We start from the raw sequence: 144179 nt of genomic DNA on the forward strand, positions 1-144179 counted from the left end.
TAAAAGTCTACTATTACTATTACTCCTAGCCTACTAAATCTTTATGTCCCTTTGTCTTTTCACCTGTTTTCACCGCTAAGATGTGTGTTTGGTATTATAAAGAATTCACGTTTGAGTAACTAGGAAACCTGCAATCTGAATGCCGATTGTTCAGAATAAAATCCTGCACCAACAGGAAATACCTTCAAAGGCATGTCTCTGCTGACCACTGACTTACCATTTGAAAGCATTTTAAGATAGAGGGTTGACCAAACCTGGTCAATGAATGTCCCGGCCCACGCCCTCTGTGGGTCACGAATTATGAGGCAATTAACAAAATATACTGTAGAGCATAAGGGGAATGATTTAGACCACAAAGCTTGGCCTGTTCAAGCTGTTAATCATTTTGCAAGCAGGGTTTTCTCAATCAATACCCCATTCCTCAGAGCCCTCGTGTCTCACCATATCAGGGAAATATCCTTGTTGAATTTTATAGCTTTTTAAGAATAATTTCTATGAACTCTTTATAGATTCATATAGGCAGGATCCTTCAAAAATTTCATTCACAAAGTGTAATTAAGCGGGAAAGTGCCAGACACCTCATGCTGTGACTTGACTGGTGAAACTCTGGGCCTCCATTCACAGAAACAGCGATAACACAGACGAGATTAAGCCATTCAATCAGGTGCTGATGAGATCGTGATGTCATTGTGTCACATGTCAGAGGCGGCATCATGATTGAAAAGAAAAAGTCTTGTGCGTGGAAAACGTTGACCTAAGCAGTGTATTTTTAAACCAAATATGGTGATTTTGTGAATTTAGAGCAGTGATGATTCAAGGATGCATTAAAATAGGCTAAGAATGAAAAAGATTACGTTGCAATGTAGAAATTCTATTTATCTCGAAATGTATTCATGAGTAACATCCTAAAGACCACATTTTACCCACAAAACAAGGACAACCAAACCTTTCACACATGCCTGTAACTGGGCATCAAAGAGAAGCAATGAATCACTGATTTCAAATAAAGGCTCCCTATCATCAATCAGATTAGTTTAATTATTTTAGGATTCTTCCATGTTGTGGGGTGGTTACACATCCGCAGGTAGTTTTCTTCTCATTTTTGCAGCAATAAGCTCGCCTTCATTAAGGGCTTGTTTCTGCATCATATCACCTGATCTCGTCCATTATAAAATTATAGCTGCTCTAATGTGTGGAGGAGAACCAAAGTGCTGCCCGAGGGCGTACATGCACATATACTCACATGGTCACACACATACACCCTTAAGCGTCACATGCTACGCAGGATGGTGATATCATCCCGATGTTCTTTAATAGAGCTTTAGATGATTGTATTTTGTAGATGGGAAAAGTTTATTTCAACTGGATCATAATGATTCACCCACCTAAAATACACATTGTAAGGGAAATGACATCACATTTTAGTGTTATTTTGTACGGTACATTGTAACTATTGAGTTTAAAAGTTACACGAACCTACAATAGAACTGCAACTCATTTCTTTTTAATATAGATTCATTTGTAAAAAATCTTCAAATAATCAATTGGTCAGTTAAATGTAAGAAAGCTCTGTGATGACTTTTGACTGCTTGTCTTGTCTAATGACCAGTCAAAAAAACTCAAAAATCTTAAATTTATTTTCATAAAACAGCATCACATTTTCACATTTGAGAAGTTGGAACAAGCAAATATGAGGCATATAAATTACTAATTGATTATCAAAACTCATGCGATTCTGTTGGTTGACCAATTGATCGATTGACTAATCATTTTATCTCTACATCTGCTGCTGAATCCATTGACTTGGTTCTGCAAATAAGCATGTATTCTTTCAATAATTTACAAAATAACCCCACAAAATAGTAGTTGAAATGAATCTTAAGGACATATTTTGAGCAGAAAGGTCACTCAGTATCGTGACCTTTACGGACATCGCTTTAGGCCCTGAGGTGGCTTTACACCTGGTTCTCCTCACCTTGGCCTCTCACTTGTGATTCATCACTATCACCTCTCAGCAAATGCCAAGTGCTTGACAGTAATATGAATTCACATGCACCTATACTTTAGGTCCGATACTATATATTTAAAGCTCTCACTCCCTCCTGAATAATTTTTTAGATTGAGTTTTTTGCTCACTGACCTAAAATATATAATACTAAAATATTTCCAGCTGCAACACACAAACTTTAGTTTTGCATCTCAGTATCAGACACTGTTTTAATATCTTAAAAGAGTGACGTTAGGTGCAGTGAGCTGTTTAAATGTACAATCTTTGATCAGATTTTTTTACCAAAAAAGTCCATAAGGTTTAGTTTCCGGTGACATGAATACACCAAGGTTTTTTGCCATAGCTGATTATGTTCTGCCTTGCCCGCTGTAATCAAGCTGATTGATGAAAGGCTCATCAAAAAACGCCCACCACAGTCTGAAACACCTACTTGGGGTGGCGGGTTTCCCCATGTTCACTAATTTAAAGTTGTCCGTGTGTTATTGACTTCCTGATGGACTGCTCTGCTGCGTGACAGACATCAGGAAAACTCCCCTAACTAAACCTCCTTTCTCAAAGAGATGAGGGGGTTTAAAGAGTGGGAGGAGAGGGGAGGGGAGGTTGTGGTAGTGGGGGGAGGGGTGGTGATGCATCCTGTAGTCTGGGATCACTGTGTGTGACTGACGGTCTTGATTCATCATCCAACAACAACATGAGCGGCATGGATATATAAGCTGGAGCACACCTGCTCTACAATAACGACTTCAGACCTCTGCCAACTGACCTCAGCCTGTTACCAAAGTTAAGGGTAAGGAGCTGCTCTGTGAGTTTTTACATTATTCTCTTATTTTATTTCTTTTTTTACAGGCTGACATATTCACTCTGGTTAAAGTGAATGAGGATATCAATAGGTTATGTGCTTTTTTTTTTTTTTTTTTTAGGAGAGATATTCCAGGTGAATTTGTGTTAACTATTTTAACACTAACTGTGCTACACCACAGCAGCCTGTTCAATGTGGTAAATGGGCTTTTATGATATTGATACTCTAGAGTTAATAGTAACAATAGTGTGTATTTAAATCCTTGTAATGTTTGATTATTATAATATTATCATATGAGCTTAGCCTGGTAATAAGATTTAACTTACTTAATCCTTCTATTACTGTATGACCCTAGGACACTTTTAAGTCTAATTGTATCAGTTTTTTTTCTGGCTTTGTTTTACTAGTCTTTCTGTTTCAGAGTCCTTAAACGGTGAGTGATACTTTACTGACCGGCGTCCATCCGTCCTCTCCAGTGCCTTGAGTGACTCCCCAGCATGCTGCCGTGCGGAGCGGTTGATGTCCGGCACTGCGTCCTGATGAGCCGCTGGCTGCCCGCAGCTCTGGCGCTCCTCCTCCTCGTCTCCTCCAGCTTCAGCAGCGGCCACAGCACCACGGTGGAGCACGACTTCCACATTGTTCACAATGTCGACAACAGAAGTAAGACGTAGTTTTGTGTATTTATTATTACATGGAGGAGACGTATGAGGCTTAGGAAGACATACAGAACAATGGTAAGACATGTTTTAGAATATACAGAATGATCACGGTCTGCTTTTAACTCTTAGTGGTGAGTTCAGTGACTTTTTTCTACTTATTGTTCCCGTAGGGATATGTTGTAAGATACTTGAAAATAGATAATTCTTCTTTCCTCCTGTTTACTAATAGATTTTACTTATAAAAATGAAGAATGCTGTCTATCAAAAGACTGTTTGAGTCACAGTTATTGCATTCAATTAGCTATTTGTTTTAAGGAAGATATGTTTAACACTTTAGATATCTTAGAATTAGGAAAATCCGTATCCCCAATTTGTGGAACAAAAGTTTGTCATGTAATCTACCAATTGTTTTATTTTGTCACAAATTAACTGTATTAATTTGTATAATATGTACATAGATATGTATTTTAAATGATTTATTTTACATTGAACATAGGTTTAAGAGTGCATGTTTTGTTATACTATTTTCTATATCCTTTCTTATGCTATAGTAATATGCAGTAAATGTATCCATTTTTTATTTGGTTTTGGACTATATCTCCATATAGAACTTCATCTTTGTTAACATAAACAACAGTGTATGAAGACAATAATCTTAACATTTAAAAAAGAAAAAGTAGTAATGTATGGGCCAATCTTTTTCCTATTGAAACAAGAATTTTTTTAGGTCCACAAAATGGACTCATTGTCACTCAAAAGTAAACTTTGTTAATATTGTACATGTTATAAGCTCCATTAATGTACTTGGTGTGGTGTCCAGGTCCAGAGATAGACCCATTCTGGTACGTTGGGCGTGGAGTGAGACCCATCGGGCGCTTCGGGAAGAGGCACAGCAGCGTGGAGGCTCTGGGCAGCAGAGGGGTGCAGCCTGTCCTCAGGACGTTAGGGCTGGTGCTCAACAGCCTCAGAAACAAGGATAACCTCGGGAAAGCGCTGGATGGGGAAGACAGGGATTGGTTACCGTGACAGCAAGTCCTCCTCCCTTCATCTACAAACTCTAGAGTGTCTTCATTTTTTTATCTTGATTGAGGTTATAAACTCGTTTGCTCTAGCTCTTACCTGTATTTCTCTCTGGTGTCTGTTATGGGGCCTTGGTTGATAGGATCCTTGATATCTGTACATAAAAATGCATTCTATATTGATTAATAAACCAGGATGTTGTGATTATATCTGTTCGTCACTTTGCCTGTAGCCTTCCTATATTTGCAGGTGCACAACAAACAGTTTCTTTCAAAAGGGAAAGCTTTACGTTTGCAAATTTTATTCATTTCGTAATACATTTTTGTCTCGGAGTACTGTGGCACATAGAGAAACTGTATTTTTTGCTTGTTAGTATTTTCCCCAACATATGGATCGCAACAAACGATTGCACATAAAAGTGAACGGCCCGCCTGTGGAGCTGTGCACAGTGAACCTCATTGTAGTCATTCACACTGGATTTAATCAGGAACAAAAGTGAGATCTGTTTTTAGCTCTGTGTGAATATCTGGGACACAGTTACATAGTAAATAAGACTTCCTGTGTAAATCCAGCCCTACAAGTCATGACGATTATACACAGTCTCTTGCACACAACACTGAAAGATTGGTCAACTATGATTGGGCAATACACATATTATTCTATATCATGATTCATCATTATCATATTATTCTATATCCATCTTTTCACACATATACATATATTAATAAAATTCTGTGATGAGATAATATTTTTTTGTACATTAGAAAAATACAGGACACTGATGATTGGACCCTTGTGGCTGTGCTTCTCGTGGGAAATTTCACATCAATTTTGATAAAACCAGAAACATGCTTTTATACATCAACACCTCCGGCAGAACAAGATTGACAAAAGTACAGGACCAATGTGCAAAACCCGAGATGTGAAAGGCTGGGATGAAAAGGTCACTGATAGAAGGGGCAGAGCATTCATACAGAAGATCACACCTTTTAGTTCAAGCAGTCCATCAGGAAATCCAACTCTGCTCTTGAGCTGCAAAGCCACAGCACAAACTTTGAAAACCGTATGCATGGCAAACTGAGATTCTGACTAATGTAAGTGGTTACAGACTAAATAAATATAACCCAAAAATGAAAGGCAGTATTCTCAAATCTAGTGTTGAAGGAGTACAAATACAGTATGAATCGTACAAGCCGCTCCAAAACATGCCTGTTGTCACCCATGTTTTTGTAACATTTACCATCGTCATTACTGGCAGAATATCAAATGGTAAATGCAGGCATACACTGAAAGCACTTTGAGTCATCGAACATGAGAGAGTCTGATAGGACTGAGTGAGGAGGGCTCCTTTGAGGAGAGAATAAAGCCTTTAATTTGCAATAGTACTTAATTCAGTGGTATTGCATAAAAATGTTCAGTAGGTACAAAAATAAATTGCTTGTAACAAAATTATGGTTTCATGGCATTTGTTATATAGCCTGTCAGACTTCATTATGTAAAAATCTTTACAAGACTTTCTGAATGCAACACAAAAGTTCAGACATGACCCAGCAAAGGGGAAACATGAGAATACCTTTTGTTCAAATGAAAGGCCACCATGTTTGAAAGTAAACAAAGAAAATGACTTTGGGTTGAAGAATACTGGACGAGGGAAGGCTGTAAGACCAAACCTGAAGCTTTGTCTGACGTTCAACATTATTTTGACTCATTTCAATGTGAGCGCTTCCACATTAAGGCTGTAGTGTGTGGTTGTATATGTGTGTTTGTGTATATCTAGTGGACAGTTGTTTTCCATTTCTAAATAAATGGGAGCGCACTTCCTCAGTTAATCTTTATAATTAGCATTTATTTAAGGAATAGTTGGACTAAGGGAAATACACTTTTTCACTTTCTTCTTGAGAGTTAAGTGATAAAATTGATGCCACTTTTGTGTCTGTAGACAAAATTCTCAAATGTGCTTTGTGTTCTATTATTGTCATCTAGCTCAAATATTTTGCCCTGATACTTGTGTATCCAAACACTTGCATGAATCCTTAAAATGGTTAAAATGTCAAAAGGTGTTACAATCGTTCCCCGAATGAGGATTATCATCTGGTGGCCGTTTGTGTGTGTGAAAATGCAGATTCATCCAAAAATCTCTGAGGGGGCTTACACTATGATGAGATTCCTCATGACATTTCACTGAAGATGCAGTATAAAACACGGCTCAGCCTCTTTTTGGGGACACTGAATCACAGAAAGTTTCACATGATTTTTCCACGTCTTCATTATACAGTAAATCACAATACTCTTGCAAACAGATAGAAAAAAGTAAATGAGAGTTATTTTCTCTGTACAGCTCTTCTTTTTCAGTTGGGTCATGAGTGTTTGCAGATGTTTAAGGCAGAGACACAGTCTGTTGAGTCATCCTTGCTTGATATTATGTGCGTGGTAAGGAGGAGAACATTGAGAATGAAGCGGAAGGAGGAAAGAGACAGTCATCCCTTCTGCGAGGCATTTGACTGACGGGGTACGGTGCCTGTCTGAGGGCTGAGTGCTTGGTGGGTCACACAGGGCAGGTGTTGGCCCCTGCTTGGCCCGGAGTTGGAGACGGACGCTGGGTCAAGGCACTGGATGAGACGGGCCCACGTCCCTGTGGCTCTGAAGGGGCCCTTAGGGACTCGTTGTGCTGCTGACTGTAACTATGGTCGAAACACTTTCACCTGCTGCTCGGGCTCCAACTTTTCTGAAATGCAAAAAAAACCCAGCATTTAGCAAATCAGATTTTTAAAAAGATATCTCCAGCAAAAACTTAGTTTGTCCAGAAAAAGAGAAACTATTATAAACATATGATTCAGATGAGCACAGCTGACTTGTATCAAAATAGCAGTCTTCCCAGCCATACATTTTGAACATACTGTACGATGGACTGACAAAAAGGACACGCTAAGCTGGAATCAATGATATGATTACATGTCTTGATCACTGATTTGTCCCCATTGTCCTGACAGACAGCGGTCTGTCTTAGGAGCTGTGCTGAAAAAGCCACCCTGAATCAGCGCTATTGTATGAATGCTGCCGAAAAATAAAAGAGACAGAAATGCAAATAAAGACAGCCCAGACAGAAAAAGGCCATTCACTGATATGAAAAGGAGCCGACTTCTTGTTGGTTGATAAAACAGCCTAATCCCCTTGTACTGTGCCTGTTTCCATCTCGCTGCTTTACATCTAATGGAGCTTTTCAGTTACTTAGTCCCTTTCTAGCAGATGTATTCACTTTTACATCCATTTAGATGCCAATCTCTTCTTTTGGGACAAAGTGCAAAATGTGTGCTGTTAACTAAAGGTCTTCTCGTCTCTGTCTCACTCCCCATCTCCAGCTGTCTTTGTTTCACACACAGAGCATGTGTGCAGAAGGCTGTTAAGCAGTGTTTGTGGATAGACGAGTTTGCATTGATGATGTGCAGTTTACTCTATATGTCAGCTCAGGTTAGCGGTTTCATGCTACTTTTGCTCAACCTATTAATGTCTGATAAGTCGAGGGATGTACAGAAGGGTCATTGACAGCAGTCAATGTATTCAACCATGTGGCTCGCTTAGTTCTCTTGTTTGTTCTATGTAAGTCTGACTTAATGTTGATTCATTAGTTGTATCATCTTTGTTTTTTGCCATGGCTCTTTAATTTGTTATTTTTTTATCCTTTGTCTTAATCTTTTAGATTTGTACCGGTTTTGCATGTTTTACTGCTTCCTCTATATGCCTTTATGCATTTTATGTTTGACTATGTTATGTGCAATATTATTATGGCTGAAAATAATACCCATCACTGTAGTTTGACTGTAATTGAAGATATATGATGTATCTTAAGAAAATATGTTGGTTTGGTTTGGAGACAATGAATTTCTTGGTTCATATGAAAGTAGTTTTGCACCAATGCAAATAATTCGACACGCAGAGGTCTTGCTAATTCAACTTGAGCAAATGCTTTTTTATTTAAGTTTTAAGCAAGCACTATACCCTATTTATATTTAATTAAATATATGATTATATAAATATATATGATAAATAATTAAATCAATTGAATGTATTTCATTGGTCACTCTTTGCTAGACCGTCTTTAGTTTGCTTATTTCATTAGAGGTTTTGATTCACCGTTCTTACTAGATTTTTTCTCATCTCTACATTTTATTATTTATGCATTCACATAGATTTCTTTGTGTGTACTTAAGCAGATATAAAAACTTGGTTGGTACCTTTCAGTGGAGGGGCTGGAAGCTTCCTCCTTTGATGGCGTGATGAGTCCAGGGTTTGAGGCTGTATTTAAGAGTATTTGTATACACTTCATCAATCATCCTGACTTGCAGTAATATGTTCTTATTCAGTATCAGGTTTAGTTATTTAAGTAGCAGTAAGTTGTGTTCACATCCACAAAACCTCAGTGGGACAGGCATACATTGTTGCTACCAACTACAGGTACGTCCTGAGACAAATGTTACTTAGCATACAGTACTTAATTATAAAATTTTAGCATATCAAATCAGATGAAGATAGTACATATGGCTGTGTGGGAGAGTTGTGGGGTACTCGAGTGGCAGTGGGTTACCTTAGCCTTTGGCTTGAACTTGGAGAAATGGTTGCAAACAGTCACATTCAACCCAGCTGTTTTCAGAGCTGATATCCTAGCCTCGATGTTTGAAATCTTAAAAGGACACACAGACTTTATTTCAAAGCACAGTTTAATACAACATAAAAAAAAAAAAGAAAATCTACAGTATTATTCATTTTTGCAGTCTGTTAATCACAAACACAACTGAAGATAAAGACTACTGCAGAGAAAAGGGACAAATCCTCCAGTACCTGTAGTTCAGACTGCTGAACCTGAGCCGCTGCGGTGGCCACCTGGTCCTCCAGGAAGGCCAGCTCTGTGTCTGTGGTGCCACTCTTAATACTGCGGGCACACTGCTCCAGGTCCCCAAGCGCCCCCTCAAGCCCGTACACTGCACCAGCAGCCAGGTACACCTGTCAGGGGAAGACGAAACAAATTTATTTCCAGCTGACGTTCAGTTTCCAATAAGAGTGAATCGCCATAACCTTTTCTTATTGGGAATAACATCCTTACATTCTCCTCCATCTTGGTCAGCCTCTGGTCCAGCTTGCGGGTCTCGGAGCTGTTGGAGATGGGAGAAGCACTCATGGACTCAGACGGGGTGTAGCTCTCGCCTCCTGCCTCACCAATCAGCTCCTCTGTAGCGTTCAAAACCTTTAGCACCTCGGTGGTGATGCTGCAGAGAGAGGCCGCCGAGTACTTCTGCTTTATTTAAAAACACACACACACACACACACACACACACACACACACACACACACACACACACACACACACACACACACACACACACACACACACACACACACACACACACACACACACACACACACACACACACACACACACACACACAGTACAGCTGTCAGTAATCTAGTCAGTTAGTTAGTTAAAAGTCACAAATATTAAGAAATCTTTTAAGAGATGTTGGGAGCAAAAGGACATGATGGACAAGTAGAGAAAATATCTTTCATTCAGTCACAGTTTTTGAGATATTATAAGATCATTAGGGGGAAACACATGTTAAAAATGACCATTAGAATATGAAAAGGCTCAACCTGAAAGGTCTGTGTTTTTATCAGCACAGCACGGTTCAGTAATTGTAAAAGACCATTGTGCAGTTTACACATAACACATTTTTGTCACTCGTTTCTCTGGTACCTTTTCTTTTGTGAAAATGCACATGCTTGCAATCAGAAGTAGCAGAACAAAGAACTGGAGGTGAGAAATGAAGCATAGAGGAAGGAAGAGGAGGAGAAAAAGAAGCGAAGGAGGTTCCAAGACAAAGCCAGAGGAGTATTCTGTCTCTTTTTTTTTAGGCTTTGATCAGTTAAAAGATGTTGCAGTGAATAGAATATCTCTTATTACTATGCAGCCTATTTCAAACAGTCGGCTTACGGATAGCATCAGGAATTCAATCTGCTATCATATTTCAGATCAAAGCTTATATACTGGATTGTATGTCCATAAAAAGCAAGACCCAGACAATTTAAATGAAGGTGTGGATGAAAAATGATCTGTTTGGACCTTTCAGTTTAAAATTTGGTACACGTGTTTCCGAAAAAGTGACCAAAAAGTGGCCAAGATCTCCCACTATATCAAGATAATTTACCCAGACAAAAAAAAAAAAATTAAAGTACAGTCAAACATCATTGGAGCACCTTGTTTATTCAAATCCAAGCTTGTTTCCTAATTCAGGCCGCCTCTGATAGAGAGAATAATAATTCAATGGTTAGGATGCCTAACGAAAGCTGCTGATTTTTATGAATAGATGAAAACAGTAAGCAAGAAAAGGAAAGAGCAGTGAAGAGAGACAGATGTAATTCAATAAGGAATGAATCACTGGTTGAAGCTTTGATCAGTGGGATCGGAGGCGTATTGATCCCTCCCTCAGCCAGACAGGCAGTGTGAAAGGAAGAGTTTTAGGTGGCGACAGGAGAGGCAGGGACAAGATACAGTATTGGGTGAGAGATGAGAGGTAGCACACCAAACCTCTTATCTCCCCCCCCCAAAAAAAAAATCACTATTCAGTGATCTTAAAAAGACTCGAGAAGCAGAGATGGACGGTCGGAGATATTGACTTGGGTCGGTCGATGGAGAAAAATGGATGGTTCGTAAGAGTCTGATCTTCTCATCCTCGGTAAAGAACCAGTCCATCACCACATCAAACAGTCTGACATCAAAGTCACACTGATATTAATGTTGAAAGATAAACTAAGCGAATATAAAAAACAAAGTTTGTTTCCATATCAAGATAAAGAAATATAATATAAGTAAGGAAAAAATAAGTGGTGTGTTGCACGTTATACTTCAGAGCTTAACTTGCAACTACTAGGGTGACGTCAGGTTATTTGGAAACTTTTGGTGGATTAACAAGAAACATTATGAAGACTACCTTAACTGTTACTTTTACAACTTTTTCTAGACTCCCTCAATATTTCTATTAAGAAAATGTGTTGCCAAGTCAAATATTTCGGAAACTTTGGACCTTCAAACACATCAAGAAACCCTAGTTCACCCTGATGACATATTCAGGTAAAATGGGACAATCACCTTCAAACGTCCTATCATTTCAACACCTGCCATGTGTATCTGTCTCTATGTGTGAGTAGGTGTGTATGTGTGTGTGTAAACATGAAATAGTGGGGGAAAGAGAGAGAGACGGAGAGAAAGAGAGAGAGAGAGAGACATGCATAAATGCACAAACACTTTCATTGTGTGTGGATTTAAGTGTGACATGCACAGAAACAGAGGTCAGTTCTTTTAGTTTCTTTTTTAGTCCCCTCAACTTTTGTCGTCGCTGTTCAAAGTTATCGCTCTCTCTCAAAGCGGTGTGTCCATACTGAAATGTCTGAAATGATTCTGCGAGATTCCGAAGAATCATTCATGATTCAATCTGTGATGAATCATGAATGATTGTAAACACAGTCCCAAACCACTAACAGTCAAAACACAACATTAAACATGTTATCAATCCTAAAATTATTGACATGTCGAACACAGACATTGCAACACAAAATGTAGCTTTTGGAAATATCTGTAATCATGGGCAGGTTTAGAAACTACTAAGTGTACGTTTGATTTTGCCTTAAAAGCATCGTCATGTTTTCCTCTATTCACATCAAAATGAGCTGTCCAGGCCGGTTTAAAAGGGAGCTCTGAAAATCGGCGGAGCTAGATCACACAAAATGTGTCATAGACATTGTGAAAGATAAGCATTACTCACAGGAGCCCTTATAATGAGCCTGACTAATGACCAACATCGACCCACACGCCTCAGATGTAACACTGGGAGAGGTGGTGAGCGCATAAGTGCCTGTCCAAGTGTGTGTATTTTACAGGCCTATCGACCTGCCTTTGTGTGGGATTTGACCATAAACTCATGTATGGAGTGAATTTACTATGTGAGATATAAATACTGAAACACTGCTTTTATCGTAAGGGATGAAAAATATCAGATTTTTAAATTTTTTGTGTCCCAATTTCATAATAATGTACACACAGCATTGAGGTAATACTGTATAAGCTTCATCATACTTCACATGTTTTGTAGCAGATTTTCAATGAACAATTCTTACAGAAAAATAATGACACGTCATCCAACCTGTAACTTTGGAAAGTCACAGTCCATAAAAGCATTTAGCTAATTTATTTCCTTTGTACAGTGTATTGCTAAACAACAATCTACATTAACAGCACACTCAAGCTAAACCACGCAGATTCAGTGTGCTAACATCTTTGTGTACAGTTTATAGTTCATGTTGTCCCTTTTTTGTGACTACAGTCACAAAACTTGCTTGGAGTTAGTAACATGATGCAATTTGTCTATTCATATAATTATGACAAAGCACCAGAATTTTGCACATTAGCCGTTTAAGTTGACTTTGGGAGTTGCTAGATTTATCTTTTTAATGGACTTTTAAATAATGTCATTTTTAATTGTTCAATACATGGATGTATCTTGACACTGTGTAATACATTTTAAGTGTTTTAGTAGGAGCTTATAATTTACTTACATCCATTTAAATTGGATGCATTTCAGTAGTTATTTGTTTTTGCAATTTACTGTGCTTTACTTGCCTTTGTCTGCTTCAGCTATGGCTAAACCTGTACAGGAATAAAGTGATAACTATAGCAACCACACAGAGTTGCTTCTGACACAAAACCAAACTGGGCCTGTGGCTGTTTTGCAGTCTGACCTTTTGAAGCTTTTATTATTGAAAAATGTATATTTGCCGCTCTTCTGTGATGAATGTCTTCCAGTATGATTATTGAAAACCACTTCAAACCACAGGATTTAGAAAGAGGATCTTGCGGTTTTATTTTTAGGGCCGAACACCTAGAATGTTACTTTTATGTTTGTCTAGACAGCTGCGACATTTTCTCCTGCTACCTGCTACTTTAGCTGCACTTTAATTAGAGTTGTGTGTTCTCAAGCATGGCATCCTGTAAGAGACACCACAGTTCTTTTGCTTTCTGCCCAATATCTCACCTGCTGTAAGAGAGAGGAGAGCAACTGAAGCCTCTCCTGTTGCTCCAAGTCATTCTGTCTCTCCTGACGCACAAACACACAAACATACACACAAACAAACACACACGGACACACACATCCACAAAGAAACACGCAGACCAGCCAAAAAAAGAGGGAAGCACATAGAAAGAGGGAAAACACAGGATGAGGGACACAGAAGGACAGACGTGATTGTCATATAAATAAAAGGAGGGAAATGGGAGGATGAAGAGTTGGAGAGGGTGAGAAAGAAATTTTTTTTTTTATCAAAAAGCACACCTACAGCATCAAAAGCAAAGATGAGTGGTGGACACATATCTACTGTTCTTGCTTCTTTTCTCCTTACCTGGTTGTCTGACAGCACCCCCTCCTGGGAAGAAGGTGTGATAGCAGGTGAACTTGCGCTGGATCCGCTCCGTCTTGCTCCCCCTTTCTGTCCCGCCTCTTTCTCCACATCTCTTTTATGTTGTCTCTTACTGTGTCTGTTCGGCGCTCTCTTATCTCCTCTCTTTTGCTCCTGGTCGTCCACTCTCTCTTCCAAACATTCCACTCCTATCTCTAACCTCCTCTCCTTAACTCGTCCTCCCTCTCTCACTGAAGGACTCTTGATTAGTCTCTCACTTCTTTTCTCCTCTTGTCCATTCACTTGTTGCACTGTTTCACTTGCTTTCTCTATTTCCTTACTGCTTGTCCTGTCTCTTAATCTGTCACTTCCCTTCCGATTTTTTTCTCTTTCAGTGTCTTTTGGCCTTGTCTTTTCTCTCGGTCCGTCGCTTTCTGTATCCGTGGGCCGCTTTGTGAGCTCCTCCTCAGACGAGCTGCTGTCTTTGCTGTTGGCACGGCTGACCAGCTGGCTGAGTCTGGATCGTAGCTCATCTTCTAGAGGGTCTCCAGGCCCTGGGCTGCTGGGCGAGTGCTGGGACCCCGGAGCCAGAGAGTGGAGCTGTGGAGGGCTGGGGGCCAGTGAATTTGGGGCCACTGTGTCCAAGTCCTCTGGCTCAGGTGTCATGGCATCTAGTTTGAAGGCGTCTGGTGCAGCTGTGGCCATTGGCATAGGGTCCGGTGCTGGCTCCTCCTGACTTAAACCCCTCTTCAGAATGGCATTGAGTAGAAAACCACTGTCCTCCTTTGGTGGGTAGACAAATGGACATAAATACAAACTCTGTAAGCATACATCAAATCCTCATCACTTAAAAAACAACAATTCCTGACCAGATTAGGGAGCATGAACTAAACCACATAACACATCTGCCTCCCAATTAGGTAATAATGTTTTATACTACATTTCTCGCTTGTGGGAATCTCAAGTCAGTTACTAACACTAGTTACAACTGCAGGTGAGAAATCGTACCTGCGCTAACGGGTAGATGGACTGTGTGTGGTTCTGGCCTCCAGGTTTGCTCTGCTCTGTTGACGTCTCTCTCTTGCTTTTCCTGCGTCGCCGTGATCTTCTGACCGGATCACTCTGCCTCTCCTCAGCCTCGCTGCTGTCTCCCGTCACCTGTGAGCAGACAATAACTTTTTTACTCAAGTGCAGTTATAAGGTACTTGTACTGGAGTATTCCTGTGCTACTTTATACTTCTAATTGAGTTTCAGTGGGAAATACTGCACCTTCTACTCCACTACATTTATCTGACAGCTATAGTAGCTGGTTACATTTCAGAATATTATTATAGAAAAAAACATAAAATAAACTTTGAAAAGAGCTATGGCTTGTGATGTTTCAGATGTTTGAATTGTAAGCAGTCCGACCCAAAAACATTCTCAAATAATTTAAATAAAAATAGCTATTCAAGGCACAAAGAGGTGACATTATCCAATTCAGAAAAAGAGCAAAGGTCAGATAAAAAAGTCCAAAGAAGTGTTAACAGATTTGTGGAGCAGAACCACTGGACTAAACTAATTGTATATAAAGCAGATAAAACATGATTTAATTATTAATAATCAAATTTTATTATAATATTTCAGTCAAAGGAGCCAAGGAGCAAAGGATAACTTAGTACATTCTGCTTCTGTAGTTTTCAGTAGGATTTTGAACACAATTTAAACACGATTTTACTTGTAATGGCATATTTTTACATTGCAGTATTGGTACTTTCTACTTAATGTTCAACCTGCTACATAATGAGATCCATACTTAGTCACATGGTCAGAGTAAATTCATCGCACTTAATAATATAACACACATTATTTACATAAGAATTTGTTGTGCAGAATAATCCAAAATTTCTCACCTTGGGGTTAAAGTTGACGTCCAGGGCCTCTGACTGGAACTGGTACGGAGACATGTTCTGGTGGAGGTGTTGGTGGTAGAGTGGCTGGTGGTGCGGGTGCAGGTGTGTGTCCGGTGGCCCTTTCCTCCTCAGCAGGTTGTGAGGCGGCTTGCGAGGACACACGGACGGCACCGAGGAGGCCTCTGAGTCTGAGTTGAGAGTCTCCGTGTTGGTGTACTGTCCAGAGGACGGTGAGGTGATGGGGAGGTGCTGGGTGTACGTCCACTCCGGGTCATGCTGGGAGTCCGTGTAGTAGGTCTCATCGGACAGTTTGCGCCGGAACTGTCGCAGCGCTGCACCCCATCCGCCCTCGTCGTTCTCCTCGGAGTCGGATCCCATCTCGTCGTAGGCTGACACCACGCCGGACTCCTTTTCCAACACGCTGAACACCAGGCTCTTCCTCTTGGTCAGCAGGCTGGGCCGGGACAGCTGGGAGCTGTGCAGAGCGAGCCAGTTACCGTCTGGGCTCTGGAGCACCGAGGAGGCACCTGGAGAACATGGACAGACAGGGGGAAGTTCAGAGAAACTAAATTCTGCTTCCACCGGTACATTTTGACCTCAACTTCTATTAGAGTTACTTAGAGTGCAAGGAGCACTCCTGAAGACCTTTTTCGACTCTGTGGTGGCATCAGCCATTTTTTATGCAGTGGTCTGCTGGAGCAGCAGCATTTCGACAGCTGACAAGAAGAGACTGAATAAACTTGTCAGGAAGGCCAGCAGTGTGCTGGGGTGTCCACTGGATACGGTGGAGGTGGTGGGAGACAGGAGGATGATGGCCAAGCTGTCATCCCTGATGAACAACATCTCCCACCCCATGCAGAACACCCTGGCAGCTCTGTGCAGCTCCTTCAGCCACCGGCTGCTTCACCCCCGGTGTGTGAAGGAGAGGTACCGCAGGTCCTTCCTTCCAGCTGCTGACATTTATTTTTTACCTTTTAAGTCATCAGGTGTGAGTGTTTGGGTGCAGCAAAACTAAACCTTAAAGTAAAACTTAATAAGGTTAGTATGATTTCTTTTTCAGAAATTGTAGTGAAACAGTAAATACAACCCAATCATAATTTGTATTATTTATTTCCATAATCTCAAAAAAGCAATTAAATTGACTTAATCTTCGTGCCAGTTAATGACATTCCCATCATCATCATCATCATCATCGTCATCATCACACCCCTTACGGTGCCAGATGATTATTTATTTGAGCATGAGTTAAAATACTTTACAATAAAATTCGCTATAAAAGTGTTATGGATGAGTGAGCAAGTTGCATATATTTATAAAAGACATGCTGGTACCGTCTTAACCAATATTTCCCCCTATGATATTAGCAGGAACTGCTCTAATCAATGCACCGTGAATATCAAATAGGATACACAGTTTTATCTGCATCTGGAAAAAGGAGGACTCAAAGGAAAACTGACTCGCTAACTGACACTAAACAGAGTCTGTGAGTGTGATGTTTACTGGAGTTGTCCAGGCGGTCGACGCTCTTCCAGCTGGGTAGGGACGTGGCCTTGCCGTCCCTCTTCAGAGAAGCGTACTCCTGCAATCCACCGCCGGCCCCGGAAGCCTCCTCCTCTGGACCCTTATCCGGGGAGTCGTCACTGGTGAGGGAGAACGCCGATCGTGACCTCTGCAAGAACACACATCAAAACGCACGCAGATGTGATTTGTGATCAACAAAATGCTGTCATGAATGAAATATATACCATTTAGACTTACAGACTCACACCTCCGCCTTCCCACAGTAATGGCATATTATTATCTTTCTCAAAGAAACCTCAATGAGGAAGATGTTCGACAGCTCTGGAAATTTAAGGTCGAACATCACCCTCTTCTTAATTTTAGGCCTTTGTTTACTTGAGACTGAGCAGGTGCTTCAGACAGGTTATTACTGCTTTGACAGAGGCAACGGCACAGTGGCCAGAAACTGTTGCACATTCTGTATGAAATCAGTATATAGTAATTAAATAATATAAAGGAGAGCACTTGGCCCATCTGGCTAGTCTACTTCCTGTCTGGGCAGAAATTCTGTTCTACTGTGGCTGTGAGTCAGCAATCTCATCAGCAGATGGAGCTAGAAAACAACTTAATAGCAAGGCAGACAGCAGAGGCGCTGCAAGTCTCTCTTTATGTAGTGTGTGTGTGTGTGTGTGTGTCTGTGTGTGTGTGTGTGTGTGTGTGTGTGTGTGTGTGTGTGTGTGTGTGTGTGTGTGTGTGTGTGTGTGTCTGTGTTAACATATAATCATTAAATGTCCTTATAATGAGAGAAAAAGAATAATAAAAAGAAAATGGTTAGGATACAGTTTGCTGGTTAGATTAGGTTTTGATTAAACAGAAATCTTGTTTTTGGATATGTATTTAAACTTTGTATGTCACTATTGTAGATTTAGAGGCTGCTCCACTGAGAATGAGAGAGCAATTTATGTAGAGGTGGTTTAAAACAGACACTAAAATCTTTTTGGTTAACATTTAGTCTTGATCCTAATTTAACATCAAGTGAAAGGTATAATGCAGGTACATGCATGTTCAAGCATAGACTGAGCTGTCAAGTAGGAGTCAAAAGAATCAGAGAAAAAAACATCAGCTCTTACAGTGGGTGGGGTGCACCATTAAGATGACCCAAAGTCTAAATGTTGGAACCAGGCCGCACAGATTTTTGTGTGCATTTGGGTGCATAAAGTGAGTGAGTGTGTTTGCAGAGAGCTGATAAACAGAGCCCGTCCCATGGTGGGCCGAGCAGCTGAGGGGATCTCCTCGTATTTCGCGGGACTTTGATCTTCGCTGAGTGAAACAGTGGGAAACAGAACGGCGATGTCAGGGGAGCGCAGCTTTGATGCTTTGCTCTCACATGGGATGATGACAAATCTCCACGAGTCCCTGCATACTACAAGCACAAACCACCGCCAGGTGTGCGTACATTGCAGATTTGTGTGCATGTGTCACTGTGTGTGCCATATATCTCTATGTGTTCCTGTAATCTGGGTGTCACCATATTGTGTGTTCTTTTCTTAAACCTGGAACATTTAGTGAAACAGGTAAACTATCTTTGGATTTTCTTCTGGCTCACTCTATGGTATCAATCAGGATTGGCTCATATTTGGTTCAAATCACATTGCAATATTTCTGCTTTGCTTTTGCCTACTTAAAAGGGAAAATGCACTGTTGACACTTCAAACAATGGAAAAACAGTTAATAGCCATGGAGATGGGGGTCAATTTGTCGGTTGGTGGTCAGTTTCTATCAATCTCGAGGAAAATATTGAAACTCTCTTTCATAAAACTCGGAGAGCCACTGCAAGTGCCTGCCAAATTTATACTGCAAATATTATGAGTTCATACAAGAATTAAATGTGCAACATTTTATGCGGGTCAGTCCTCTTACTGCTGGCTTTTAAATACAACAGCTACAAGATCCACAGAGGACGTCGGGAAAAGAAAGAGACTAAATACAATGTGTAACGAGCCCACATCGTCCCCACATATATGTGACCGGGTACTACTAAAAAGTTAGGGATTTTCTGCCAAACACAACATTCCTGTGTCTTTTAAACCTGGCAAAGATCGGCGGCTGGTCCACCCAGGGGAACACATTCCAGAAAGCAGACAGAGGAAGATTATACCATATGTTCTGTGAAATGAAGTGAGAACACCAAACCACCGTTCTTTAAACACATGGTGCACGATGGAAGAACAAATGCTTCTGGCCCAGACTCAGCAAGTCTGTACCCGCCGACACGATGGGGCACTTGTGTTTTGACTTCAACGGTTATGGATGGTATTTGTTTTTTTGTTCTTTTTAGAGTTGGAGTGGAGGCAGAGACTGACCCAGAGAGAGTAGGAGGTTTTGTGGGGGTCCTGTGGTCCTGTGGAGGAAGCTTGAGGCTGAGACGGAGAGGGGAGTTCACTAGACTGGATCAGGGACTGAGGCTGAGGCCAGACAAAGTCATACTCTGTTTGCATTTCTGAACGCTTCCTCCTCTGGATGATCTGAGAAGGAGAGGGGGGAGAAGAAAGTGAAAGACAAATAAGTTAGAAAGCTGTGAGCTATGTAAAAATAAAGCAAGCTTTATTAAAATAAAAAATAATAGGAGTAATTGCAAATTTCAAAATGAAAATGCAACTCAATAAGAGCATTTTACATCTACATTGAGGCATGAACAATCTGCTATAATGAAACTTTATAACCAATAATCCTGAATATTCATGTGATGTTATGTACCAGCAACCTGAAAGCAGAGCTAAAATGTTTTATTTTCTCATTTCACCTTTAAAGACTTGATGGCCAACCAATGTTAATTAAAACTGGGAAGCAATCACACAACTTCAAACTTTACTTTGTGTTAGCAAATTACAATACTCGATATTAAAATTAAAGGGGTTGTCATTTGAATCCTAATTCAAACTAGGATATCATATCCAAAGCTGATCTCAATGTCAAAAGAAGAAAATAACTTTAATTCCTCGTGTTCCTGTGCCCTCTCTCTAACAAAATGTAATATTAATGCAAATTATTTTATTAAACATTATATTGGCCTACTGATCTGTCAGTCAAACTGTCAAAATGAAGGCAGAGGTGGGATATTGGTTGATGTATTACATTTTCTATTATGTAGTGTTCATTTACATTTGAATAAGGTTAACTACACTTTCATATATAAGGAAAAAAAATAAACAGACAAATAAAAACTTACTCAACCTACTTTTTGTACAATTGTTGTGGCAAGTTCCTCTATGAGCTCGTCTTTGTGGTCCTGCAGATACCGAGCCTCATTCTGCTTCTCCTGCACTCACACACACACACACACACACACACACACACACACACACACACACACACACACACACACACACACACACACACACACACACACACACACACACACACACACACACACACACACACACACACACACACACACACACACACACACACACACACACATATTGGTTCAAAGTGACTGAATTACCAGCAGAGGGTCTGTGCCGACAAATAACCATGACTGCATCCCGCTGATACTGAGAGGAGAGAAGCAAGAGGCCATGACGGAGAAAGCGGGGATTTAAAAGAGGGGCAAATGGAAAAGAGAGGAGGGAGACAGAGAGAGAGAGAGAGAGAGAGAGAGAGAGAATGAAAGGGTGTAGAAACAGAGGGATGTCTCACCAAGCTGTCACTGAACTCCTCCGCCTTAGCGATGGCCTCCTCTATAGCCTCCTCAGCAACACGCAGGGCGACTGTGAGCGTCTCTGCCATACTGTGTCCTGATATCACACACATGAGCCACACATAATCATTTCTGAGATATATTTCACCTGTGCTACAACCTCTTCATCCCCTAACACAGATTCCTGCCGCTCTTTTTAATCTCTGATCAGACTGTTGGCGATCAAGTTGCATAATGGGAAATTTAGGTGGCAGGTTTTGACAAGGAATAGGGAAAATGTGGAATAGAAAATATGATATCTCTGGATCTGGGGCAACAATTTCTATACTTTTTGGCCATTGTGATTGACAGTGTTAAAGTAGAGCAATGTTAAATGGATGGAGAACTTTTGCTCTAAACTAATTGTATTCCTAGCTTCCCTAAAAAACAACATTTATTTATTCCTGAAAGCAATGCAAAAGAAAACAATGCAATGTAGTATAAGCTGTCCATTTGAAAAGGACAGTTTATTGAAAACACAGATCCTCCACACACACACACACACACACTCACACACTCACATGCAGTGTTTGTTTGTGGGCTTCTCAAGATCTGCCATTATCTAAATTGCATATCTCATTGCATAAACAACTCATTATTACTGGCAAACAATTGTAATAAGCTCCATCGTTAGACGGGGGCTAATGTGGTCGTTGGCATTTTTATATTTGTGTATGAGGTGGTGGGTTTGCACAGTAAATAGCGTGTGTCATGTGCATGCGTGTCTAAATGTGCTGTCTGTGGTGTGTAGGAGGCTATCATTTTATCTGCGTGTGTGTGTGTGTGCATTTGTTCGAGGCGGCATGTCAGTGGTTTTATGTGCATATTATGGATTTATGTGTGTGTGTATGTGTGAATTTGAATGTGTGTGCCGTTTAATGATCAAGCAAGAAGCGCTGCTCTGTGTTTCAATTCACTTAAGTGTCCTCACACACATCCCCTTTGCAGAATGGTCTTTATATTTTAAGGCAACAATTAATGAGCAATAAACATAACAGCTCAACCTTTTAAGCAAATGGAAAAGGGGAGAAATGCTTAAAAAAAAATCAATAAGACACAAAAACTGTGCCTGTTCATCAGCACTTCTCTCACCTTCGCTCTGTTTGTAGAAGGCGGAGTCGCTGCCACAGATGCTGCCATCGTTGTCGTTGCTTCCCTCGTGAACGCTGCTTTCTAAAAAGGGGGGGAACAGAACGACAAATGAAATCTGAGGATAAAGGCCATCAAACTGACGGCTGTCACAGATAACACCATAATTATGTAACTGCATATTCTTTTACACTGTTGCCACATTAAAAGTAGGTTACACTGCACACAATGCCACTAAGCAAACCCCTTTTTTGTTCTCTTGTCAAATGTATTCCCAAGTCCATTTTGTCAATTTTAAAGTTTTGTCACGTCTTCTTGGTGCCTTTCCCTATTGTGCATAAATAAACCAACAGAAAAAGAAACAACATGACAGTTAAAAGAAAATGATACTTCCCTTGCCTTTCAAACTAATCACATACTGACACATATCATAGGCATATTCTCAGTGCACATGAGCATCACTGTGTAGCATGTTGTTTTCTTTATAGCTCATTCAGGCCAAGTCTCTTGTGAGTTAGTTAGTTCTATATTTGTATCTTTTTCAAAAAACTACAAACTCCGGAGTTACAGCGAAGGGACATTCTTGTCACCCATACTGGTAAATTTGTGATTATAATTCTGAGACAGGTCTACTTAAAGAGCTGTGAAATCCCAGAGAAGATGTAGTGGTTGCAATATCTCTGCCTTCAAAACCACATATTCCCTTAGTGGCCCATTAACTGCTGTTAAACATCTCTCTTGTGGTTTGCATTTATTGTGTGCCGGCTCATGGTCCAGCTGTTAAAATGAAGTGTGTAAATGGACATGCAGCTTATTAGGAAGACATACTGTCAGATAGAGCATGCAGGAGAGACACCAGACCACCAAGGTAGAATATAACACAGGAATGAGGGAAGTAAGTCCTCTAACTGCACACACTCCAGGTACATTTCCATTTCATCCCCTGACCACAGCTCATACCCACTCTCAAACATGGTTGCGCCAGACAAAACACAAAGAGCACTCTGGCACCGTTTCAACCTCTGGTCCCTACTTTAGCTCATTTCCATCCACAAACAGAGACAAAACCAAACCAAACCTATCCCAAACCCAGGCCTTGTTCCAAAGTTTCAGCCCCGGCTGCTGACCAAACACAAGCACAACCAAACTCCATGACGCCTGTCCTTGGCCAGTCGCCTCACCTCCAACATTGATCTAGTCAACCGGGTCCTGTTGCTACTCCTGTTGGATAAGCTGCAGTCTTTGGCTGAATGCACAGAACCAGTTGACTGGGGGGGGGGGGGGGGGGGGGGTTGGTGCAATTCAGTGACTGTATCACTGCCAGGAATACCCGGCGATCACTCTTCTACACCACAATGTTGCCATTGGATGCATTCTTGGTATCTCCCACAAGCGAATACCGAGTAAAATATATATTTTTTTCATTAAAAAGCAATAAACTTAATAGAATGATTTCAGATGGGGTGACATGGGCCCAACACATGAAAGTATAGTCGGGCAAACAAAAACAAATACATCAAAATGCATTTTCTTGTTTTTCCCCTTTGACAGCAGCAGTAACACAGCCAGCTGTCAAATATGTAATAGTATTTCAGCTTTACTGCAAGATGAACTGCTGTTTGTCAAAGCACTGCAAAGTCTTAGTGCAGCGCCTGTAAGCCAGCAATCACAAACCCTCACATTACTTAACAGTGACACGCAGTGACACGTTATAACTAATATATTTTTCCACACATCTAACTACAGGCTTTACAGTAGCTTCATACCACCCTGTGTATCTGCATTCACAGGCCCAGTCCTCCCAGTCGCAGCATGGTGTAACAAGTCCCCAAACCATTACACGCTCCACCCGTCCTTCACTCCCAGATTTGTCTCCCGCCGACTGGAGCGGCGTTCGACAGAGCTGTACTGTTCTCGCTTGGTTAGAGCTGAATTATAGTTCCTGGGAGAGTGGAAGGTGACAATAGGTGGGGAAATTACCTGCAGCAGCTCAGGACAATGTAGACACAAAAGGACTGCTGTCAGAGAAAGTGAGCCGCTTCACAAGAATCACACACGGACCGGTGGGCAGCGCACACACACAAACACGCACACACAACACTGAGAAAGACGCACAATGAAGCTGATACACAAATGTACAGACTAAGAAAGCTCCTGAGGATCATCGCACACCGACTCCAGCTCACTGTTTACATGGCAACATCAACCTCTGTCACAACAGCCTGTCAGCAACTTGGCCATCTGTGAGATGTCCAAAAAAGTGTTTCTGTCACTTATATAGATGCACACTGCAGCAAGCAGTCCAGTATGCAGATCACCTTTCAGCAGGAAAATGTACTAAACATCATTTCATTAGCTCTTTTGTTTCATTTCGTTTGTCCGATGCAGTTTTCTGAGGTAACTCGGTATATTTACTAAAGTAAAATCAAACACTTTTGAGGCATTTGCAACTTCTTACAGGATTTCTGTTTTACACTATTTTGTACTTTTACCCAAATGGATTCCAAAGCAAAAGATCTTAATTTTTCCTCACATTATCTGACAGCTGAGGTTACATTGCTGACTGAGCTTAGTATGAGGCATTGGTATACACTCTATTTGTAACCTGTTAATATGTTAATCCAGGAGCGGTGTCAGAAATAATGCATGTGACCAGTGATAGAAGTATATAGATAATATACTTAAAGGTGCTATTACCAATATTTTTTTATATTAAACAAGGATAAAATGACAATGGCAATGCAATATTTTAGGCACAACTCCGGATTCAACATCTTTACAGCATTTTTAAGGTGACAGTGATCACTTATGGGGGGGGGCACCACATCATTATTTTGTTTGTCATTCTTTCCACTTACACCTGCTGTTCATCCAAGAGTCAAATATGACAAGGCAGCAGTGATACAATGACTAGTGTGACACAACAGAGTGATGCCTCTGTCCTTAATTGGCCCTGAATGGCACTGCTGCCTTGTCATTACAGAGATGATGGATGGTGTGTGTGTGTGTGTGTGTGTGTGTGTGTGTGTGTGTGTGTGTGTGTGTGTGTGTGTGTGTGTGTGTGTGTGTGTGTGTGTGTGTGTGTGTGTCCCAGTCCAATGCATTCCTTCTCAAATCCAACTTGTGTATTTTCTCTCCATGACCATCGTCTGACCTTTGTCCCTCACCACTTGCCATTCTTCCTCAGGGTTGAGGCAGAGGAAATGGCTCAATATCGCCATGGTAACCACACAGACGACAGCGGTGGACTGCATCTTCAAGGGCGTGCGTCTGAGTGAGTGTGCATTCGGGAATTCTGTACTCTGTTATTATTACGAGCAAATTATTTTTGTTTCACAAGAGTTTTTTTGTGGAGCATTATTGAACACAATTCAGACACTCAAATAAAATGGGTAAATATCGAGAACTATAGGGAGTTATTCAAGATACACCTATTGATTTAAAAATCACTAAAGAGAGTCCACAATGCAGCTCTATGGCTCTAAAACATATTTGATTCAGTAAAGACCAAACAAAACTTGTTTTTGTCTCCAACAATCCTTCTGTCCTTAAACATTGATTATTCAGTGTTGCGTATAAAACCACTTAACACCTAACTTTATCGCTACTACAAAATACAGCTACACAGGCAGAACTTTTAATTTGAACTGTTTTTATTTGAGTCTTTGTAAGCCAATTGATTGGATGCAGTTTAGTTTGTCCGATTCACCTGAGCTTCGCGCCTCTAAAGTGTGGGAGGAAGTTGAAGCACTCAGGGGAAACTAACACTGATACACGGAGGAACATGAAGCCTCCAGACACTGAGGTGTAGGAGCCTCAGGTGAATGTGGACTCTCCTTGTTCTTCTTCCTCAAACCGAGGAAGTGGCAAACTTTTGTCTCTCTGGAAGCTTCTCCTTAGAGACTTGGGTCAGATCTTGATATTCATTCACCTTTTCAGCGCAATACTTTTTCTCTGCCTCAAGTTGCTGCTGATGGGCGTCTTTTTGTTGCTGCAGCCGCTGACTCAGCCTCAGTCTCAAGCTCCTTTCTTTCTGGAGCTCGGTGGTGTTTCCCCAGAGACTTCTTCTCTTTGGTCACTGTCTCCAGCCTGATAGAGATATCACCGACCTTTTCCTCCTGGCAGGCAATATGCTGCTCTGCACCCTCGAGATGAGCCTTCAACACCTCCACCTGGGTGCTGTCTCACTGTCATCCAGCTGCTTGTTGGAGCCATGGGCAGATAGATTCAGCTTGAAGGTCATGAATTACTTATAATGTGACTCTGATCAACCTTTGTTATTGCAATCAGTGTTCTAAGTTTTCTTACTCTGAAAGGGTGTGTCATCTATAAAAAATATATCCAATAATATCCAAGTGAAGTGATTCTGCGAGATTCTCAAACATCATTAATCACTTAATCTGTGTGTATATGTTTAAGTTTTTTTTTCAAGCAGACATCTTGTAGTCATGCAAAGAAATGACCTCACTTCAAAGCAAAGGAGTAAATAGTGCGTCTACTCTTCAGTCTTATTGTAAAATTAGACCAATGAATGTAGAGTTGAACAATACAGTTTAAAGGGGCCAGTTGATGGAAAATCCTTTTGAAAATTGCACATTCAATGTAACTAAGTTGAGTAAAGTAGAGTGTCATAAAGAGAGAATATGTGGAGAAACAGAGGGAACTAACAAAAGACTGTATAAATAAAAGAGTCATTAAAGTTCCACTAAGAGCTAGCTTTCCTGAAGTGCCAGCAGCAGCAGCAGCAGGAGGAGGAAGGGGAGTCCAGACGGTTTCCTTTCAATTACAATGCAGCATCTGGCAGCACACACAGTCTCATAAACAACGTCCTCAGAACAATGGCTGAACTGACAGGATGTCTGTTTACATCACGACAAGCTGCGAGATAGTGGAAAGCAAACAAACGATTCGTTCGTCTCTTTTATTTGGGAGATAAGAGTTTTACTCGCCTTTAGTGGAGATGATGCCAATGTAATTTGAATCTGCCATAAAATGAAAATGGGGTGTTTTAGGATAGAACTGCCTTCCTTTGAAAAGAAGATTTTTTTAAATCCACAATACAGACAATTCAGGTTGTGCTTGCAGCATTTACATGTGTGTCTGTGTGCAGAAATGAATTGGCCTCAGGGCCAACATCGGCCTTCAAAGTTCAAATCATGGAGGTGGAATGTGTAATGAAGGAGCAAAAATGGCTTTAGTAATTAGCAATAGCTTTTAGTATTTAATTTTCACATTTTCATAATGCAGCTACTGTCACCTGCAGGACACAGCGCCTGACTTTGGATAATCGTTGTAGTGCATGAACCTGAGCAAGAACAAAGCTGCAGACAACCACCCAGAACGCAGCCTGGAGCAACAAAAAAGGAAAAACTAAATATCAACCCCACACAAACCACTGCATGAAACAAAGACATAAAAAGAACAATTTAGTAAAGAGCTCAATTATTGAAAGATAGGACCATAAACAGCACACATATTAGTGTAAAACAATGTCTGTTTCTCATATCTAACGCATTCTGCATGTTTGACCTCACATATGCCCAAATGCCACAAAAAATACAAAGTACCCCAAAGGGATGTGATTGTGAATGCAAACTATACAGACAATGTCCGGTGTAGCTGCTAAAGGTCAGAGTGTTCAGTACATCTCCTTCACTCGAAACCCATTTGTCCATGAACGCAGGCAAGCAGACGAGTGTGCATAGTTGTCGGTACCACACAAACAGAGTTGCACTTGCATTCTTGACAACAATGTGGTCCGAGCCCTGTAGTTTTTGACCGCAGTAGCTGTTGGCTCCTGTTTAACATTCTGCCCTCCAATCCCTGAAGACAGAGCACTGTACTCTGAGTCACCAAGCTTTCTGCTCAAGGAACACAGGCAACAGAAATGCTTTAAAATGTGACATTACGCCTGTGAGTGCAAGTAGTTGAGCCATTTTACATTACCGTTATCTTTTAAGGCGCTGCAGAAAGCCTTGAACGACTAAGGGGAAGTAAGAGGTCCATGTGTTTGTTCATGAACAGCAGTAGAACCAAGGTCACTGACTCACCAGATTTACCACATATAACCTACTGCATTGTAGTTCAATGTTGAAAGTTGAGAGCGTTTTAGGCTAAGTAACCACTCATTTGTACAGAAATGGATCAGCAGCATAGCACACAATGCTCACTCTTGCTTGACAAGTGGAATTCTCGAGCAGAATCCTCGCTTCCTATTCTACATTCTTGATTTAACCACAGTTATGAAACAATACTAGTTTTCATTTTAGTTTTCATGGAAACATTTGTGTTTCTTTAGCTTAAAGTAGCTGCATCCAACAGCTGGAAAAAAAAGAAATAAAGATGCTACAGCTAGAAAATTTTAAATAAATGGGAGATTCAGCATTTGTAACTGTTTGTTCAGCATAATTGCCCAAAGTAAAAGTTGGGCCAAGGAATGAAGTAGGATTTTAGAAACACATCTGCAGATTTGAAGGCAATCTGGGAACGGCAAACCCTAAATAAAGAAGGGAATTGTTTTCTTAAGAAATGTAAGTGTTCAGTCAGCACAAAACTGCATTGCTTGCCTTGAATTGGATGAAGAGGCAGCCGAAGGAGTTTGAAAAGTGGAAAATGGGTTCGTCAAATTACAAAATCTCAATCAGTTGTGTTGAACATTATCTTAACATAAGTATGAATGGGATATAATAGTTGGACAAAACTCCTAATGTATAAAACAATGTGGAAAATGTTTTGGTTTGAATAGAGCATGAGTTGAAAACTCAGCTGAAGCAGTAGGAATAGGTGGAAAAGTGGGAAAGGGGTAAAGGATGCTAAATATTAAGTAAGGAGGTACGGGGACTAAAATGAATACAAGCGTACTGAGAAGGAGTTGAGGTTTCCTTTAATTGTCTTTGTTGGAAAAAGGATAAAACATCAGCTGAGGTCTAAACCCTGATCAGAGCTTAATTATAAACACTAAACTAGCGATTAAACAATCGCTAATTTACTGTTATAAATGACATAACATTATAATTACATGCGATGACTGTTGGGGGCTTTAATTTAGAAAACAAGCCTTACCCTGAAAGGATACAGTTACAGTTAAGAAAAAAACAAAACACTACAATCTCGTCCTGTTAAGATACAGTTATCTTCTATGGTTTTTATTTTGAAAAAAACTAAAAAACTAAAACCATCCCTAGTTTCCTGTTAACATTCAGTGAGATATGGGGGTTTTATCCTGAAAAACAAACCACATCCTGAGTTACCTGTTAGGATTCAATTGCTCTATTGGGCTTTTATCTTTGAAAAAAACTGACTCATCCTTAGTGCAATGTTAAGATACTTTCTGGGGCTTTTATTCTGAAAAACTAGGTCCATTCCTGACAAAATGCTTCCAGTACAAATTAACCCTGAACAAGGATCCCACTAGCAAGATTGCAGCTTCTGTTAACAGTTTATATTTGTTTATTCTATAGTATTTGGGTTTGATTTCCTAACAAAACAGCTTATGAATGGAAAGCTCTTCAGCAGCTCAAAGGGAAGCCCACATGTCAGTCTTTGACTCAAGCTTATAAATGCAGCATAATAGTGACGGTCAGAAAACTGTATGATGGAGAAAAACTCTTGAATCAACTGATCCATAACAACAATCGGACCACCAAGTTTTAGCCAAAATCACTTGTAGTGGGAATACAACATCTTAACTCTGGACACGGACATACTGTATAAACTGATGCAGTCCATGTGTTGATCTCTAGTCATTTGTCTACTGACTGATTTTCTACAAATCCTTTAATTCACTGCAGCTCTGAGGAGGCACGTGTAGTCATCCAGGCACAGAAACACGCATGTGCAATACTCAAACCTGCAGAGCATAAAAACACAGGCACACCTAAATCACAGAGAGAAGGAGAAAAAAAATGCACTGGTGAAAGACTACTTTTTAGTTTTTTAATAATAAAAATTATAATTGTACGATAAAAAGAAAGACAATATAGGTGCTTTTTGAAACGTGTCTTGCTAGGTTTTGAAGTGCATAACTTAATTCCATGATGCCATCAGGTGTGGTTGAATCTCTATTCCACATGCACAAGGACATCATCTCTTCCTTTTGTTATCTTACTGAAAAGACGGCGGCGGTCACAGAAAGCTTCAAAAGACTGCACTGCTTTTCCTCTGCTTCTCCTCTCTCTCACCATCTCTCTCTCTCTAAATTTCCTCACCACAGAAAAACAGCATGTTTGAAGGTGATAATATGTTTGAACATTTCTCGAGTTACCGTCATCTCACTGGATAGGTGGGAAGCCTCTCACAATCATTTGGAGGGAAGTGACAGCAAACACAACAGGCAGGAGAAAAGTGGGACAACAGTAATCCCCGTTTGCAATGAATGAGATTTAAGTGTCAAAAAAATTAAAAATAAATTCAAGATTCCTGCTTTTTATACTTCATAACAGACTCATTGCATTGCATTCAATGGCCAATGTTATGATGCTATACCATTAAACTAGACTGGAGAGGTAAAGAAGGATGAGCAAAGCTTTTTGATGGAAGACATGTATTAAACAAATAGCTGAGTTGCTATTCAAATTTATCAAGGTGGAAACAAACACTACCCCTTGGATCAATTTAGACGCACAGCCAGGGTAAAATAATGGACCATTCAGAAATGTTTGCGTTAGTCTTAAAATAAAATTCTTGTCTAGAGCTCTGACTCAGTCCACAAGGAAACAAAATCTGCCTACTAGTGCCTTTAAGACTCACCAAGATAACCACATGACATATCATTTGTTTAATCTGTGCAAATATATTTAGAGTAAATAACCTTATTTTTTTTAATTTTTTTTACACTTCAGTTTTAAGCCTAGTGAATAGCGTACAGTAGTTCCAAAAATGTGCTGAGACACGTGTAATGATGTTATAATTCTATCAATTAATTTCATTTGAAAAAGTATGCTTACCTCAATAAAAATATATTTTTTTCTCCTTTAACCATTCTTTGCAACACCATTTACTGCTCCACTGTAACATTTAACTTCTAAATTTGAGTTTGTCGACACGTAGCCTTTTGTGCACCAAAGATTAAGAGTGTTTTAGTGCTACAGTGTTTCATTTATGTACGATGAGTAAACACAACCATTTAATTTCATGCTACACTGACATCAGGGCATTAATTACTAATTTAATAGGTACTCGGATCAGTGCTTGGCATCTGCCGATCCACTTAATGAGGCACTTGTATCAGTTAAGAAAAAAGCAAATTTCAGCTGTTCAAGCAAAGAAGTGTAATATATGGATGATTCTATTCAAATGTTTTCTTCTTTGAAATGTTACTTTTTCCTCTTTATAGGTGAATATGTGGTCACTGACACTTAAAATCACATCGAACATGCAAAGCAACACTCTATTTCTCTTACACTCACACACACACACAAACACACACATGTATATACACCCAGGGGACAGTTTGGTATTTGTACAAACAGGCCACACAGGAGCATTATTCCGTTCCACCGGAGATGATGGACAGGAAAGTATAAATCGCTCCCTCCTTGTTGTTGTCTTCCTGCTGGTTTGAAGGTCACACATTCTCTCCGGGGGACATGATAGATGTAAAAACAGTCACAGCTCTCTCACCGACTGTCATGTCAGCTGCCGTTTCACACTCGTACAGAAACCTATTTCACAAGCATTGGCCCCTTGGTGATAATAAAAAACATCAGCATAACTAGCACAAGTATAGAGGGATCCTATATATTTCACATATGCTGAAACAGTTAATGAGAATGTTTTTACATTCCTACGCTTTTCTGTATGCATGAAGAGAGAGGGCCAGTTTTAAGACTCTGGCAGGGTTTCTAGGCTACAAAATAAAAGCTCCTTTCCTTCGAGCAAAATAGACCAAGTGAGATGCTGCAACATCAGTGTGTTAATGAGCAACATCTTTATCTAATGATTCTTCTCTCCATATAGCGCTGATTTACATGCTGAAGTAAAATCTCATTATATTCTGTTCGATTGAAAGCACAGACGTCCTGATAGATCATGATAATCTCTTGCCGTTATAGGCTTGTTCTAACACTTGACATATCCAATTGTTTGCTGCAAAAGAGGTTTTAAAAAGGCCCTTTTCTTTCAAATAAATCAAAAGCCAATCATATATTTGACAGGTCTAGCCATAACTGTTTTGACATTATCACAATCCCTTTTAATTCAATCTGATATATAACAGGGAGGGGGTGGTTGAATGGATGAAGATAAACAAGATATTCTCATGTAAACACAAACAAGAATAAATATAACTTAAAAAATCTTTGCCAGCCAATAAATCTCAACGTTTCTCTTATGCAAGCCAACAATATCTGCTTTTACATTTATCTACACAAGCAACATACACACACACACCACAGTATATCCATAATATTATGGCAAGTCAGCTAGCCAGTTAGTGGGAGCGGCGTTGCGGGTATTTCAGAATTGGAAGCGGTTTAATCTTTTGGGCTCATATGAGCTGGGAGACCAGCAGCCGAGTCGCTTAATCCTTCCTCCTCCACCCCAGATGATGTAAGAGAGGAGAGGAGAGGAGAGGAGAGGAGAGGAGAGGGAGGAGAGGAGAGGAGAGGAGAGGAGAGGAGAGGAGAAAGTAGAGATGGATGATTAGGGGGAGTAAAGTGGGGAAATAAATCAGAAAACTGCAGGTTTTTGAAAGGAGAATCATACAACACAGTAGAAGCTATGATCACAACATAAATCATAATTGTCCTTCTTAGAGTCCAATTATGTCAATTAGTAAAATGATAATATGATGATAATAAACTGTAAATTGTCAAAAATGTCAGGGGGAAATTTATCAATTACTGTATTTACACTGCAGACTATAACTTATACAGTTTAGCTATAAAACAACTAAAGCGTTAAATCCACTTCAATGAATATCTCTACTGTCATTTTGCAGTTTCCCTTGCTTTTATCACATAAAAAAAAAAATCTGTATTGTTTTCACTTCTAAAGTCTTCAGTTGTATTAATGTTTACATTGTTTCTATGTGTTATGTTTTCTTTTTTTATGCGGCTTCTCTGAAAAGTGAGTTCTTGTGGAACAATACAGATGTGAACTGAACAAACATCTGTTATTGGGCTAAATACGTTGAAAGCCAAATCTAGGTATTTTATCCCGTAAAGACATGACAGATTTAACAACGGCTAGATGAGTTTTCTGCAAAAAAGGAAAATGTAATCGTGAAGGATTTTGCCAACTAGTTATACTGTACTGTTGTCATCTCTACTGTGTGGGTTTCAAAGTTGCGGATGTAACTATAGAATAATATATGATAATGATAAAACTGTTCTTTTTTTACAATACCACTCAGGCCTACAAACTCACTTTATACATTACAGACAAAATTAACTTGAGTTGTGGTCATGGTGTATTCCTAAACATCCCCTCATCTCAACCTCATCCAGTTCTGCCTCAAGTCTGACCTGATTTGTCCCCTCTGTGCTCCCTTCATCCATTTAATCCCATGTACCAGGGTTTGAAATAATGCCTTGTAGTCAGCAACAGACGCAGACCGATCATGTTGCAGTGGGGTCAAAACAATGTTATCTGGAGCGCGGGAGGCTGGATAAAAGCTGCCTTGCTGCTGTCCTGCACAGGAACAATTCACTGAGGACGCTAAAGTGGCCTGAGCCCCCGGAGGGCTTAACTGGCAGGACGAGTCCACAGGGCAGCTCACCCGTCGTCTGTCACCATCATCAGTGGCACACCCACACACAAACACCGACACTGCCTTACTCACACACAGAAAATGCAAGATCACATGAGTATTTTCTAAACGAAACTGCAGACATGGAAGACAGTGGTTTCCTCAAATCAATTTGACCACCTTACGATCAAATTAATTAAAAGGGTAAAGAGTGGTGAAAACACAAAAAGTTTCACTTTACAACAACCCACCATTAACATTACCCAAAAGTGTGTGTATGTGAGTGTGTTTGGCTGTGGGAAAATCTTTTTTTCTACATGCCAGTGAGAAAGTAATTAATCCAATCAGTCAGAGAGAGAACAAAATGGTCTGAAACAAAAGTGGGTGATTATTTATCAAAGCAATCAAGTGTGCTTGTCTGTGTTTACTCCGACCAGAACCTGGCATCTCAAATAAAGTTGTTCGAGGAAGTTATATTATGTCTCTAGCCAAACTGGCGTTTAACACAACGTAACAACATTGCACAAAGACAGAGGGCTGCTCTGCAATCAAAATGATGGAGACGATAATGATTAAAAAGAATGGCAATACAACAAAGATCATGCATGGCTGATTAAAAAGTATGCGAGAGGATGAAGTTACCTGGGAGATCAGAGAGCGCTCCTCTCTCTATAATGTGCTTTCTATACAGAGTCTTCAAAACCTTGGCGCTGCCGAACCTCTTGAAGCGACTCTTCACGTTGTTATAATACCATTCAAGCGACTGTGTCCTTAAGATCCTGCAGACAAGAAAAGAAAGGAGGAAGAGAGGAGGGAAGAAAGAAAACATGATATTTAGTCAAAAAGAACAGATGGCAAAGACACTGGCAGGAATCAGATTTTATTATAATTACACCAGGATAATAACTTTGAGTTCCAGCCAAGACTTTCATTAAAATCTGCTTTAGTGTAGTGTCTTTAATTATTAAAGTGTAGATAACGAGACCTTTAAGACTTTTTCAATGATTTTAAGAAAGAGAGAAGGATTTTGTAAGAATAAAATGCAATAAAAAATGAGTCAGGCAGAACTGAGGTTTTGTGTTATTGTTATTGCGTATTTTTTAAACCAGGTGTGTGTTTGCTGTCAGAGTGGCATATTTAAAGCTCTGCTCTTTGATTTAAAGAAAATAATTGTCTTTTTAAGAAGATTCAGTGGCTCTCTCTCTCTCTCTCTCTCTCTCTCTCTCTCTCTCTCTCTCTCTCTCTCTCTCTCTCTCTCTCTCTCTCTCTCTCTCTCTCTCTCTCTCTCTCTCTCTCTCTCTCTCTCTCTCTCTCTCTCTCTCTCTCTCTCTCTCTCTCTCTCTCTCTCTCTCTCTCTCTCTCTCTCTGGAGGCTGTATGAAAGATAAGGAAAGTTTTTCTTACAGTTATTTTACGCAGCATCCAAGCTGTGTATTGCAATGAGTATGACAGAAGTTAATGCATATATTTTCAGATGTGATGTCACATCCTTTTCTAGGCTTTTCCTCATTTTCATGGTGCAAGGCTGGTTGGCGCTCGAATGCCAACCAGTCAGACCTCAGCACAGAGCAGATGATTACATAAGCAGTAATTCTAAACGGAGAGGGTTATGAAAAGCCCCTCAGAAAAGCGCTCCCTTTGCGCCAGCGTTGAGTCGGATTGCATGAATCTTTGCCAACTTTGTGTTTAATCACGCGGTCCCTCCTGCTCTCCTTTTGCTTTTTCACACCACTGTCTCACACACAATAGTGAGGCTAAACAAACAACACACAGACAGATTTACTGTGCAAGGAGACAAAAACACACAAGCACAAGCACATTTATTTGCACACTATTCATTACCATGTACACATGTTTGTCTTTTATTTTGTTGTTGAAAGACGCTATACAAATAAACACAACACCCTTTTTACATGTTCAGATGTATCAGACTGTATTCATGAGACCAACTACTGAGTGGTAGGAGAGTGTTATCTATGTGTATCCTTTGTCTATGCATGGACATTTTGTGCATGAAATAAAGTATCCACATACTGAAAGCCTCTGACACCTACTTTATTAGAGTATTCATAAACAAAATCCCTCTGAGTTACTGAATTTTCGACACTTTTAAATATCTTTTTGTTTTTAACTACCTATCATGGGCACCTTTAACAGATATAACTGATATTGTATTCTCTTAAAGTCAACCAATCCCATGAAAAAACAAAAATCAATAATCCTACAAAGAAGTGATGCCAAAGCCTGATATAGTTTATTCTTCTGTGACATAGACCCCTAAAACATTAAAAACATCAGTTAGCTACACTCCAGTCACAGGAACTGTAGTTTATTTTGAGCTAATCCCACAGCATGTTGATGCTTGTGTTCAATGAAAAGACCGGCTGAAAATAGCCGTGCTAATAAAGGGATCCTGAGTGCCCCTGAGGCTGCATGGGCTGCCGCATGGGCTGCCACATCCATTCCACCCTCTCTCCCTTCTCAACCTCCCTCCACCGTTCCCTCTCCTCCTCTTTCTCAGTGAATTTATTATCCTCTGCCACTATCAGCTGGGCTGCTCAATGGGCCTCAGCTTCTTAATTTCAAGCCACGGGTCAACCCAGTCTAGTCACTCTAATGGTGGCTGCCGAGCTCCAGTGAAGAGGCCCGACTCTTTTTTATATCCCTCTGGGCCCGAGGAAGAAGGCAAAGAAATAAATCTAGAAAAGCAACGCAGCGTCCAAGCGGTATACGAGGCAGAAATACAAATAGATTCCACCTGTACTCTGAAATGAGCTGGAGCCACAAAGAGCAAATTTGAACTGCGAAAGTATATTCAAGGACAGAGGAGGGCAGCAAGTATATGGTGGAGATATTGTCATCCGAGAGGAATCCAAGTTCACTTTAAATTAAGCTGTATGCCTGAGTAGCATGCATGGTAACACTTCACTGTTTTAACACCTCCTTCGTTTTCTCCAAATTCTTTGTAATTTTTGAAACATCGGGTCCTTGATTTAGATCAGATGTAGAAGCAGGCTATTCTTTTCAATCCACTGACGGTGGATTTTGTCGGCTAAAAGGACATCTTAGTATAACTGGGGATGTCCAGCCAAATATCTATAAAACAATCAAATGTTTCAGGTTTTTCTTGTTCTGTCCCACTTATCATTACCTAACCCAATATAAAAAGATAAACGATTCACCACCTGTCTGAATTCAACACCTATGTGTCTGTATGTGTATCAATCAATCAATCAATCAATCAATCAATCAATCAATCAATCAATCAATCAATCAATCAATCAATCAATCAATCAATCAATCAATCAATCAATCAATCAATCAATCAATCAATGCGTCGTTGTCAAGGCTGTTGCTATAACACCCTCTATACGCTAGCGGCTAGCTGTCATGCCGAAGAGAAAGCTTTTTCTTTCGTAATATACCCTGCAATGAAAATGCTGCATTCTGCTCACACTGCAAGAGGACATTTGTTTCTCGCAGTATAGAGATGCTGATATAAAATAACAAATTAAGACGACCGGAAAGGAATATACAATAGCTGGCAGAGAATGTGTCATTTAGCCGGTAGCCAGCTCTTGTGCATGCTGAGAAGTACCTCGTGTTTAGCTTTAAAAGGTTTTGGATAGTCAATGAATATATTACACCAATGCAATCCTTGTGTTTTGTGCATCAGGCTAAAATTGCCTAGAAAATGTTTATTTTAGCATATATAATTAAAATGCTTGCTTTAAATGTTGTTGCACAGTGGTTGAATGCTCTCATTTCTCTGCTTCTCTCACTTTTGGCACAAAAACAGACAATAAGTGAATGCAAATGTCAGCTCAGGCATCTGCTCCCTTCTGTGCCCACTACACAAACTTGTTGAAATTAGCCAAGCTTTTCCTTTCAGAGAGAAAGGAGAGGGATTTAGGATGGTGGCAGAGGCGTCTCGATGAATGAAGCATGACATTGCTTCCCTAGAGTGATCTGATCTAAAAAAGATAGAAAGAAGGGAGGAGAGTGTAGTGGATAAGCAAAGGCTTTCAAGCAAGAGCTGTACTGCTATGTGAGCTGCTGCAACATACATTTCATAATGAGGCTTGGAGATTCCCTGATGCTTGGCTGCTGCATGAATAAGTAAGAGGGATTCCTGTTGATGGTCTCTCGACACTGGGTTTACCCTTCCTCCATCATCACTTTGCCTTAGCTCGACTGCTAAAACCAACGCCTCCTTTCTAATCCTCTCCTCTTCTCTCCAGTCATTTTGCCCTCTAAACTTCAGAAGATCGATTTGCACATTTCATAGAGGTCTAAATAAAATATATAGAAGAAATGATGTAGAAGTGCAATAAAAAGTATCTGGCACTGCTCAGTTTCCACCTCCCCTGGCATAGGAAACCATTAGCATAATTTACTTTCTGAGCCTTCTAATGAATTGGTTCAGCTTCTGTTGAGGCTGCTGTAGAGAGGGGAGCAAAGGGAGAAGAAAGACGGGTGGGGTCTACTTCAACAGGACATCAAATAGATTCTTCTGAAGACTTGCAGAGTGACTGTTATTTGATTTTTTTTAACAGAAGAAAACAAGACAAAAAATTTGATTGTTTTCAGCTCTAGGGTTAGATCAAAGCATATGATGTTCTTGGAAGTAAAAGCCCTTGAGTTGTGGGGTCTTAATGGGTGAAAAGCTGAAGGAGTTAGGATATGTAGTACTGTCTGGCTTTCTGTATATGAACTCTCATTGTTTTCAACGAAAACAACTTTTCTGCTCACAAGTAATGAAAAACTGATCTTATGTTAATATCTGTTCACATTTATCAGAAGACATGAAGATGTATCTGCTGAAACACAAAGAGGTTTAGCTGATATCTGACTTATATTTTGGAGTATTAAAGTATTTAATAAAACCATTATCAAATTAAGACAATCAGCCACCAACACTCATTCAAATAAGATTTTCTAAATTCTTATTTGCAAATAAAATTAAATATATGTTTGGTGGATCATTATTAAGGATATCTTATACACCTTATATATTTTTTTCCTTACTTTTTTGCAATATTCACTTAGCTGCTAGCACCTTCATCCATCTAAACACAGTCATCATGGGTATACAAACATCCACCGGATAGAGCAGAATTAGTCTTCATGCAGATGATGTGTCACTGTTCCTACAGGACCCTCAATCATACAGAACTTCTTTACTCCAACTACTCAGCTAAGAAAAGTGAGATGTTTAATCATACTTTATGAATCCCTGAAGGAATATTTACAACACATTCTCACTACCTTCAAGCTTCAAGTTACGATGCTTTAGGTACCTCACTAGTGTACGTGGCCACTTACCTGATTAGCTAGTGACAAACGAGTCACATGACTAACAACTCACACTAACACGAACATGCAAAAATGTTGGTTTCGCAGGACTTAAGTCCTGTGTTTGTTTATGATTGTTTTGCATATATATTGCAGAGATTCTCTCTGGGCTATGCTGTCTGTGTTGCTACACTACAGCACTAAAAACAGTCTTTTTAAATATATTCAGTACTGGCAGAACAGGTAGAAGGACAAAGGGCAAGGTCGTGGGTCAACTGCTAAAAAGCCCATGAGATTTTCAGCAAACCTGGGGACAGCTGTTCTAGTTGGTATGATTTAAAACAGCGTCAAGTTAGCAACAGGCAGGAAAATAACTCTCTCACAGCAGTGGCCCTGTACATAACCTTTCCAGGACGCAGCTGGAATGCTGATTACCTGCATGCCCCTCTGTAATTGACATTCAGATGGGCATAAAGGGGAACATAAAAAGGGCTAATCCTGCATACTAAGGTGGTTAGAGATGTTATCATGTCTCTCTTCTCTTACTTTCTACCTTCTTATCTTGTGCGTTCAAATACCAGCAAAATGTTGCATGCAGCTCATTTAAGAGATCAATTCATTTGAGACAAGACCTTTTGTTTTGAGAGAAAGTGTGTGCTCTTACAGTGATGCCCATAGAAGCAGGGTCTTAAGAAAACGCTGTCTGTTTCTATTATATATTTTTTCCATTTAACCCAGCACTGGGAAAACTCTCCCATGTGCACAGCAGAGGGTCATTAAATGAACAGACCCGCCATATGACTGGAGTCACATTGGCACGCCCCACAGCAGTTTAAATTTGCACCATTTTTGTTGCGTTCCTGGTACACTGCAGCATTTGACCTGGACAGCTATTGCAGGTTGACGGCAGGGTATTCTGCTTCACTTACCTGTGTCTTTAAAAAGTCTAAATTTAGGAGCAGCACAGCTGCATGCAACGGTCAGGCAATTTATTCTGCCATTCCTTCCTCATACAGCTCTTTCTTTTAAGACCCAAAGCTGTCAACTACTCTCCCCCTCTCTTCTCCCCTGTTTCTCTCCACCTCTGTATCAGCCAGCTCTTTCTTCAGTCCTTCGGCATACAGGGCTTTACAGATGAATGTGTCGGCATGTGGGAGAGCCCATGGCACAGTATGGGAGATGAGTAACATTGGGACAAAGTGCTCTCAGAAAGAGCATGAGTAGAGGGACCAAAATGAATTGCAAACTGCTCACACTTTGTATGAAGTCAGTATGCCACAATTTACATACAGCCAATACTGATTCCCAATCAGTTAGTCAATGAAAAGCAAGATTAGACATTGACCCTTAAAAAAACAAAACATGACAGCTAAATAATGTTTTTTTTTCTCTGTTAGAAACATCTAATATTCTCTTTGGGGAAGAGGCAGAAAGTTAAGTGATTTTATTTATGAAATTATATGAGTCATATAGAAATTCATCAATAGCATATCCTCTTTTAAGTTATTGACCTAACATCAGATACTTGTTTTACTTGTACCAGTGTGTCCTGACACAACATCCCACTGTATCCACTGTAGATCAGAAGATGAATGTAACTGAGTACTAAACGTGTACCTTTATCACTGTACTGTACTGTAATACAATAGCCTGTTAACATCTTACTACGGAGCAGCATTTTGCGAATCATTTGGTCCTTACCAAAAGTAAGTCTTTGAGAGTCGGATAACTTAAATCCAAGAATGCTATACAGTACAAAGAGTGAGCATCCTGTATAATGTTTTCAGTTCGTAATGACTCATCAATAATACATTTAAAAGACCTAGGGTACAGTGAGACTGCAGCTAATTGTATTCTAATTCTAAGTTCTGTCATTCATGATTTGACTTTATTCATTGTTTGAAATTTGACAATATCTTTTCTGTGTTCATATGCCTGCAGTCTGAATTACCAAAACTACATAATGTATTGTTTCTATGTCCCTCTGCATGGAATGGACTATAATTAGAGACTTCCATACAGTAGTATAATCCAACATTTGATTGGTTAAAGCATGGACGACAATTTGGCTCAGATAATAGCTGGCCAGATGTCTCATCATTTGTTGTTGTTCAGCTGCACATGTGGGTCATTTTAGCATTGAGGTCTGTTTGAAATGATATCAGATATAGGTCACTTTGAAACACTCCACAGTCCAAATCATACTCCCATGAAATGACAGAGCCGCACCAGCAGGTTTTCACAAGCTGCAGTGTATTTAAATATACTTCCGTTTGGATGTACAGTGGGTACGGAAAGTATTCAGACCCCTTTACATTTTTCACTCTTTGTTTCATTGCAGCCATTTGCTAAAATCGAAAAAGTTCATTTTTTTTCGCATTAATGTACACTCAGCAACCCATCTTGACAGAAAAAAACAGAAATGTAGAACTTTTTGCAAATTTATTAAAAAAGAAAAACTGAAATATCACATGGTCATAAGTATTCAGACCCTTTGCTGTGACACTCATATTTAACTCACATGCTGTCCATTTCTTCTGATCCTCCTTGAGATGGTTCTACTCCTTCATTGGAGTCCAGCTGTGTTTAATTAAACTGATTGGACTTGATTAGGGGCTGCACGGTGGTGTAGTGGTTAGCACTGTCGCCTCACAGCAAGAGGGGCCTGGGTTTAATTCCCGGGCTGGACAACCTTCTGTGTGGAGTTTGCATGTTCTCCCCGTGTCAGCGTGGGTTCTCTCCGGGTTCTCCGGCTTCCTCCCACAGTCCAAAGACATGCAGCTTAGGTGCATTGAAGACTCTAAATTGCCCGTGGATGTGAGTGTGAATGGTTGTTTGTCTCTATATGTCAGCCCTGCGACAGACTGGCGACCTGTCCAGGGTGTACCCTGCCTTCGCCCATTGACAGCTGAGATAGGCTCCAGCACCCCTGCGACCCTTAACTGAATAAGCAGGTTACGGAAAATGGATGGATGGATGGACTTGATTAGGAAAGGCACACACCTGTCTATATAAGACCTTACAGCTCACAGTGCATGTCAGAACAAATGAGAATCATGAGGTCGAAGGAACTGCCCAAGGAGCTCAGAGACAGAATTGTGGCAAGGCACAGATCTGGCCAAGGTTACAAAAGAATTTCTGCAGCACTCAAGGTTCCTAAGAGCACAGTGGCCTCCATAATCCTTAAATGGAAGAAGTATGGGATGACCAGAACTCTGTGTAGAGAACCTCAGACTGGGCCGAAGGTTCACCTTCCAACAAGACAATGACCCGAAGCACACAGCTAAAATAACAAAGGAGTGGCTTCGGAACAAGTCTGTGACCATTCTTGACTGGCCCAGCCAGAGCCCTGACCTAAACCCAATTGAGCATCTCTGGAGAGACCTGAAAATGGCTGTCCACCAACGTTCACCATCCAACCTGACAGAACTGGAGAGGATCTGCAAGGAAGAATGGCAGAGGATCCCCAAATCCAGGTGTGAGAAACTTGTTGCATCATTCCCAAGAAGACTCATGGCTGTACTAGCTCAAAAGGGTGCTTCTACTCAATACTGAGCAAAGGGTCTGAATACTTATGACCATGTGATATTTCAGTTTTTCTTTTTTAATAAATTTGCAAAAAGTTCTACATTTCTGGTTTTTTCTGTCAAGATGGGTTGCTGAGTGTACATTAATGAGAAAAAAAAAGAACTTTTTCGATTTTAGCAAATGGCTGCAATGAAACAAAGGGTGAAAAATTTAAAGGGGTCTGAATACTTTCCGTACCCACTGTATATAGAGCATATGGGAAAGCGAGATAATCTGCTCTCAGCCTCCTGCTTCTGACCAGCCAGAGCACCACGTGGGACTTTAAGGGGAGCATGCAGAGAGGCAGAGCTCTGCAGCAGCCCAGCAATGTGGGAAATCTAGCGACAGAATAGACTGCGGTTACGCTTTCCACCACTCAAGTCTTTCTCCAGCTGGCTATTCTGTACAGATAATGAAAACTGCAGCTCCCTGCAGCCTTTATTCGAGCAATTATGTGGAGCCAAATTCATGGAAAGTCAATGTGATTAGGGGCTGAAAGAGGCAAATGTCTGTAAACAAATTAATTTGTTAAATGTCTTGTGAGGACTACAAAGCCCATCATGGTAGTTAAATCTCAAAAAGGTGTCATCACTGGATTTTTTGTAGTTTCTTTTTAGGTCACTGTAGGAGTGGGAACAAAGGTTTTTATCCTCTTAATATAGTCAAACACCTCGGACAGGAAATTAAATACGCTGAAATAACAGGATTTTCGAGATTACACAAATGTGCAAAGAAAGCTTTTTTTTTTTTTTTTTTTGAGATTACTAGTATTTTTCTATTCCACCACAGTTAGGTGTCCTTAAAAGAGGTCACATTTTTATTGAGATTGTTATCAGAGGATCAGTCATCCAAACTGGCAATGTATCAATCAACAACCGTATCTGTGTTCTGCAGATATGGTCTTTTGCATGTTACCGACCACCTGTCTTTGTACAGTAGGCTCAGCTGGATAATAATGTCAGCTATAGATGTACACTATCAAATGAGACAGTGAGGGATTGGGTTAAGTCATTAACCTGATTCAAACCCCAGACATTGTACACAAGTCACTTGGAGAAAAGGACAAAAACAGGATATTGGAGGAATTGCATTCTGACGCTGCCAGAGCCCAATGTGCTGAAGTGTCAGTATTAACAGCCTGTTAGGGAGCAGAGGAGACCAGCCTGACAACGCCAGCCTACATATACTGCTGTCACCTGTTAGAGACTGAGGAGAAGAGCAATGGAAGGGAAAGAGAGGCCAGAGGAGGACAGGGAAAGGGATATACAGACAAAAAAAGGAAAGAATGATACAATGAGCATGTTAAGAAAAAAGGCCACTGCTTTGATTGCTTCATGGAGGCATATGGGGGCATTTGTTCCGTGGGATCTATTTTTAGATGTGCTTTTTTTCAAACCAGAGCCACAGTCCATATAATCCATGTGAATCAATCTTGGGGGAAAATGGGGGAAGCAGGAAGACCATCTTTGGCTGCAGTTGCTCTTTTAAGAACTGTTTGAGTGAATGTGTGTGTTTGTGTCTGATAAGCCAGGAAGCTGTGAAAGAGGGTTTTTTTCCTCACAGAAGATCATACTCTGTGAGAAGTGTTTCGCAGAAGGTTACAGAATCTCCAAAAGCTCCAGACATCAAGGTTTGACAGTTGGCAGGCGCCTGCCTAAAGCAGTGACCTATACTTTGAATAGAAATGTAAAAGATCTATTCACTTCCTGTTTGCATGATGGTAAACAGCTGTTTGTGAAGTGCTTACTGACTGAACAGAGATGAAAACACTCCAGATCAGAAAAGGTTTCAGGTTGTGTTTATGCTGCAGATAGAGCACTTGTCCTTGGCTTTAAAGACATTTACCATTAATGCATTGGTGTCATATATAACATAAGTGGAGCTTTATCGTTCTGTACCCCAGAGGCCACATACAGTTAAAGTGAAATCAGATTAAAATTGAGTGTATGTAATGTTTTTATAAATGCATATGATTGCCTGTCAGAGACTGAATCACTGTAGTGCTTTGTGTCTGAAACTCAAACACAAATAGGGAATAAAGACTTACAGTCAGAAGATTGAGAGACACACAAGGCTTAACAACTCATATCAAAAAATCTGACCACTTACACCAGCATGTAGGGCTCTATCTTACAAGGACATTTCATGAATATAATAATAATGGCATTTCCCCAGGGATATCTCCCTATATCTCTCCTCAGTTTTTCCCTGATAAAGATTAAGACATATAAAAAGCTGTTACAAATACATTTAAGTGTGTCTGTAAGTATTTTCCTATTGAAATTATTCCTGTGTTTCTGGGACCTAAGGCCACATCCTCCACTCTCTTCATTGCATATCTTTAGAGGAAAGGCAGCCAAAAAACAGGCCAATAAAGTTAGCCAGTTCACTGCACTCCCACCAATTAGGAAACCAATGAATGGCCCGCTTCCTGAAAACAAGCCTCTGGCTGCCCTCATCCTGGGAGCAGTTCCCATCAAGTTAGTCACACAACACCAACCCAGAAACGGAAATCGCCGGGATCAGAAGACTCTTCTTACAACGTCTTTGTCTTCTTTCTTGTTACCAGTCTCACTGCACGCCTGCTGTCTGACTGATTGTGTTTCTCTCTCTCTCTCTCTCCCATTTTCTTCTTGAGACGCCCCCTGCAAATTAGTGTTTACAATGCAAATATGTCGTGTTTACCAATACATATGCATGGAAAGCATATGCGATTTATTTTTGAATAACTGGAGAAAAACAACAGCTGGGAAAAACACAAGTTTCTCTCATGCATATTCTAAGAATATACAGTATTTGAATCCAACCAAAAGTAAGTGAAACTAGGATTGTGCAATTAAAGGATTGCCTTTACGCTTGGAGCAGCAAAAGAACCCTCATCTCCTGACGGATGGGATACTGCTTCTCCCTCAGATCCTGGATCTGATCCTGATCATTTTTTGCCATTTCAGCTTGCTGCTAATGGGCATCATTTTGTTGCAAATGCTCACTCAGCTCCAGTCTCAAGCTCCTTGGTGACTCTACCAGTCTCCCCAGAGACTTATTCCCTTTGTCGCCAGCCTGGTAGAGAGCTCACCAACCTTCTTGCAGGAAATATGCTGCTCCGAGACCCTGGAGGGGAGCCTTCAACACCTCCAACCTGGGCACCTGAAGCCTTGTTTTCCATCTAACTGTCCTCCAGCTGCTTGGCCCACTTGTTGTAGCCACAGGCTGACAGATTCAGCTTGAGGGTCATGGTTCAGTTATAGTTTGTCTCTCGCTATCGGTGTTCTGTCTGTCGCCTACGTTCAAAGTTCTCTCTCTCGCAAAGTGGTGTGACACCCAATGAAATGTCTGAAATGAAATTATTCTGTGTGTGAAATTGCTGGTACCTTCTGGTGTCAAATAGTGGAAGTGCATCATTGATGAGCAGAGTTCCAAGTCTTCAGTTTTTTCATTAGCAGATGTTAACTTTCAATGGACAGTGGTCTAACATTCTCTGAGGAAATGAAGTTGTTTATTTACATTGTTTTATCTTACAAATAGTTTTACACTTCCCCACTTCCCCCGGTTCTAGATGACAGTTTTAAAGTATAAACAGAAAGCTTGAAAACTGCAACAATGTCTTTTTCCTTTTTTGGACTAACTCTACCCTTTCAATTGGCTGCATTCAAATGTTGGGAAGCCAGTGAGGGCTACAGTCTTTGTCACTGCATTAGCATCTTACGTTGTCGTCCCCTGGCATGAAGTGTAAAGGCCCAGCCACACTCGGGTCAGTCTTTAATTGAAGCTCATGCAGCTAAGAAATTCAAGTTCCTTGTTTCAGAGCTGGTTCCAGCTGTCTCACAGGTCAAAGCTCGCCATTATTTTCCCCAACATGAAACAGTGTTGTGTTGATGCGTATTGGGTTTACAAATGAAGGTGTAATTACTCCTGTGGAGTAACAACACCTTGTTTTGTAAATTACACTAGACTAGACTACAAAAGCTACATCACTCTCACAGATTGTTTGCAGTTTATTATCGCTCCGCTCAATATTTTCTTATTACCACCATCTGACCTTTGACATCACCTCATTTTTGGGTCAGTTTTGTTGGGCTGAAGACAAACGTGACCGTACCTTGAGCCTGACACACACACATACTGGTGCGCTGATACAGAGCAAACAACGCTCCCCCGAATCAGTCTGACAGACAGGGCGTGGGAGACAGATGACGATGAATCATTGATGCTCGGCACACAGATCGCAAACAAAACACAAAAGTGCACCAACACACACGCACACACACACCAGATACATGCGCATACACACACAGACGCACACATTTACCTTCTCTCTCTTACTCATCTGTCCTTTCCCATTTACAGCTTGGTGTTTTTCTCTGTGCCATCACTGATATCGTGGTGACAGAGACAGATGGAGGGATTGAGAGGGGAATGGCTCAGCAACAGAAGAGGATAAATCTCCCTCTGCCTTTTCCTTTGGTCTGAAATAACATTAATAGCCACTTTTTTGCCCTGTGTTTTTTAAATGAATCTGTCGAATGGGTATCAATGACCGCGTTAAAAATCAAAATATTTAAAGGGCTTGCGTTTTCAGTTTGATGTATATGGTGCTAGTCAGCCTGTAACAGTGTGGTCGTGCACGGATGGCTACAGTATAATCAGGCTACAGATCATATAAGAACTGTATGTTGGAGAAGGGTGATGGTGTGAAGTAAGATTGAGGATAACAGATTGCATGTGGAGATGGACGCCATATAGACGAAATACAGCGCCATTCATCAACCGACTGCCCCGTTGACAGTCAACTATACCCTGCATGACTTACATGACTGATCACAATACCACCACAGTTTGAGAGGACACATTTTTGGCCTTGAAGCTATTTCACCAAGCGGTTGGATTATCATGTTATCATTCATTAATCTACGGTGCATTTTATCCAGCCTTTTAATTACCCATGTAAGCCTCATTAGGATAAAACATCCCTCAACTGCAACAGAGGAGCCTTAAGCACAAACATCACAGGCAAAAAAAAGCTCAGTTTTAAACTAAAAATTGCTGGATAGTAATGAGAGCTGAGTACAACGATCAAATTGGGTTATATGTTGAGTGGAATGCATGATTCAGAGATTAAACTCATTTTGGTATCCAGAGTATACCACACTGCTGTTTCAGCTTCTGCATTGCTGCTGTTCTTATTTGATCATTCAGAAGAACCTTTGCCCTCTCTCTCTTAATGTCAGTACGCACACACCGGCGTACATTGCACTGCAGGCCAGGGCAGGGGACTGCTGCATTATTAATGCCGTCACACTGAGTAATTGAAGCCATGAGGCGGGAGATGGAGGGTGAAAGGCGGGGGTGTATAGACAACGTCTCTCCCTGCCTCTCAGTGGGAATTGTTTTGATCATTATCAGTGACCTCTGAGTGTGATCAGTGCATACATCAAGGTGATACTCTCCATCTGAGGGCAAAGTCAATACGGACACAGATAGGGGAGGCCAATGTATAGACAGACTTGCAGCTGCACTACAGTCAGCTACTAAATAAAACTCTTTTCAGACATAGCATCACTGGCTTCATCTGTAAAAGCAATGAGCTGTTATCCCTCTGACATACGTGACTTTTACATAAATGTTGATTATGGTTTCATTCAGGCCATTACAGAAAGAGCCACAATGTTTTGTGATATTTGGCACCTGATGCATGAGAGGAAGCAGTGAAAGTGACACATAAAGGAAAAGGATTGTTTTCTGTTGTCTCATAGGCTACATAACTGATGGATTATTAAACTTAATTAATGACCATCATCAGCATCAGGGACAATTGCCCTCGATTTTCTCATCAATTAAAAAATTCATTATACAATACTGCTGCCTATTTTGTTATGTTTACCACTGCAAAAGGATAGAATAACTAAATCACGGACTAATCTGGCATGAGAAAAATGTCCTCAACAACCGAAAATGGGCTTATTCAGAGTGGTTTCTGGTTTAAATGCTCTTTGTGCATCAGAGATGATGCTGACGTAATAAATTACCGTGCTCTTCCCAAGGCATGCATTTAATCTCTCGCCGTGCATATTTAAACATGTGCTGCAGCAGCCTTTATGTTATCATGACTCCATTCAGTTCAGATTAATGTTGCAATGTTACTTGGTCTGACCCAATCGGATTGCTGTCGTTTCTTTGAAATAAAAAATAGTCAGACTTGAGACAAGCATGTTAAATTGCCAACACATTATGCAATGTGGTTCATGTCTGAAAAGGACTAAAGACCCTCCTGAAGATACTCAGCTGTGTGAAACATGCTCAGCTGGATATGGTAGAGTTATATTCTGTCACTATTGCGTTTTACTTTTTGTGTTTTGTAATTTTGCTTTTGAACAAAGAAATAATATTTAGGGAAGGGAATAAGGACAATGCAAGCTAGTAAAACAGATGTACAACAATACTGGATTTGATATTCTTAAAAAAATAATAATCTTGTTCGTTTGTTAATGTTTGATGAGGAAGGAAATTAATTCAAACATTTGTTACACCTTAAGGGTACACAATGTGTTTAAGTGAGTAACACACATGTATATATTACATTTGGTTGTTTCCAAGAAAACTCCACAGGGCACCTTTAAACAAATTACTAACTAATAATCAAAACTACTGACTGGGAAATTACATTTTTCTGCTTGGTTCGTGTTTTATTTATGTGGCAGAGCTTGGGTTCTTCTGTGAATGTGACTGCTGCACTAACATAAATGTATAAAATGTCAATGTAAATGCTGGAAAGCTAATTGTAAGGCTATGCATACTAAAGCAGCAAACCCACAGGGAGGAATGTAAATGCTGGAAGCTGTTAAATCAATCTTAAAAGGAGGAAACCTGTGTTGCACAGCAACTTAAAGGTCGTAAATATGGAGAGTGATGAGCAAACTAATGAACTGCACTTGACTAAGGAATCAGACTGCTGCCCTAAAGCATCCGTACCATTCCACTGTAAATCTACAGAAAATGCAGGATGAGGGCGAACTGCTCTGTGCGTGTTGTTCCATGTGGAGGTGGTGAGGAAAGGGATTAGCGTGCACGATGAGATTCCCAAAATACGTGTTTAGCCTACACTCAGACTCATTTATTCCTTTTTCTCTCTCTTGTTTGTCCCCTTGTGTTCCTGTTTCTGTTTGTTTCATTCTGTCTTTGTACTCCTGAATGCGTCTGTTGATGTTTGAATATGCTTTTTGCAGCTGTTACTTTGTCCTACATGTTGTGTTACATCCATGCGTGTCTGAGAGGGAGAGTGTGTGTATGAGTGTGTAGCAGTGTGTTTGTGTGCTTGTAGACAGCAGAGGTATCTGTGTTTATCCGCCTGCAGGTATTTGTGGCAGTGACACTCAGGTGGAAGCTGTTACGTCAGTCTGTTGCCTCTGCAGGTAGGCAGGCAATCTAATATTTACTATCAGTGCATCAACAGCAGACTTCAGAGTCAGATGGGGGAGGCAGGATCAGAGGATATCAAACACACTCACTTACGCTGGGTGGGAAAAACTGTTTGCTGCAACCAATTTGCCCAAGATGTGTATGTTTCATAAAGCGTTGAAGTAAACAGAAACAGAGTGTGGAGATGTGCGTCCTGCGGCTGTTTGGTGGCGTGAAAAATTATCTCAGCTGAAGACGAGTGCAGAGGAGAGGGGGGAATAGAGACACAGAATGAGAGAGCGAGTAAGAGAATGAGAGTGAGAAACGGTGAGAGTGAAAGAGGGAGGGGCCGAAAGATATATAGAGAGACCTTCATTCAAAATGCATTAATCTACTATCGAACCTGCATGGCCTCCACAGCTCACCACTGCAGGTGAGAGCAAGCACACTTGACACACATCCCTCTTACCCTTACACAGAAATCAATATTTGGTTATATATGTAAGAGTCCAGCGTACGTAGACCATCAGAGCATCGCATTAAGCAAAAATTCCCTTTACACAGAAAACGCAGACCAGATTTTTATTTGTGCTGTGTGTGCTCTTTCAAGCTGTCCTGCAGGGTGTTAACACAGTGCCTGACTTTGTGTGTGTGTGTGTGTGTGTGTGTGTGTGTGTGTGCGTGCGTGTGTGTGTCAGCTGGAAATGTGTGCATATGTGTCTGCTTGCAGCTTTGATATCGCTCCCATTGGCAGCCTTGGTATGAACGGATGCTTTGATCCCATTTGAATTAAACAGCATCACCCAAGTTCCTCTGCTGCTGCTCTGAACAAATAACCCGAGAGAGAGAGAGAGCGAGAGAGAGAGAGAGAGAGAGAGAGAGAGAGAGAGAGAGAGAGAGAGAGAGAGAGATCCCTATTGTTCTCCAGTTGTTTCGGTTGCTCGAAGCCACTCTGTGTTTAACAGCATAGCAGCTACCTGCTGCACGATTACCTTTGGTATTTCAACTGCCAGCAGCTTAATAACACTGAACTGTAAGGTATTCCTTTTTGAAAGCACACATTTCTTGTAAAGTAAGTCTAAGCAGGAAACCCAGAAATCGTTTTCTGCACTTGAAACCGGTCCACAGCAAAGATGGTGGTTATTGTAAAAAATGTTATGGGTGTTATACTATATTTGAATGAATGAAAATGGCAATAAGGTGTGAAATGCATCCCATCCTGCTCTGTCTTGACTGTACATATCATGACAATGACATGTTCAACTTTCTTTATTATTAATTTATTAACTCCACCAAACAGATGATTCTATGACAAATGTATGAATATACTGAATCATTTATGTTAACAAATTAAATTAAATTTACCACAGAAAATGCCTGAAAGCACAATTATTTATGAAATATAACAGGACTAAGTCATTAAAGTTAGTTTCCAGAGCTGGACACAGGGGCAGGCAGACAAGCATACAGGGAGCCGGCCAACAACAACCTGCTCGTCCCAGAAGCCCAGGAGATACACACCTAATAACATCGGAGGATTTTAAACAAATGAGATCAAACAGCACTCCTCGTTCAGGTGGGAAATCATGACTAAACAAGGTGAGCGGAGTGCAGTCAGCTCTGCAGCGAAGCGCCGGCTAAGCCTAATTTAAAGCGCTGAAAAATGGGAGAGGAGGTGCAATGAGACAGAGGCCTGGAGCGATGCACATCCATTGATATGCAGCAGGGAGAGGGAGAGACTCAGAGAGAGGGAGAGAGAAAGAGAGAGAGCAATAAGGGATGTGTACATACACACCGATCTGAAGCCTGAAAGTGGGATATCAACATTAGCATATTCTGCTAATTGTTATTCATTGACACAAGCCCTATTTCCCAGTACATTAAGTCCACACAGTCCATGTGTGTAAGGTGTGTGTTCTCCAAAGGCTACACTTACTTAATTGATTAAACTGTGTATATAACTATATGAAAACTATTGTCAAGCAAATTTTCAAAAAGCTCATTGTCCATGAATGCTTTCATTTATTTTTTCGGCCTTGAAATTAGGAATTCAATCATGACATTTACTAATTTTCCATCTTTTATTAATTGTTTTCACCTGCTCTCACATACATTTAATAGATGTTGTGTGGTCCATATTTACTTAATTACGCCTCTCTTTAATTTGATGATAAACGGCCCAAAAAAATTAAATTATTATTCTGGTAGCACACTCTATCCTCCAGAAATACTGACCTGGTAGTCCACATGAATGAATTTCAGTACTGTGACCGCCTCAGGTCCCATCATCACTCTTGAACTGCTGGTGAGCTATGAGTAATGGCCAATAAAACATGCTCCAAATGCACTTTCGATCCATGACTTCACCACAATGTGCTATGATTATGAGTATTTCTAGTTCTGCAGTTTTGAGAAAAAAATTCACACCATGACAAAACATTCAGGTTATCAAAAAAACAACACACACTTATACAATGTAGCCTTTCTTAACAACTTTTATACTTTCTTTCTTTTATCATGAGCTGGCTGATGTTTATGCTTTGTACTTATTACTTGAAAAGTAAAACTATTATAAAGATTATTATAAGTAAAAGCATGATATGAATACTAGAACATTGGAAAAGAAAACTAATATTTCACTTTCATCAAAGAGGGCTCTTGGTTTGACAGGCGAGGAATGTGCAATGAGTATGAAAATCCTGCATTGCCAATATCTCATCTCTTTTATGCTACAGAGAGTTCACTGTGGCAGGAGATCAGACAGTGTGATCTGCCTGAGGGAGGGATGGCGGCGCAAAGATAGTAAGAAAAAAAGTGAGATGTGAAGTTAGAGGAGGGAAAGAAAAGATTACTATTCATCCAGCACCTTGAAGAAGTTTCTATCATTTCATGCCAAATTCTTAGAAAGATAAAGACGCAAAGAGGACAAAGAGCAACAGTGATCTAAAAGTTTAGTGAAATTTTTTTTCTTAATCAGAAAGCAGAGATCTCCTTCATCTGCCAATCATGCAGCTCACATCCTCTCCATCCAGCTTAGACCAGACCATATGAGACGCGACTATCTGCGCTGTGGGGCGCCTCCCACGCTAGAGATGTTTCTGATTGATCACATCTGCAGAACCAGGAGGGGAGGATTCAAGGGGAATAGAGATTCAACACAGGCATTAACATTTCTATTTGAGTGAATCAGTGTGCAGTGGTTACAGAAACACAGGACCTTTCCATTTTTTTTAATGTTTGTAGATGGATTTAAAGTCATGACTTCAAAAGACATAATTAAAACATACTGTTACCGACTTAACTTTTTTACCAGCAGCAGTGCGCAAGTGCTGGACCAAACAGTAGCTGCAAATAACTAAGACAGTTTGAACCTTCTTGGACATATTTGGCTTGATTTTAAATTGAAGTTGAACTGAAATTTATATTAACTGTCTTTATTCTGCAGCTATTGTGCCTGTTTATCCAAGGCAAAAATATGTTTGGACATTATTGAGGTTCTAAGTTTCAGGCCTGTGGGAAGGCGAGTCCCACAGCAGCAGTTGACTGACACATGAGGACTGGCATTGCTAGGAGATGTGCTTTTAACTTCTGAGGTGCGCTAACTGGCTGGAGCTGCGTTCCAAATCGCGTACTTTTTCTTTTTAACTCTTGCTGCAGCATTTCTGGCATACTAAGTAGTATGGTAGGATGGATATTGGAACGCACAGTGGAGCTCCCCAGAAGTGAAACCCAAACATCTTGATCGCCTGTTGGTTACTGGCGACAGAACAGGTTGGTAAATTTGACTAGCGTACATATGTCTTCCAAAATAAAGGTGGTCTATGGTGGACACCGGAAGGGGCGGGACTTCGCCTCTCTATTTCATTTAGGTACTGGGACAAACAAGCTAGGTTAACTACCTCCACAAAACTGAGAGTCACTACCAAATTGTCTTGGTTTTCACCACATTTAAAATAATAACTCGTCTTTGGCGCTTTCATAGACATCTTTCAATTTCTGTACCACTCATTATTCCCTGACCCAATATCAAAACATAAACAATGCAGCACGAGTCTGACACTGATATGTTTGCATGTGTGTCAATCAATCAATGTGCTGTTGTCAAGGCTGTTGCTAAGACACCCTAGCAGCGGTTAGCTGTCACGCAAAAGAGAAAGTCTGTCTTTTCCAAAGAGCTCCACAATCTTTATTCTTTACACCTTCCTTCGTAAAGTACCTGAGATTGAAAATGCTGCGTTCTGAAAGAGTACATTGATGTAGTAAGAACCAAACATTGCCTCCTGCAAAACAACTATGTAGTGAGAGGTTTTTAAAATAAGAAAAATAGAAAAATAAATAAAACTTTAATGTTTTGGTTTTGGTAATTACGGTTTTGACCAAATAAATACACAAGTCAAAACAAACACCAAGAATATTCAACTGATTTCTTAGTAAAACTTAACTTGCCACCCAGAAAGGAACCAGGCTCAAAATGGGATTTTAACCCTGAATGCAACACACAAAGGACAGACACACAGCTATAAAGTAGAATGGTGTTAAGCTTTTACAAGCTGTAACGTGGAAGTGTTATTGTGAATAACCTGTGTCTTGCTCCACTCTGTGGTTTCCAATCCCACTAACCCACATTAAAAACAACAAGCCGCTTTAGCTGTTCTGATCCACCAGCCAACTTACTGCTTAAACCGATTTAGGAATCATGAGATTTCAAATCACCTGCAGCTTGAACTGAACTGGGAGACACAAATGTCCCCGTCCGCTTAGAGTTTCCTCCACATCACAGGAACTACAGACTCTGCTGTGCTGCCTCAATGTAACTGGCTTCACAACTGGACCTGGAGTGGTGCTCAGATCAGATCTAATTCAGTCCTAATTCAGTCCACACACACACACACACACACACACACACACACACACACACACACACACACACACACACACACACACACACACACACACACACACACACACACACACACACAAACACACACACACACACACACACACACACACACACACACACACACACACACACACGAGTCCTGGGAGCTGGAGGCCGACCAGGTAGACTTTAATGACTCAGAGTCATTTATGCAAAATGACACACAACGATTTTCACTCGACTGACAGTAATTACCACACCCACAAGAGGGAACATTCAAGGTTCTTTGTGTGTGTGTGTGTGTGTGTGTGTGTGTGTGTGTGTGTGTGTGTGTGTGTGTGTGTTGTGTGTGTGTGTGTGTGTGTGTGTGTGTGTGTGTGTGTGTGTGTATCTATGTGCATGTATGTGGACTTGCAGTTTACCTGGATAGCAGTGATTTATCACCTGCTACAGAACCTCACCCCCGACAGAGAAAAATGTTTTCATGGAACACAAGGGGTCACACATGGGGAGCAGTTACAAAACAAGGATCCAGACACAAACACTCATGCAGCACACCCAGATACACACAAACACAGATAGGTACTGCACACACACACTGAGATTGCTTCAAGGCTGAAAACTCAGCCGTAATTAGTTTTTAAAGGAAACTCTTGCACAAATTGCATTTTAAAATTCAAGTACAGTTTCTGATTTAGGCTATGTTTCAATTAATGAGAGCAAGGTTCTTAAATAGATCTTAGTCAAAGCTAAGTCAGGACCACCAGGAGATGTTTCGAATCTAAATTACCAGTGTGCCGCGTGTGTGTGTGTGTGTGTGCAACTCGTGAGATTCTCCCACGTGTTTCACTGCTGTCAAACCCGACTGTGTATAAAGTGCAAATCACCATGAAGAATTACGATCGATTGGTGGCTCCTTTGCCAGCTGGGTTGGACCCGGGACAAGGCCGCGGAGGAGGGAGCGAAGAGGATGACATGGAAGGAGAGAGGGTGATGAGTGGCTCTCCTTCCTGTGCCTTCAGCTCATGGCTGGTTCAGCTGCACTCTATCTTCAAACTGTTTCAGTCGATGGAAAGCTTCCCGGGCATCAAGTGTGGTAATGTTCAGGCTCCCACGATTTAGTCAATTTTCTGTGCTGATGGGGATGAAATGGTTCTTTATAAATTCAGAGCACGTTTACATGTGGGGAAGCTGTGACGACAGCATGAAACATGGCTACACATATAAACCTTCTTTGCCATTAATGGTTGTCGAGTGTGATTTAGAAGCTCCACACTGCAAGTTGATAGCGCCACAGTGTGACGAAGGAGAAGGGAGACTTCCATTCTTCATCTACCGAGGCTTGCAGCTCGCTGTTTTGGCTATTTGATGGACAGAAACACGCAATAATAAGTCCTGCAATCCATTGTTCATCCATCTGCTAAAAAACAGACTAGAACAGAGAAAACAAGCAGCAAGACACAAACAGACACAGGCATGTAAATGCCTTATTAAAGCCAAGACGTCGTGGCGGTGTGCACACATTTAATCTGCAGCCCGGTGCTTGGGGGCAGACCCTCCCTGTCTAAGTCTAGTCTTGCTCACCCACACTGATAAAAATACCCCCGCAAGAAGGACAGAAAAAGATCACACTGCGACTCTGCCTCTCCATGCCGCAGGTGCTTGTTTGACAGGAACAAGAGAGTTCATGGAGTTGAGAGCGCTGGTGTCTTTACAAACACGCAATGATTGCCATTGTTGAGGGATCAGTTGGGATGTTAAAATAAATGCATATGCATGGAATATACATAAACAAAAACAAGGGAAACAGACATCTAAATGCACACTTTTGTATGGAGGTCTTAATGTGGAGGCAGGTGAAAGAAACAGAAGCAGACAGACAGGCAAAAGGTCATAGAAACTGTGCAGTCCAAGGAAGAAATCACTATGTTCATTCCCTGCATCTCAATACTATTATGTATGTGTATTAACTCTGCAAAAACAATGTAATAATGTACAGCTTTCTTGCTGTCAGGATTCTTGCTTCATCAGGTTGTTTAAGAAAATAATTTAAAGAGCTGTAGGATCTATTTTTTATTTGTGGACAATAACGAAACAGCAGCATGTAGCAACAATTAGGTTAATTCAAGCAATAAAGCATCTTTATCAATAATCTGTTAAATGGAGACAAGGGTGAGAAAGGATCGGAAATAGCTTCAATATGTCAAATGTCAGTTATTGTAAAACGACAAAATTGCCCGGATATAAAGCTGCAAAAGGTTAACATGCCTAGTTGCTGATGCACACTTTGTTAATTTTTTACATGATGAGACAAAAACGGCACATCTCTATGGTCAGAGTGCGTATTAGCACCTGGATTATTACTTACTAAACGTACTGCTCTCTGACTGACAGTTTATCTGGATATATGAATCCTTTTGATACGGTAAAAAACAACCATTCACTCCTCCTTATAGGTGAAAACATACAGCGAGTATTCACAGTCTCTGAGAAGGTGACAGGAGCTGCTTTGGAAACATTAAATGGCTCTGACATGCATGTGATATCTGTAAATGTGAGACTGTGCATTTGAGTGGTTTCATGTTAAATAAACCATAACAGTAGTAAGCTTCTACTACGACTAGAGAGTATTTGTACACGCTTGTCAACTCGTGTCCTGAGGCCTATATTCAATCAGCTCCTGCTTGGCCTTTAAAAAAGGGCAGTCCAAACCAAATAATTAAATGTGGACTCTGTGTTTGTGGCTGCCTGTCTACGTGGTTACGCCACCATGACAGCCCCAGAGCTTGCTCCAACTCACATTTAAAATACGACGGACGGTTAATGTCGCACTTGTGTATGTGTACATGTGCATAGAGAGCTTATGTGTGGCTCTGTATTCACAGACTGTTTGCAATATATACAGAAAGTCCACTGAATTAAGCCCCCTATATTACAATATCTTAAAAGGAATTTAATGCCCAAAAATGTATTTCAATTAAATGAAATGCCCAGTAAGGGTGTGTGCTTACTGTATGGATATGCTTATGTAAGCCTCGCCTGTTTGTGTGTGTTTGTGTGTGTGTGTAGGTACAGTATAGGTTTGCAGCAGATGCCATGGCATTCATGCTTTAGGATGAGATTATGAAAGCCATTAAGTGGTAAGAACGGTTGGTCACTTTAATGTATTGCTATATCTCATCCTAAATGCCATGGCATCTGCTGCAAACCACACTGTACACACACACACACACACACACACACACACACACACACACACACACACACACACACACACACACACACACACACACACACACACACACACACACACACACACACACACACACACACACACACACCTGACGACTGTATAAGCAGGCAAAGAGCCTCCCATTTCTGCAGATTAAGCACAGAGAGTTGCAGTATAGCTAAAATGTAAATGTATAAAATGGAGACTTCATCAGGTAGAGGGAGGGTTTAGAATATAAATGGACCAAAAATAAAAAGGATGTAGAAAGGAATAGACAATGAGAAGCAGGGAAATAAAACTTCAAGAGGAACAATTCAATGGGAAAGTCAAAACAAAAGAAGACATTTAATGGCATCCCCACTCTCAGATAATTGGACATGTACTTTCTTCCTCTGTCATTCCCTCTCCTAATCTTCTTCATCCTCCCCCTCTTCCTCTCACTCTTGACCTTCATCTCTCTTCATCTCCTGCGCTCCCCTTTAAACATTCTCCGCACTGCTTTGGGTGTGGAGCCAAAACAAGAAAAAATTACTTTTCAGTTTCCAATAAAAATGTTTTGACTTCTCTCACTGAACCATCGTTGTGTGGTGGGTGGGTGTGTGTGTGACTATGTGCAGAGTGTGTGTGCAGTGCTTGTGGACCATGGCTGAGGATGCCGCTAATTCTACCAGACTGCAAATGGTCATGCTTGTCCCACTCGCTCAAGAGGGAAAGATGTGTTTGGTGAATGTGTATGAGCGTGTGTGCGTGTGATTTACAAGATTCAAAAAGGTGTTATGACAAAGCTGCTGACTCACTGAGACTTTAACCTTTTTACAATCCATCTGCCATCATCAAGCAAACATCTCATATCAAATGCCCTCCAAGAAAACATTCAACTGGCGATGGCAATGTCCATCTCAACTACATCTGCTCGTAAATGTAATTAACCGACATATAATCGGTGTATGCGTGTGAATATACCTTTGCTTGCGGGCATCTTTTAGCCTCGATGTAAGTTCTTATGTGCATCCATGTGTGAGTGGGTGACTTTAGCCTCTGAGTGTGTCCATGTGTGCTATGATTACAAATCTGCTTTCCCTAGACGGATTGCACTTGTGAACAGCGTGGCCGTGCCACTGTGAATGTTGATGGACAGCCGGTGCATGTGAGTGGGACCATTTGGCGGTCTGTTCCCTTTTATGAATTGATTTAGCGTTTAGATTCAGCAGAATTCCCTAAGAAGGTTTAACAAGAGAGAAAAAAACCCAGAGACATTAAGTAGGAGAAGATACAGATATACTGATTTATTTTAAATGAATGAATGAATATTGTGATTTTTGACATGACTTAGTCCGACACTGTTTCTTATTTTATGTATTTTCTTGTAAATGACATTACAAGCACTGTATTCACAGCATGGTAACTTTAAACAGATCCTCTTATTTGAGAAAGCATTCCTTCGCGCCGTGGTTCATTTCCAACCGTTACAGTCTGTTTAGCATCAAATCAATGTCTTTTCTTTGCAATCATCCAGTCCAACAGTGGACTAATAGCTATTTCCAAAAATAATGTTAAGGGGGCCGCTAGCCTCGAGCCCAGCACTCGTGCAAGCTGTAAATCAGTGCTCCAAATGACACGACTCCACCCGGAGAGAAAGTAATTCATGCTAAAACCCGATTTAAGCCCTTTTAATGCGCTAATGAAAAGTGCTGTATTTATTTGTAGCTGGTTGACGGCAATGTTGTGACATCAGGCCCATCTGTGACTCAGTCTAAACCCCTAATGAGAACATTACTGACCCCGAGGCAGAGACACAAGCAGAGAACGATAGAGAGAGAGACAGAGGAGAGTGTGAGGGAAGAGATGATCGATGCAAACCTTGCCACCTCTTCTGACTGCCATCATCTTTTTCCCTCCGCCTCTTCGCTGTCGCTCCTGCTCCCACTCCTCCTCCCCCCTGTCTGATACACCAGGACTAAGGGCAGCGGGTCTAACTCAATACGCTGCGCAGCAAAAATCGATGAAAGACAAAAAGAGAAGGAGCTAGAGGATTGAGGGGGAAGAAATAAGGCCAAGTGGAGGGGCAAAGCATTTTTGACAGCTTTTTCTTGCGCTCCAATCCACTTCACCTTCACCTCCACCTTAACATACACAAACAGCATTCTACGTCCTTCTATCTATGTCCATTTGGTGAAATTGCACTCCAAATATCCCAACGACGGTACTAAATCACACCCAAGGACCTGTAGAGTATTCTACTGTATATTTTTAGGAAGGACTTGGCACCAAAAGCAGCTCAGGTAGGAAAAAACAAACAAGCAATGGAGAATATGAATAATGACCCCTAAGAAGACACACTGCAGTCATATATACCACGCGCATTCGCTGATATCCCAAGCTCACAATTAATTTTGCTATGAATGCATCACAAACACTGACTCACACACTCCAGCGTTGTAGTATTTCCAACACCCCACCCTTGCTGCCCAGAAAGGGAGAGAGTCGGGGCACTACAACAACTCCCAAGGCTTTGGACCGACATGCATGCGTAACTGACAAATACACAAAAACAGTTCTGTAACACAAATTCCAATATAAACGTCTGTAGAGCCTCTTTTGCTCCTGAGATTGTTTTCTCTTGTTCAATAAATAACGAATGCGCATTCCTTAATATCTACTCTGTAAGCAGGGGCGTGGGGACTAAAAACAAGCACTATTAAATTAAAAAGATCACGAAAATAAAGATTTACGAAAATAATAAAAAGGCACGTCTCAAATACTGAGACATGCATTATTATTAATTTTGCTGCCCTGCCGTGTCAACATCTGTCATTGTGTCTTTTTTTCAGCAGTGTGTACACATAGTCATTTCACCCCAACACACACATTACTTAGACTCTCATATGTCCCCCTCAATTTCCACCCCTCTTCAACCCGCCTTTTCATTACACTCTCCCTTAATGGCCCCATCTTATCCCTCCCAACTACCAGGAATGTTAAAAAGGCAGCAAACAACGCTGAAAACATTATTTTCCATTAGAAATTAATTTGAGAGTTGGATGTCCAAAACACAAATCAAACAAAATCCTCAAACTGCCCATCCCTGCAGCGCTGACTCCATCAAAGTCCTGCGTTCCCTCTCATTCATTCATTCACTTTTCCCCCTCTGCTCCGTCTTCTTCATTGCCCATATTCCCTATTCCCTCAACACTCTTCCTCTTTCAATCCCTTCTTTATTTTCAATAAATGCCACATATCTATTTTTCTCTATCCAATTCCCTCCTACTTCAGCATCCTCCACTTCACCAATTCACAGCTTCTCTCGTATCACCTCCCCATTCATTCCTCTGCCATTACTCTAATCTTTCCCGTCCTCTGCCACCGCCAGTGCATGTGTGTGTGTGTGTGTGTCGAGTGTGTGTGAAAACACTAACCTGCCCTTCTGGCATGCGGAGCATAGCCAGGCTTTGTCCCTCTTGTTGTAGGTGCAGCAGGTCTTGCAGACGTTGTACTGGCAGTCCAAGCACAGGCGCTTGGGGTTGAGCAGGAAGGTGAAGGGCGCACAGCAGCGGATGCAGCAGTGCTCGTTGAAGCGGTGCTGCTTGGAGAGGATAGAGCATCTGCTGCCTTCCTCCGCCAGCTCCTGCTTCATCTCGCTGAAACCGAGAGAGGGAGAGGGATCGAGAGAGAGAGAGAGAGAGAGAGAGAGAGAGAGAGAGAGAGAGAGGACAGGAGGGGGAGGGGGAGAGAGCGAGAGGGTGGTGAGCTTCTGGTCGAGAGGTAGAACGTCAAAACGGTAGAGGATGGCGATGCGGAATAATTGGAGATACCGTAGTTAATTAAAAATTAAAAGGGTGGGTATTAAAACTAGAAGTGGGGAGGGAAGAGGGGGTCATGGTTTTGGTGAAAACACTTCCCCGCTTCTCTCTCTCTCTCTCTTACACTGATTCTGTGGAATTAACGTGATGGCTGACATTTCAATTTGGGAGGACCTGTCATGCCTTGTTTGCCCTCATCAGTCAACACAGCTGAGGAGAGCACGACATGCACGTCTTCTACATCCTCAAATGAAATGAAGTACTGTGTCTTTGTTAATTAGGGCATGGGTGGCACTATGAGGATGAGGAAGATGAGGAAAAATGGCATACATAGTGCTAAGTTGAAGGTCCTTTGATGGCTATCTCATGTTCAAAACACATAAATATAGCCTGAGAGAAAAAACTGCATTGATGAAAAGCCTCCACAGTCATAAGGGAGATATTTGACTTCATTTCAAATATTAAAGTTTAAAACTAAGGGAATGAAGAAGCACCAAAGAGCAGCAAAGTCTCACTAATCTTAATTCCTCAGAGAATTGTTCACACTAATGAACTATTAGGATTAAAGGCAGAAATACTTGACCAAAGCTCATTTAAAAATCACATAAAATCCACAACCACAGCCGACGCTGAAATTTAAACAGCGGCACACAACAAATTGTGCATCATTCACCCCCATATTTTGCTTATAAAAGAACATTTAAGTTATCAGGTAAGATTTTTATATTCAAAGACAGGATAACGTAGGCTGTTAATCAGTCTGTTAACAAGCAAACCAGCTTTGCTATCCAAGACCTGTGCTCAAATGTTCAAATAAATTATGTACATGGGTTTTTCCTCTGTAGGATTTGTGCTGACTGAGCAATGCACCATAGGCAGCGGCTTCAATAAATAATATAATGTTTTGCATGTATATCATAAACTTTAGATCATAAGCACATATTGCACTCTAGTCAATAATATATTTTAAATAATACACAACGAGAAGAAAAGATAAAGTTACACTTCAATCTGTGTTACACCATCACCCATCAGTTGTCATTAGGGTGCGAGTGGAGGCTGAGAAGGCAGAAATGGAGCTGTTGATGCTGGGAAGGTGTGAAAGTGCGTTCAGCTCGAATGGGCATTGAGTAAATTATTCAAGCTGCTTTTCTGTACACTACACACAGCCGGGTTACAGCATACAGCGCTATCACTGATCCTAGACATTCACACACTTACAGAGCAGATGCCATGTACAGTATATACTAACAGATATGTGCAAAACATAGACAAAACACATCCTTATGTACTGGGAGAAAACAAAGTGATGGAGCAAAACACACATACAACACAAAATGTCTCTAAGCGTCCTTGTCTCTACTACACAACCAAGTCATACTTGGAAAATTACGTGTATGGCAAAAACTAGTGCTGTATGCAGCATATTGTAAATTTCCTGTGTGTACTGTGCCTGTGTCTGTGGAGCCAGTGGGGGCATTGCAATCTCCTGCTTCTCTAAGTTATTAACGCCGCTCCACAAGCAGATCCTCTGCTGCCTCACTGATTGCTTTTCACATGCATCATTAGACGCAGCATATTAACAAGACGAACAAACCATTTCATATACAGTGTCATGTGAGAATGCGCGGGGGGGTTGTGCGGGCTGAAGGGCAGTGGTTGGCATACACATACTGTTGATACTGACGTACACACAATTATGTATCAAGATGATCAAAAGGAGGTTTTGTATTTTTGCACATGCAAGGTCACAGTTAGTGGGAAATGGTGGAGCCCAATCAAATTAAAACAATCTTAAACAAACCTTCGAGCAACATAAAAGGGGCTCTCCTTGTCTGAGCTGCAGCATCTGGTTCACAAAAGATCCATAATATATGTATTACACACCCAAAACGGTGCAAGCCTAATATAAGAAGCAAACATTCACATCTCAATAACTCCAAGAAGCCATTGCCTGAAAATAATTTCCTTCAGTTCTGATTAGGATCAGGTTCCATTTCGCCTCGCTGTGTACGTGATACAGGTTTAATGAACAGCCCAGTTATGGCGGCTAGCTCCGGCCGTTTAATTAAATGAGTGGGCGAATATACACATATATCCAAGGACAAGAGGGGTTTGTCATGCCTGGCGTCCCAACGCATTAACTCACATCTCTGTTAATGAGACATGAAAACCTGTGCTCATTTAGCAGCCATGACTGGAGATACACATGGGTCATCCAGGTGCCAGTAAAGGTACGATTAGCTCATAAACAATAACTGTAGACACTCTTTATTAGCAAATTACCATTTTAAGCTAAATGTGTAATGTTAACAAGCTCCTAATTATTTTTATTATAACAGCCAGAGTTGTGATAATTTATGTTGTTTAAGGCTCCAAAAATGCTAATGAATGATAAGCTAAGAAACTAAATGGACCTCGTAAAAGTCTGATAAACGTTTTCTCAATTGCTGTTGGTCAAGAATGACCTTTAAATCCCAGCTGTTACGCCATGGAGTCCTTTAAGTCCTTAAAACTCTCCAAGAGAAGGTAAATTTAGACCTTTCAAAATAACTGGACATGTGTTGAAAGACTGTTAGATGTGATCAAAAGCTCCAGAATCAGGTAATAAATGGACTTTTTAAGTTTCAACTAATTGTGTTTTTAATCTTCACATACAATCATTGTTAAGCAAAAAGTTCACAATGACAAACCTAGACCTATATGAATATGTAGGTTGTATAAATATTGATACTTATATCAATACCTATTTACTATGTTAGGCAATCTCAGGACACCGTTGCCACACATTAGTTTAACCAATAACACACTAGCATAAGTGTGCTAGAAAGTTTTTGGGAAATATTGAAGTGCTCTCTCATCAGCATGCCAAATGACCATTTAACAGCCAATGCAGTTGTGCTGTCTGATATTTAGGAAGTTTGATTGATTTCTTTCTCATACTGGCATTAAGTAAGACCAGCCCTACTCTGCCTCTGATTGACTAGTACTTGATTCGTTCTTTGCAGAATTTGTTCATCGCTGATGAACAAAATTGGTGGGAAGCTGGTTGGGTAAATGATTTCAACTCAGAAGGATGGCAGCCTCCTTGTATAGCACTCTCATATATAATTATAATGTCTTGATTATGGGAGGAAAATGTTTTTTTAAATGTTGACATGGATATGTTACCTTATTGATGGAATACAAATACAGATATGTTGGAGATTTATGTGGTGTCATAATTAGAATTACTCTTGATATGATTAAAAAGAAAATAATAATGGCACTTCCAGATTATGGCATACACTATGCTTTCTGTCCAACATTTTATTCTTGTTAACTCCAAGACAAAAGCTACCATTCAACATTATTTTAAAACATTAAAAAGGTAGGTCCTGCAAAATGAAAAACAACAAAGATCTTTGGATGCTGAAAGTTGTAAAATAAATAAATAAACAAAACTCTTGAATTTAAAACTTTTGCAAATTATGGATGGAGGGTACAGCGAGTTAAAGAGGGAAACACAGCTGAATACCAATTCATTCTGTAATTTAAAATACGGACAGCGGGGTGGTAGGTGGATTTAATAATAAGCCTTGTATTTCTAAGTGCCTGTCACTATATTGCAAATATGCATTGTGCTGAAGCTCTATTAACTTGGCTCTCTTATCTCCCTTTTCCATCAAGTCAACCCTGCTTCTCCCTACTTACTTTCACTTTCTGCTAGCGATATAGATATTTTTCAGTCCTCTCATGTCTGCTGCCCGTTAGTTTCCATTTTTGTCTCTCCCTTTCTCTTTCCGCTGACAAACAGACACACTTAAGTTTTCCAGGTGAAGTTGAATTATGTTATGGCTAGACTTGTAATCAAGATAATGGCATTTTGAGGTCCAGCGGCAGCCTGGCTGGAAAACAAAAACAATTGCATTTTTTTTTTTTTTTTTAACTGATCTATCGCCCTCTCAGCAGCTGTTCTCCTGCTCAGTGCGGTGCTTAAGAGTTACAGCACTGCTGACCAACTCAACTGAAAGGCAATGTGATGAATCAGCTTAGGTGCAAAGTAACACTACTGTGTTGAGAATATGTAAGTTTATGCTTAAAGTAATTTATTGAATATTTATAGAGAACAAGTCAATCGGTTGCTTATGATGGTGAGGATTGATACACATAATGAAACATCTGTGACTGGTTAAACTAAATTAATATCTTTATACCGCTAAGACAACATGAATGTGGTTGATGATTTATTATAAAACAACACAAAATGTCCATTCCTGAAGTACTGGCAGTGTCTCTGCAATAGTGATAGCATGAGAATATTCCATGCTAAGTATAAAAAGCTGTCACAACAGAAAACAGTAGCCAAATTAGACTTTGGCAAAAAATCTGGGGATGCAATTAACTAAATTTGTAAGAAAATATATTTGTATATTTAGCATCCTTTAAATCAAACATTCAGTTATTAAGGCATAATACTGCATACGACCTCCATACATACATAAGGAATGGAAGTAATCAGTAAGTGAATAGTGAAGGACTGTTAAAATCTTAAATGGAATAAATCAAACGCTGTTTAAACCATGCAGGCTGTTGTTAAAGCTGTTTTTCAGTCACTGCACATGGATTTTTCAGCACATTTTTATGCACAAAAGAGGACCTAACGCAGAAAAAGTGCATATACAATACCCAGGTTGATATGCAGAGAATGTCTTATTTCTTATGCTATATATAGTATTTCCTCCTGAATGTGGAGCCACGCACTACAATCAGGAAGGAAGAAAAAGAGACAGCATACTGAAGAAAAGCCATGTTGGAGTATTGTTAGCCCAGTGTTAGTAGCCGAGGGGAAGATCCTGGAGAAAATGAGCTTTAAATAAAGCAGGGAGTCTTTGATCAGTGCTTTGATCTGTCTGCTGCAGTGGAAACCCACAACACCAGTATGTTCCCCATTACACCAGTAAATCATACAGCCTTGGAGCCAAAAAAGATGTGGTAGCACACCTGTATGAGAGTGTGTGTGTCGGTGTGTTGAATCTAAGTGTGTTCATGTGTGTTTTTATTGATCTGAGTCAATGTGCTTTTCCAAGTGTACAGTAGCCAGATGCACTCGGTAATTGTGAATTGATTGAGGGCTTTCCAGGCGCTTAAGGTGCATTTAGTTGAAAGTGTGTAGATCTGTGAGTGTCTGTGTGTGAAACGCTGCAATTTCAAATCCATCTGCTACTTCAGCACAATGGACAGCGGCATGGATTTATCAATAAACACCACAGTGTGAGCCTCTTCTGGGCCACACGCTGCAGTGCGTCTGGTGGAATCACAAGCATCGTCTACAGTGGCCAAGATCGGCTCTGGCGGCCGCGTCGCGGCCTGAACGCGATGAAGCTGCGCCCGTTGGAGGCTACTGATACTTCAGAGCCATGGTCAGGGCCATAGATTCTAACTTGCACAAGCCTCAGTCAGATAATGGATCAATGCGTCAGGCAGGCTAGACTAACATATTCAACTAAATAGTCCATCTGTCCCTGCACTCTCTCTGCTACTTGGGGATGGAGAGGGGGTGGGCAGGTTAACAAGGGTCATGAATTTTGGTCATTTTGCTAACAAGAAGGATGGCATCCCCCCACAAATCACCTACTGCCAGTGTATACTGTGTGAAATCTGTATGTGGGGATCCTTTCCCGCTTCCCACATTATCACACGGTGGTGTGTGTGCCTGTGAGCGTGTGTTATGTGTGCATGCATGCATATCTCTTTGTACACCCCGTGTGCATTAGAGCTGGAATAATTCTTATCTGCTCCAGGGTGAAAAAAGCAATGAGAACGAGTGCAAATTCTGGTTCAATCGAAGCACAGAATTTACATTTGGACCCCGACTGGGTGAGGCCAAGTTACACAGTTCATCCAACTTGAATGCCAGCTCCAAATGAGAGCAGAGAGAACCACTGTAGGAACTCTCAACCCTCTTTCTTCTCTGCAATGCAGTGGCATGTGGGTATTACATTTCAAGGTAGAGAGTTTCTGGCGTTAGGCTGTTGGGATTGTCTGCAAGCTGTTGATTAAGGTGCAGGTGTTGGAAGGCTGGTGAGCTGGGAAGAAATCACATTGCTTTTCAGTGGAGATTGGACAGTCCTCTCATCTGCAGGAATATAATTGTATATATTGTCACTTTAAAATATTCTAAAGTCACATATGAATAAACCACTGATCAATTTACAAGGCTGCCCTGAAGAACAGGCTAAGGAAGATAAAGTAACCCCAGAAGACTACCCAGTTCTCCTGCAGGATGATGTGTGCTAAAGTGTTTTTCACACTGCACAGTGCAACTAATTTGACGGCAACTGTACATCAGCACTCTCATCCATGAGAGGTTTGACAAATAGCAGTTCTGGCCAACTCCAGAAAATCTGTGTAAGTATACATCTCTGACAACAGTGGAGAGTTTCGAGCTGAGACTCAGCCAACAAGATCATTTTCTCCAACCAGTGCCGTCGGTAAAATCAAGGGTTGAGTGACTTGAAATGTTGGAGATATATAATCCCTGCAGCCTGTCATCTTCCTCTATGCTCTCCTGGTTGACATCTGGAGGACTCTGCCATTAACTCCTGCAGGTTCCTCTAAACACAGTGAGGTTCCAGACTGTATTGCTCATATTTATTGTAGCAAATATTCTGAATCAGCACCTCTTTTTACTTAAATTTAAATTTAATAAAAAATGATCCCATGAGATATAGTTTAGCAAAGATACCTGACAAAAAGCAGAGCGTCATGACAACTTTAACATAAAAGACAAATGTGTAATATATCCAAAATATATCTGTAAGCAAAAAACACAAAGTACTGTCTTGCAAAGACAAAATTGACTTCATGAAACCTCAAAGGCAGCAAGAAGTAAAGAGACAGAATTTCCCTTCAGCAACCAGTAAATTAATTACAGTGAGCCTGTGCTCTTTATACTTTTATATTTTTCCCTATGACTAAAGGGAAAGAAAGTAAAAAATGTCCTGAAACTGCAAATGGAATTCCCACCAAGTACAAGAGAACTAATGATAAGGAAATAGACCCAGAATGGCATTACACATTAAAGAGAAAATGAATAATAATAGATCTGCACAGGGTCAGCTAATAAACCAGAATATACTGTACAAGGTGCAATAAAAAGAGGTCGGGAATAAACATCAAAGGATTTTATACAATAGAGGACTTAGGCGTGGAATAATTATTAGGGAGCATACGAATGCAAAAACACTGCAATCAAGACTCACTAGTGACTCTGTCAGCCTGTACTTAGAGGTACGGTAATCTAAATGCTAAAATCAGCATGCTAAAATGATTATAATGTCACAGACAAACCACCATTGCCATCCCTATATAGCCATGCCACTAGCGTAGCTAAAAGCCCTCACTTTTTGAACTCTCTTGAAACTTATATTATTTATATATATATATATTTTTGACTTTGATATCAAAAGAAACCTAGTTTTAGATATTCAGCTCAAGCTTTTTGTATTTTCTAAAAGAATGTGGCTAATTTATACAGCATACATTATTAATCATGTTCCTTTTTCTGGTGGCCTTGGTGTGGTTTATTCATCCATCGCATGAATAAAGAGGAAAAACAGACTTTGTCTCCGTGCCTTGCTACTCCCTTTTTCTTATCTTCATTATATTTAGAATATCATGCACAGTGGATGCTTTTCATGCTTGTCGTCTCTTTCTTTTAGCCAGGATGTCATTCTTCAGGCAGTGTATGAGAAGCTCAAGGTGACCATAACAGGGAGGCTGTGATGCTGCTGCTGGTGTTGCTCTCCCTTCCCTTCTCTTTCTCTCTCATTTGAAATGAACTAAGATAGTTCATAAACCTAAACACACACACACACACACACATGCACACACGCACACACACACACACACACACTCTGATATCTCATAATGTCACCACAATAATAAAAGAAGTATTCATGTCCCTAAATGTCAGAACATCCTCCTCCTTGTGTGTGACAGCCAACTGCAAAGGCTTGTCCTATACTGAATGATTATATACAATATATTCTTAGCTGTTCTGCTTCATATGTCTGGATTCCTAAACAATATATGTGCATATATTTGTGCTTGCAATAAGAAAACTGTGACATAAGAGCGATACCTTAGGTTGGAGTTCCTCCCACAGAAAGTCAGAATGGCAACACCCACCCAACCTCCTTATCCCCCTGGTTGAATTTTTCCACAGGGACTCATTCTTGCAGCCTGACCAAGCACACATAAAGACCTGCTTCATCTCTTCACAAACATCACATCAACCCTGAAGGCTTTCCAGCCCGTTGAGCTAAGAGGCATGTTAGTAAACACTATGGGAAAAAAGACACATATGCAGGCATGCATGCATGCATGAATGGATGAACACATGCACGCATATAAAAGACCGATGGGGACTTAGACCTTTCAATGAGTGATTGTTCCGTCTCTGTTTAGGGATACAAAGGCACAGTCCATGTAAATACTATGACGCAGGACACATCGAGACAGACAAGGGAAGTGCATCTGATCTACAGGTCCCACTGAAACTCAATACCAAATTGACAAACTGACTAGATGATGATCAATTGTTCCAATCACCTCAGTTCACTTAATTATTGTAACTGCAGTCATCCATGTCATTCACAACACTGTATGCAAGCAATTAACTTCAGATTTTCACTTACAACAATAATCGACTGCATTAGTATAATCTGATTGTAATTTTTAAAAGTTGGCATCCATACTCATTTACATTGGCTCTTACAGTAAGTGCATACACGGAGTAATAACAATATATAAGCATATTTGTATACTGGCAGTGTTCATATTGACATGGTTGGATTCATTTTAATGGTAAGTTTACCCACAGCTTTACAGCAAAGTTGGAGCAATTATGAAAAGCTGTGTGCAGGAGAGGAATCAATTACACACAGCTTCAGGGCAGATTATCAGACTACGGCTGGTTTAAGATAATGTCACGCTCACTATTAACTCTTTCCTGTCTTTCTTTCAACCTCAAACTTAGTTTCAATTCTTCAAGCTTCATGCCTTTCATTTCCTCGCCTCTATTCGACAGCCCATCCAATGATTTCTACTCTTATAATTTCTTCTCTGCATGTACAGCCCTGTACTAGAAATGTATTTCCCAGATAATTTGTAAATTTCTGATGCCTTTAATCAATGCCACCATTAGTCCAAGCATGTACATGAGTTTGTGTGTTACACACTCCAGCTATGGCCTAGATACCCACAGTTCTATACGTCTGCAGCCTCTTTATCACGCCTCTTCCCAAAATCTTTTCTCCTCTCTGTGAACCCCAAGCTAAAATGAAGCCTCGGGGCGATGGGAAGACTTCTCTTTGAACCAACTTTGGCTGGTGACGATTATCCAACGGGCCAATAATGAGCCCTCACTTTGGGAAACAATCCAAGTCGAATGTGTGCTCTGCTGATAACGTTTCCAATCAGAGCCGCCTGCCCGCATGGCAACTTCATAAGAAAATGAGAAAGAGATAAAGACGGGGAGAAAATAATTCGCGTAGACTGTTTACTGCTACCTCAGCAAGGTGCTGACATAATTTAGAAAGGAGGGAATTCATTTTCATATTCTGGTATTATTGTTTTGATCATCCAGTTACTCATAACTGACGGATTCAATTCAAAGAGGAATATGAGTTTCATTTGACAATCCCTTCTCTGAAAATGTTTTCCAGAACACTGGAACGGTGCACATGATTGGGTCAAGGGAGAAGATGTGCAACATAGGAAAGGGAAGCTCAAAATACTGAATTTCATACCTCCGATCAGAGGCTTGAAAAAAAGTCTGATGCATACGTGCACAAAGCTAACAAAGCTAAACTAAGGTCAAAATCCTCTAAAAAAGTAAATAAAGACTGCTTTCAGACTAATTCATTCAAGTATATGTTTCCTCCCACACATTCTCACCTCAGTTAAACCATATCTCAATCCCTGTCACTCACTACATCAAACACTCTACTGAAGCTCCATCATGCCACTTCTCCTTCCTTTCATCCCTTCATCCCAGCTCTCCAGCTACGTCGCAGATTAGCAGCTGTAGCCCTTACAAGCCAGACTAACTGGCACAGATTGTTCTTTCCTCTGCTGAATAATCTCTGGTCACACAGGAAAAGCAAACCAAATGTGCCAAGAACGCGGCTTAAGTGTCAACCACACCGAGGGAGAAAAATGAAAGGGAATGGCTATGGCTACTGAGCAAACAACCCACACCAGTTCCTCCATTCGAGGGGAATGAGCTGTTTGTAGTGAATGGGAGAGTCAATCTGTTGTTAAGCTGCCAAAGGGAAACAATGGCAGTCGACAAAATGCTGCAAATATGTTTCATGAATGTTAGAGATATTAGAGTGAGGCAGCAGTTATAACACCTGTGATTCAACGGATTCCCATTCCCAAACTCTTTTATATGCTCTTTTAATTGCAACCACTTTTCATACACCTTTAAAACTGATAACTTTAAATTACTTACAGCAAATTTGCAACAGCTTCCTTTAACATTACCAGCTATGCATTTTTTTAAATTAGACAATGTGCATTTTAAAATCATCCAAAACACTCAACCTACATAAGCAGCTTGCAATACTTTAGCTCGCTCTTCACTTTATAATATTACAGTAGCTAGTATTGCATGGTGGCAATATGCTGTGTAGTGCATATTAGCCGTGAATGCCGGGTGCGAGAGGATGTGCTGCTGTATATTAAGAGGAGGACAGGGATAGCCGCCAGGGAACAAATGGCTATTTCTGAGGCAACAAAGACGCAGAGCTACAGAAGAGCATCGCACACTGAATTCCCCTGTGATGAGAGAGGAGAGCTGCATGCAGAGAAAAGTGAGAGGAATGAATATGGATAATACAGACAGAGAGGAATAATTAGGGCTGAACCAAGCAGAAGAGAGGAGGGAGTTATTTTTGGTAGATGCCAATTCAATTACATGGGACGGGGCTTGGCTGTGGTTCTGACATAATGGGGGCTCCTCCTGACCGGGACTCCAGATCCCTATTAGACTCTGAAGGAGCCGGACCGTGTGTGTGTGTGTGTGTGTGTGTGTGTGTGTGTGTGTGTGTGTGTGTGTGTGTGTGTGTGTGTGTGTGTGTGTGTGTGTGTGTGTGTGTGTGTGTGTGTGTGTGTGTGTGTCCATGTGGATCCATGAAAGATTTAACACTTGTCACATTACACCACATGATGCATACACATACATAGATTATTCTCTCTCTCTCTCTCTCTCTCTCTCTCATTAAATCAATCTGCTACACACTCTGGTAAAAGCAGGAGGAGGGAATTTCCACTTCACAAACACAGATATGGAGACAGAATCAAATTCACACACAGCTGCAGTGTGACTGATGGTTGTGTGACATACACCTCAGTGGTTCATTTTCAGGTCCAGGGAGAGCAGCTTTTGTTAGAAGAGAAGGCAGAATATGGTATTGACTGTAGATGAAAAGCTATTGATTGCAGCCTGAGAAAGGACGGTATTTCTTAACTGCACAGCACTTTTGATTTGAGTCTCACAACGGCCGCTAATGACAGAGAGCAGGAAGGCAGCACATTTTATCAGTGCTAAGTGCATTTTGAACGAGTGCATCAATTCAATCCATCAATGATGTACTTGCAAATTTGAGATTTATAAAGACTACACAAAGCTAGAACTGCAAAGTGAAAGATTTAAGAGCAGAATAAAGAAAAGGTTGAATAATAAAAGGGTGAAGAAAACAAACAAAATGATCATGACAGATTGTCTGTGTAGCCGTGTTTGCACACAGATCAGTGTGGATAACAAACCAACAAGCCTAATGCACTTCCCATGGCTGACAGACATACATATTGGCTTTATGATAATACAGTGCGGGGGGCAAATCAATAGAGTCAACACGGCATCGACACTCGTACTGTGCTTCATGGTGCTCGTCAGGATCTATGAACTTTCTGCAGGCCATTCACACCTGCAGTACTTACAGACATAAAAAGCAATATGAAAATATCTGTAGTCAGTCTGCATGGGAAAGAGTTCCTGGATCTGTTAATGATGTAGTCAAACCTTCACCAAGAGCATACGCTGCATACACACAGATCAGAGAAGCTTTTTAAGATCTACGACATGCGTCCTAACATAAAGGAGATCGACAGGAGTTGACCATATTAGTAACATTGGTAGATTGTATTCAAATTATAATACAATTAAATCAGAATACAACACTGAATTCTATGAGAGTCTGAACTGGTGAACGGGCATTAATTAATAAAGTTAGCATTCAAAAACTGTCATTTTATCTGCACATCATTTTGGTGAAATGGCTTAAACATCATAAAGCTTTCTTATAATGGCTGCTGTGAGCTGCAGTGAACTCTGTGATGTTCAAGTGTCCTCAGATAATCCAATACAACCACTCATAAATACAATTATATCAGCCTCTACACACACATAATACTCTATTAATGATATCTGGACAGCTTACACCACAGGGAGTCCAGACCACATGGTGGTCTTGTCCTTTCAATCCAAACATGTTCATTTCCAGTGTGGTTATTATTTCCTGAGGCGTTCTTGCAGATAAAAGTTTTTTTTTAATATCAGGTGGAAGTGTGGCGGCAGGAGCCTGTGTGTAATCTTGCAGCAACTCAAAAATGTACACTGAGGCACTTGTGTTCCACCAAACCAAAACATATGCTCACATGCACACAAATTGCTCTGCGGCAAACAATTGCACAAGTCATGCTTCTGGGATTTAGAGCAGAGGGAGTGACTGAAAAGGGGAACAGGCTTTATAGAGAGTAAATCACATCACTATGTCCTTGCTTTGGTCACCTTGGGTTTCTTGAAGCAGTCGAGTTAGAGGGAAAGAGAGTGAGGAAAAAACTGAGTGGGGTAAAGAGATTTATCACAGCTGGACAGGTGTAGCTGAGGCAGAGGTTGAATGACCGGTACTACCTGGGAGATTACCGCTACATGAAAGGAGACTTTAAAGTGTTCTGCTAAAGCTTTAACTGCACTTTAACTCACCTTTTTTTTGCAGCAACACCAGGAGGAGTTGCTGCAAAACATGCATGTTTGATATGCTGAGAGTGAGACGCACATGCGCTCATTCTTCCAAGCATGCATGTCACATTGTTTGGACACTCTCAACACAAACCCACACACTCTAGAGTGACATAAGCCACATGGAATAACAGTGATATTGCATAAAGCTAGGCAGGAAATGCCTCGTTGGATAAAAGAATAAATGCCTTTCAGCTAAAAGTAAAAGTAATCAATGATGTGCAGTCAGGGTAGGCAGAGTAGCTATGGTTATAATCAAACAAATAAATGTACACTATTTAAATTCCATCTTGTTCAGATCCATTTGTTATAATCAAAATAAAATAATATGAGAGTAACAGCAAGGAGAGGATCTTCCTTCTTTTTCCACTCTCTTTTCAACGTAAACGCGCTCTTTCATCCTCTGTGTCTGACAATACATATTAGAATTATAGGGTTATATACAAATGTCTCAAAATGTGTTAAAATGTTCACACACACAACGGATTTTTGCCAATTTGGGCTTTGAGTCTATTTTGACTTGGTCTTGAATGTGCTGGGTCTTGGACTTGACCGAGGGGGTCGCCTGCAGCTCTGGAACTAGGATGTCCCTGGCCAGTTATCTTTTCAATAACTCAATCTAATGAAGTAACAAACCCCAGAGTCAGGGATGGCAAGGACTGACACAGCCTTGACTCTCCATCCATTCCCCTTCATTGGTAACCTGACATTGACTCATAGGTCACACTGTAGCTTATGTCCTTAAAGAGCAGAATGACAGCTCCTTGAAAATAGGTGCCCCAGTATATCTTATGGTGTGTGTTAGACAGTCAAATAATGTTCAGCAAGTTTTTAAAACACTATTAAATGTCCTTATACATGATGAGAATTAAATAAAAGCTGTAAATTTAATAAATAGCAGTTTAATACTAACAACTTTATTTTTATTTTTAATTGGTGTAATAACTTTCTTCAGAATTACTTATATTATCACAATGTAAATAAAAGGTCAGCTACACCTTTTATGAAGTAATAAATACTGGTATATTATGTAATGGGATGCCGTAACCTTATCTGAAATTTCATTATATTACGTTTTATTACATTTTTAATCATTTAAAGTAAAATATTCAAGACATTTTGACAATTACATTAACCAGCATTATTTTCTGTTGCAGTGCAACTACTCACTCATTCCCAGCATGATGTCTATGTACTTTCTCTCTGTCACACTCCATTCACTGATATGGCACATCTCTTGAACACTCAGTTGAGATCCAACACTAGCAGATCACAGATTTGGCATCCTACTCCAGTCTGCGTGCAAGGGCACGCTGTGTGTTTACTTCACCATCAGCGAGTGTCAACCTTCACAACCCCAACTCTCTACTGAACAGACAGCCTCGATGGCAGCCATTTATCTCCCCATCTGATTGCCATCAGCTGTCTCCTACTGCCAAGGAATAGGGCTGCATCCGACACACAAGAAACAGGTCGCTTTCATTTTGAAAAAGGCTGAATAATTTCCTAAAACAGCTAAGCATTGTAGTTTTCAGTTAATTTGACTGGCAGGAATACATTGCGCAAATTTCTTAGGGACTATTTTCAGCTGCGGATTTAGTGAGTATTTATTTTCCCCACCACGAAGTATGTGGTATTTACTCAAATATAAAAACAGTCCTTCTGCCCCCTGGCGCTCACATATCACTCAATGTTGCTTTAAACACAATAGCTGTATGAAAAGTAGGTCTATTATTGAGAAGCTACACAAGAATTTAGCTGTGTCAAAATGAAAAAAACACCAAAAAACAAAGCTAAATGTAAGACAACAACAACAACAGAAAATCATACACACAGAAAGCTGTTGGCGAATTCAAGTGGTCTCGATTCTAGCCTCTTATAATTCAGCTGTGTCTGAGGATGACCTTCTAAAGCGACTTTTCCATTCATTATGATCTAGCCTCTGAGCTTTGGAAGACACCACAGCTTGAAAACTGACAGTAACAAACAGTATGCCAATTCATCTCATAGCTGCCTTTAATGAGTGCAACTACATTAAAAACTGTAATTGCATTATAAAACGTTGTGTGTTGCAGCTTAATTATTCCCCAGAGGAATGACAGTTCAACATCCACAGAACGTTCTGGCACCCTGTCAAAGCACCATTTTTTTTAAACAAAGAGTGTGCAGCTAAATCATTAACATCATTTTACCTACAAGTACAATACATCAAATTATAATTAATGAATAAAATGAGTAAAAAATCAAGACACTAAATACTGCACTGACATAGTTGTTTCTGATGCCTCTAAAACTTTCTTTTCCACCGAACAGAACAGTAAATCTTCAAATCTACGGCTGCTACTTTATCTCACTTCTTTAAAGTGGATCGGACATGTGACCTATATGTGAACTTATAAGTGGATCCTGCTTTGCGGTGATATATAAATCTTCATTAAAAACCACAAGACACTACGGTAGATTGAAAGTGTGTGTAATAGTGTGGTTTTCACACACTACCCACACATGTACATGACAAATTGTTCCCTCAAGTGTCTTGTAGATGTTAATGAGGATTAACCTGGCTGGCATAGACACAGACTGAAAGAATTATGAGCCTTTGCCAAGGAAGATTTCAAAATGGATTCTGATAGAGTGTATAGATCAGACTCTGATTTATCTCGCCAGAAATGGCCTCAAAAATGAACACGTCTCTTGAAGAATGACTGCAGATAATGTTAGAAGTCATTAGCTATTTAAAACGCAGTCAACTACTTAACAAAGGAAATCAATGAGCATTCATGTCTCTTTAAAATGGGATGTCCTCCTAGCAATTTATGGTTGATTGAATTGATTGGCATTATGGGTATTAGAATCATTGGCTTTGATAACAAAAGTTTGATAAGAAGATCAATACTACTGTCTTGTCTGCCCATTGAGCTATAGCCAGAAGTGATTAGCTTATCGTAGCAGTGGTAAACAGCTAGCATGGCTCTGTCCAAAGTAAAATAACATTTCCAACCTACTTGCAGTGATAAACCAAGCTAAGCCAATTACCCCTGACTGTAGATTAGCCTAGTACATAGGCCCGACTACACACGGACAAAAGATATCTAGATATTTTAGGGCGTCTTATCCATGGTTAAAGTAGTAGATTATCATTTCGGGAAACATGAATAGTCTTAGTCTGAGAGCTAGATAGGTTTACTCTTATGTCTGTCCATTAAGTATATATGTTGGAGCCATTAAATGATTACCTTACTTCAGCATTGCATAATGTCTTGAAAAAGGGAAAGAAATATTCTAACAATTTAATTGGTAATCTTTCAATGTGCTTGTGTCAGAGTAATTTCACCCTGCTACGGTTCTTTATGCTAAACTAAGATAATTCACTGCTGGCTGAAGCATAATATTTAGCAGACAAAATGTGATATCCTACTAACAATACACGGTTAAAGGAGTAGATTGTCATTTTGTTAAAAAAAATAGGAAAAATCATTATCCTATTGGCTGTCTTCAGTTAGACCACTGTTATGTCTGACCATTAAGTATAAACTTGGAGCATGAAGACTGAAAGCAGGGAAAATAGATAGCTTTGATCTATCCAAAATCTATTTAAATGTGTTAATTGGTGAGCTTTAGAGATGCTGGCAGGTGTATTGAACTTTGGAAAAAGCTACCTGCTTCCCGTCTTTATGCTATGCTAAGATAATCTGAGCATACTGTATGGGATCGGATAGGGTCTCTTGTGTCCTTTAAGTATCAGTGTGATCAGATGATGAAAGAACAATTACTGTTTGCCTCGCGCCACAGTGGAAGAAGACAGACACCACTGAAAGGGGACAATCAATAGGAGACAATAAGAGACAGTGGGGTGGGGTGGGGTGAAAATGAGATGAAAGAAAGCAAACAGAGGGAGTCAAGGTGGGAGATAGAGGGAATGATAGTTAGGGTAAACAAAGGGGGAGGAACAGTGGATTGGAGCAAACAAACAGGGATTTCCAGATGAAAGTGGTTAGAAAGCAGAGAAGAAAACAGATTATTTTGGAAAGACTGTGTGTGTGTGTGTGTGTGTGTGTGTGTGTGTGTGTGTGTGTGTGTGTGTGCATGCAGTTTACAGCACACATGGATGAGTCATAGCTGGGCTCATGCTGATCGCTACCAGTCAGTATGGAGGAATAGCCCAACAATTTGGATCCAACTCGTACATTTTATCATTTCTAAAAAGGGGGTCTTATTTTAATGCCATATACGTTCACATAGATTCTCCCTCTACACTTTGCATTTGTCATTAACAAAACTGTGCATGAGCATTATTCTACAAACATCTGTTTATGTGTTTGTGTATCAGCAGACTGGCACAAACAGTTGGGATGACATGCAGAGATGATCATCCATGCACTGCAGCTTAATGCTGAACAAATCCTTATCTAGACATTAATCCCCATATTAAGACAGGCTTAGCTGCTGCGTTACGATACCTTGCTGGGTATGAGCATGCTGAGTTTCATTTCAGGAAAAAGACAAGACAGAAATTTTAATTTCAACAAGAGATTTCTATGTCAGATACCTATAAAATGCCATCTACAAAATCTGGAGGATAATATGTCCATTATTTGAGATAATCTTGGTCATAAATGTGTATGTGATGCAGGGAAGGGAGTCTTGATTTGGAGGGGTAATGCAATAATGAGAAAGCGGTTCATCATGTCACTGTGGTGATGCGTTCATACGTGACAGCCATGCTGAGGAATCTTAATTCTAAATCTCCTGACAAATGAATACAAAGTCAATCTCCTTAGCATGTGCTGCCGTCGTTATGGCAACAGCGAATGACTGACAAGGTGGCATTAACGAGAGTCACAGGTAAGGGTAGTTAAGGAGCGCCCCCTAACAAACTAAACTCTGCTCCCTCCTTGACTCAATTTATTGGGTTTTTCCCTCAATTCCCATCCACCTTCCCCGTACTCCTCTCAATATCACTTTCACTGTCAGTCTTGTGTTTGTTTTCAACACACACACGGCCCTACACACAAGGATTCTGTAGGCCTGAAACTCCACACAGTGGTGGGCTGTATCAATCTATGAATCACTGCTGCATCCTGCTGCTACTGTAGCTTCACTTGTGTCCCACACAGTTTGATTCACACACAGCTACAGGCCTAATAGCACCCGTTACCCTCTCTACTGTCACCTCTGAGCCATCGCACCCCTCACACCTCTACACCAAACTGTGGGATGTAAATGGATGCTGTCATCTCACCAAGCCAATAGAAAACTGCTAAAGTCTAAAGTCTGTTAACTTTATTTATTAATAAGGTAAAAAATTAAAGAAAAAATGGGGATACATTTTGGGATATAAACTTATTCACTTTCTTACTGAGAGTGAGATGAGAAGATCACTGCCATGTCAAAATATGAAGCCACAGCCAGCAGTCGGTTAACTTAGCTTAGCATAAAGACTGAAAAACAGAGGGGAATAGCTATAGCCTGACAATTGTAATGCAAGGGGGAAAAAAAGGAATTTCCACGTATGCTTCTCAAGAGTTACAAAATATACTATAAAACTGCTTTGAAAGGAAACGACAATTTTGTCTCGTTACTTATACTCCATGTGACTGGTAAATTAAATTTGATATGTAAAATAACTGTGGAGTGTCTCTTTAAACAAACAATAGAATATGTTTGTTACCTCATGATGGAGCAATGCTTTATAGTCTTTATGCTCATCTGAACAAGCCAACTATTTCATTTTTACCGTACATTATAGAGATATCAATCTTCTCATAACTTTTGGCAAGAAATAGAATATTAATGTTGAACTATTCTTTTAACAATTACACAAACATGTACAAGCTTATCAAAAGGATAGAATCTGAAACATTTCTGAAGGAGTTTGCTTGTAACATATCACATCTCCTTGACATTGTGACAGGAAAGCATCAATAAAGCTATAACCTTATACTGTACTGTATCTCACAACATCCCGAGGCTGTGATGAAGGTTATACCAGAGCTATCGTAATGCAGGTCACTGTAGAGGTGTGGCAGGATATGTGGAGCCCCAAGGAGCTTGTGGTAAACAGAATTTGTGCCACTGCAGCTATACCGGCAAGTACAAAACAATAAAGTATCCGCAGTTAGCCCAAACCGACTCCATAAAATATCACCATAATATAATATTTCAGAGGACAACACACAATTCAACAGGTGCTAGGAGAGATAAAGAAGGAGGAAGGTGAAGGGGAAGGGCAGAGAAGGTTTACATATATTGGGGTGTCAAGGGTCTATTAGCAAGGAAGGACAACTATTTTATGTTTTTTTGTTATTGTGTACATCGCATTATGTCCGCCTATATTTGAGCAAGCACAAGCAAATCATCTATTTATACAAATACTAGAGAGTGTTTAGTCAATGCTGCAGTTAGCGTGACGCCTTCAACGGTTTGTTTTCTCGTGTTTTGACTGTATTATGCCCTTGACTGTTCAGTGAATCTCGTGAATGTTCTGTCAACCCCTTTTCCTATTAAAATAACGCCATAAATACTTCCAACTAGAACTGGGGTTGAGGAGAGAATTATTATTGCTGATATAACACCGAGTAGAGCACATTAAGATAATAAAGTGTCGCTAATACAAAATGGGGCCATAAATTACAACAGAGCCGAGCAATGTGAGCCACTACAGCAAGATTTCCTTCAGGTGGAGAATGTAGCTTTGCTCAGTGTTACCTTGGGAACTAGCTTGATGAATTAACAACATCAGTCTTCATGTCATGTAGGGACTAACCAGAAACAAGACCATGATTCATAATTTATTAAATATAGACTGGGCCTCTGCTGTAAAGACCCCCAGGCACTGCTAGAGGTAAATCATGAAACAGATCTCAGATTTCACAGAATTTCCTTTTTATGGATTTGATTCTATTTGATGTTTACCTTTCATTAAATAATATTATTTGCCAATGCTTCATGACTTGTGTGTGCACTTATATATACATATATATAAACACAAAAAAAAGAAATGTTCAAGGAAACGTTCAACTTTCCGTCTGACTTTGTCTTTCCTTTAGACAAATCTCGAGGGGAAACTGACATTTTCAGAGACCGAGTGTTCATCCAAAGCTGTGTTGGTACAAAATATTAAAAACCTGCTCCTACATGAAACTGTTGGTGCCGTAACTCCTCAGTAAAACTCCCATGCCTTACTGATTTTAATCTTTAATATACAATTCAGGCCTGAAGAGCCTATGGAGAAGATTGAAAGATGAAGAAAAGTTTTCAGTTTTGATAAACTGGAGATAGGTTAGTCCAAGAACGCCTCCAACATCACTGATGCCAACTTTCATAGAGTTTAAAAACAATGTCAGAAAGTTAAGATTGGCCTAATACTGAAACTTAAAGATGACTTTTACAATAATAATAATAACTTTTCAAGCAGTTGGGGGCAGCGGAACAATATATTTTTTCTTTGACCAAAAGCAGCACTGATTAGAGCATTCAGAGTGAACCAAAACTGTAAAGTCGTGGGCTGTTAGTAGGTCTGAGTATTTATGAATATAAAAATATTGATGAATGCAGCTTTAATCCCTTCTAACTGATAACCCAATTCTAGCCATGTGTCAGAAAATGTTAAATCTCATGCCTCCCACTTGCATTTTCTATTAATTTTTGTGGAGATTATTTTTTATTTTTAGTCATTAATCATCAATGATGTTTTATGCACAGGCTGAGGCTCACTGGATGCACTTTGTGTCTCACAAACAGCTAAATCTGCCATTAGTGATAATATACCTCCCATAACAACAAGCCTAGCAGACTATACAAACACAAGCCCAGGCTTTACACACACACACACACACACACACACACACACACACACACACACACACACACACACACACACACACACACACACACACACACACACACACACACACACATCACACACACACACACACACACACACACACACACCTAAACCCAAACCCATCTCCACAAAATCTGATTTTCTTTCTTTTTGTTGTTCATGACAATGTATGGTTTTGTTGTTATTATATACCATATCTTGTTAAAATATTTTTAAATATTATGTAGTCATATCTTATCTTATTATTTTTGTGTTCTCTGTAATATTGTGAAATTTTAATATTGCATAGGTGGAGGCTTCAAATAAGCCCAGTGGGTTTTTTGCCTCTTCCTGCACTGTGATATTATTTATCCCTGTAATGTTTGTGTATTTTTGTAAACTAAACTATAGAGAAGGGATGCATTCGTGCCCAAGGAAGGTCATTTTACTATTGTGTTATACAATCACTGTAAGTCTGAGTCGTCCTGTTCCCTAACAACTCATGGTTCCTAAATGCACCAGGGTGACCGTGCAAGTTTGCTTCAACATTATTTTTTAACTAAACATTAATGCTGTAGTTTGTCTGGAGAGAACAATGCATAGAATAAAAGTGGAAAAGTGTCTCACAATTAGGAGGAAATGTAAGAGGAAAATAAGGAGAACAGTTGATTTATTGCCCTCATGTAATATTCATGCTTAGAAGGAATAAAGGTTTCTTTTTTTCAAAGTTGTGCATTTACTCAGGTAATCGGGTGTGGAGAGAAAAGTTCCTGTATGAATATGAACATTATGAAAGAGTGGTACCACCAGGGTATGTATCTGCTAATATTACTTACTGTCAACAGAAACCATCAAGGCAAATTACTTAATGGATTGCTTAGCCTTCAGGTCTCAAGACATACACTTATTAGAGCAGTGCAGCAAATGTATCTTCCATTTTGAATACAACACAGAAAAACAAGCTCCTTCAGCAGCATTAATGAAAATAATTGATCATCATATGGAACTGTGGTGAAGTATTGCTCCACGTAAAAACAATGCAAAAACTAACAGGCACCAAAGAGATCACTGTACAGGAGTGCACTCTCCCAGTGTGTACACATTATTTCTGGCCCACAATCTAACACTGGTAAGACCTACATGGAGAGAGCAGATATGGAGCTGAACGGAGCCGCACTTCTGTACTGCTGCACTACAGTGCAGTGACCCCGGCCTTGCATGTCACATCGCTGCAGTACAGACAATTTAGCTCCACGCACCCGACGAGCACGCTTCTAAATCAGTGTTTAATCACTAGAATGACAAGCTCAGCTAATTATTGCCCTCCATCTCACCCACATCCTCCCGCTCTCTTCCCCTGTCAACTCGTCCTGCGGTGTGCTGCCTGCTCAAGTACTCAGGCGACGACTGGCTATTTCGAGCTACTCTGTCGTCTGGAGCTATGTTAAATGAGTGTCTTCTTTTGGCCTGCTAATTATTACGATGATCCGGCACCGCTCAAGGATACAAAACTCACCGCTTGTTTGTGTTTGTGTGATCCAAACAGCCTGTCTGTGCTGTGATAGCTTGCTGCCAGTGAAAACATGGTCCAGTTTGACTGGATGTCTGAAAGAGTTTCTCTTAACAGAGAACTTTTAAATGCCTTAAAATGTTAGTGTTAACCTTGTAAGAGCATTTCTAAATCAATAAAAAATGATTCTCTGATTTAAAAATGTGTTTCCTTACAACAAGGAAACACACAAGGACAGACCCATGGACACATGATCAACAACTGCAAGCAGCCACAAGACACTTTGAGCCACTGAGACACTCTTGAGTTGTTGTTGTGTGTCTCTATGGATAAATCTTCAGGATGCCTAAGGAACTGAAAGAAGGGAGGAATGACTTGTTCTCAGGGATAATATCCAACAGAAGCCTCTGTTTTGACTGCCTAAACTCTCTCAAAAATAAGATAAATGCTAAATTTTGCAGGGTGACACCTTCAAAATAATATGCTTTTAAAGGCCACACTGAAGCCCAATAAGATTTTGGAGACGTAAAAATCAACTCTCATCGTTTACACAACATTAATGGTATGAGAACAATCCTTTTCTGTACAATAGGATGATCACAAAATATCCTTAGACATAAAGCTCATGAGGCCAAGTTGAGAAAAACAGCACTGGAGTCAGGTGTAACAATGACACCTGACTCCAGAGGAGGGCACTAAAAGCAGTGAAGAACCTATACAGCAATTAACAGACATTATACGCTATAAAATAAAAAGATTGTATTTGTTAAGAAATACTGAAGGCCTTGAATGATACTGGACTTTGTATCACAAGGAGGCAACAATAAGCTCTAACAGAGGAATAATTCTCAATCACCAAACAATTGAAACCCTTTTTTTCAAGGTATTTAAACATGGAGAATTATATACACTTTGTGAACATTTCAGAAAAAAAGTTTTGACAGCAAATCGTTTCTTTTTTAGCAATAAAGCAGGGCAGACTTAAACTGCATTAGGCTTGAATATGGTGAAGAACAAAATGTCTGAATTAAGGTTGTGGTTTTAAAAAGAGACTGGCAGAAGAGTTGTGTGTCACTCAGTCTGGTCTGAGGCCTGTGGTCAGCCAGTGGGTCTGACAAAGTGCAGCCATGTGTAGTCCAGCCAGGCCCTGACAACATGGACAACAGTGCTCTCTACGGGCCCAGCTAAGAAGGTCATTTTCAAAGACTGCACAAAGAAGGGAGGGTTTGGAGACTGGGAGTGCATTTTAATGGTTTAGAGGAATTTTGTTTTCTGAGACCACTGTTCCTTAATCAAGGAAACTTTAAAATAGAGGCCCCTTTTGGCTGAGTACCCTGTACAGTGCAGTCTGTAGGTATTCGGACAGTGATATGTATTTCATTGTTTTGGTCGTTCTCCAGTATTGGATTTCAAAAGAAACAATAGGTTTAAAGTGCTGACTTTCAGGTTGGAGGGTGTTCACATCTATATTAGGTGAACAGTAGGCCTCATTGTGCTTTATAGCTTGAGGTGGCAAATATAAAAAGGGCTACCATTCCTTTACGGCTCAATGGATGTAAACACCATCGTAAGAGAGTCATTGTTCGCTTTCAAATCCAACGTGCTGGACGGAGTACATAGACAAATCTAAATTGTCAGACTACTTACAGACTGCACTCGGTGTTATTGCATGTTTTTTTTAAGATCACAAACCCAAGAACATATTCTTTTCCAATTTCATTTTCACAATCCAGCTTGCGGTAGCGCCTGGCAACCCCTCGAAGGGCAGTGGCAAAGCTCCATTAACATATTTGGTTTAGCATCTCACAACCTGGCAACCGAGCAGTGCAGCTGTGCAAAAACCCTCAATACTGAGAACAGTCATAAAACACAATCAGTCTCCAATGAAACACAGGGAATCGACGGGGACAGTGTGAATCCTGTGCACCCTGCCAAACTGTCACACAATGAGAACCGCAGGTGGTGCCGCTACAGTATTAAACCATCACATGTTAATATGTCACTGGATTATCAATCTGTCTTCCCCACTTTAGCTAAAAAAGTGGTTAATCCTGCTAATCATAGTGAGCAGGATGTAACCCAGGCCGGCTATATATTTAATTGCAATTAAAGATGAATGTTGGGTTTCCCTAAATGACAAAGAGAAGTCTGGATATGTATTCCACATGTCTCCATATGTCCTCGACTACACCACTGCTTTCCTTCACTTGACCACAACTCTAATTGCAGATGTAGAGCTGGCGGGGATCCAGCGCTTAACTGATGAGTGCCAGCAGATGAGCAGTGTGCCCCAGGCTTCATCCACCTACACTATAATATACAGTACAACCCCAGAAACTGGAAAATATAAGGGCAGTGATGAACAACAGAAGTGAGAGCAGAGATATTGGACTGGCTTCAACAGAGGGTACTGAGCCTGTGAAAATGGCATATGTCCATATTAGCAGGCCTGCCAAAACAACCATTATCATCAAGAGAAATGGAAAGAGGAAGAAAGAGAAACAGGGAGAGAAAGTTGCTCATAGAGTAGTGGAAGGAATAAGAAAAAAATACAGTGATCAGGTGACAAATCCAGAAGCAAACAGTAGCATACCCACAGCCATCCCTTATGCAAAGTCATCACAAAAGATGCCCAGCTGCATTTGTGTTAGGCCCGAGTTTCTAATCAATTGGCTTTAAATCACCAAGTAATTAGAGCACCTCTTCCGGTAAAACACCTCTGACAGGAATGGCTTTAATCATCGGACTTTGTTTCAGCTATGGATGGCTGCTTGTTATTGTCGTGTTTCACCACATGGCTGCAGCTCACTGCCCCCCCCCAAAAAAAAAATGTAGCTGTTATTTGTGAGGAGAAGACATGTTGGGATGGATTATGACAGCAAAAGAAGATAGCAGACACTTTGTCTTGTCAGCTGAAATTCTGCCATACAGGCCAGTAAAGAGTAGCATCCCAGAGATACAATCTCAGTCAATTATTCTACAGGAGGTGTGACTCCTCTTGAAACAATCAATCACCAGCAATATGTCGAGACGCATGATAAAACGGCAGCAGCTATACCTAACGCAGTCTTTGCACTTTATCATACAGCCAGATATTAATGCTGCACTATACATCTTCATTTGGATACTGAACAGAAGATGAAAGATGCAGATACACACGTGCAAACACAAACACACATAAAAAGCATACATTTTATCAAGAACTCTACCTCGCTCCCACACAAACATTCTGTAACAAACCAGCAGTAACCTCAGTTAATGGAGAAGAGCTTTCAGCATCTGCATCTCCTCTTTCTAATCAAGGACGGATGAAAACCTTGGCTTTACTCTTTTCTCACGCCCGTCCTTTCTCTACTTTTTATCCGACGCCCTGCCTCATGATAGTCCTTGCAGTCGCCTCGTTCTTCTCAACAAATCACACATCACAGACAGACTTCAAGTTTGAGCTTCAGCTTATCTCCTGTCCTCCAGTGACAGTTTTCAGACAGACAGACAGGAGTATGGAAAAGCTGAGGGAAAGTCTATATTTCTACAAGTGTATGCATTACATTTGACTTCAAGGCAAAGTTACATAAAGACTTAAACATGACAAGAGAATTTGACAGTGTAGACAAGTTCTTTGGTGCAGAAGATATTTGGCAGGGAATCACAAGTATATTCCCTGAGATAAAAAAAGCAAGGAATAAAATGATTTTAACAACATATTGCAAGTCAGACTGCTAAGAGGCTTCTTTAAAGACTTTAAATGGCCCATGTCTTATTATTTACATTGTCCCTTATTATATGTCAGGAAGAAATAATGCATAGTGTTTATCCTTAAGGTCTAACAAACATATTGAATGCATTTCCATTTGCCAAGGCCAATTTTTTATTCATTTTCAAACATGCATTGTTAACACCCATATTTACTTGCTAGCAGTCTTCTTCTTCACTGCCTTTGCTAGAGCTTTGCTGTGTTTTTTGGCATGTTATCGCCCCCTGTAGATCAGTGGGAGAGTGTGAAACAGGTGTGCATCCTCATGTGTGTGCATGAAGTTACACAAAATGGGGACCCACTCGTGAAAACCTTGGATCATAGACAATAAATCATAGAAAGTAATCCAGGCTAAAAGGTTCAAGGACTTAATTCCACCGTTGGCAAACATTTGGAAAAGGAGGATCTGTGTCCAGGGTTTAGTTTGTTGGTTTACATAGCAACAGTTTCATTAGAACACATGTCTCCTTCAGCCATTAAACAGAGGAGGGCGAGAAAACCGCAGCACCAGCTGTGACTCATAATCTCTAGAAACCAGTTACTCAACCGACAATGGCTCCCCTTGGAAACACATGCTACTTGAAAAACGGTCCACCAGTGGTAGAGTGGCACCCCTAAATGATGAAGCAACAGATAATGAGTGCACCTTGAGTGGTTTCATTTAAGTTGGGAAGAGGGTGCAGAAAGATTGCAGGTATTTCAACAAACAGTTAATGTAATTATGGTTTAACTGAAAGCATTCCTTTAGACACATTTTATTAGGTTTGAGTCATCAATCATCAGTCAATAAACGTGTCTAATGCATGATTTGATATTCATTAAAAACACAGATATTAACCGACAGGTGTCTTAACCCATCACATTATGCATAAAGGTCGGTGCCTGCTCATCTCAGTGCATTAAGTCTTAATGGTGGTGTCATTATTGTGTTGTTTTGATAACAGGTCATGTAAAAATAAAATTTGTGCATGTCTGGCCCATTTGTTATTTAGTTTGTGTCACTTGCGAATCTCTGGTTTACTATATGTCATTGAATGCGCCAAGTGTGATTGTTTATGTAATAATTAAGTCTTTAAATCTAGATTTCTGTATAAGGGATTTTTTACTTTGATTAGAGGGCGAGACAGTGGTTAGTGAAGTTTCTAACAATAACACTTTACTTAAGACATCTTTAATTTGGATAAACTGGAGGTAGTAATGATCTGGCATGTCCTTCTCTGTATTTACACTGATTGTGGTCCAAGGTCATGAGAAGTTTATGGAGAGTTGTTTAGCTCCACAGAGACTGTTTCAGCTTTGCTTCAAGAAAGCTGCAGTTAATTTTTGTGAAAACAGACACAAACACACATACACACATTTGTGAAAAGTCAAAAAATACCAAGAGGCTCATTAGGTTTTCTGAAATCTGTCAAGATGTCAAACGTCACACTTTGAGAATCCACAGTTTGATGAATGCAAGGGATTATGGGTAGAAACGGAGAAGAGGGACCGACAGCTCTTCAGTGGGCAGAAGTGCTTTAAAAGGGGCCGATACATTTAAATGGTTTCTTATTACATTTACTCTAAAATAAGTATTTAGAGTTATGATTATTTTATAGTCAATGTACAGTATATAAATCATTTCAACTAATATTTACCATTATCACCAACGTCAGCAGCGTCATCTAAACAAAAAAACCTTGAATGCACTCAGCAGTTTTTATTAAGTGCTTTACAGGACGGCATTTCAAACAAGAATAGTAAAACATCCGAGGAGCTAAAAATAAGCAGCAGCAAAAGAAGAGAAGGATTGTAAAAGTGGAATGAAAAGATGCATAAAATCACATTTTAAGTAGAGAAACCATAAAAAAAGCAACACCAGAATTAAAACTGGGCACAATCACTGTTCATAAAAGCAGCACTAAGCCATAAAAGTTTTTTTAAAAGGGGATTTAAGTAAAGTTCATAATCCTTACTAGTGTGAGAAAAGCGCTGAAAATGAAGGGGCTTTGCTTTAATTTGGAGTGCTATATGTAGCTCATTAGTAAGGGCTTTAATATAAAGGGAGCCCATACAAGCCATATGAGCATATCAGCTACATAAGACCAGCAACTCAACTTGTACAGATACTGTGCACAAACATGCAGTACTGCCTTGGCAACATTGACTGAAACAACAAATTATTTATTATATATACACACTATTTTATGGAATGGGCTATACTAATAAAGGAAAGAAAAACCCAAGAGGTTATAGGGGCAGTGAGAATCAAACCTACAAAGCAACGCAGAGAAAAAAGACAGACCCTGAACACAGGATCAAAATGTCTTCCACTGTTTTGTGTTGACTGATGTAATACAGGAACAGTCTGGAGGGGATATTGATCATGCTCTGACCATTTCCTCAAAGAGAGACAATTAGATCCATCCCCAAAACATGCATGTGCATGTGCGCGCGCACACAAACACAAACACGCAGTATAGATCCAGCGTAGGAGAAAATGTTAATCCATAGCCGTCCAAAATAAACCACAAAGTCTTTAACATGAGGTAAAACGCTCCAACCGTCAACGCTACAAGTGAGTCTCTGTTTTTTTATACATATGGAGGTTTATCTGATTAGATCCATCTCATAAATTAGAGATCTTGAGGTTTGGGGGGTCAAAGATGCTGGAGCAGAGGGAGAATCCATCTAATTGGTTGGATGGAGCACAGGACTGTAGGGAAAGCTCAGCGCTAATTTAATTTCGTGTTTGTGCGTTTGTGTGTCCTGGAGTGTGTGCATCATGGGTGACGTATTACAAACACAGCTCCGTCATCGAAGGATGTGATGTAAACAGATTACCTCTGCTGCCAACAAGCCTCAGCTGATGTGTTGCTTTCTTAAGGAGCCTTCAGGAGGAATGAGGCATGTTCTACCTAATTGGTCCATAAACTGAGGCATGCTTGTAAGCCATGTCGGTAAGGGCAATGCCACTTAATCTTTTAAAATCTGCAGCACACTGAAATATTTCAAACGTTAAGCTAATTCGGCTGAAAAGGTCGGTGGTTTATTCTTTCTTTGGATAACCTTTCAACATGATTGATATATTAGCAGGTTATTGTTCTGTTTTTGTCTCTAAAAAGTATAAAAATAATTTTCCAAGGTGCCATACCATAAAGATATTCAATTGACATTGATATATACAAATTAAAAGCATCACATTCTCACATTTGAGAAGCTGGTAGCAGTGAATGCTTGGCCTTTTTGCTTGAAAAATTACCAAATGATTCAGAGATTATAATTTCTTCAGTTGACCGAGTTATTGATTATACGCAAAAACCCTTGCTCTACAAGAATGATACCCAGATTTACTTTTTTAAGTTAACTTTGAGTTAGTATTGACATGATATTTAACATTAATTCATTAATTATATGCAAATGGTGCCTACAATAAGGTTCTTTACTCAATCTCTGAAGAAATATATAAGAATATATGAAACTTTGTCCTACTGGCTCATTGCTGGTCTTAACTCTAAAAACACATGATGCAGCTAAATGTAAAGTCATCCATTTTCCCCTTTTCAGCATTACCATTCAGTGTCAGACAGCAGATTTAAATGCTTTGAGGGAATTATGACAGAAAACACACCTCGGAGGAAGAGAAAGACAAGTGAAACAGAGACAGAACATTATCTGAATACAGAGAGGGCTCCACAAAGTGCAGTGGTTGTACAAAAGGAAGGAAAGGATTCATTTTCTGTAATGAGCCAGACTGCACCAGGCACAGAGTGTACTGTTCATCTCCCTCCTCACCTCTCAGACGGACTATAATCCCACAGGGAACCCTTCCTTTTCTCTCATTTTGAACTTCCACAAACACAGAGCCTCTCTGAAGCTGTGGGTTTCGTCTGTGTCCGAGCACTTGAACCTCGCCTCACCTTGTGCAAACAGCACAAGCCCTCGTAATTAACACTGATGGCTAAAGTTCAATCACTTCAATGTCAAGCAGGAGATAAGGCCCATGGGATGAATGACTTGGCTTTTTGGGAGGTAAATGAGTCCTGTGTCTCTGAAGAGCCGGACATGGGTGAGAAAAGTGTGGCAATTATTTCGACAAAGGAAGGTCTCCCTGCTGTCAGGCGGTGCATCACTCACTCCCTCTGGACAGCTCCTCCAACACCACCCTCCACCTCAACACAACATGGCCACTGCTAATGAGGATCTACAGATGTAGAGAGAAACAGACAGGGGGGATTTAAGGATAGGACATCTAAATGATGAATGGAGAGGTAGAAATGGAACAGATGAAAAAAAAAAACACGAGAGAGATCGTAAACTATAGAGATTCAGGAGACAGGGAGATAACACCATCATCCTGTTGCAACCAGCTATTTTCCTCTGACTCAAAACAGCCCTTGACATTTGGCCAGCAGCAGAGGTAATCAGTGCAGACCTGGACAAATAGAAACGTCACAGCTCAGGGGATTGCTCTGAGTCTGTCTTAGTCATCCTGCAGATAACTCCTATCTAGGTGCGAATTCATACACGTTAATGTGGAGGAAGACACGGCTGAGCAGTGATCCGTTCACCTCCATTTGACCCTCAGTTAGCGAAGGCTCAGATGCAACACATACACAGATAACCACATTCACGCAGGCAAGGTTATTGAGGAGGAACCTATCTACTCAGTCAGCTGGAAAACAAGCTATGTATGAACTATGAAAGCGACTGTTCCACAAGTAGCCGAGGTGGATTATTTTTCACAATCTCATCAGTCGATCCTGTGGGCTCAGCAGCTCCAGAGGACGGACACGATGCGCAGCTGCTGATTTGTCACGCTCAGGGGAAATCAGAATCTTCCTCCATCAGACGTCGTAAACCACCGTCTGTTTACAGTGAGCCTGCGAATGCACAGGCACACAGGCAAACCGGTGTCTCCAGAGAGGTACACTTTTGTTGTTAGGAATTTCTAGGGCCAAACTTCTTATGATGCTCAAGAACAACAGTGTTTATTGACAGATCATCCACATGTACATAGAGAGAGAGAGACAAGCCGTTGTACGGACTCATGCTAAAGACTCTAAAACACCCGTCAAACAAGATCGCTATCCAAATCAGTTAGATTTGACAAAAGGGCCTGTGTATATTAAGCCTGGTTTGTGTTAAAATGTTTCTTGAATTTGATCATGTTTGTTTTAAAGTGGAAATTCAATGTGCAACAGCATCCACAAGCAACGCTCAAATAAATATTGAATTACTTCCGAAACCTGCGGTACTTTCATACAACATTACTAAGTATTCAACCTTGGAACCCATCAGCTAACTATCGAAAAGCCTCTGGCTGCAAGGAGATATATTTTGGGGGGTTCAGGTGTAGCCAGGGAATATCTGTACCAAGACCCCCTTTTCTGTGTGTTGCTCATTGTTTACAGTCCGATTAGCTTCCGACAGGAGTTTGAGTTGAGAGAAGACTTGTTTGTTTTTCAAGTAGCCAGTTTACGACCTAATTTTGAACCAATAAAAAGCAAAATCATTGTAATGCAGATTGTATTTTGGCCAATACATTCCACCTCTTTTGCTCTCCACACAAACCTTTTACCTGCATTCAACCAAAGCATGCTCCAACGTGATTGGTCAATGCTACTCAGACTACAAACAGAAACTGGAAAACTTGTCCCGCTGCCTACAGATTATGAATGCAGAATCTGTTTACTAAGTATTTAAATGGGAATATAGTCTAAATATGGTACATGAAAAATATTCAAAAAATATATATTTGACCATTCAAATTTATAGAGATAAGATGTTCTTTCTATAAGGACTGTATTATGTTACAAACAGCTGCTGCGCCTCTGATAAATGGACTTCAGTGTGGGTGTGTGTGTGTGTGTGTGTGTGTGTGTGTGTGTGTGTGTGTGTGTGTGTGTGTGTGTGTGTGTGTGTGTGTGTGTGTGTGTGTGTGTGAGAGAGAGTGAACACAGTATGCGTAAGCATGCTCATGTATAATTGCTGTGGTCAGGGGGGCTATATTTCTGTCTGCTAATTAAGTTTAATTATATTGAACATCATCAACTAAGGGCCATATTAAAGACTAATTAGAAATCACAGAGTCTGTGACAGATGTACAGATCGCCCCAACAGCCCTGAACACATGAAAGCAAATGAAAGCACAACCAAGCTGATCAGAAACTCAATCTGTTTTCATATTCTTTCAAACCATCCTTGCAAAACAGCAAAGGGAGTGGATGCTTATTTTGTCATTTCAAATATATAAGTAATAAACATTCCCTATTGTAGAATATTTGCACTTTGTCCTTTATACATCTGCTCACCTTCCTGTCCACCAGAAACACTGACTCTTCCCTGTCTCATATGAGAGGATGACATTATTAAATCGTCTACTGCATGACATCAGACCAAAACAAACAACTAGATCAGCTGTGATGAAATAAAAAAATACTACAGTGATGTGACATATTCAGTAGTAAGGGAAAAAACAAAACATGTTTTTCCTCCTTAAACAAAAGTCTAAATACAAAACAAAAATAAAAAAGTAAATTAGGTCTATCAGTTGTAAACAGTTTGTGGCCATCAATGAGTGCATAAAAGGGCTCTGCATCAGTCATAATGTAACCCTGGCAGACTATGACATGAGGTGAATCACAAAAGGACTCTGGTAAAACACCTGCCAATGTGGCAATGGAAAAAAAGGTCAAAAGGATTCGTCCTTCCTGCTCACTGTGGGCACACTTGACGGGATCAGTACTCACATACACAGTGCACTTCCAGATAAAAAACAATCCACATCAACATGACTCAGACAAATAGCCCACACCAATAACGTTACACAGCTAATCCCCGTCAAATGAGAACCGCAGCCAAGAGAACACTACTGCCACAACAACAGGCAGACTGAAATTAACTCTTTCCAGACCGGCTTTCCCGGCTACATGAAAACTCATTCATGCTGCTGATGGAGGGAGCCGAGACAATTAGCCACATAAAGCTGTTTTATTGTTAAGACTCTTCTTTGTGTGTGTGCAGTTACGCATTACATCCTCACAGCTTTGGGCCGTTTCATGTGAAACAACGTCACATGTTAACATACGACCCAAACTGGATTATGGCACAGAATAAAAACCTTAGAGAATCAAGGAATAATACATGTCTGTTGAACACAATGGAGCTATTCAACCACTCACAAAGCTGCGCTGGACTAGTTACACGATTTCGGAATTTCTAAAGTCCAGGTCAATAGTTGACGAGTCTGGGAAACCTGTTTCATTACAGAAACACATCATCGGACCGATAAACATGCTAATACATGGACTATTCAATATTCTCAGTGAAGGGGAAGGGGCATTCAATAAATCTGAGCAGACGCTGTGAAAGGACATGACCTCAGGCCTGAAAGTCAATGTCAGAAGATGTATCTGTCCCCATTTAGGGCTGCTTTAATAAAGGAGATGGCACAGCAGCCCGAAAGGACTGTCCTGTAATGAAGGGCAATATCCTCTGACTCCTTGTACTGCTTATCGACCGTGATGCATACAGAGGTATTATGGACTGGCTTTTACCTTGAAAAATAATACATTTTTAAATTCTTTCTATATGGACAGCTGAGCTGGTGTGTATTTGTGTCATATCTAGACAGACAGCAAAGAGGATAAATACAGGAGGGAGCAGAGGTCGACTACTGCCCTGACAGGGTGACATCCTCTGCTGCCTCCTCTCCTAACCTCCCAGTGGGACTCCTGATCCCTGTACCTGCCTGCCTGTCACATTCACCGGAGCTAAAACAAACAAGAGCCGACATTAAGAAAAAGATAGAAAGAATCTAAAGCCTAAAGAGGCATGTTAGATAGAAGTGTACCGACTCAAATATAACTATAAAGCAGCTACGGATGGTTTGATTAAAGATATTAAGTCGAACATAATGATATAAAAAAGATGCCTGTGGTTACAGCTCACTTTTCTGAACACAACTTCCCTGACTAATTAAAACTGCTTATGCTAAATATTAGCCTCTGATAAAGGGCTGCATTTTCGAGCAAGGACTTAATGCGCACAAAGAAAGAGAGAGAATGAGGGAGATAGAATGACTATGGAGTAAATCGACCTAAAAACTCACAAATAATTGAGACCTATCCACAGACCATTGTACAGGAAGGATATAATTGTAATAGCTGCAATAGCATTACAGGAACATTAATTGGCCTATCCATACAAGAATATGCCAGACACATGTGTAAAGTGGATCCTTTCTAACGCCAAGAGCAAAATGACCCGTTAGGGTCACCAATAGCTGGAGCTCCAGCCATCTTCTCACCACTCACACAGAGGCAGTGGATAGCTATTTCTATCTATAATCATTTCCAAGTCTGACCTCCCTTGGTAGTGCTTGAGCTGTTTGTTAAGTAGGCCCATGTCTGCACGCCCCTGAGTCTCCTGTTGCTCCATAATGAGCCTCTCCAGCTGCATGGCCACCGAGACGACCGAGGCCAGAGGTTGAGCTGCTCACTCTCTCTAATTGGCAGAATCAAGCTCTCACTCTTGAGCAGCAGAGCAACCAGGTTGCATGAAAGGTTGCATCATTATTCCAAAAAAAGCTATGCTCACAGTTAAAGCTATTGGCAGATAATATCAAAACAAACAAAATAATACAACAGAAGAGAGAGCAAAGCAGGGAGCACTTCGGTGTGTAGAAATTAAGCAACTATAACACATGAACTATTCCAAGTTTAGGAGCAAAGACAGCACCAAGAGTCTCCCTTAATTTTAAGCCGAGCTCCTGGGACACCCATTAACTATTGGGTAGCAGAAATAAGATGCCTAAAGTGTGAATGGATGCAACAATTTAGAAACGTACACATGAATATGGCCTGTAGTTTATGTAAGTGTGGGGCATAATAAACATATCTAATGCATTTCTTATATATTTCCTAGGAAATATATATTTCCTAATCTGAAAAATAGGCCTATGAAAATTGTAAACATCCCACCCTAACAGGTAAAGGACACCTAACAGGGAGATGTCAGTCAAGCACAATGTGTACACACCCACACAGTCCTGAGGGGTCTTATCGTACATTTTGAAATTGTACATTGCTACAATATCGTTTCAATGACTCTACAGTAGGGCCAACAATAAAGACATCGGCTTTATCTTCATTTCATTTAAGAATGTAAACAAGGAAATCATTTATTAATAATTTTATTGATTTTCGTCTATCTTACACATCTCAGATATAAGAGCAGGTTCAGACGAGGTTCAAACCAACAAGCTCATGTACTACAATGTGCTGTACTGTCGCTTTATTGCCTTGGATTTAAACTTGGAAAATCTGATTTAGTAAAAGACAGAAAAACGACAAAAAAGCCTTTATACCTGTATTTCTCTTATAGACCTTTCCTTAAACAGTTTAAAATAATAATAATTAATAATAATAATAATAATAATAATACCATTAACATAATATACAACATTATAATAATAATAATAATAAAAGTTCATCACACTGTGACACAAAGTTATAAGTGCAGAAGGATCATTTAACATTTAAAGTTGAGCTTAACAAAACTGTAAAGATTGCCCCTAACTAGGCTTATAGCTGTTTGCATTGCTTTATTTACATATTTATTACAGTTTAGTATTCATGAGACAGAAGGTAATATCAGTTAAGTGTTTCTACGTTTCCTATTATTCAGCATGGGAGAAAATTAAAATGGAGCATTTAAACTGCCAGCTGAGGCTTATAAACTATCCCATGAATCCTTCAACAGGGTTATTTACAACTCTGCAGGGCTGACTTCATTCAGGGAAGAAAAACAAATGTCTGCCACGCATGGAAGCGAAAAAACCCAACGGGAGAGAGCTATCTACTGAAACACTCAACCACCATCTGCTGTACACAAGCGTTAATATACCTATTCATATACAGTAAAGGTTTTACATTTCATAGGAAAGCTGCTGTCCGTTCTGCAAAAAAAAATATTGTGCTCATACAAACGCCCGGCTCTGAAAATGGCAAACAAACAAAGTGGCACACAACAGTACTCCAGCCAATCAGCAACAGTGTGTGCTTGTGCATAGGACAGGAGAAAGGCTATGGAAGTATCAAGAGAAAGGCAGTAGGAGCGAGAGGGACTGTAAATCTGGCACATGCAAACGTTTGTTTTTCCTTTCTCAAGAATCACTGACTACCGCAACTTTTAGATTTTTAGGTATTTCCATCCACTTTTCCGCTTTTTACTTGTCCTCTCTGTATTATGTTACATTTTAGTCCACTTCACTGCCAGCTATAGTTACCAAATACTTTGCTGATCATGACTTTTGAAGCAAAACACATTATTGGCTTATGAAATATTACATTACATTACATTACAGTCATTTAGCAGACGCTTTTACCCAAAGCGACTTACAGGAAGTGTATTCAAGAGAACTATTAGTCACCAGAAGTCATAAGTGCATCTCCTTTCTTAAACAAGCATCTAAAAGCATAAACCAGAGCAAAAGTATAGTGCAGAAGCAGATTACTACGAAAACAATAATTGCAACAAACTAATACGAATACAATAGGTGCTACAAACTAATACGAATACAATAAGTGCAATAAACTAATACGAATACAATAAGTGCAACAACTAATACGAATGCAATAAGTGCTACGAGGAAGGCTCAGGGTAGTACTTCTTGAAGAGGTGAGTTTTCAGCCTGCGCCTAAAGATGGGCAGCGACTCTGCTGTCCTGACGTCAGTGGGGAGTTCATTCCACCACTGAGGGGCCAGGACAGAAAAAAGCTGTGACCGGGTGGATCGGCCACAGGGACCTCTGAGCGACGGGGCAACCAATCGCCCCAAATATGAAGCATTGATGAGATAAGACTACACAGTGGTTAAGATTTTACATTCCTACATTCTGAAAGGCAACAATCTGTATAATAAGTTCTACTATTTTTAATATGTATGGTATATATTTTGCAATATCTTTTGTGTTTGTACTTTTGCTCAAGTAAAATACTGAGGGCAGAACTTTTACTTGGATTGGAGTATTTTTACAGTCTGTTATGATATTAATTTACTTAGCTTAGGGATCTGATTACTTTTTACATAGCTGTAAATAACATCTAACAGTAAAAACACAAATTAAAACAAATACAAGAAGAAAAAAAATCTGCATGTCAGCTATGTGATCGTAAAATACATGAGCACTTTTAGCTGCAACCTAATTTATCTCTTAGCTTGCATCTAATAACACTTTGGAACCTTGTTTTTAAACCATTTAACAAGTCTTAACAATGCAATAAGGCTACAAACACAGAGCCTGATTGCTTTTATGAAGAACTGTTGCCTCATCAATGTCTCCCTGCTACTACTAACATTAATCTGCTCATCTTTCTTGCAGTAAACAGCAGTAATAACAGCCTGAGAGGCATAAGTTATTTTTGATCATTCATGACAGCTTGGTGGGAGAACATTTTACAGCCCAGTAATTTGGGAATACACCATCTTTGCTTTGAAACTGATTCTGGGAAAAATAAGTAGAGTTTCAAAAAGCGCAGACCAACGGCTGCTTTCTGGTTTGTGAGGCAACTTTGCTCTTCTCCTCAGAGTACAGTTAAGATGTTTAGTGCTCTGAGTAAAGCAGTCTAATCACATGTGGCATCCACTCAAGAACACAAAACCACCGAAGATCACCGTTCATATCTGAAGAAAGACATCAAATCTCTACAACAAAATAGCTGATGCTGGGTCCTGGTAGGTAGTCAAAGGAGCATATTTGTGTTTACAAAATCATAGGGTACAACCACAGTTAAAATGCAGAAAAAGACACATTTGGGATTTTGTTGCAATACTAAAACTTGCCCCTGTAGTCCTGGTGAAACTACACAAAGCAGACACACAGATTTGACCACACATTTGATGGCCAAACCCTCATGGAGGCCCGTCACAAGTTAACCGAACCAAATCCCTTCTGAATACAGGCTGTCACAGGAAGAGGAGGGAAGGAGTGAAGACAGAGGAAGAGGAGATGGCCTGTACTTGTCGCCTGTTAAGTGAGAAGCTTTGACAATGGAGCAGAGCCTTTAGGCACAGACCGACTGACCACCACAGGCCTGACAGCCCGCATGCAGAAAGTACAGGACAAGCATCACCAGCTTACAGCCCCTGACTTTGCCTTAATTAACCCTACAACTGGAAATCCTGCGAAGAAATTACTGCAGTAGGTTTGTTTAATATGCATGCTTCCACTTTTCAATCAGATGTCACAACAACAGACTTCAAGTAGAATCTCTGATAAAGAAAAGGAATATTGTGGCTGCATGAACACGTATCAATGATAATAATTGCTGGACTTACTAACATGAACGTCTAGCCAGATAAACGCTGATCTTGAGGATTGTTTTTTGGCCAAATCAAACAATTAAAATGGATTAAATAAATAATTTGCGAGTAAGCTGTCCTAGTTCATCAACAGAAGGATTACATTTACCAAGAAGTATTTTGTGCAGATTTATTGTTATTTTCTAAAAAACAAACCTACGATTGACCGTTCACTAAGCGTATATATACTATATATGTAGTATTAGTATAGAATTACCACTTAAAACTCATAGTATTTTTTTCAATTAATAGGTGTTAGACTTCACATATAAGAACGAAAAAGCAGATATCTCATTTTTCAGACTTTCATTTAAAGTAGAAAAGGTGTATGAAGTCTTAGAGCGGAGACCGCAAGACAAAATATATAGTAGACCTAAGTGTCTTTGTCAGCTGAGCGAGCTGTACAACACTATATCTGGTCATTTTCTTCACAGGCGAATGTCATCCCTCCTTATCAGCTCCTCTTAAATCACCCTGTAGCCTCTGTGTCGCCTTTAATGTGTAAAAATACTAGAAAAAAGCGCTGGCAGGAGAAAACCAATCTCACCTCAGCCTCTCCTCCTCCTTCTTCCGCAGCTTCATGTCCCGCTGGACGACTTTCAGGACGTGCTCCGCCTCATCGTCCGTCAGTCCCGACAGGTCCAGCTTCCGGCCCATCGTTCCTGGCCTCGCCACGCGGAGCTGCTGGTCCAGGAGGGGAGGACAAGGAGAGGCTCAGGTACTGCTGCTCTGGGGGCCGAGGCTGAGACAACCCTGGAGGAAGAGAGAGGGACAGAGACATTGAACATGAGTTTTTGTGGAGTCAACTCCCTCCTTTTGAATCAATGTCTGTACAAACTGTTGTGGAGATTACATTAGAGATAATTTCACTGGGTAGGTAGAACCGTTGTACTCTTTTTCCTTTACACAATTCAACAGCACCACAGCCTCCATAAATCGACTTCCCTCTATGCAGCTGAGTGTACAGTAGCTTTACTCTCCAATTCATAGAAGATCAAATCGTACCTGCAGTGAGATGAGTTCTTATTTTTGCATACAGCATACAAAGCAGGCAGTTATAACTGTGAGTCTGTCTTTCAACAAACACAAACACAGTAGTCACAAGTTAACAGATGTTATGTTTCTGTGCATTCCTTTGCTTTAGAGTCCTATTGTCTGGTTTGTGGCACAGTGGGTGTGTGCAATGTAAACATACTGTATGTACACTTCACTTGGCTGCAAACCTCACATTAACCAGTGTGTTTTCTGTATCCAAATACAGCTATACAGCATATTTGTGAAATAATTTGTGGACTTGTGGCACTGTCATATTAATATTTTAAAGTTATGGACATGACATGAGTTAATGACTTTGCTATCTTGAAAAACCCAAACAACATCTGTTATTTGCGAGGTGAGAAGGACATAAGGTAAGAAGTGAAGAACGGGTAACAGAGGGGAAAGATCAAGGGAAGGCCCATAAAACTAAGAAACCGAGTGATGGCGGGAGGGAGATGGAAGCAGAGACAGATGAGGAGATGGACAGAAGGAGAAGGTCCATTAACTGCAGTGTCTAAACAAGACGGGAGAGCACTGGCATTGGAGAGTGCAATGATGACTCAGAAGGCCAGACAATTATGTCCGTTCTATTATTGGGCTTCATCGACAGAGCGTCTCTCCTCTCACTCAGCATGTCACTCATTCCTCCAGTTTAGCTCAGGGCCTGGATCATGACGGACGGCTGTTGAACTTCAACTGTCAAATTTATACGTTTAACAAAAACAGAAAAACAAAATTGAGATGATGGCCCTGCTTATGTGTGCCAACAAGTCATGTTTCATCTTTAAAAGATTAGGAAACAATAATATGTTGCTGTCAGATTCTGCTTCATTTATTACAAGGACGCATTGCTTGACTTTCTGGAGCATCTATTTGAGTAAAATAAACTTCATTAGTCTAAAATTGAAGTGTTTGTCGTTTTGATAAAAAGCATCAGGGAAACCAAAGGAATATATTGGTTTTTTAGGTTTACATTTTATGTCATCCTTACAGATATGTCCATCAGATGCTTTTATGTGTCATTTGTATCAGAACAAGGGCAAATGACAACACATACACATGCTCAATCACACACATACGAGAGTGTGAGAAAGAGGGTTTGTCAAATTCTCAGCTACAGTGGAAAACAGCTGCAAAATCTCTCAGTCTCAGACATCTGGTATCACACAAACACAGACTGCCACAATGCCTTTCACAAACACTCCTCATTCAGTCGCTTTGATAAGTCACCTTGCCCTTGCCCCGGGAAAGGCAATCCATTGTGACATAATCACATGTTATATAGAAAATGTTCAAATACACACTCGGCTCATGTGGACATACAGCATGTAAACACATACCGACTGATCCTACATAACACAGTGGACTATATTGAATGAATAGAATTGAGAAATAACCTGGGGAACAAAATGATACAAATGTGTGCATGTATGTCATGTCTAAATGTTTGTTTACTTCCATGTTTTGTGCCTGCAGACTCTCTTGAAAACCAAATAAATAATATTTGGTACATTTTCATTTGCAGTGCAAGAATAGCAAGAAGGCTTCTGGTGTGAAAAGTTGTCATCCTGCTTAAAGACTTCACTGTACTAGTAGTCAAAATGTATCATAACAGGTGTGTTCAATTATGTCCATCGTTGACAGTGATGAGATGATCGACTCTCACGTTGTTACAGTAAATATCTAGCTACAACCTGCAACAGGTGAGCTTAGTTTAGCATACAAACTGGAAAATAGGGGGTATGTTACACTTTATCTTGTTTGTTTAATCTGTACAGAAGCATGACATGTAAAACAGACAACTTGCAGTTTGGCGGCTGTAAGCCATGATCAGTGACTAGTTAGCCATTTCCCTATGTTTCCAGTCTTTAAGCTAAGTTAAGCTAACCGGCTGCTGGCTGTAGCCTTGTAATAAATGAACAAGACAAATATGATCGTACTTCCACCAATGTTGAACATCGCCTTTGAGGATTTGCAATATTTCCATAGCCAATAAACCAATTAAACTTGATTTTGTTACTGATGAGGACAATAACACACACAGACACATTTTAAATGAAACTTATATATCATTTAACAATTTTACAATGTCCAACAAACATTCTTATTTTTCTGGCTGGAAACCACAGCAGTATGTCAGATACATTTTCTGAAAAAAATCAAAAAAATCATCAAAGCCCTGCAATGTAGAGCTTTGGTCTCGCGATGAGCCCACATTCACAACTCCTCAGCTCTTTATTAGTCTATCCAGAAACTAAAATTAACCGATCTGCTCTGTAACATATTACAACACCAGCAGCGACAGGCCGGTCTATCGTATTTGACTTCAGTCCCTGTGTCTCTCTTAATGTATGGAGGAGATTAATGCACCATTACTGTAAGGCCATTATTGTATAGCCACAAGGGAAGACAATTATTCAGGCCTTCTTTTTATAGTGAGTGGTGTCAAGGACGGGGATGGAGCATCCTTTATGTCTGTGAGAGTGTCTGTGTCTGAAGCTTCAGTGACGCACATACTTGGGGGCAGCAACTCTACACAAAACCAATCCATTTTCACTTGTGACAATTAGCAACTAGACGCACACAAACATACACTCACACAAACATGTGCATATTGATTCTATGCTTGTTCTATGGAGCAGTGTCACCTCTCTGCAGCAACACAACCATCATTAACTAAAGAACAAATGAGCCATCAGTCTGTACACAGTGGAAAAAAGAGTAGGCTATTCCAACAGCCAAACCCTCCTTAGGTGACACTGATTGGAGAGTTCCTCCGCGCTTCAATGCTTCACCAATTTTGTTCAGCCGTCTGAAACAAGAGAGGTTGTGGGCTTAACTGAACCCCATCTTGGTAAGCTGATGTAGATGTGAGCTCTCTCTCTTTACCAACAGCTACTACACCGCAGCTAGATTCCTTGTTTTGGCCCAAAGAACTAAACTCTGGGTTATTACATTCCTGTTGATCACACAGTCTCTGATCAGTACAATTGACCTGTATGTATCCATGTCTTAGTAAATTGAATCTTACCCTATCACCACACAAGAATGTCAATGTTAGATTGTTTTGCAAGATCATTGTCAGTGCCAACATTTTTTTTTTAATTCTTGCTTTTTGTACGAAGACCACAGTAATGTTGTGTTTAGGGAGAGATAGTGGCTATGGCAAATACACAATGAATGAGGTATGCTGAATATCAGGCAACATAAACACTAGGTAAAAGTTAGGGAAAGATCAAGATTACAGCATTGTAGTGCAGACATTAATGCAGGTCTGTGAGAGGAGGCAAACTCAGGTCTCCAGCCTGCATGAAACAAAGTCAGCCACCACCCAAATCACGCAAATCACGCACTTCCTTTCCAACTCGATACGTATAGGTTAAACAATTTTCTACATTGGTAATGAACGTTGGTATTGGGCGTTAAATATAGATTTGCGGAATTTCACAATATTGATGTAATTCCTGGAGATGCTGGGCTGATGACATTAAAAGATTTACATCAAAAATGATGTTTAAATGGTTGAGCTATTGACCAGCCAGTAAGTATTGCAAAATTCTCCTTTGCAGCTTAATTTTTTATCTGTTGTAACTTTTGAACAATTCCTGTGTGAATTTGTTTTGACACAAGAAGTTTACTATTACTGATTTGAAACACACACAAGAATTGTTACAAAATATAAAAAATATAGGTTTTGTTACCACCGCCACATTTTGACTGTCAGTACAAAGAAGTTTACCTGTGTAATACTGTCAGATAACAAGAGTTCAGGCTGACACTTTCAGTGCTCAGAGAGAGAGAGACAGACAGACAGACAGAGAGAGAGGGAAAGAGAAAGAGAAAGAGAGAGAGAGAGAGAGAAAGAGAGAGAGAGAGAGAGAGAGAGAGAATGGCTTTGGTCAGAAAAATAGGTCATACTGATGTATCTCTCAGGAGAATGAAGAGGAAGCTGCATTTTCCCTAAAGGACACACCACATGCATCAATCAACCACGTCGCACTGATACTAAATCATCTCAAACGCTTATAAAAACACCACATCCCACACCGTGCTGCAGAGCACTTGGCTCTGATGCCGACTATCACCTCAGAGAGTCAGCAGAGGATGGGCGAACTGAGGACAAGGCCTTGTTGGAGCACTAAAAGGGCAGGTGCAGCCAAGCGCTAAATGAACTGCTTGTTTTAGACACTCTCCAATGGATCAGAGTTTCGTCACAGCCAGAGGGAAGGAGATTGAGAACGGCTTCACTGAAATTACTATTTGGACGGAAGGTGAACACAGGGAACCGACTTTGCACATCTGCATTAAAACTACTCAAAGTCTTATTTATTTCAGTGTGTGTGATGCATTTATTATTGGGAAATATGTGCTGGAGATTGTACGACACTGGGCTTGAAGAAATGTGGGAATAGCTCACTGTAACGCCTTTCAAAGCCAAGCTCTGTTGTTTTTTTTGTGATGGCCTTTCTTTGTGTCTCCGATCATTTGTCTTCCTACATCCACCTGACAGCAGAAACAAGGTGTTTTTGTAACCCCAGGATACGACCAGTATCTGTCAAAATTACATCAAGAGGAGTCATCATAGAGAAAACACAAGCAACAAGAATAGTGGGCTACAGGGCTTTAGTTTTGGCTTTTGGTTTAGGGCACATACTGCATATCTACTCAAATGTATTAATCCACTAACTGCTCCACCATTTGAGTAGTTGTAAAGTAAGAAGCAAAGCACCTAGTGTGAACTGGCCGGTCCACAGTCATTACTTTAATATCAGCAATCAACCAAGGAACCTTATTCATACTTAACATCATAAGGCAAGAGCAGTGTAAGTGGTTACACACGCCGTTTGCAAATGAATTAGTGATTGGAAAGGCTTAAAGAAAGTTTCAGAATATGCAGAATATTGGCCTATTTTGCTTTTATAAAGCAATGTCAGCATCCCTCCCTACCACTGAAGCAAGCTGTATGGTTGCAGAGGATGTGGAAAAACTACAGGAGAAAAACAAAGTAATGTCTTGAAAAAGTAAAAATCGCACCAATAAACTGTATGCCAGGTGTAAATATGTTGAAACGTTGTCTATACACCCTTTTAAATTTGCAGGAAGAAGATTAAACCACACAGAGAGTTTAAAAATGATTAAGATTATGCGGATTACATGGTAAATAAATAATCTAGGACTTTACTTGTCAATATAACACATACCTAACTCAAAATGGCAACTACATATGAAAGTTTTGGCACCAACTGTTCCATGAGAACTGTTCCATAAAGAAATGCATTTAATACTTAGATTATTCTATTGCTGATATTTGGGCAACAGGTCTTTTTCATTGACATTTTGACATGTCACAGCAGGAAATACATTTCTGTAAAAGATCAAATTAATGATGGCTGAATTCCATTTAGCCGCTTCAGTTTCAGGGTCTTCCTGAAATTAAGCATGCTTGCTCACTTTCATATTGCCATGCTTCATTTGGACAACTAAGTAGAACTGATGATGTTATCAGTAACCCCTGAGCTTTACAACTATTACAATTCAAAATCGCTGTTCTCCTCAAAAAAAAAAAAAGCAAACCTCTTTTGCTTTTTCCCAGGCCAACGCTTTGGATGTGAATACTGCCAGCTTAAATGAAGCTTAGGTCATGCCAAAAAAAAAAAAAAAAAAAAACACCAGTGGCTTTTTAACTTGATTAGTGCAGACACACCACACTCTCTCTCTCCTCCTGAACTGTACACACAGTGGGAACATTCAAATCCTTTAACGGAGGCTCAGAATGAGGAATGGCCCTTGATTGTTTGTCACTGTTTGACATCTACCTGCTGTGTCACATCCATCACTACCTGGCCAATTACCACTCTATGCAGAGCAGGAGAGGAGGCTGGTAAGGTGAGAATGCTGCACCTAATCTGTTAAGACACCCTCACATACATGCAAACACATTGTGACCTCAAGTGTTAGAAATCTCAACACATGCTAATTGAATCCTCCTCTGAGTCACTGTGCATGTGACAAAATGTTGAGAGCTACACAAACTCTAAGAATGGGTTGTAATTCTGGCTGAGTGATCTCTATTTTTTCCTTGAATGGATAGCTCAGAATAGCAGGCTTATTCATCTCGTATGTGGATGAATGTATTCCTGGTGTCTCCCGAAAGAGCTTCCCAAGATAACCCAGTGTTATTGTCAACAAGTGTCTGCGTTCACTACAAAACAAAACATCAGACCTCATCTGCACTGAGCCTGTGAAACCTGCACACCCACTCAGAGGTGCTGCCAAGTAAGGGTTTTCAGTTTGCATTCCTTTGGGTTAAAGGTTGTTTTTTTTCTGCAACCATGGCTCTGAGGCAAAAACATGACATTCTTAATAGCTTGTGCTAATTAAACCAGTGTCCCTATCGGAAAAGATGAGTCACATTCTGCACCTGCTGAATCTGGTATTAGTTTCCTCCAAGCACTCTGAACTGTGTCGAGCTGTGAGGCAAAGCTACCTGCAAAGATGCCTCATTTAAAACCAGCACATATGCGTTTTATTCAGACTGCCACAGTGGCTGACTGCATAATAACATCTGTGTGAAATCCTGCCAGCTATATATATATATATATATATATATATATATATATATATATATATATATATATATATATATATATATATATGTGTGTGTGTGTGTGTGTGTGTGCACAGTGAATCGGGCAGCTTACAGCAAATGGTACTGAAAAGGTGATTTTTTTCACAGAAACGTGCGTTTTCATATCAAGGTGCAAACGTGCACACACACACACACACACACACACACACACACACACACACACACACACACACACACAGACCTAGACTCGTGTTTCCATCGTTCATTCCTGCTCATCACACCGGGCTATCGTTCACCTATATTCGCAGTGAGTTGATGTGGAGAATCACTTACACAGGATCAGTGGGTGCCGGATGACCGCCAGCTACAGTCTCTTTCACGTTATCCCAGATACTGACAAAAAGACGCGGAGGGATGCGCCTCTGCAGGTGTAAACTTCCGCGACACCTGTCTGTCTCTCCCAGATACTTTTGGCTTGTCTCTCTTCTTCTACCCGGCTTATTATTTCTCTCCCCCCTCCCCTAAAGGCAGCAGACGCAGGAAACCGCTGAATGGGTGATCACGAGGTTTGTATTACACGGAGGAGGAAGGAGGAGGAGGAGGAGGAGGAGGAGGAGGGAGGACGCACGGCGAGCGAGGTGAGGGATTGGCACCCAACCTTGATTCTTCCTGTGTTCATGGTGACACGCAGCAGTGACGGGATTGAGCTATGAGGGAGATCTGCAGGTTGGAAATCAGAGATATTTCTCTTCCTGCATGGATGATCTGATACTTAATCCATTTTTTTGTTTATCCTGCAGTCACCTGGGCACCCTGTGCTTCCAATTTGGCAATGCTGCTCCTAGAGGAGGAGGAGGAGGAGGAGGAGGAGGAAGAGGAGGATCCACTGTGTTGAGTAGGCTCCATTCACAAAACCAGTCAGTGCAATTAACCTCCAATTAATCCAGTATCTATCTCTCAGGTTCTCAAGTCTCTGTCTGCGATCAAACAATTTCATCACCTCACTATTTTAATGATCGGTTTAACTTGACGTATTTCAGTTCAGTAAGAAGTAATGTGAAGCATTTATACATCAAATGCATTAAAAACAAAAGTTTAAGAAAAAATTCTATAGAGGAATTATGGAAAATAAAAATTGCAATAAGGGTCTGCATACAGGCAAAATCCAATCCATCCAGGTAGCTATAAAAAAAACTGACATGGTCACACCATTACATTACCATGAGTGTATATTTGCAGATCCACTTGAGAACCCACCTTCTTCCTGAGTTGTGGTCTGGCAGAGTTGAGGAGAAAAATGGGCTGTTTGTTCTCTTTATTAGAGCACAGCCCTCTGGAAAAAACCCGCTGACAGTGGTTCTTTGCAAAAACACTTTCTTGGCTGTGGTTCTTGCTCAACAAGGTATATTTTAACAAGATAAATTACAATAACAGGCTACTTTATAGAGATTATAAATCAAGCTGTACTAATGCTTTCTCTATCCGTAGTCTAATTGGGGCTGCATTTTACAACAGAAAGGGCTACTGCAAGGAAAACCTTTCCAAATCATATATTCTTATTATTAGACCCTATTTTCACTTACAAAAGCACCTCCATGAGTCATCATAGATTGAAAGCTGGGTCCCTGTGTGCCTCACTCGCGTCACACCCTTGATATACATACATAAACAGAATCAGTCACAACGCTGCTGCTGTGAGTCTTTGTGCAATCTTAGGTATCTGATTCCTGTCACACTTTCATTGTACACAGATAATACAAACAATAAATGTACTGCAAATATTTGAGGCCAGAGAGCACACAGTTCATGGAGGGACATTCACACACATGCAGTGTTCAATTCTACACAACAAAGATTGGCACAAAGACGAATTGCATCAATTTTCCTTCTAAGTTGTGCTCTTTCTCCCTTCTGTGTGTGGACATCCCTGTCAACCCTGTGCATATTATCCCCCGGCCTAGAAGTAGGTATTTGGGTCCTAAACCCTAAGCAGACACACTGGGACGTACTGTTGTGCTTTAACATAGACTGATAAAAGCTACACAGTAAGTTCAGGAATCTTGTCCATTTGTTATTTCTAGACATGTAACTTTTCTAAACATCATCCTTTAGGGAAATTTCTAAATTTCAGCCAAAATGTATAGAAACTGTATTCTAATACTGTTAGCTCATATAATTAGCCTAGTGTAGAAATATAAAGTCTTGGCAATCATTGTAAGAAGGTCACAGACAGGGATTATTAAAATCTTTAACTTGAGCAAGTATGACTGCGTAGCGGATGTTCAGTGGTGCACTTTAAAAGGAGTGTGCTTATTATGGTTCAGCAATCATTGCTTGGAGATTTAAATAACACATGTCTGGCCTGTTTAACTGCTGTTTTCATCGCTTCGTCTGAAAGATGTAGTTAAAGCACAGCAAACAAACACATTGAAATACAATCACAGCTAATGGTGTAACACTACGACTAAGTCAATCAGGTGAACTAGAAGCAGAAGAGAGGAGGCAGAGCAGACATCCCCATGACAGGATTGAAAGAGAAGCAACTTTCCTTGCCATGGACACTCCCAGTACAACCCCACTCCTCTATTGTAGGTCACTAAGGGGCTTCAGTGTAGAGTGAGGGGTCATACCGGGGGGTTTACGTCAGCAATCCACTGGTCACAAGGACATTTCTGCAACTGCTGGTCACATACATGTTTGAGTAAAGCTTATTAAAGGCTTCATACACCAGTAGTACTGGTGTTTGTGCTTCATGCTCTGATGCTGAGTCACTTGTAGAATGACACTGCATTTACATCTGCAAATCTGAGGTGAATAAAAGTATAATCTCTTAATTTTGTGGCTTATCCGTTGAACTTTTCCTATTTCTGAAAAGGCTACATACAGTAGGGGGATGTGAACATTTCTGCCTGGGGGATTTGGTTTGTTACACGAGAGTATGTGCGTTTGCACACTTTTAATAATCCTATCAAGCTCGCTACTGGGAACAGAGGGAATATTCATGCAGTCATCCCCAGTAGCCTCCGTGTGAAAATGCAATCAGCAGGTCAGAGTGGCGTGCTTTAACACTTATCAGCAATGTGCAATATAGTTTCTGACCATGGGAGCCCTCAAAGCCTGCCTAGGAGTTATGATTGCTAAAGTGGAATATTTAGAGTGACAAAGGAACTCAAAGCATTCGGGTCCTTCTATCCGTGTCACATGCTTGTGTTGCAGTGTTGTGTGCGCACATGTGTATGTGTGTGGGTATTGTCCGTGGTGACTTTCAGTGTTTCTGTGTGTGTTTGGAGGCAGATTACAGCTCCACAGCCTGAATGTCGGCATTTGTGGTCCCTTTTCTCCCAGGGCTTCACTGCACACTATATGATCTCGTCCTTCTACCAAATGTCAGCCTTCAAAACCATATAAACGGGCAATTTATCAAAACTGTATGTTAGCAGCCAGTAAGAGTCGATTTAAGGTTGTTTTGTCGGGGAAAATTGTAACAGGCAACAATTTGTTACTGTAATTTCACCCAGGAAGATAATACTTACCACTCAAATATATAGCCGCTGGACGAGGTACTGACAAGCTTTAAGCAAAGCTCAGCCACCAGGGGTCCTCCAAAATAAACCTTCCTTTTGGTTTCTCTGTGAACTATTGTCATAAAATCCATGATTTAGCTAAATTGACCAAAAACAACCCAAATCCTAAAATATCTGGAGTTGTGGCTTGTGCTATAAAGATCCAAATATATCCAAAATATGGAGATTTAGGGCTAATACACACTTCCGTCAAAATTATAACATATCACTTCCACTATAGCGGGTCTTCTAAATATCTAAAAATACATTCAATGAAAAAAGTGTTGAATTTAAGAAACAATCCAGCCAGCCAGCCAGCACAATAGAGGATTTATAACTTTGAAAGCAAAGAGTGCCTTTCTGATTTTTTTTTTTATCAAACCTCAGTTTGTTCCTGAATATGCTCAGAGATCATATTTCCTGTAATAAAAACACAGTGACCACTCTGTTTTCATGCAGGCAGCAGGTGCATCGGATGCACTTATCTAAGAAGACAGGCTTTGGCACCTGCGACACTCAACATTCAGTCTCTCCTCAGTGATCCATGATCTATATTGACCTACATACATAAGCCTGCCTGTGTCTCCACCTATAACACAACAGTGATTCTCAGGGGGGAAGCATTTGAAGGCCGTACCACTTCTTCTGAGATGTAGACAACTTCTGACAGATCATTTTCCACCAACCAAAAGGATTGTCTCAAACGACCGCTGTAAACTTTAAGACTCACTTGCAAATAGTCTTTGGGCTAGTCTTGTTAACTCAGAAAGTCAGAAAATTAGCAGATTTAACTATGTGTGAATGCTCAATTGTGCTTAAGTAAGTGTAATGTAATTTGAAAATCTTTGAGTGTTCGTTAAGGCATACCGAGCAATACTTCCATCAGCAGGGACTGACCTCTCTTGAGTAGAATTGTACATTATTACTCTGTAAACTACAAGTAGCTATAAAGCAGATGTTAACAAGCTCATAAAGCATATTTAGTTATTTCTTAATCAATGGAAAGCAATTAATAAAATGCATCATTTGTTTTCATTGCTATCAAAGGATTAAAGGCCTGAGATATCAAAGACTTGTGGGTCAGAGTATTGATTTTGGATTAAAGCTCCTGCTTTTAATCCAACAATAATGTGTGTGTTAAGTCCTCTGCTGTCTATCTACTAATGCCCAAGATGAGCAACATATTTCCCCCTCTGCTGTGGGCTTGTTCAGTCTGCAGTCACTCGGCTTATTACTTTTAAACATACATTTTCTTTGTGTTTGTCAGTGATGAGGTGAAGGTGAAGCCTCTGCCCACTCAGCATGACTAATTGCCCATAAGTGGCCAACACAGTGTTGGAAACAAAGCATCACATATAACAAACAAAGAGTGAGTCACTCCATGCATTGTTCTGTTATTCATAGTGTGGAGTAATGGGAAGAATTTGTATTTAATTGTACAGGGAGCGGATTAAAGAGAAGCTTGTACATTCTTTTTTTGATAAATAGATTGATGGCGTTTTGTCATTTTTACATTTGATAAATGCATTTGAAATCCCTCAGGGTGGATGGGGCTTCAGTGGCGGAAGGGATTCATGAAGCCATTTTCCATGTTACAGCTAATAAACAAGAGCTGATTGTCCACTGGGTTGAGTAATGAGTTAAAGCAGGAGCTGAGGAAAATCACACACGTAATGGAAAACAACTGCTTTACCTCCTCGTTACTCTATACACAACTCAGCCATGACGGTTTAGTACTGGATGGAGCCAGTTTTCTCAGGTGCTGCAGAAATGTCTTCAGAGCAGATGGTCATTAAGACTGATTTGCATTTGAACAAAAAAAACAAAAATGCAATGCATGAACATGGCAGGTCACGGAAAGAAAAGTGTCTGGAAAACCAGAGGTCAGATATTCCTGTGAGGAAGGTTGGCCTTCAGCTTAAAAACTCATTTTCTGGTCAGATCCAATTTGACTGTGTTTTTCATGTACAGTGCAAAGCTTTCTAGATTGGCACTCACTCTTAAATATGTTCCTTTTAGTACTCCAGTAGCCCATAACTAACTCTTTTCCCTTCCAGTGTTTAGAAACCACAACATATTGATAGTCTGGTCAATCTCCTCCCAGACTATATTAGTCACACAGCAGCCCCTTCCTTTCCTGTGTTTATTTCACAAATAAAGTGAGTGAGAGTAAATTTGCCAGGCGCTCAACATCCCTGTTGCTTGCCAATAGTTTTCACCAGCCAAGTTTTCTGTTTATTAAAGTGGTGTTTTTGTTGCTAGCCACCCAGAATAAGCAACACTTGTTAACACATACCACCTGTGAATGAGCCCAGCCTATGATCAGGAGTTGATGAGTGCACTCGCACATCTGAAGAAATGATCAAATAATGTAATGCCTTTAACAAATTTTATCTTCTCGCCCAAAGATACATTACCATTATTTTGCATGCTATCAAACACTTAAATTATGCAAAATGCCACAAATTAAACCTGAATTAATCAATATTATTTATATTCAAGGTACTCTGTATGATATTTGGAGGGTCTCAACAGCTCTTAACATGACGACGGTTGAGCCGGCGGTTCGCAGCTAACGGGGCTATCAGTGCAAATAACGCTAAAAGTGCTGGCAGAGCTAACAGTGTCTACCTGAGGGGGAACTGGAGGGTGGGTGCTACGCTTCCAAAATGACGGCGTTATCAGTAACCAATGTATGAAAGCAATGCCAAGTGGCCGTAGTGAGTTAACCAGTTGGGCACGCTCATATGCACAAAAAGCCCTGGCGACCGGCCCGTCTATGTAAACAAAGCAAGGAGAAGCTTGGATACCAACCGACACAGAGGGAGAGTGACTTGGTCTCTGCTCTGGTAGACATTGATCCAATATAGCTTTACAGAGCAAATAGTTAGTTGCTGCTTTAGCAATGCTCTGATTATGAAATGTTCCAAAGTTGACAATGGGTCAATTACTATGTGCAATGCGAAAGCGGTCACTCATTGACGGACCCATAGAGAATTTTGTTCAGTCTCACAGCTCTCGTAGCTCATCACGGTTATTTCAAGATGCAGCCCACAGATTTTAAAATCACATTATATACCAATATATTAAATCGTAACCCGTTAATCATGATAAGTATCATATTACTAGACTCTCAGTACCTAGCCCTATACCAAATATGTGACTTCTACGTAATACAATGCATTAAGGGCATAGAAAATCAATTATTATCATGAGATCTTATACACAGTAAAGTGTAAGATTCAGCATGACTAACAACAAACATTTAAAGAGACTGTTTACCTAATTCTGCTAACATGATTGCTCTCCTACTCTGTGGAGCAAGCCGGTTTGCTGCTGATTATCAAGGACCGTAAGACCCGCAAGTTTTTAATATGCAGGCAAAGTAGCAGACAAACTGACAAAGACAGTCAGCACAAAGACATCTGTCTGTTAGGAGTCAAACACTATGATTTCAGATTCATGTTCACGCAGACAAAAAGATGATTTCAGTTCCTTTCTGCATCACATCCAGTGAAAAGCATGTTTTTTATGGATCCATATTCATCCAACAACAACATTCTGCGCACTGGTTATGATACATGTGCAATAGTGCATGTGTGGCAGCAGCTGGAAACATCTGTATAGCAGCATACACGTCAGACTGAGCCCATCCACACCTTGTCTCACCCAGATACCGACACGGTCGGCTCCCTCCTCTTGTCAAAGGCTTCAACTCTCAGTGGCAGTGTTTGAATCCAACTCCTTGCTGCCATGGTAACCAGAGCAGAGAAAGGATTGGATATAAATGAGAGATAGTGAGAGGGCATGACCCACACTACGTCTGACACTCTCTCATGATATCGTGTTTAGTATTCTGGCTGAATGTACAATGGTCGGTGTGCTGTGATAATAACCAGACAAGTTGGGCTTAATGACCAATTTCCTACTTATTCATTGCTGCCATAAATATATAACATCACTAATAGTACGATCATGTAAAGTGCGAGCATCATGCAACTTCTCAAAGACACTGTGCAGTGGAAATGATCAATTAGGAGCTTCAAGACGTTCAGTTTAAATGACCTGTATGATGACTTGTACAGAAGAAAAGATAGTACAAATACATCAGTAAAGGCTGCTGACTCTGATTGATCTTTCTCTGGGAACAGATCTACATATTTCACTTCATATTGGTGCTTGTACAAGTTACATCAGTGTAATTTGTTTAGTTGGTTTAATAACTTTTTATAACAGATGAATTGTCTCATTTTTAGCTGAAAAGGTAGCATGTTGATGCTAGCCTTGATAAAAGAAATCGCCATGGTTTTAAAAAACGTAGTGTACACAACTTGTTCCTGTTTCACACAGGTTTGATAGCTGCTGCCCTTAAAACGTGTTTTGCAATTGTGTTCTGTTCAACAGCGGCAGCCATTTTTTAACCTGGAACAATAGAAAGACACTTACTATCAGCAATTTTTACCCCAACAATTGCAGGTGCAGTTTGAAAATAGCTACTGATAATCAGTGTTCGTCAGTCTTTTTAAAACTTCTAAAAAGAATACTAAGTAATAAAATGGCTGTAACCCAGCAAAAGTTTCAACATGCCCTACTTTCTTGTTTTTGTGGAGTAACTTTTTTTAAACCACCAAAGATATTGACTCCCTTGAGACGTCAAATCCCCACAGAGCCCCCAGCTACAGGGACTTATGATTTAATTGATTATCTACAGACTGAATGTTTTCTCTTCCTGGGAGTTTTGATGTCAAAATTGATAAGTTATGGTTCTCTGTAGACGAATCTAAAGGGCGGCATTTGGAGTAAAGCCGTATTTCATCAGCCTGGTGTGGGAGAATGAGGGCTGCGATTGCTTAGTGCCTTTTTATTCAGTGAAAGTCTGTGGCGGGCATCAGATGTGAGATTAAAGACAAATACTGTGAGTAAGTGATGATATATTTAGGATTCATTTTGAGTCAAATGAGCGCTCCTCTGTGTGTTAATGCTCAAACAGCCAAGGACACATAAACGGAAAGTGAAATGTAAGAGGCGAGACAATAATTCCTCTTTGTTCAATGACAATCACACAAATCACAGCACAGCCACACAGTTTTTCCTCAGCCTCGTCCTTGGCTTCCTCCGCTGTTTCCACATGGGAGTGTTGAAAGCCTTGCTGCTTTTCTCTCACTTGTACCTATCACCAAGCTGTTACCAAAGCAGCTGCATAGAAAAGAAGAGGACGATGTGCTGTAGAGAAGTATTGATTTGTAATCAGACCTATAAGTGTCCAAGTGAGGGATGAGACATGAGTTTCAGTATCTCATTTCTCAGCTAGAGGTTACATGACCGGACAGAAACACACTGTTCACGTCTCACCCTTCCAACACACAGGAGTTCTCCTCTTTTGCCAGACACATATACAGTTTTAACATACAATTACACAGAGACATGATTGGAAGTGCTATTTGGAGCATGACTGAGTTTAGGTTGCCAAATGGAGTCCTGAATAGGACGAATTTCACCTGGCTGCACAAGGAGGCTAATTGACTGTTATGTCAGTGGTTCATTTCATCTGGAAGCAAGCCAAGAGTGAAGCAATTCCTCACGTACTGGCTATTATTGGTTTTAGTATTCATGGAAATACATATCCAAGAACTGTAAAGGGTAGCTGTATTGTTGTTGTTTTTTTAAATTCACAGCAACATTGCTCTATAAAGCACCGAGCTCAGAACCAACACAATCCTTTGTGATGTGATGGAGAGAGCTCATGACTTTCTCCAAATCAAAGATTGATTTTGGGGGTTTCCTAGATTGGTTTTCATACTGAGTGTTCAGACAAAATGCAAAGCATATTTCTGAGGCAGCATGTCTGCATACAAATAAATGTAAAGACACAATTAGAAACAAATCCGCAGAGTGGGGCTTATTGACGCGTAGACGCATCTTGCTAGCTAGCTTACAGCTAACACTGGATAACGCTTGCATGTCTTTACGTTTAATCAAGCTAGCAACCAACTATCTTTGCTTAGCATAAAGACTGGAAGCAGGGTGAAACAGCTGTCCAAAGGTTACAAAATCCACCTGCATCTAGGGTGCAAGTGTTTGTTCCAGAAAGGCAAACTATCAAACTGGTCGGATCAGCCTTTTCAACAAATCAAATATTTAACAAATGTTTCAATTTCTCATTAATTCATTTTTAAAGGTCTATTTCACCCTTAAATGACAATTTGTTTATCAATCACAATTCCTTTTTGAATCTTGGTTCACCATAAAGGAATGCGAGAATCTTTTTTTTATCAAGAATACAAGGTAACAACAGGCTGAGTAATTGATATAAAAATGATTATTCCAAGGGTGAAGTATTCCTTTATTATACTTTCTGCCTGTAAAAGTGGTTCACGGTGAGGTCTGTGGATTATACAGAGAAACAGGGACAACGTGTCTGGAAAGATACAAGCCTGTTGAACTTTTCAAATATTTTTAATGCTTTCAGCACGGCAAACAAAATTCCATTCACCTCCCTAGTAATTGGGCGTAGGCGTTATTTTCATCTCTGAAATCTGGGCAAATAAAACCAAAACTATCCACATGAATAGATACCATAAGAGTTAAGTAAGACAAGTTTCTCTGTAATTTGGGTGAACCAACCCTTTAACAAATGAGGCAGTAAGAGAGTCGATGTTTCAATGACATAATCCAAAACATCCATTACTTTATGAGTCAAGTCTCCTAATCCAGATGTTGTTCCCCAAGTCACATTTCCTGTTTTCTCTCATCTGTCATGCTGCTGCCAAATAGCTTTGTTGTTTACCCTCACGCGCAGACACAAATGCATTTCTTCGAGTACTTCTGTGTTACAAATTACCTGTCTTCTCATCTCTGGTCAGAGCAGACTGTTGTCAGTTTCACAAGGTCAACAGCTGTTAGCCGTAGAGCTTCATTCTCAGACACATTGACAGCAGCTCAAAGGAGAGCCGCTGACGAATAACACGTCCCCATAGGGAGGCAGTGGAGGGCGAATACTGAGGGCGGCGCTGCATGGCAATTTTTATTCAGTGAACTCCCTGAGTTGCTTTAAAAAAGTTACTTTAAACTTGAAAGTGTTGAGTGAATAACTGGGATTTGGGGTATGAAATAACTCTTCCCCGCTGTGATTACTGTCTCTTTACACGGCCTCATTGTGGTTTGTTAGAGGCTAATGCAAACTTGTAACCTTGGCAACATGATTTCAGCATGTCTTACAAGAAGTTATAGTGTTGTGTTAAACTAAAGTGCAGTAGGACTGACACAGAAATGAACTGCTTGGTCTGTCCAGTAAAATGGCTTCCTTTGTTTCCTGACTAAACATCCCCAATTTCACTTCACATCACTAGTCTGCTGTCTAGCCAGTGGTCATGCTGAACCTCCAGGGAGAAGTTTGCAACACTGTTCCTACACCGAGTCAAACTTATCTCAAAATAAAGAAAGTGGGGGGGGGATTGGGAGATGGAGATAAAGATGAATAACCAACCTTCTTTTTCCACACTCAAACTGTGACTCACTGGGAAATTGTCAGAGACATCGCGGAGGCTTTCACAAGCCTTTTTAAGTGAGAAGAAAAATCTTTCAATGATATGCTAGAGGACAGGGAAGTGGTATATGGGCTTGTCTTGGACATGAAATTAAACTTATTTAATTTCCAGAAACTTTCACTGCAGCGCATGTTTCCAATCCTTGCTGGAGTCAATTCCTCTGTGACCCAGAGCCTGAGGCTTGAAGACATTAGATTCCCGTCTCTCTCTCGCTCCCACTCACTCTTTCCATCATATAATACACCTTGAGACAGGGTGCCTATTCATCTCTAACATGCCCCATCAGGAGAAGCATTCTTGATAGTGTGCTGTTTTAAAGGCCATAAAAACTCCCACAGAGGTATGCTATATAACCCCCTCAACATGCAGTCCATATAATGTGAAACATACTGTACAATTTAAAGAGAAAATGAAGAAAACACAGTACGTTTCTGTTGTTTTACAGTTTTTCACGACTAGTTTCCCCAATAGACTTATAATGTTTTTTTATCCATATCTGTCAATCCTTTGCCAATGTTCAGTCAAAAGTGTTGATAGCTGTATATTCCACTGGGAAGTGTACTGAGGAGGAATTACTGTAATTCTAACAGGCTTACTGAAGTGTTTGGATTGGTGCAGTACTAAAATAGCCACTGTATATGTACATTTTGAAAGCACAAGGAGAAAGATTCATCCAAACTGAGCCAGGAGACTAAACTAATTCGCTGCATAATGCAGGATTTCTTCAAGAAATTACAAGAACCAAACCACCAATTTTTCATCTGTTATGTACAGAGGTTTGACAACACAAGTTTCCTCTCTCTCTCCACTCTCTCTGTGCTCTCTCTAATTTACTCACACAGGCACACACACACACACACACACACACACTTTGGCAGGAGCTACAATGCAGGCATAAGTGGAAAATGTCCTGGTCTTTTGAGTAGGGTAAGTGGGGTAGGGGGAGGCAGCTTTTAAAGAGGAGGCCCCTCAAGATGTCTGACATGTTTCTGCAGGACCGCAGGCCACTGGCTGGCGGAGAGCACAGGCTTGTGGTGGACTGTTTGTCTGCGTGAAACTGGCATGGCCTTTCGTTCCCCTGCATCTGTTCCCCATTAGCAGAGCCGAGAGTATAAAGCAGGGAGCTGACAGGGGCTGGGAACACTCGAGTTCCTGCCTGGATCATGGGGTTTACTATCTGGCTGTGCGTGCTCTGCCTGCAGGCAAGCCTGCTGTCACACGCCCTGGACTGCTCAGGAGCGACACAGGGAGAGCTGTGTGTCAGCGGACAGACCGCAGACGGACAGGTAAGAGACGCACTTCTAATGGATGTGATAGTTAGGGAAGGACAGTGGTAACCAAAGGTGTTCATTATGTATCAGACATCATCTGTGCTGCTGTGACACTACAGGGGTAAGTGCAGCCTGTTTGAGTCTTTTTAAACATTGTTTGCTGTACCTAACTATATAATAACTAACCCTTCTTTCACATGAGAGCGAAAAGATTCTGAATTATCAGCATTTTCTCCAGCATGGACGCCACAGAGCACTTTATGTATGCAAACTGGCAGTGAGACGTGGAGCTACATCTCTAATGTTCATTTTGAATCGGTCTGATTTAAATTTGAAGAAAATAGTATGTTTTAAATTGTTGAAAATTGAGTGAATTTCAAAATGGTTTCGGCATTTCTTTCTCTTTAACAAGCCACATGTGAGTTGACTCAAAGATTAAAAATGAGTCTCTAACTCATCTGCTTTCAGCATTTTTTACATGTGATTGGCAGAGATATTATAAGGGAAATATTTTAGGATGCACCTTAACAATCTATAATTCATTTAAAGGAATAATAATCTTTAACAGTCAGTTTGTACTTTTATTTTAGCTTAAAATGACCAGTAGCGGACTGATTTGGTCAGATCTTTCTCAGACACAGTGTGGTCAGTGTTTTTACAGTAGCTCAGGTCAAAGGAAGCCAGTAACTCTGCTGGAATGTAAGTTCACTCTGACTCCTTGGAAAAAGGCGTCTGTGACGAAAGTAGTGGTCAAGTGTGTGTCAGGATGGCAGTACGTGTACAGTCTAACCCTGACCTGTGGAGACGTATACTTTTTTTTTAACAGAAACAAAGTCTCATTGTAATGGTTTTTACAGCCATCATGCCACCACACCAAAAATACACCCCTCTATGGAACAAAATCTTTCAGCTCCCTTTTTGGTTTTTCATGTGGCTAACGGCTGTTATACTTTAAACTTGTGGCAAGCATTTTTCTGTGGACCGTCCCCATGTTCTGTCCAAAGTAATCACACTCATCTGGACAACCGATTCGACAGCTGCGAGGAGTGAGGAGGATTTTCACCCACACATGAAAGAGTTTTCATTGGGAGTTCTGTTCCATCCGAGGGATGTTGTGCCACATATGTGTTTTTCTGCAGCAGTTATTTGTGTTGTAATTACAGAATGCGCAATTTTCAGCTTTAAATGTGGTGGGGACTAACTAATAACCGATGGAGCATCTTTTCAGCGGCTACATTTGGTTTAGTTTACTCAAGTTTTCCGCAAAGTTTACTTGTGTTTATAACGGAATGGATTAAATGAGTAAATGAGTCATTTATGGACTCAACATATAATGTGCACAGCAGCAGAGATCCAGATGGATTGTGGCAGGTTTTGATTAGGCTTAATTTTGCTTAAATACATACACACACACACACACACACACACACACACACACACACACACACACACACACACACACACACACCACCCACCACACACACACACACACACACACACACACACACACACACACACACACACACACACACACACACACACACACACACACACACACACACACACACACACACACAGGAAAGAAGTTTTGTTTCTCAGGACCTGACTTCTAAATGGCCATATATTCATGAATAGATAATGATCGTTTCAATCAGTAGCTTCTGTCTGTATGTATTAAATCATGCATGCAGTGTATGAAAATCAACAGACTCTTGACCCCCTCCTCTTCCTTTTCCCAGTATGATGATCAGAAGCAGCAGAGGGCGCTACCCTTAACTGAAGAACTGGTATGTGTCACCACTTCCTCCTATACTACTCAAGGTTACTGCTTAAGTATGAATCCTTTAGTTCCTGCCCTCCAGTTCAGAGCAGCTTTTACTCTGACAGGGTCTGTTGCATGTTCATGGGAATTATACAGTAGAGAGAAAACATCATGGTACTAGAAACATGAGGCAGAAAGAAACAATAGAGGGGAATGAAGGGGTGTGGACAGAGAGAGGTATGTTGTGATGGGTTGAGTTCATTCTTTTCTATAGAACACAAAACACAATTAGGTTATTACGAGCAAACTGAATAATTAGATAACTATATTACTGATACAAATAGTGATATCATGTAATTGTGACAAAGCTATCCGGCAGTGAAACCATAGAAGCTAAATATAAGTTACTTAAGTCCCGTACACGCACTGGCATTGTGTGTATTCCCGCAATAACATATGCATATTGCAATTATCCCTCAAATCTGAACTGTACTGCTGTGGTGCTGCATCTGATTCTCAAATACTCCACAAAGCTCACGTGAAAATTAAAGCAATCATCAAAATGTAGGTCAACAGCAATCACTACAAGCACTTTAAATGGCACCACAAATGATTGTGGGGCAAATATGTTGTACCCATGTGTCGTTGTGTTTGTTTTCAACTGATGGGAAAAGGAGAAAGGGTAGGAAGTTATTATTAAATACTGGACACAATCTATTTTTATGTCCACACTTTGCGGGGGAAAATAATTGATGGAATCAGGGGCCTGTGGCACCTTTATACATTTACCACAAAGTTCTAATTGGCAAACCGAAACCTGTTGTTTCTCATAGTGACATTCCATTTATTAGGAATACGGGTTGATCAATAGCAGTGCTTCGTTTCTGTGCAGATCAATGAGAAATGCAGGAAATGGCAGAGCTACTGACAATAATAACTTTGCAGTTTACACCCCTAAATAGTAGAGTTTGCCTACCTACATGGGAAAAGAACAGGACAAGACAGGAGAGGACAAAGGACAATGTGCTCCACTCATTATCTCATCACATAAGACTTGATGCACTCCCACACATGGAGACGTGCAGAAGTTGTTGTTTCCCTCTGAGGCTGTGGATGTGGTTGTGACTGTCTCATCCTTGTAGGTTTTGTTCAGACGTAAGAGACAGTTGGAGCGGAGGGGTCCCACCCACATGAGCCTATCCAGCCTGCCTGGGGCCGTCTCCGTCAAAGGCTTCCCTAACACTCTCACCCAGGTAAACCACTTCTTGTTAGTCATACTGGAGTCAGCGTGAGCAAAAGCCAAATGCGGGGGAAGATGGGGACTGCAGCGGTGGCTGCTGCTGCCAAGACTCCAGTGAAGCTGTAGTCATACTGAATCATCTGTATGTGCGTTAATACAGGAATGAGCCACAGAAACCACATCATCTGTTCGAGAAATAGATTTCATCATGTAAGACCATCTAGAGAGAGATAATCCCGTAATGTTTAAAATCTCAACTGGGGATTGTGTTTTTTTCCAAATTCTAATTCAATTTGGTGGATTCAAAGAGAGCTCAATTGTGTGTGTGGGATGTATCAACGTGTTTATTAATCCCTGTGTCTATGGATTTTTAGGCCGATAGGTCCAGGCGGCACTTGGTTCAAGCTGCGAGTAAGAAAAAGAACAAGCGTAAATCCCGCCTTGGATCCTTCTCCCTCCTCAACCACGACAAGAAATCCAACCCCCTACAGGTGAGTCTCCATGGCAACCCCCATGCAGAGGAACAGCTGGGGCGAAGAGGCCGGATGTGCAGACAGAGTTATAAGGCCACCTTACTTGGTTTTATTGGTTCACTTTGGTCTATTCAGTGGTAAAATCTGTCCTTTTGAAATGGCTCATTCAGGCAATGTCCTTTCAGTTTAAAACTGGAAAACATTCATCATAAACTCTTTCAGTATGCGGAAATAAGTTAATGTCCTCAGAGAAAATGGCAAGAACATCACTCTTCTGTTTGGGATTTCATTTCTAGGTGACTAGAGCAAGAAGACAGGTGAAGGTCGAGCCTCCCAAGAGGAATTCAGGCCGATCTGGGGCTTTCTCTGTGCTGGTAAGTCATCATATAGTGTTTATTATCCTAAGCACAAATGTCCTATATATGATGTATATTTAAATGCTGGTTCTGTGCTCTCCAGGGAGATCCACAGAATGATGGACAGAACGACAGACCCAAAAGAAGCATACAGAAGACGGCTGCTACAAAATGAATTGCTCTTTCTCATTTTGGCAAAGCCTGACAAGGGGTGTACAAATTATCCCCCCATATAATTTCTGTGTTCATTTGGTTTAAATCATTTTGATGGGTGTGTCAACAATTACTGTTTCAAATGTAAGCTTTCTCACTTTTATCAGCCAGCCTGCACTTGCGGATACTTTTTATATACTATTTTAAGTTTCTAATATATTCCTGCATGTTATAAAATTAAGTCACAAATGATCCCATATTAATGTTATAGTTTGCCATTTTGTTCTAACCTATTTAATCACAGATTCCTTATGAAGATTGGGGGTATATTTTTGCAGAAATATTTCTTGTGTTGTATCATATTTCAATAAAAGTTTAGTAGAGACATATGGTGTAAGAGTCTTTAAATATTAAGTACTTAATGCTCCACTGAAGCCTCCTCTATAAACTGGTTAATAGTTTTACACTCTGAGCTCCATTCAGAAATTGTATAACAGTAGCAGCTCAGTCTTTCCCTCTCTCTTTCCCAGAATGACACGTTACATTTGCCAGTCAAGGGCCTGCGAAACTGACTGTGACTGATTCATAAAATTGAGTACCATGGGGTTAAAACACCACTAAGTCCCCAATTACAGATGGCAAGTGTTACATGTATGGTGCTTGGTTGGCAAAGATGGTGGCAGAATTAAACAGCAGGAAACTCTTTTCTATAAAAGCCCTAATCCAGTAACATTACAGCAGCCAAGGGCAAATAGCCTGTGTGTGAGAGAAAAAAGAAAAGAAAAATCTAAATTCAGTCTAGACCATCTGTTTCAGGAGTCAAACTTTGTCTATTTAAATATCTTGTGTCATTTTTAATTCATTTGGCCAGGAATGGAAACACAGTATGGTCTGGACCAGAGAGGTTTTGTTTGAGTATTTCTGCAGGACACTGACGTAAATGTGTGCACCAAATCTGATCTTTGTGGGCGGCTCTGCTTCTGGGTCTCTATTTACAGCATATCAGATTAGACAAATTACCTGTGCCACAACTCAGAAAAACAGTGCTGTATTGGGATGATTGCAAGTTGGGTTAAATATAAAAGCAGCAATAATGGCATCTAAAATTGCACTGAGGCCCACCCAACGTAATGTCACCAGAAAATCCAGTATGAGGCAATCTGATGAGGAAAAAAGCCTGGGTAAAAGTGTAAGGCAATCTAAATGAATAGGATGACTCATCCTCTGCTCATTTACTGATCAAAGCCCTCAGCTCATGACGTAGGTATGGCAGTACTCGGTCTCATTTTTATGGTTTTATAGACACAAACAGCGAGCAAAGGAAAAAATAACCAAAAACAAAATGTTATTTATAAACTTGGCATTTTCCCTGAAGCACATAATTGATACAGAATAGGCTTCAGCAGCTCGCTTTGGGAGAATATGGACAAGTGTAAGGCTCTGAGCTGTGTGACAATCCCATCAGATAACCGTGATTAGCTGGTTGTAAATTGTCTTGGTGTCATCTTTGTGACAAACAACCACAGGATGCCATTCGGATTTCTCAGAAAACAGTCATGCTCTGATAAGGACCAAGACCTTCTAATTCCTAGTTAGAGCCGACAAGAGAAACACAGCCTCAGCTCACTCCCCCTGTCATCATCTCACACACACACACACACACACACACACACACACTCTCTCTCTCTCTCTCTCCTGTGACAGCTGCCAGCAGGGTATCACTGACTGACTGTACCCTTGGGCTAATGCATCCTGGGAAAACTTGCAGTTGATGACCTGATGGAACAAGGCAAAAGCGTCTGGGTGTGTGCGTATCAGTTGCAGACACACAAAGCACTATTACTGAGCACAGACAAGTTATAAATATAAATCAACCGTATAAACCCATTTCCTCTGGTGATGTAAATGTTAAATTAAAGTTCAGACGTCTATCTGAGCATGTCTCACTGCGTGTGGTCCACACAAAGGGAATCCTTATAGCTTGTTTCAGTCGTCGCGGTTGCGTAATGGTGTGTGGCATTGTTTCCGCTCTGCTTTGGGTTCAGTCATCCCCTTAAGAACAAAGCTGGTGATAATCACTACTAACAGAATCATTTGGAAGCCTTCAATCTATAGGACTGTGGTAGGAAACGACGTAAGGAGCAAGATATGTCACATTTCCCAAAAAAGCTTCAGGTTCATACGTAGTTAGTGGCTTACAGTCAGAATCCTTTTCAAGCAGCGGAAACCACGGCGTAAGTATTAGTTTCTGTTGACAGGAGTATCTCATCCCAAACAACATGCAATGTGGGAAAAGACAGTCACAAACAAGTTCTACATCAGCAGTTGGTAAGAAGTTTATCTTTATAGAGGATAGGATCGACTTAACACTGATATTTTGCTGAACCCTCCTGTGATGAATACCACTTGCCTGAATACACTGTGTCTTGTCTTTTATTTTCATCACAATTTTAATTACTGTGTTGTTCCATTTAAAGGCTAATTCCTGTTTCTTACAAACTGGGTCTTTTTGTAGCTTTTGTAATAATCGGAGGGGGAGTCTGATGGGTCAAGAAACACAAGCAATCAGATGATCAAAGTCAAACTTCGCCTGCTTCCACACACCACGACCCTATCTTTGATTATTTCAGCAATTCAGCAAAGACTTTTTTTCCCCATCTACGAAAACAATCAATCAGAAAAGTAACAACTCTTTAAAGGAACTGATTGACTTTTGGGTGATTTGGCAATCACAAAGACTGGAAACCGGCTCTGTTCAAAGTTCGTAAATTCAAAATGGCAATTTAATCTGATTTTCAGACTTAGCCAAACTTATTTGAAACAGAAAATGGTAAAATGACCGAAGTGAATTCATGCAGTTTACAGGCCTTGGTCCTTTTTTTACCTAGCTTACTTAGTTGTGCATGCACATAGTTTTCCTGCACAATAAGGGATTATTACCAACATTTCAGGTGTGCTCACTTTGGGGTTTTACCTCCAAATAAGTGGTTCTAACTGTTTTAACTGTTGGCTTGTTTACAATCAGTCTTGTGTTTTTGCCCTGGCAGACTACATTGTAGCAATGCTGTTGTGTTCATAGACGTCAGTTGTTACAAAGTATAATGTTATCATAACTGATAGTGATGATGGCCCAAATTAAATCATCTTTTAACGTCATTGCATCCGGCCATAAAAGTAGAGAAAGTATTATAGCTGCCACAGACTCTAGATTGTGATGGACAAGGTATTCCCTGCTCCGTATTCCTGGAGTGGCTCTCCTCGTCTATTCTCTGCTCTCGCTGACCTCAGACTATGACCATGCTTTCAGGCTGAATTTGGCTCCTTCTCTTCATCCTCTGCCACTTCCCATCAGATCAGATACAGGGCGTTGGCTGTCTTCCCTCACCTCGTGTCACTCCTCTCCCTCCTGACATCACCTCCCCCAAACAGCCTCCCTAGCTCTGCCTGTCAAGACGTCCTCCAACTGCTGTCACAGCGGCCCGGCGCTGTCAAATCACTCTGGCCCTAATTACGAGAAAGGCAGAGAGAGCGAGAGAGAAACAGAGATGTATGTGTGATATGTGTAAGTCCTCAGTAAGAGTGTTGTGATGTCAGCTCAATGTGTCAGCCTCCTGACCTTTCTCCATGTATGGCAGCAGCAGGGTTATTTATGGGCCAATGCAGAATTCATTGACTTTTCAAGGCTCTGTCAACTTCTTGTTATAAACAAAGCCTCCGTCTACACATCCAGAGGCAAACATGCCACCTGCAATCCCTTCATTTGGTCACCAAAAACAAATGTCTAAAAAATGTCTGTGGCACTGCTGAAATCTAATTTAGATCAAACTTTGTAGTCACAGCCTCTAAAGACATCCACAAACTATGGTTTGTGCAAACTGTTGATGCTGGAGTCTTGGAATGTACCTTAATGATAGTAGGCTACACTTCACCAATATACAGCACATAGAGTGTTTTGATGTTGCTAATGGTTACCATTGGGTACAAACTTCTCTGCATCATAAAACGTCAGGAATTAAGAAACATCAGTGTTCCCTTATATAAATAGTTCAACACTATGTTACCGTGGGTAAGCTGAACTAACGGATATCATGTCTGTATGCTAAATATCAAGGTAGAACCAGGATAAGATTAGCTTAGCGTAGCTTCAGAAAGTGACTGGCCAAGAAATAGTCTGGCAGATAATCCAGACAGAACAGGGCAAACTGTTTCCAGTCTTCATGCTAAACTATTAAGATTACAGTTTCCCTTAGCTTCGTATTTACTATACGAAGTAAAGTATCTATTTTCTCATGTAACTCTCGGCAAGAAAGCAAATAAGCAAAGTTATGTTCAATCAACTCATATGGATTTGACCAGGGGCCTCTGAGTCCCCGAGCAGTGGACGACTATGGCTGCATGGAAGTCCAACAATGCCTATGATTGGAAAATAACCCAGCATTAAATGTCAGGAATTGAGAAAAAACAATGTTGGTTTAAACTTGAACACCACAAATTTTTGAGTTCAACCAGTGTATTTAAAAAGGTTTTCTCAAGATTTTCCTTAACCCAATAATGCAAAAAAATAACAATCTGGACCAAAACTGGTTTAACAAGGTTTTCACACGCCAACGACAACATGCCTGATGCTGAGTCCCCACATCCTTAATTATTAGGAATTCTGAGGCAATAAATCCCTTTAGTTTGAAGCGGATAATGCGAAAGATATCTGAAAATTGACCTAAAAGCCGAGCGCTGAGATAAACATAGCTGACATGAAGATTTTGTCAATTCCGTCTCCGGGCGATTCATCTGTGTAGCACTCCTTGAAGATGGATGCCTGCTGAGTCACTGCCAAAGTCCCATCTCTGCCCCGCTCAGTACATTAAAGCAGAAAATATTGCTGAGTTTGACCCGCTGCCCACTATATAGGTCCATGGTAAGCTGATTTATTAAGAAGGGAATACTCTCAGACTCTCATGAATCAATTTCATAGATATAGATTAGAATCGGAAGGCAGAGAGAATTGATGATAAATGGAGAGAGCAGCATTTCTTAAAAATATAACTCGGAGAATGAGGAGCCAACGCATCATATATATGGCTGGTAACGAGGCTAAAGGAATCTCTCTCAATCAATCACAATCCAGAGCCTGGTGTAATTCAGTTGCATAAACAATACAAAGGTATCAGTGAGAAATAGGCACAGAGGCAGAGAGATAAAGAGAAGCAGGTTTCAGCCTGAGCTAAGTGTGCGCTCCTTCTCATTCTCATTTCTATTTGGTATGACAGAAAGGTCGTTGCGGGCTGTGAAGTGGACAGGGCTGTCAGTGGAGAGAAGAGCTGAGGGGGCAACACAGGGAGTCGGCCAGGCAAGGGGAGGAATTCCAATCAGCCTCAGACATTTAAGATGGAGCCACGAAGTAGAAAACTTCTTATTAAGTCTGTGAAAGACAACCATGCTCCTCAGACATGAGGAATCTGGGAGAGAGGGAGAGGTGGGCGGGCCGGAAAAGGTAATATGGGCATGGGAGGTACAAATTGTTGGCTGCAAATAGTAAGCCTCCTGCCTCCAACCACCAGTTCATTGACTTTGTAACCATTTGTGAAATGTGCAAAGGCTCTAAACTGGCACAATTATGTACTGTAGATGAAAACAAGGGTGGAATTCCTTAGTTGCATTCCTCAAGGGCAGCAGGGTAATGAAGTCTCTCATCCAGGAAATGTTTTGAATAAGTACCAAAGAGCATAAGACATTAGGTCATTGTCTCAGTCCACAAACCACTTCAGGGGACTTTGGTGAAGAATAAGGAGAAAAGCACTTTTAGCTTGTGGTCAGAGAAGAAACCTGCTTCCACTTTCCAAAGCCAGGCTTGCATTTTAGAAGACCAAAACAGCACAAAATGACTTGTGATTACTGGGAGTGATTAAGTCTTGCAAGGTAGAACAGACTGCTGATAGAAATCCTCCATGCCTTTTCATTAATTTTCTATCTCTCAGTCTGTAACTGCCTCCATAGCTGTATCACATCTTTATCTCTCTATTATTTGTCAAACGCTTTTGCAAAGTGAGTGCATCCAAATAAAACCTCAGTCAGCATCACTGATGTACGATAAAGACTAAAATACTAAATGTTCTGAGGAAAGAAAGACATAAAGGGATGTGAAGGTTGAGAGAGAAGGACGCAGGCTGTAAGGAAAGGAAAAAAAGGGGAGAAAGAAAGACTCTTTGTTGCTATTATGCACACAGCTCAGAAACTTTCAATACCAAGTCCAGGAGGTCTGCCGGGTGCCTGCCAGTGCTGCAACATATTCATAATTAATTTGATGCTAAATGTCTCTCCAAATATTATGGAAAGAGAGAGGGGAGACTTGTTGGCTTGGGGGTGTGGTATAGCATTGAATTTTGAAGTCATAAATGGATGTTTCAAAACTGCAGAGCGGGCGGCACTTTGGAGGTCCTGAGAGGACTATAAATCATTTGGCCACACTTACAGTAGCTTCGCCTCGGCCTCACCGGATCAAAGAGTTACCTCAGAATCTCTGTACTCTACAACGTGCGTTTCAAGTGCAAGAAGAGGGAGGAAAAGAAGAATCCCTGTGAAAAGTGAAATATTTGTATTGCATAATCCAATTGTAAAGCCACTACAGTATCTGTGAACAGGCTACACAACTATAGTGCAGCTATACTTAAATTCTATGATTCTGGTGTAGTAAAAATACAAAAATAATACAAAATCAAATATAGCTGCAAGAAAGTAGGAAAGTGATATTACACTGTGCCAATACAATGGCTGTACTGTGTTAATACCCTTAAATGTGATCTTTGCATAAGGATTCTAGTGTACAGTGCACATAGAAAGTTGAAATTGCAATGCTAGCACTATAGTGTCTCTGCCTACGATCTGTAGTGGCTTATTGCCATCAAAACCCCATGCTGACAATTGTTAGCATTTCTGTGGTTGACGCTGGTACTGGTACTTCTGATTTATCGCTGAGTGCGGCTCATCCTATTGCTGCTGGTGCAAATTCTCCTTCTCTGGTCCAACTTGAAGTTGCAGTTGGTTGATATCCACTCTGTGCTGGTGTAAAGATTGCTATAGGTGGCCCTCTTGTGGTTTTATTCTATATTGCACCATGTCTGAACCTCAACAACAGAGCAATGACAGGTGGCTGATAAAAAGAAGGTCTGGGTGACATGGAGTGAAGAAGTATCCTGACGATTATGAAAAGACAATTTCTGCCTTTTATCACATGTTTCTGACACAAAAGCTCACCTCCTTTAAAATAGTTGCATACTTTTTTTATATTATCATGTACTGTTTTGGATGTAAAGTCATATACTACACACAAATCAGTTTGACAGTATAAAGTACATTTTTCTTCATCACTGCAGTAAAGCAAAGACAAAATGTAAATTGCCTACATCAGGAAAGTGTTGGCACCTGAAAATGGTGCTGTAGTGTTATGTATGTATTTATTTCCACAAACATTTGCCTTCACTGACTTCACCCTAGTCTGACAGCTTGGACTATTTGTAGGAGGTCTTGGCTGGATCCCTGGATGGGTTCTCCCTTTGGCACATGCTATCCCTGCAGAAGGGGATGTTTTGCTGGCTGTTCACCTGCACTAAAGCCTTGTCCCTCTCCAAAGTTAAGTTTCAGTTTGTTTCTGAAATAAAAGCTCACCTCCTTTAAAATAGTTGCATACTTTTTTTATATTATCATGTATCTGTTTTGGATGTAAAGTCATATACTACACACACATCAGTTTGACAGTATAAAGTACATTTTTCTTCTTCACTGCAGTAAAGCAAAAACAGAAATCAGGAAAGTGTTGGCACCTGAAAATGGTGCTGTAGTGTTATGTATGTCTATTTATTTCCACAAACATTTTGCCTTCACTGACTTCCCTCTAGTCTGACCCCTTGGACTATTTGTAGGAGGTCTTGGCTGGATCCCTTTGGCACCTGCTACCCCGTCCTGTCCACTGCTCCTTCTTCACCTGCTACCCCGTCCTGTCCACTGCTCCTTCTTCACCTGCTACCCCGTCCTGTCCACTGCTCCTTCTTCACCTGCATCCCCGCAGCAGAAGGGGGTGTTTTGCTGGCTGTTCACCTGCACTAAAGCCTTGTCCCTCTCCAAAGTCACCAGCATGGTCTGCTTTAAAACTGCGTGGTATTTCTCATTCATCCGCTTCACCGCAGGCTCGTAGTGCTCGCACTGTAATTTAAGCTTTCTTATCTCCTCGATGACCCTGTTTTTCTCCTGGACGACCCGCTTATGTTGCAGCCGGTGGAGGTCTCTGTCTCTCTGGACCCGGGTCAGTGTCTCAGCCCCGGCAGAGGCCTTCAGCCTGTACTCCCCCTCCTCCCGCTGAGCGTTTCTCAGCTCGCTGTCCAGACGCTGGTTCTCAGCGTACACGACCGGTACCACACCGACTCCACCTGTGTCCACCTGTCCTTTCTGCACAAGCTCGGTCCACTCGGTCTGGAAACAGTCGAGTGTTTCCGTCATGCTCATTTGGGAGAGAAAGTTGCGCAGAAAGTCCTCCGCGGCCTCCGTAGATGTGGGCCCATGAGGAGCAGCACCGGCCTCTGCCCGGTCTTGGATAGCTTTTACCGTTGCCTCCAAATCTTCCTCCCCCTCTGTCAAGCTCCAGTCATCCGCCAGAGAGACTTCTTCATACCGAAAGTCATCATCACTTTCGTCCTTTTCTTGATATGCGCTCATCGTTTCAAACCTACCCGACAAGCGAGAGAGCGTTTGCCGTTGCTATGGCGACGAGTCCTGCCATTCAACGCGAGATTCCTCGAGATTTCCGTCGAGTTCTCGTCCGCCCAGGGTTCACCCCCGTTCTGTCAAACAATCATGGCGGACTACCGAGAGGCGCCCTTGGCTACTCGGCCAAAAACGCTGGACCCCAATGAGTATTTCAACGTCTCGCCGGATCAGCGACGTGCAGAAGAAGGCAGGGCGGCACTGCGGGCGAATCTGAAGAGGCAGTATCAGACGCAACTCAATAACCCGCACAGACAAGAGCTCATTGTAAGTGGCTAGCTAGCTAGCTAGCAATGTCACCCTTGGAAATGGCTCAGGCTGCTAGCTAGCGTTAGCATGGCAGTGACCATAAGTCACAGGAACCTAGTTTTACTAGAGTAACGCTCTTTGTATGGGGTTTAGTTTGTCATATGCATGCTGTTGTGTTGCAGGACTGGATGGAGTTTATGTTGTTACACTTAGTCAAGTGCTACACTGTTGCCCTATGCAAAATATGGAGTCAATGCACAACAGATATAATTCATAAAGTTCAATTCAGTTTATTTTGTATAGAACAGAATCACAAATTACAAATTTGCCTCAGAGGGCTTTACAATCTGTGCACATGTTACATCCTCTGTCCTTCCCTCACATCCTCTGTCCTTAGACCCTCACCTCCTCTGTCCTTCAGTTTATTTTGTATCAGAATCACAAATTACAAACACCCTCACATCCTCTGTCCTTACACCCTCACATCCTCTGTCCTTACACCCTCACCTCCTCTGTCCTTACACCCTCACCTCCTCTGTCCTTACACCCTCACATCCTCTGTCCTTACACCCTCACATCCTCTGTCCTTACACCCTCACCTCCTCTGTCCTTACACCCTCACCTCCTCTGTCCTTACACCCTCACCTCCTCTGTCCTTACACCCTCACCTCCTCTGTCCTTCCTCTGTCCTTACACCCTCACCTCCTCTGTCCTTACACCCTCACCTCCTCTGTCCTTACACCCTCACCTCCTCTGTCCTTACACCCTCACCTCCTCTGTCCTTACACCCTCACCTCCTCTGTCCTTACACCCTCACCTCCTCTGTCCTTAGACCCTCACCTCCTCTGTCCTTAGACCCTCACCTCCTCTGTCCTTACACCCTCACCTCCTCTGTCCTTACACCCTCACCTCCTCTGTCCTTACACCCTCACCTCCTCTGTCCTTACACCCTCACCTCCTCTGTCCTTACACCCTCACCTCCTCTGTCCTTACACCCTCACATCCTCTGTCCTTACACCCTCACCTCCTCTGTCCTTACACCCTCACATCCTCTGTCCTTACACCCTCACCTCCTCTGTCCTTACACCCTCACATCCTCTGTCCTTACACCCTCACATCCTCTGTCCTTACACCCTCACATCCTCTGTCCTTACACCCTCACATCCTCTGTCCTTACACCCTCACCTCCTCTGTCCTTACACCCTCACATCTCTGTCCTTACACCCTCACATCCTCTGTCCTTCCCTCACATTCACAGGAAAAACTCCCCTAAAAAACCCCTTTAACAGGGAGAAAAAAGGAAGAAACCTCTGGGAGAACGACAGAGGAGGGATCCTTCTCCCAGGATGGACAGAATGCAATAGATGTCATGTGTACAGAATGAGCAGCATAACAGTTCTTAGATACAACACATTCAATGTATATGACATAAAGTCAAACATAATGTGAGGTAACGTTAATAGTTACTCACCTGTCCCTTTCAACCATGAAACTAAAATGAGCCTCATCCAGACTGCTAAATCAATCAAACTGCAATAAATCATTTTGTAGCCTTCTGTTGTTGTCCACTCTTAATTGACATTTGCATGGACATATGTCCCAATTCCATTTGACACCAACAGACAATTGACTTTTTCTGAAACTACACAACTCCTCACACAAAACTATTGACTTGAGGCAGACATTTTGACTTGTCAAAGTAGGAAAATAACTCTTCTAATAATATTAACAATGACTCAGATTTATCCAATTGTCCCAGTAATCAGTGGGACAGTGAGACAACATGCACAATACCAGGACCCTGAAACTATAGCAGCTAAATTGAATTCTGCTTAAATCATTTTTAGCCTATATCAAAAGTACTCAATTGAAAAGGCCTGCCCTGGCAGAGGGACTCCTCCTGTTTTGCTTCCCCAGAGGTTTCTCCCTTTTATAAATTGTTTTTATTTTACTGTGTTTTCCTAATGAAAAGGCTTTTGGTAATAGGTTGTTGTATAGACAAAGAGATCCAAACAGCTTTCTAGTGTCATGACATCATACTTACTATATTATTTTATGCTTTTGTCTTTGCTTTAGTAATGTGTAGTAAACAATAGTTTGACTCTTATCCTTTTCTACACTGCAAATATTCAGCTTACACGATGATCATTAAAATTGATTTGCATACTTCTGTCTCTACAGGAAGACCCTGCCCTGACACGCTGGGTGTATGCCCGTGCCAACCCCTACACAACCTTCAGGCCGACATTTAAGACATCTTTGATGGGTGCAATGTTTGGAGTTCTGCCTCTCTTCGTCCTTTACTACGCCTTCAAGACGGACAGGGTACGAGACAATATGCCCGACCTTTCTCTGTTTGATTACTTATTCACATTTCTGGGCTCCCTCTTTCTGCTGGAAAACAAAACAAAACTTTCTTCACTAAAACTGATTGACAATCACAATGTACATAAGGGGAAGACGGTGAGGGTGGTACGGCATTGTTGCCATGGAAACTGTATTAACTCCTCATCTGTTATTGTCTGTTTTACAGGATAGGAAGGAGGATCAGATTAAGGCTGGAACCCGCGAGCGCAAGTTCAATTTGTCATCATGAGCTCTGTTGTATAAAGACCTCCTTCGTGTTCCAGTGTTGCTAGTCCGTGTAATTATTATTAACGAAATAAAATTATATTGTCAAAAACAGTCATGTGGTTTTGATTGCTGAGCCAAAAGTGGGAAAAATACGTTGTGAATGTGTGCAGAATCAGTACACATTGGAGCAATGAGGCTCACCTCGGAAACAACAAGATAGAATTTACATTTTAGTTGTGAGGGGAAACATTGTTGCCGACTATACAATTACCAGCTAAAATCCCTAGCCACATACAATAAAATCTGCATAAGAAAAGTAATCAAGATACACTTGTCTTCTGTGAGCAGGTCACAGTCTAAAGTGAGGCTATCTACCTTTGGCTAAACAACCACTGTGGCTGTCAGTGACATTTGTGTGAAAATGGTAAGTTAAAGATTACTGGCACAAGTACAGAAGACACAAAATGCATAAATGTTCAGCATGACTGACTTGTACTGTTGCATGTACAGAAACTTAATTTGCAGCCTAGTTGTGATTTGTATTACTAACATGACACAGCAAATCTTTTTAATCTCAATTGTGTAACTTCAATCCTAGTTGTTAACATTTCTGTTATGTACTTAACAGACATAAACAACATAAAAGAAAGCCCCGTTGCACAAACATTACATTGGTTGTAGTTGTATTTAATGAAGTCACATTACTTTTTTGTTTTTATTTAACAACTATGTTTGGTTCAATTTTTTTCTTCTGAGTCACTTCGTTCTTCTACTGTTTGCTGGGCTTCCAGTTGGGATCAAAGTGGCTGCGGAGAGATTCCCAGCACTGATGGTAGCTCTTGTCGAGCCTCTGGCATGTTTGTAGACCCCACTTGGTCACTGCCATACTGAAGGATGACTCGAACATGAAAGCCTGCAGAAAGAAAAGAGGTGACACATTTAATCACTGATGCCGTTGACCTGGTTTCAGACTTTGGATTTTGCTTCTTTAGACTTTGAAACTTCATATGTATTTTTTTTACCATGGTTCCCTCAGCCACCCTCTCAGGTTTGAGCTCCGCAGTGCTGTTCTTTTCAAAGCATTCGCCATCCGGGCCATGTGGAGTCATGATGCTGTGGAGGCTCGCCCCTCCTGGCTGGAAGCCCTCCTCTTTAGCCTCATAGTGGCCTTTGATCAGACCCATGAATTCACTCATGCAGTTACCTATAGTGACAAGCAGGAGGAGCTGTAATGCAACACTGTAACAGGTACAGTTCACTGTATAACATGCGAGCTGTAACACTGATTTCCACTAGATGGCTTTATAGATCTGTGGTAAAAACAGACAAAAGGTGCTGTGGCGGTGCCTCAGTTGAAAAAAAGTCATTCAGCAGGTGGATTGTTATCACCTGCTGTCTTGACACTGGTTGTGTAAATTGACATGTTAGTTTCTGGCTGGCTTGTTTCATTTCATAAGCGACTGAAATGAGCTTCACAAGACAGAATTTGACATTTCCATTCAAATCAGGATTTAGTTTCAGCTACGTCTCAAAAGCCTAGTCCTTAAAATTCATTATTCTACTTTTTGGAGTCTTCCTCTCCTCCCCTGCAACATGTGAACAAACAACTTTAGAGTAAAAGCAAGGCATGTGTGTGTGTGTTTGTGTGTTATTGTGGTCTTACGGTGATAGTATGGCGGACGGAAGGTGTGGTCAGCCACACCCCACCGAGGGGGGAAGATGACAAAGTCAGCAATCGCCACACCTGGTTGTGTGGATTTGGCAGTCAGCACAGTAAAGATGGATGGATCCTATAGGAAGATCAACACGTAACTTGTTAGGAGAGCTATATGTTTACAGTTCAATTCGCTTTAAGAGCAGAAAGCAAAAAGAAATGAACAAATTTGTTGTATGTATATTGAAAAATGGTTTAGCATATTGGAGCGTGTCTGTGTGTTTAAACAAGACTCTCACCGCATGGTCGAAGGCCACAACGTTGATAACCATGAAGTTCTTCAGGTTGTATTTGTAAGGTGTGTAGTTCCCATGCCAACCCACCACATTGAATGGAGAGAAATCCTACGTGCAGAGCACAGAAGCAAACAAATAAGACGAGTCTGCCCGAGCAACAAACACAAAAGACTTTAAATTGAGCTTTTCACCGGGAAAAAGGAATAATGAATAATGTCTTTGTAATCTTAAATTCCCAGAGAGTACTTCTTGACATGAAGAGAAAAAAAAACTGGTGATAATGAAAAGGGTTGATTGTGAAAGAGTGTGCTTTTTTCATTCTTTCTTCTCTTTCATCCCCCCCTGTTCTTTGTGATACGAGGCTCCAGGTATTATGGGGAAATTGGCTTCACAATCAAACTTTCCCAAACTTTGAACATTCTGACGCTCGCAGCAGCTCAGTTAGGGGGGGAGGGAGCAGCAGTAACAGTGGGTGCAGAGATATTTCTTTATCTTGATTGTTAAAACCACAGCAATTTCATATAGTTTCTCTGTTCTGATAATGCCACGACGAAAAAGACATTCAACAGCAGCTCTAAAAATCAATATAGTTCATTACAACTCAAGCTGCTTCCTGAGTGACCTTCGTGCTCCTTACACACATTGCTCACATACACTTTCACACACAAACAGCTAGTACACACAAACAATAAATCACATTTGCATACAAAAACGTGCGCATAAGTAAATTCATACACTTTATATAACTAACAAACACAAAGAAAGAACCTTAATCACACACAAGATTTACAGGAGTTGCCATACAAAAAGGCCTTAAGGAAAGCTAGTGCAAGTTATCTCTTGGACATTCATCCATGGTAACTCCACTACATTCGATTAAAATGAAGGGAAAATGGAGGAGAGCAGGCACTTGCACACACATGCACACAAAACACAAACATATTGGCCAAGTCAAGCAAATAATAAGTTAATTTGAGCAATTTCAACACGCTGCGGGGGAACAAAACAGCAGGACCAGACGGGAGCGCCAGCATCTTCCTTGAGATGAGGCTAGCATCCCCCATCTTATTTTCTTACTCCTGTAGCCTCACCCTCTTCGCTCTAGGAAGGTTTGAACACCAGGAAAAGAGTGTCAGGTGCTGCCAGCAGCCTCCACCTTTGACACCTAACACATAACAGGGCGGATACTGAAGTAGAGGCAGCTGGATCGATGGAAAAATGTTTGTTTTGCTACAAAAAAGACAGTGTATTGCCCTTGTGTACTTCGTACAATGAATAATAACAGTGTTTGACATGGTTTCCACGGTTACAACACCCCAGCCCCCACCCCTGACAAACTTCTCCTCCCACCTCCTCCCTGGCTCGGTAAAAAACCTCCTGTCAGACATTATGTGTCGATCCAATTATGCGCCCAACAGGACATTTCGGAAGGGGCGGGTTCATTCCCTGAGTGAAATATGGTGAAATTAAAGCTTAACTTGAGACAAAGCAAAGCCTCACAGGTACACTGCCTGTAACGCCAGAATGCCTTAACTAATTATGAGTGATTAAGGCTCGTAAGGGAGTCAAGGTGGAAACCTGCTGCATGGATAACAGCTAACACTTTGATAATAAATCATCAGGGATAGCAATTAATTTGGCAGACACAGCTAACGGATCATATGCTTCACTTGGACAGGTTTCCTTTTAATCATCGTTGTGGTTCGATGGTGTTTACTGAAGCAAACACAAACCCTAAATAGGCTAATATGGGCAAGTATGCCAAATGTGTCAGTGTACACACAAAAAAAGGAAATGTCACAAAAAAAGCACCTGTTGGCAGGCGAAAAGCTTTCCTTGGTACTTGTTGATGACGGTGTAACCCGTGGGCACTTTGCGATCCTCGTACCAAGCAACCGGACACAGGAAATCTCTTGGGTTGGCCAGACCATTAGCTCCTGCAAAACATGCATGCATAGTCATACATATGTACACACACACACACACACACACACACACACACACACACACACACACACACACACACACACACACACACACACACACACACACACACGCACACCAAAAACTTGAAATATTTCCTAACAATGCTACTGCTGTAATTTGGCACAGCAGTACTTCAAGCTAAATGCTAATGTCAGTACACTACCATGCTCACAATGCTAACATGCTTAAGTTTAGCAGGTATATACCATGTTCACCATTGTAGTTTAGTGTGTTTTCATGCTAACATTAGCAAATTAGCCCTAAACACTAAGTACAGCTATGGGCTGATTAGAATGTAATTCATTTTGCAGCTGTTTGGCCAAAAAAACAATGTATTGTACAAAGTAAAATATTGACCTGATGATGGCGGAGATAAATAGTTAATAGATCACTTAAGTTATTCAAATTAATCCCGAAGAAACATGATTATCTGTGCCAAATTCCATGGCAATTGTTCCAATAGCTGCTGAGACATTTCACTAAAAATAAGAAACCCTAACCTTCACTGTAAAGGAAAGGTCAGAAGGTCACTTAACCCTTTAGGATTTATCCTCTGGGGACAATGAATGCCTGTCCAACATGTTATGGCAATCCATTCATTAGTGTAATATTTCGGTCTGGACCAAAGAGGTGAACCAACTAACCTACTGACATTTCCATCTCTATGATGCTAGCTTGGCTAAAAATATGACTATGAATACCAATTCAGACAACTACCGGCAGTTGCAAGAAACAGACACAAAGAGGTTAGTGTGTTGCTTTCAAGGGAAGGATGAACATACAGTAACAAATTACTCTCACAAACATCGTACAAACACACACCTATGGGTCCCAGGTCAGGGAGTTCAAAATGGGCTCCATACACCTCCAGTATATAGCCTCTGGTTTCTCCAAACACATCCACACTGAAGCGCATCCCTTGCTGGACAAAACACATAAGAAGTGGTGGTGAAAGGGGATTTAATGCTGTTATGAATCACATGTGGGATGTACCGCTGCTGGGGGAACTTATGGGTTCATGGACTACTGTGTTTGGGAAAACTTGCATCCTGGTGGTCAGGCTTTCTGATGCTGAAACCTCTTTCCACTGTTATTTACTTTTAAAGTCATTTTTTAAACTATGTCTTTCTAAATATGGTAAGTGGGGTGTTGGGGGGGCAGACACAGACGTACATTTCTGAAAAACATTTCTGAAAAACATAGACCTCACCTGGATGACACAGATTTCGTTTGGCTCGACCATTATCTTCCCAAACTCTGTGGTGATCAAGATCTCACCCTGTTGGGGGACTTGAGAGACAAACAGAGGAGAGAAAATTTGAAGGAGAAGAAAGGCTGAGGATTGAGCTATCATTGTGATGGATGACAGTGAAAAACATCATCAGCCCTTTTCCTCACCAATCAGAAAGTCTCCATCTGAGTTGTTGAAGCACCTGGAACAAGAGAAAAAAAGAGAGATAGCTTAGAAATGATCTTCAGAGCATAACAAAATATGCTATAGCTGTTAGATATGAGTAAATGCATCTATTTGTTAGATGATGGGACACATTTGCACACAGATACATTCTCACCTGTCAACCATGGAGGTGTTGCAGGTGTACACGTGGATGCCAATGCCGTTGCGAGATTTGGTATCTCCGGCACCACAGATGGTTTGCAGACCCTGAAACGTAGAGCAATCCCAATCAGTGAGCTGAGCATCTTTAATAATGAAAAAAATAATATGGAAGAAAACAAGATAAACTCACAGCCACAAAGTCCACTTTCTTCTCTGTAGATTTGGGGATCGTGAATGGAAGCCATCGCAGCTGTGAGAGAAACCTCAGAGTCAGAGTTACTCAGTTTTAACAGAAGATTTAAAGCAATTAATTGGTAATAAGTAAAGATAAGTAAAGGCATATTGCACTTTTTGGCTTTCTCGAGACAATTAGATAAGATCATTCTCATGTCAGTATGGAAAATATGAAGCTATGGCGAGCTGCCATTTAGCTTAGCTTAGCATGAAGAGCTGGTTAGTCACTGCCTGAATTTGATTAGTTTTTTTTACAGATTAAACAAGTAAGATCTAACATGTTTATTAGTGAGTATTAGAGGTGCTGGTGGGTGGATTTTGTCATATTTTTGGCTGTCTCGCCCTGTTTCCAGCAAAGCTAACTTGATGTTTCATATTTACTGTACTCATGTGAGAGTATTATTAATCTTCTCATCTACCTCTCTGAGAGTAAGCAAATAAGCCTATTTCCCAATATTTCAAGCTATTATTTTTACCATTGAATACATAAACAAGATGTTCTTTTTAACTACAGTTTAACTTGTTTATTTAATTGTCAATATTTATTTTTATGGAGATCTTTGAAATGTGAAAACAGGTTTTCAGGGACTTAATCAAGATTCACAGTTTATCTGACATAATGAGCAGGAATGCTTCATTTGGAGCCTTTATATACCTGGTTAGGGTCAGGTTCCACCTCATTCCAGTTCTCAGTTAGATTCCCACATGGCACCGCAGTAAAAGGCTTATGCTTGACAGACGGCAAGATGCGGTACAACCAGCTGGAGGAAGAACAATAACCAATGTTTAGTCATGCGTTACATGTTAAAGCTACATTTGGTCGTATAGTGAGCTCATGTCAGGAACAGATGAATACCTCCTCTTATTGGCTGGCCGTGGGCAGGTGAAGGCAGAGCCGGAGAGCTGCTCAGCATAGAGCCCATAGGGACAGACCTTAGGATTGTTCTGGAGAGACAAAATGCAGTGTTTTCTGACTGTTTCATAAGGTGTGTGCACAAAGTTTTGTCTGAAGATCAATCTAGAGTTAGATTTTCTCCTTTTGCATTCACGCTGATTATGCACCTTAGATTTTCATAATTTCCTTTGGACATGGAGTCACGGCTTCTAACTCCCATTGTTTATCATTAAGTATTCATGTAATTTACCTAAGCAAAAAAGAAGCAAAAAAAAGGCTAAACTAGTGAATAAATAATCCAATGAATGAATGCCACAATGTGTTTTTGTGGATGTGTGCATTACCTGTCCCTCAGGTAGAGATCCAGGACAGCGAGGGTCTTCAGAAGAGAACTCGTTCCCAAAACCGCTCATGTACTGCAAGAGATATTCAAGACTCAAGTTAAGCCAAGTTAAAGTGAAAAAAAAAAAAAAAATCACATGTAAACATCATGGGGCTTCATTGTGATGCAGGATAAATGTGTTCATGCTGGTTATAATTAAATTTGAAGGCTTGTCATTAAGGCTTGTCTTTTTGTTAATTGTTGTCATATTGATTCACATTAGATCTATGATAAAACAAACTGCAGCTATGCCAAATTTCCCCCCTCACAGTCATCCATTATTTTTGTTATTGTGTTACAGAGAGTAATTACACTAACATCCTCCACAGTAGTCTACTTTTTGATCAATATTTCAATTATGATAGGATTATTACTCCACTATCCTTCTGCACTGGCACTGCTCATCAGAAACCATGTCTTCTCCTACCACAGGGGTTAAAACTCTTGGCACAATGTAAAGAAATCTTGCTGAGTCATTGTCGGTCTGCAAAAAAACTCACTCAGAGGCAAGGATGAGTTCCATATGTCCTCGTTCATGTGCCTTTGGTGCGTGCGTAAAAACGTTTTTGAGTCTCCAGTTTGTTCCTCATGAATGAGTGTTTTACAAAGTTGGATTTAACTCAACTAAGAGTAACACAAGGGACAAAAACTTGGCAACTTAGGCTAAAATCGCATAAGCTGTCAGTAGTAATGAGTCATTTAGTCACGTTCATTCTTAAAATCCTTTTTTTTTTTTAAAACGTATGCCAACCAGCTGACTTAACACGTTATTTGTCCCTAACGTAATAACCTATAGACATTACAGTCGGTTATCAAGGAAACATCGCGGGTATTCTGATAACAATGCAGTGAAACAGTGAAAAACGAGAGCCAATGCTGAATCAAGTCATATGCAAGCAACTTTTAATGGCCATTACTAAAATACATGAATGCCAACTGTTTTTCTTTCCCATTGAAATAAGGGTTTCCGACTGAAATACTATTGTTTTGTGAAGCTGCCGCTGAGTCTCAGATCACATCTGGGCAGCTGCTGAATGCAGCACTCTGATTGGCCGGAGGCAACGCCGCCCTTCAGCCAGCCAGCCAGCCAGCCAGCCAG

The 144179-nt window shown here is 40.6% G+C and overlaps 5 protein-coding genes across 7 annotated transcripts in view; 3 read left to right on the forward strand and 2 right to left on the reverse strand.

Moving 5' to 3' along the window:
- The first annotated feature begins 3304 nt into the window (after window positions 1-3304).
- prlh2 (prolactin releasing hormone 2) lies at window positions 3305-4492 on the forward strand. The gene is made up of 2 exons (XM_054623417.1): window positions 3305-3467; window positions 4287-4492. Exons 1-2 carry the CDS (start codon window positions 3305-3307, stop codon window positions 4490-4492), a joined length of 369 nt encoding a protein of 122 aa, XP_054479392.1.
- A 1944-nt stretch (window positions 4493-6436) lies between these two features.
- On the reverse strand, window positions 6437-108708 carry myripb (myosin VIIA and Rab interacting protein b). 3 transcript variants are annotated; one of them, XM_054622983.1, is made up of 18 exons: window positions 108467-108708; window positions 101054-101259; window positions 61617-61838; window positions 34476-34612; window positions 22148-22228; window positions 21016-21113; window positions 20555-20635; window positions 19680-19841; window positions 17317-17485; window positions 15817-16343; window positions 14933-15082; window positions 13928-14707; window positions 13564-13626; window positions 9585-9773; window positions 9323-9484; window positions 9069-9164; window positions 8719-8779; window positions 6437-7211 (listed from the first exon to the last, which is right to left on the reverse strand). In XM_054622983.1, the coding sequence occupies exons 2-18, from the start codon at window positions 101161-101163 to the stop codon at window positions 7168-7170; spliced, it is 3132 nt and encodes a 1043-aa protein (XP_054478958.1). In that variant the 5' UTR covers window positions 101164-101259; window positions 108467-108708; the 3' UTR covers window positions 6437-7167. The 3 variants fall into 3 exon arrangements, with proteins under 3 accessions (XP_054478958.1, XP_054478961.1, XP_054478960.1); XM_054622986.1 differs by lacking the exon at window positions 13564-13626; XM_054622985.1 differs by lacking the exon at window positions 13564-13626 and having other exon boundaries at window positions 9585-9776.
- An 11547-nt stretch (window positions 108709-120255) lies between these two features.
- On the forward strand, window positions 120256-124816 carry si:dkey-12l12.1 (uncharacterized). Its single transcript, XM_054623328.1, has 6 exons — window positions 120256-120529; window positions 122254-122301; window positions 123419-123529; window positions 123891-124007; window positions 124286-124363; window positions 124449-124816. The coding sequence occupies exons 1-6, from the start codon at window positions 120407-120409 to the stop codon at window positions 124518-124520; spliced, it is 549 nt and encodes a 182-aa protein (XP_054479303.1). The 5' UTR covers window positions 120256-120406; the 3' UTR covers window positions 124521-124816.
- Window positions 124817-133301: 8485 nt separating this feature from the next.
- Window positions 133302-136186, forward strand: ndufb4 (NADH:ubiquinone oxidoreductase subunit B4). The gene is made up of 3 exons (XM_054623093.1): window positions 133302-133519; window positions 135683-135826; window positions 136035-136186. The coding sequence occupies exons 1-3, from the start codon at window positions 133343-133345 to the stop codon at window positions 136095-136097; spliced, it is 384 nt and encodes a 127-aa protein (XP_054479068.1). The 5' UTR covers window positions 133302-133342; the 3' UTR covers window positions 136098-136186.
- Window positions 136187-136746: 560 nt separating this feature from the next.
- hgd (homogentisate 1,2-dioxygenase) overlaps window positions 136747-144179 on the reverse strand; it is a 7662-nt gene continuing 229 nt past the window's right edge. The window contains exons 2-14 of the mRNA XM_054623092.1: window positions 143043-143114; window positions 142660-142748; window positions 142459-142564; window positions 141760-141819; window positions 141583-141674; window positions 141410-141444; window positions 141222-141301; window positions 140834-140933; window positions 139838-139962; window positions 138029-138133; window positions 137739-137865; window positions 137098-137279; window positions 136747-136988 (exon numbers count right to left, since the gene is read on the reverse strand). Coding sequence (XP_054479067.1) covers window positions 136845-136988; window positions 137098-137279; window positions 137739-137865; window positions 138029-138133; window positions 139838-139962; window positions 140834-140933; window positions 141222-141301; window positions 141410-141444; window positions 141583-141674; window positions 141760-141819; window positions 142459-142564; window positions 142660-142748; window positions 143043-143114 — 1317 coding nt within the window. The 3' untranslated portion in view covers window positions 136747-136844. The remainder of the gene's footprint in view (window positions 136989-137097; window positions 137280-137738; window positions 137866-138028; window positions 138134-139837; window positions 139963-140833; window positions 140934-141221; window positions 141302-141409; window positions 141445-141582; window positions 141675-141759; window positions 141820-142458; window positions 142565-142659; window positions 142749-143042; window positions 143115-144179) is intronic.

This window comes from Anoplopoma fimbria, chromosome 21 (genome assembly GCF_027596085.1).
Source record: "Anoplopoma fimbria isolate UVic2021 breed Golden Eagle Sablefish chromosome 21, Afim_UVic_2022, whole genome shotgun sequence".
NCBI lineage: Eukaryota > Metazoa > Chordata > Actinopteri > Perciformes > Anoplopomatidae > Anoplopoma > Anoplopoma fimbria.

Excerpts from the sequence above, each read along its gene's own strand:
- prlh2 (XM_054623417.1), top strand. The coding sequence starts at position 3,305 with ATGCTGCCGTGCGGAGCGGTTGATGTCCGGCACTGCGTCCTGATGAGC. Across the intron at positions 3,468-4,286 it reads TCACAATGTCGACAACAGAA|GTCCAGAGATAGACCCATTC; the intron begins GTAAGACGTAGT and ends TGTGGTGTCCAG.
- myripb (XM_054622983.1), bottom strand. The coding sequence starts at position 101,163 with ATGGGCCGGAAGCTGGACCTGTCGGGACTGACGGACGATGAGGCGGAG. Across the intron at positions 16,344-17,316 it reads CGACCGCCTGGACAACTCCA|GTGCCTCCTCGGTGCTCCAG; the intron begins GTAAACATCACA and ends CATGTTCTCCAG. Across the intron at positions 7,212-8,718 it reads TCCAGCCCCTCCACTGAAAG|AAAAGTTGGAGCCCGAGCAG; the intron begins GTACCAACCAAG and ends TTTGCATTTCAG.
- si:dkey-12l12.1 (XM_054623328.1), top strand. The coding sequence starts at position 120,407 with ATGGGGTTTACTATCTGGCTGTGCGTGCTCTGCCTGCAGGCAAGCCTG. Across the intron at positions 122,302-123,418 it reads TACCCTTAACTGAAGAACTG|GTTTTGTTCAGACGTAAGAG; the intron begins GTATGTGTCACC and ends TCATCCTTGTAG. Across the intron at positions 124,364-124,448 it reads CTGGGGCTTTCTCTGTGCTG|GGAGATCCACAGAATGATGG; the intron begins GTAAGTCATCAT and ends TGTGCTCTCCAG.
- ndufb4 (XM_054623093.1), top strand. The coding sequence starts at position 133,343 with ATGGCGGACTACCGAGAGGCGCCCTTGGCTACTCGGCCAAAAACGCTG. Across the intron at positions 133,520-135,682 it reads CGCACAGACAAGAGCTCATT|GAAGACCCTGCCCTGACACG; the intron begins GTAAGTGGCTAG and ends CTGTCTCTACAG. Across the intron at positions 135,827-136,034 it reads ACGCCTTCAAGACGGACAGG|GATAGGAAGGAGGATCAGAT; the intron begins GTACGAGACAAT and ends TCTGTTTTACAG.